Genomic DNA, 144,179 nt, shown 5'->3' with positions numbered 1-144,179 from the left:
TAACAATCTGAGCCACCCAAGCACCTTGGTGTTTCTACCTCTAACTTTTCAAGATACCTCCACACTGTTTTCCACAGTGATTGTATCAGTTTGCATTCCTACGGACAGTGCATGAGGATTCCTTTCTCTCCACATCCTTGCTAACACTTGTTATTTCTTGTCCTTTTTATTTTAGCCACTTTAACAGATATAGTGATATCTCCTTGTGGTTTTGATTTTCATTTCCTTGAAAATTAGTGATGTTGAACATCTTTTCATGTATCTGTTGGCCATACTATATGGTTTCATTCATATGTGGAACCTAAAAAACAAAGCAAATCAATACACAAATAAGAAATGTGTGGGAAATATCAGAAAGGGAGACAGAACATAAAGACTGCTAACTCTGGGAAACGAACTAGGGGTGGTAGAAGGGGAGGAGGGCGGGGGGTGGGAGTGAATGGGTGACGGGCACTGGGTGTTATTCTGTATGTTAGTAAATTGAACACCAATAAAAAAATAAATTAAAAAAAAAAAAAAAAAAAAAAAAAAAAAAGAAGCAGAATCAGACCTAAAAATACAGAAAACAAACTGGTGGTTTCCAGAGGGGTGGAGGTCTCAGGGTGGGCAAAATGGGTGAAGGGGAATGGGAGATACAGGCTTCCAGTTATGGAATGAAAAAGCCATAGGAATGGAAGGCCTACAGATATAAATAAATGGAATATAGTCAATAAAAAGATTACTAAATTCTAAATTTTATGCATTTATTCAATTAAGTCTATTCACATAGATCTCTTGGCAAAATAATAATAAAATGACAAAGGTCCAACATTCTTTCTTATGAAGTAAAGTACTTGGGCAAGGTAGATACTTTTCCTATGTGGAGTGTTTTTTCCACTAGAGGCTGGCATTCTTCTAAGTGCCAGATGTATTCTATATATATGATATATTTTATATATATGATTTATCTCATATATATATCTCATATATATATATATATCATATATATGAGACTAATCATATATCATATATATATGATTTGTCTCACCATATTAATTATAAGATCTTGATATATGGATTTTGTTTGTAATTGTATCTTTCACATCATGTAGCAGAGTACTTACAAATAATAGATGTTCAAAAAATAATAGCCGATTGACTAAATAGATGGAAGTTTGTGGTATCTTCCATCTGCTATCGTTCTCCTGCCATGTAGCTTTTAAAATCTCTTTTCTGTTTTGTAATAATTAGCTGTGATTAGACACAATAGGTTTTACATTTCCATATTATGGATGAATATGTTATATTGATTGTCCATTAAAACATCCAAAAATTAGAAAGAACTTAATAAAATTGATTTTCAAAGCTACTTTTTCTATTTCATTGCATGTGATATCCAATACAACGATTATTGTTAATTTCTATAAGTTTTCTATGTTCACTAAACATAGGAATTATAATGAATTATCAATCAGAATTTTATAGCTATTCTACATCTTCTCTATCCCCATTGTTTCTCTTTCAAAAGGCCCTTTCTTATTTTATAAACTCAGTAAAGACATACCCCAAAAATAAAAACTGAAAAAAAAAGGCAGAGACAAAAACAATAAAACCTTACTTTTCAGCCCAGTGTTCTCCTCAGGAATTTTTCATACACTCCAGGGGAGAAAAAGTATGTATTCATTGTCTCTTTTGTACACCTTAAAGCTTTGCCAAGCAGATTTTGTTTCCAACAGTATTAAGGCCCAACTTCCTACACTCCTATCTTTTAGTCTTTTCTCTAATCAGACTGCTCCTTGGGACTTCCCTAAATTAATTCCCATTGTCCCAGTGTTTCCTTAGATGCCTGTTTACTCTATCTACTTTTTAGTTTACTAGGAAAACTCTTTTCACTGTATCTGGTCCTTCTAAGCAGGCATACCGCCAAAGTTAGAGATAGATTTCTCTACTCTTCTCGCCCTTCACAAACACTGTGACCTCATCAGCCCTGGCAACATCATGCATTTATTATGATTCACGAGTTTCACTTATAACCCTGCAGCTCTCTCTGCCTGCTAAGCTCTGCCATACAAATGTCTTACTAATTAATCACCAAAATCTATTCATTCTACCATTAAGATACCTCTTGAAGCTTTATCATTTCCCCCCTGTGTCCCTACTCTAGCTCAGATCTAAAATATCTCTCTTGTAATCAAATGACAGTTACTTATTTTTCTGGCCTTCAGCCTTGCATCTCCAAACTAAACATCAGTAGGATTTCATTTCCCAAGGCAATTTTTTTAATAGAACTATCTCCAAGAGATCCTCCTTGGAGAAGAAAAATGAAGAGTCAAAAATACTTGAGTAATGTTGCGGGTTAGAACCTGTTTGTGAAGAATCATATTAAATATTAGCACATGAAGGGTAGTAGGAAGTAATATATTTAAGAATCTAGTATTGAATCATGTATTCTGTAGACTACACATGGGCAGAAGCTGTGCTGGAGTTGCTAAAGTTGCTTCTTCTGGCTCTTTGTCAGCAGTCCAGCCTTCCTGCCCCTGCCCTCCAAGGCTCTCGCTGTACCATGTATCACAGGCTATTCAGTACATAATCATTTCTTAAGAGGGAACGATCTGCCTCATTCATCTTTTATTTTTCAGTGGTGTGCATCATGATCCACTCTACCCATAAATGGTCAACGCATGTTTCACAACTTGGGGTTCAGTTTTCTTCGTAGATTGATTTAAAAAGTAATGCCCTACTGGTTTTGAAATTTAGGATTTTTTCATTAATATTTAGTGATTTGGGCATTATTCATGACTTTTGCATGAAGAGTCAGACATTTTGAAAAGTCCTCAGTCCAGACCACTAAAAAAGCATTGTATCAATTTCAGGACATTGAATAGCTTTATATTGAACGGAATGAGTTAAACCTCCTCCCAAAGCACCTAAAACTCTGGAAGGAAGTGATTTACTTACTTTCATGAACTCATTAATTAAGTGCTCATGATACTCTAGGCTTTTACCAAAAATAGAGATGATTCAGTCTTTTTCTGAAGAGACCATCTTCAGTTTCTATCTAACTGTTATTATTAGAATACAAATGTGGCTTATTGGTATCAGCTACCCTTGGGGGACAATGAAGCACATCACAAAGAGAAAATATTGGCACAATAGTTGTCTCCAGCTAAAATTGCCTAAGAAACAGAAGTTGCTGTCGAAAAGGTTGATGTGTGCTGGCAGAGTTACGTGAGAAGTTTGAATTGCCTCTTCCTGCATTATGTCTAGCATGTCAAGCACTCAGTTTCAGAAGGGTAGATTGGGTATTCTATAATTATTTATAATTATCCCAAGGTAGCCCAAAGCAACAAGTTTCCTGATGGTAATACCATGAGTATGTAGGCTAGTATGGTAATATGATGACTTTGCTAAGAGCAGTAATGTTTGTTAGGACACTAGGGAGAGGCTTCTGATTCTTCCTAAGCTGTGCCATGACATTTCTCCTCTAACCATTTATCTATGGAAGATACTGTTTATTTGGTATGGATTGAAAATGCCTTTTCTTTTGAAAGACTAAATCTTTTCTTATATGAGCATTACTTTAGCTATTCAATGGAAATCAAATCAGTTGGGAAAATGAGGTTAATTTTTCAGTCTTGAACATGCGAAATTAGATATTCAATCTTGCTGAATTCCTAATGGAATCCCTGAATCTAAATCTTTTTATGCCATTACCTATTTACTGCAGAGCTATGGGGAATAGGAAAGTTTAAATGCTTCAGCCATTTCTTTTGAAAAACTTTCTTGTGCATTTTAAATCCATGGAATTGCAGGGGAAGGAAAATAATCCTCCTGTAAATTAAGTCATGATGGTCTTGATGATCGGGTCAGACCAGCTGATAAGCTCTCTGTAGGAATGCAGCACAGCAATCGACTGTCATAAAGATTAACTTCCATTTGCTTAGCTAATGAGTGCCACATGCACAGCATATCCAAAGCTCAAGCTTTAAAAGGTTGTATCCATTTTTATCATCACATCTGGAAGCACATCCAGTGTGGTATACAGCTGCATGACTGATTTTCATGTTTGTGGTTTGTAATCAGTCTCGTTAATTTTTAGTCATATTCCATATATGCTAGTGTACTTGGAGATATATATTATTGGACAGCTGGAAAAGTTTCACTTTTCAGGTGTTTGTAAATGCATTTCAGCACTATTTTTCTTTCTCTTTGGCCTTGAATGGTTCTCTCTTGTTAATTTTGATATGCATGATATCTCACAAATGCTAGCCCTTCGTAGGTGATAATGCCACAAAGGTTTGCTTTAAATAGACATTTTCAATTACAGGAAAGTCACATGACCCCATTTGGTCTTTTTCAATGCTATTAAAGTAAGAAAAAAAAAGGAAATGCATTCATAAAACGTTAAATGTTTAAAATTAGCCTTTGCTATATTTTGCTTTGAAATACCTGCGTGTGTACTTTTAAAGATGTCTGAATGATGTGTCATGTTATGTTGAGTATCTTCTTTCAAAATAAATCCTGCCCCTCAAGGATATCTATATCCAAAGTAGCTATGCCGTAATGTAGACTATAATAGCCCTTCTGTGCTAAGAAGAACAGGGATAGAAATAGATACTGTATGACTAAATGCTGATTGACAGCTCCATCACAGGCATGGTACTTCTCTAGCTAAACTGCAATAAAGAGACTTCATATCACAGCATTCAACAGATAATAAAATAGCATAAACAGATGTAACCTTGTGGGAAAAAAATTGTCTACTCAATTATAATGACAACAAATTGTACATTTACTTTTTAAATATCTTAGATAAAGATCACAAAAGTAAGTGTTGATTCACGAGGTAAACTTCGTTCTCAGTTATCCTTTTAAATGTTGTTTCTAATAGAAAATAACATTATATCTAGATACTCTTTAAATACATGAAGGCAAAATATTTTCTTAGGATGTACACATTTTTAAAATGTAAATCTGATTGAAATGCCTCCAAGTTTCAGATTGGAGGCAGCTTAAAAGCTCCTACAGAATGAAACTTTACTTTGAAACCCATCCCAGTTTACTGTGTTTGTATATTATTGGGGGAGGGAGAAGAATTCTTGTCATCAGAAGTTTTATAAGAAATAAGTAGGGTGCTTAAAAAAAAGCCCTTTACTACTCAGAGAATCACACATGACAATGAATGGCATCATTATTATGAGTAACATAGACTCATCTAAATGTACCCTAGGAATCACTGAGCCCTCAAGAACTCCTTCTCAGTTGCAAGAACTTGTATAAAAATTGAAGTAAAAAGCAACAATTTAAGTTTCTGGTGTTGACCATACTTAGTCACTTTGTAACATATACACAATGTACTTTTGAAGTTATTTCCCTTTGACATATTTTAATTTGTTATTACTCCCAATAACTACATCTCTAATGTCATCAAGAGTTACCACTGGCTCAGTTACGACCTACATACTCTGTATAAATCATCTTTCATCCAAATTGAGGAGAGATTTGATGTAAATCAAATGTGTGTGATTATGTCCATTTCTGATTTCATTTCAATCTGATGGCATTACTTTTCCATGATCTTTTTGTTAATGCTGAATATTTTTAAAAAGGGAATTTAACAAGTTCTAAGGTTAAAATTCGTATCTGTTTTGATCCATGTGATGTAACCGAACTGAGATACTCTCAATGATAGAGCAGAGGGAGTGTAATTAATGGCATCCACACAGAATCCTTGGGACATATAGAGTTTCTGAATCTCTGAATTCAGCAATGCTGTCAGTGTTTTGGCTGGCAGCCTATAACCCCCTTTTAACCTGAGCCCAGCTTACTCAGCAAGCTATGGCAAATGACTGCTGAGCTGTTACTTTCTTATTTCAAAATACACCTCCAGTTGAGAGAGGGACATGCTCTTTTACATATGGTATGGGATTTTGTTTGGGAACTCAGTTTTCTGTTATGAGTTTTTTAAAGAAATGTGCAGCAGCAGCAGTGGCAAAAATATGAGAAACTTTGGAAAGGAAGGAGGGAGGGTGAACTCATAGAAACTGAGATGCCATCCTTGTTTTGGCCGGGCACAGAGAAGTTGAGAAACACTCTGTAGGTGGGCCAACAAGATCTATCATGTATGTAGGACAGGGACTACAGAGTTCTGAGCTAAAGTTCTTGCATCTAGCCTGTAATGCCACCACCACTCACAGCTAAACAAGAGCGACTTTATTCTTCTGTCGCATATGTGATCTCAAGAATTAGTAATAAAGGGTTGCTGAAGAAAGGCAGGGGTTATACTCACCCTGTGCATAAGAGGGCATGTAAGGAGGAGGCAGGAGAAGAAGTGACATAAGTGAGGAGCCATCTTCCAGGAAGTAATTACAAAACACAGTGACCACAAATTCCCCATACTCTGGGAAATGCCAATGCTTCCAAACCTAATTGCTGAACTGAGTCAAGTGGAACTTTCAAGTAATATGGGCGCCTGTGTGGCTCATTTGGTTAAGCATCTGCCTTCAGCTTAGGTCATGACCCCAGGGTCCTGGGATAGAGCCCCCCACATCAGGCTGCCTTGCTCAGTGGGGAGTCTGCTTCTCCCTTTTCCTCTGACCCTCCCCTGCTCATGCTCTCCCTCTTTCTCACGCTCTCTCTCTCAAAATAGTCTAAAAAAAAAAAAGTAATATATTTCATTCATTCATCATTCATGCTACCAATATTTATTGAGAAAAAAACCTGTGTTAAAGACACTGTTTTAACACTGTGGATATAATGCCGAACAAGATGAAGACCATGCCTTCAAGCCTAAAATTCAGTCAGGAAACATACAATAAACAAGTAAATACATTGGATATTTCAAGCGGTCTCAAATGCTGTTAAGAAACATAAGGAGGATCATGATATTGCAATCTCTGATAAGGAAGGTAGGCACTATTTCCTTATTCAGTGATCAATGAAGGCCTGTCTGAGGAGCTAGAATATGAACAGAAATGTAAAAGACGTTAAGGCAGGGAACCATGTAAAGATCTTAGGAAGAATTTTCAGGAAAGAGAAAATAGCAAATACAAAGGACTGGAAGTAAAAATAAACTTGGTGGCTAGCATTAAAGCAAGAGTGAGAACCAAGCATGGTAAAAAATTAGGCAAGGGCCAGAGCACTCAGGTTTCATAAGCCATGGCAATGGGTTTGACTTTTATCATGAATAGGATGAGAAACCATTAGTAATTTCTATGTAGAGGAGAGATATAAAATTGGTTGAAATCTTTGAATGACTCCAAGGATTCTGGTCTGAGCAAATGGGTGAATAGCAGCATTATTTGCTGGGGCGAGGAACGCTAGAGAGGAACAGGTTATAGAGGATGGTGGAGGAAAAAAGTTCCAACTTTGAGTGTGTGACGTGTATTAGACACAAGAAAAGGAATACTATGTTGGTAACTGAATATAAAAATCTAGGTCCCAGGGGAGAAGTCTGTACTGGTGGACAAGATTTAGTCAGCATCAGCATTTACATGATTTAAGGTCATGGAGCTAGAAGAGATTGTAGAATGGCTATCAAGAGCAAAGAGAATACCAACGACTGACTCAGGGCTCTCTAACATAAGGAAGAGGAGCCTGCAAAGCAAATGGGGAAAAATCAGTAAGGAAGGTGGAAAAAAAGTGTGGTGTCTCATAAGCTAAATGAGGAGAATATGCCAATAATGAGGCAGTGGGCAACTCTGTTACATTCTGCAAAGAATCAAGTATGGGGAGGATGGAGAATAGATCTTTGGAATTGGCAACTGATAGATGTCAGTGATGTCCTCGACAAGGTTTCAGTGACTAGTATGGACAAAAGCTTAACTGGAGAGGCTGAGGAAAGAATGGAAAGTAAAGAAGTGATGAATACAAGATTGGAGTCTTAGTTTCCTCATTAATAAAATGCAGAACTTGATCTGAATAATCTGAGATTTCTTCTATCTAGACATTTTTCATATTTTTATCAGGAATTTGAGCTTTTTTTATGTCTGCCATTTTGTCAAACTCTAAATTCCTGGCTCGTTTCATTCTCTTCCATTGCAATTAAAAATGAGAGAGAAAAGTTATTGGACATTAGCAATTTCTCCTCAGTATTGATTTTTCAATTTCAGAGGTCAGGTGACATCATTACCTGTTAGTCTATGCCATTAGTTTTAGGCGGCTATTTTGGATTTGTTGCCCTTAAGAGAAAAAATATTTTCGTTTCCTAATGTTCAGTATTTTCTTAATAAATTATTTAAAGAAAACTACTGCCTTAAGGCACCTCTGCAGAAAGATATAATAATTGGCGACATTGCAAGTAAATTTAAAATATATCTAATATAGCACAAGAGGAATTAATAAGGTACCTTTCAATTCTGATCCAAAATGGTCAGTGTTTCAAGGATTAGACATTTTATAGTTATCTAGAAGATATTCTTATCTTGGTAATATGAATATCCAGGTCAGGGAATCATTTCCATGGAAAGAGCAGAATGAATACCTCTTGTTTAAGTATATCTCTTCTATATACAAAGCTGTAAAAAACAAAACAAAACAAAACAAAACAAAAAACAAAAATCTCTGGCCATTCAAGCAATAGTTCTACCATTACCACTATTACTAGTACTACTACCACTGCCGCTGATAATAATAATGAGTAAATCAGGCTAGAGTGTTTTGTTAAATATGGTGTACCTTTCAACAGAGTGGAAAGTGAATCACCAGCAATGATTTAGTGCAGTACCCAGGGTGCATGCAATTCCAAATCGGTCAATTAAACTATTGCTTCTATAAAGCAGATGGACTCATGCGACTGGGAGGGGGTCTCTGATATACAAAAAAGATTTTTTGGTTTTGTCCCTGTTTCTGGTATAGAATGAAAACCCTTGGAATTTCCAAAGTGAAGAGAACACTAAATGTGTCTTTTGTTGTGTGAATGAAGTGGCTTTTGGAAGCATCTAAGGATGGGGGCTGGTTAGCGGAAGAACTAACTTTGTGAACAGTGGTTTGAAGCTTTCACTCCCACTCCCCAGCTTCTTGGGAGGAGAAGGGGGCTGGAGATTGAGCTAATCACCAATGGTCAATGATTTCATCAATCATGCCTGTCATGAAATCTCCATTAAAAGCCCGAAGGAAAGGACTCTGAGAGCTTCTGGGTTGGTGAACAACTGGAGATATGCGGAGAGGGGCACACCTGGAGTGAGCATACCTGGAATCTCTGCATCCCTTCCCCATGTCTTGCCCTGTGCAGCTCTTCCATCTGGCTGTTTCAAATATATATATATATATTTGTTTTTGGTTTTTACTTAAACTTGTGACCTAGTAAGCAACATGTTTTTTTGTGTGTGTTCTGTGAGCAAGTTAATCGAATCCAAAGAGGGAGTAAGTTTGAACCGAGCCATTTGGTCACAAGTATAGGTAACAACCTGGACTTGTGTTTGGCATCCTAAGCTGGAGGATGTCATTGCAATCTCCAACATGTAGCTGGTTGGTCAGAAGCACAGGTAATAGTCTGGGCTTGACGATGAGGGTGTCTTAATGTGGGGGCAATCTTGTGGGACTGAGCCCTTGAATTGTGGAATCTGACAGTATCTCTAAATGGATAGTGTCAGAATGGAGTTGAATTCTCAACACTCAGCTGGTGTCAGAGAATTGATGCTATGTGGAAAGCATCCCCTAACACACACACACACACACACACACACACACACACACACATTGGAATTTGGTCCAGGAACCTAAAATAGGGCCTGTTTGAAATTCGAGTTGTACATCCAATGCACAATGAGTTATGTTCTGATTAATTAGTAAGATAATGTATCAAAGTGATTTGATGAATCCATTTTCCCAAATAACATGGTTTATTCCTAACTTATAAACTACAATTTCTGAATGAACCAGGTCATTTTCAGGTGAAAAACAAGTAAGAGGTCATTCTTAATTATATATTATACATTAATATAATATTAAACAATACTACTCTTGTATCATATTTTGAGACATTATACCTCATTCAAAATTCTGACTGGTAAGTTATTTTGAAAATTTGAGTGGAAGACTTTTCTTGTTTAGAGAAGATGACATATCATTTCAAGACATAGAAACATACAGACATACAGTTAATAAATAAAAGTATCATTATGGAAGAATTCAGAATGTGTTTTATGAAAAAAATTAATCAATTGTCCTTCCTGTCAGATCATACACATTCAGGACTTTTCTGTTAGACTCAGGTTTAACAAACCCGTATTCTCTATGTAGCCAGGAGGCCAACCGACAGTCACTTCCCATCTGCTCTTCCCCGACTCACAACACACTCTGTCTCTTCCAGCCCTGCATTGAACTCCTGCTGTTGTTCTCCACATAGCATCAGCTTCCTTTCTGCCCTGCTCCCAATACATCCTTGTTTGGAGCTGTCAGCTCTGGGTCATCTGTGACTCAGCACTGAGTTTCATACCAGAGTAAGCTGAAATCCTTTTCCAAGCCATTAACTCTGTATTTGCTCAAGCCAAGAGTCACAACCCCACCTAAACCCTCTATTTTTTTCTACTAGGCCCTGACCCATTCTTTGGTGAGGCTGCATATCCTTCATCAGTTGGTCACAATGATATCCAAGTAAGGGTTAAATCCTGACCCTACTTGGATTTGAAAACTTTTCCCACTCTAGATGCACACAGAGAAAGACTTGAAGCCACAAGGACAGAATCTGATAGAACATCTCTTTTCTTAGTCATGTGCAAGGATAGATTAAAGCTAAACATGGCTCAGATCAATCAAAAGTTCAGACTACTGAAAACTTCTCTTTGACTCTGGGAAACTGATGAAGCTTTCTATTAGGTTAAAATCTATGAATTTAGAAGCCTACCATTAAAAAACTTTCTAGAAAATACCCATCATTTCTGATGTAATCATTGATTATATGATAACGTAATATTCTTTCTTGTTTGGCAGTGAGAAAACAAGAGAAAAATATTGTTAGTATGTTTTGTTTTTAATAGCAAATAAGCTACATGGTACTTTAATCCATATTTACATGTGATGCATATCACTACTTTATCATTCATTTGCCTATTTTTCAGTTTTTAGTTAGATAATGATATTGGCACCAAAACAAAGACTTGGCATATGTTTGGAGTAGACTATAACTCAGCTGCTACAGTTTTCCATTTTATTTTCCATGTCTTAAAAACAAGAATTTGCCCTACTGCTCATAATTCTTAAACATAGGAAGACATTGCACAAGATTGAGATATAATTATTAGAAGAAAATACTATACTAAATTATAGGAAACTATCTCCCATTCCCTTCAGATCTGACTTATTTGTAAATTTTACACATGTCATTTTATACTTCCATTTTTAAGTAAAAATAATTGCTTAACACTCCCAGAAAGTCTACAAACTTGTTAAACGTATTCTGGAACATTCTTTATCCATGGAATGTTTTCTTCTTAAGAGAAATCCAAACTTCCAAACTATTTGGCTGTTCCCTCCAGGAGTGTGTTTATACCAGCAGGATCTTGAGTCCTCCTCACTTGCTGCTAACTATGATGTGACAGATTGGGTCCAGATTCTGACTGAAATGTCTTGGGTAAGAAACTTAAAAGGTGAATTTTTAGTGAGGCTTCCATATACTAAAAGCTGCTGCTTGACTGGCAATAAATGGAGGAGTAAAGTTGCAGTCTATAATAAGAAAATGTATTAAAAATGTCTTGAACGTAAGCATAAATTATTAGCGAAGATTAAGGGCCACATGCTTACAAAACTTCTCTTTTCAAGGAATGAGCTATGTAACTTCTGATCCTAAAATAAGAAGTGTCTTGTATTTACTTATTTTTTGCTCTTCAGTCAGCAAATGTCAGTACTGTTGCTGCTCGATTACACACACAGCCTGCTCATTTTCTGAGCTGGCTAAACTCTCACCTTGCCTCAGTGCTCACTCTCTGACCTTTTGTTACAGAGCTCAGAAATCTTGCAAAAATAAGCACTAACTAAAACCAAGGAAACACCATTTGGGGTTATATTCTAATCAGGCAACAATCTGGTAGTGACTCTCCAGGCTTTGACAGACAAACATTTAGCTGTGATTGTGTATGATATCATGTGAGTGAGTAAGGATCTTGTTGTGTTCATCAGTCTGTTTACATCAGGAGCTTGTAAAGAAGAAAATCACTTCACTTTGTGATGATGATTTTCTCTGACCTTGTCTGGCACCTGCAGAGAATAGATCATGCAGTGATCCCATCAAGCACATTCCTTCACAAATAGACACACACACACTACACACACACACACACACACTGTAAACCAAGTATTCAATAGGAAGTGTAACTACTCAGAGGGATATATTTAAATTATAAAGCTTTTCTGTCTCTAAAATCTAGGATGTCATGATTTTGCAGTAGTGGAGCTGTGCTTCTTTTTCTCATTTGAACTTGACCTTTCTGGATTCATTCTAAATCCTACTAAGGCAGCAATCTAAATGATGGAAATGATAGACATTAATAACTGGTGACATTATTTTTTTTAGTCTAGGAAAAAAAAAGAACCTGGTAAAGAAAGCAAGAAGACATATTTGTATTGATAGATTATTTTTGTGGTTATCCATCAAATAGATGGATCTTATCGAATATTCTACTAATAATTTTGTCTTTCCTTTTATTATGTATAGAAAACCTGCACTTCATCAAATTACTTCTGCCAGTTTTCTATACATATAGTAAACGATTTTAGAAATTAACTCAGTAGAGCTCTTTGTTAAAATTTGTCATTTATCTATTAAAATTCTTCAGCTTTTGTCAGACAATGTACTTAGCTCTGTAATAAGAGTCCCTGAAGATGTGTGTGTGATTTGTCAAAAGAGAGACAAAACGTGTATAAAACTCTAAAATGTCAGCAATCAGGAGATTTAACAGACTTTAGTAAATTTACATAGAATGAATAGAAATCTTTGATATTAATAAACTTAGCTCGGGGGAGCACAATAGAGGGGGCAAAGAATGGTAATTTAAATACAATTTCAACTTCACTTCTTCCAAATTTAAAAATTATTATGGATAAATGTATGATAGAGTTTAAATAACATAAATGTAACTGTTTATCATCATTCCAAAGTTTCAGAGTGAGAATATTTTTTTTTCTGAAGTGAACCAGTGAAGTATATGATTCTTCACTTAGTTTATTTTCTCCAACAGAAGTACTAATGGTGAAGGAGACAAAGCGTATTATGTATCATAAGATTGTTTGGCAGAGAGAGAGTAGATAGGAAGCAAATAAGTTGGATTTACTGAATCAAAAAATATGATGTATTCACATACTAGGACTGCCATAACAAATTCTGTAGAGTGGGTAGCTGAAATGACAGAATTTATTCCATTCATGAGGCTTTGTCTTTCCAGCCAGAGTGTCAACCACTGTATTGCTGTGGGACGGTGGGCAAACTGGTATGTGTGAGGGAGTAGAGCAGGGCCATGTAGAATTCACTATGTGAAAAACAGAAAGATTTTCTTGTCCTTTTTTTATTCCTTAATTGCCCCCTTGAACTGTGACAGGAGAAAATACATTAGTTAATAAACAGAACATGCTAGCATATTTTCCCTTAGAACTGGAAAAGAAAAACTGTGGATCAGGAAAAAAAATGAATAATGTTGGTAAAACTTACTTCAGCATTTGAAATTTCATTTTGGCACCATTATTTGGTAAGTTTTATATTAGACTTAACTTCATTGTAAAGGCTTCCTCTCTTGTAAAACCATTTATAAGGGGCTAAACATTAGTGATAACAACAATAAACAGATTTTACTAAGCATTTTTAAAATAGTAACTCTTTTGTTGCAACATAACTCCCTTAGGTAGGTAATAGTAGTATGACCATTTTATAGATGAAGAAACTGAGCCACAGGGAGGTTAATTGATTACCCAGGGACATAGTAAGTGACAGAGCCAAGAACTGTACCCAGACAGTCTGACTCTCGGGCCCAGGTGTTTAGCCACTACTTTATCCATCTGTAATAAAAAGACTTCGAGGCCAGTGATCAGTACTCATGACAAATGGTAATTCTAATTTATAAAACCAGTCTTCTGTATCGTTAGCAGGGAAGAGAAGCAATTTTTTTCAGGAGGGAAAACATTTCAACTAAAAAACTAGGACCATATGGTAAGGAAATACATGCCTCTATACTAAAGGCTCCCCCTCTGGTGCTGTTTACTAATGTCCTGTTTGGATATTTGCCGGCCACTTTTGCACATCCTCTTTGTCCTAATACATTGTGGCTCCTTATAAAACAACCAGCGCATATATTGTCCCTGCCTACGTATTTTAAGTCCAGAACTTTTGAATTATCAAGATAATTTCCCTAACAAATGCAAAAGATATTTTAAATGAAAGTTGCCTTCCCATGATTATGCAACTCTTCAAAGTGCTTTTATGTGTGTTCCTAAAAATGTTAACTGTCTGAATGTTCAAGTTGTTGCTTCCCTAACCAATATAGCTGATATAAAAATATGTGTGGCACAAAGATTGACCTTATTGTTTGCTCAGAGGAGATGATACTAATGGATAAGAATCTAGCCAGTAATGAAATAAAGGAGATTGACCTGTAAATTGATTCTTTTTTTATTGGGTTGGAGCTGTGTATAACAATATTCCAGAAGGCTCACTAGCCACTTTTGGCAAAGCCTGTTAGTACTCCATGCTTTCCTCTACATTTCCCAGTTTGCTTTGCAGTTAGGTTGGAGCCATGTGGCAAGATTTAGGCAATGGATCATCACTCATAATATCACTCTGATACTAGGCATTCAAGAACAGGTATGTTTTTCCCATTTTTCTCTACTTCTTCAGTAATGATCTTAGAATCTGTATATTCTGATGGAGCCACTACAGAGTGATAGTCTTCTGTGTACCTTTGCTAACCCATATTAGACACATAAGGTTTGATGTGTTAAACCTCTGAGGTTTGGGGATTGGTTTGCTATCATAACATAAATTCACCATATCTAATGAAAATGAAGATGCCTTCACTGGGACAAATGTAGAAGCTAAAAGTGGGGTGAGGATTTGTACCCTTGGTTAGGAAAACTCAGTGGACTTTCTTTATGTAGTTCTCACATCTAAAATCATATCTCTTCAAGATCCAAAAGAGTTTTTTTTTTTTAATTTCTTAAATTTCCTTTCCAGTTCCAATTACTGACATCTTGGGATAGATGTTACAAAATGTATAAATAATTACAGGCACAAACATGAAAAACTCAAGAGAAAAAGTACTTGGAACAAGAACAATTTAAGCAAAATTCACCTGGCTTTAATTTCCTGTGCCTAGCAAAATTTCCTCCTTGCCTAATTTCACATTCATCCTGTGACCAATTATTGTGCTGAACAGTTGGCTTCATTTTAGTAGCTGCTGTGGCACAACCAGCTCCCCTTTTCAGGACCAATGTGTTCATTCTTCGAGCTGCCAGAGGTGTTCCCTGCCAAGAGATTACAGCTGAGTCCTCTTCCAGGAATTACAGCTGACCAAAGAATGCTGTCTACTCAAGATGTACTCAAGGTAGCCCTCTTCTAATAACCTGTGAATGTGGTGAATACAAAGATCTTGACTCCTTTGAAACATCTTTGAACAGCTGTTTTTAAAGGTTATTTATTTTAGAGAGAGATAAAGAGCATGAGTGGGAGAGGTAGAGGGAATCTCAATCAGACTCCACTACTCTGAGCGCAGAGTCTATTGTGGGGCTCCATCCCAGGACCCCGAGATCACACCTGAGCCGAAACCAAAAGTCAGGCACTTAACCAACTGAGCCACCCAGGTGCCCCCTTTATTCTTTTTTACAAATGTCTAAGATAAATTACCTTATTTGTAATTCTGAATTATCATAAATAATAATTTTAATATAAAATTATCTAAAATAATTCTTGGAATAATTTTAGTTTTTCAGAGAAGTTACAAAAATAGCACAGAGTTTCTGTGTACTCTTTACTCAGTTTCTTCTGTTAAAAGATAAACTGAGGCATATTAACAGTTTTAAGAATTTATTTGAACAAAAATCTGTTTGAATCAGTATATATCCAATCTAACAGGTGAAGAGGAGCTCTAAGAAGCTATACAAAATGAAAGACTTTTACAGGTAGAAGGGAGTGGGAACAAGCAAGTCAGACAAAAAAGGAAGTTGTTGATTGCAAAGTTACATTCCCTTAGGGATCATGGGGATCTATCACGTAGGTTACCTAACTAGTGATGATCAAACGATTCCTGATTAAGATTCCATTTCTGGGAGATTCAAAACTTTAAGCCTCAGTTTGGTGATGTGGACTTAGCAAAAGCAATTTCATTTTGGACCTGTTACCTTGTTTTTAATACCTCTAATGTTAACATATTACCATTGTACAGTTGCCAAAACTAAGAAATGAACATTTGTGCATGACTATTACCTTACCTCTAGATTTTATTCAGATTTCAGCTGATTTGCCAATAGTTTCCTCTTTCTATTCTAGGATCACATCCAGGATACAACATTACGTTAACAGTAATTATTAGTTGACAAAATTAATAAAACTCATAAATATATATATATTTTATATATATATATATTTATTTATATATATATATTTACCACTAATCTAAAAGTGATTAACTAATGTAGGAAATATATTTTTTCGAACTACATAAAAATACATAAAAATAGTATACGATCTGATACTAACTAGCTGTGTGACTTTATGCATATTTCTTTACTTATCTGGGCCTTGATAAGTGTATCTATATATCTATAAATAAGATGGGTTAAATTTGATTATATATTTGGTCCTTTCCATTATTTATGTTCTATGCTTCAAAACTTAAAAATCACATGAAATTTTGCAGAGCATTATAAAGAAACATTTCCTGTTAGAAAATTACAATAGGGACAGAAGTTTTCTAATTAATGTAAATGAAGTGGGCATACCTCTGTAACCTTGATGGAATTTTGTTACAATTTTTTGCTGTTAATTTAAATTTTAAAAAATTACCATATCAGTTCCCTTGAGCAACCGGCAAAATCAAAAACTAAGATAGAATAAGAAGAAAATGCATCTATGAAAAGAAGAAAAAAATTGAATTAATTCTTAGGAGAATTTGGTGCAGAAAGAGAAGGCTCTTAAAGGTCCATAACTCATTAGTTAAGTATATTTATGTTGGGTCAGCAAAGAAATGCCCTGGATTGGGAGAGCTGGTGATTAGAAAGCCTCAGAAGATGCACATTCTGATCAACACTTAATTATTTTTTGTAAATATGAAGCTAGTTCAACAGGTCAAAATGAGAATAATTATTACTCTGAAGAAAAGCATTAATATCTTGAAAATAAATTATGCTAATCTTTAGACATGTTATTGCAAAAGAAGAAAGAAAACACATAAAGAAGTACAGTACATGCTTTAATTCAAATCCCTTACATTATGAGAGTCATTTAATGAAACTCTACTTGTAACAGCAAATGGTAATTTGTTAATAAACATTAACTTAAACATGAGCACTAAGTGGTATTGCAAGCCTTCTTTGAAAAAAAAAAGGTTGTAATATAAAGAGTGATTACTTATTTAAATATATTCTAAAATTATCAATGGATGTTTTAAGCATTTTCGTCTGAGTCAATTTATTTGGAAAAGTAATTTGGTGAATTTAATGATTAATCAAATTATAATAGAGTTCGGGATTTACTTTCAGTAATAAGCGTGTATTATTTTCCTAATTTTAAAAATGTATTTGAAGTAGTGGTCCTCTTGCATAATGAAAACTTTAGGGAAATTTATATTTTATCTTTGTACCTGTACATGCAAGTCATTAATTTTTGAGGAAGTAAATCGTTTGGATGCAACTCTGCTAAAAGCTTTCTATCATTCAAAAAGTGGTAAAACATCCATGAGTATGACAGAATTTGATTAAAAATGATAGTATTTTTAAAATATGATAGTATTTATGTGTACTAGCTAACCTACTCAAGCCACAAAATGTATAGTAAGACCTTTTTGTGTCAAAAGAAGTGAGTGTGTGTGTGTGTGTGTGTGTGTGTGTGTGTGTGTGTGTTGGGGAGATGGACTGTGAGGTGGTTGGGAACTCTGCAGTCTTTCAAATGTAGGCATGAGGTCCTTTTTAGCTCTGGGTATTTTTAGCAGGGTAGGGAACAGTGACTGGTTTAAATTATGGCTATGGTTCTTCCTGGTAGAAGGTGCTATTTCTTCTGGAAGAGCCTATGGGCCTCTGGAAAGGAATCAGGCTTGCAGCTACTGCTATGATATGGACACACTCTGCAATTAAATTATTGTGACCAAACCAAATGACAGGGGCCTCACTTACAGAGGAAAGGTCCCTGTGATATGACTGGCCCAACTTGGTTACGTAAGTATCATATGGAAACAGTAGTTGGATACTTGAAAAGGGTAGGCAACATTCAAATCTTTCATATTTGGCTTTGTAATCCGTGATATTATTATTTTTCTAGCACATTTGCTTTCCTAATTGTGTTTTGCTTGGATTCATATTAAAAAGCGTTTGTCTTCCCTGAGCACACACCAGCTGGGTAGTGGGAGGAAAGGGCCTTGAAGCTAACCAGGCAGTGGGGCAATACAGCTCTAAGATTCAAAATTAGTCATGAATAATTCACAAAGCAGATAATCCACCCATGGATAAACAAAAGGTACTGGACTCATCCCAGGATTATTTTATCCCCTGTTCTAATTCTTAAACTACTAAATTTTTCTTTACTTTTTTTTTTTTACACGGTTAACAGATACACTAAGGTATTTTATTTAAGGATTTTTAATTAGAATTTATAGCTCTTTAAAAACAAAATATTTATTGTTTTCTCTTGGTTATATTTCCTTTTTATTTGAAAGAAAGATCTCACATACATATGTGTAAATAGCTACTAAGGCTAAGGTTAATATGTCTTTGGGATCTAGCAAGTTGTGGATATTGGATTTTCATCTAATTTGCCATTCAACTAGGAGACAATTGTTTAGCCCTTCTGTGTTTCAGCTACTTCCTCCAAATCATAGATGAAAATAACAGAACCTTTATTTTTTTAAATAACAGAACCTTTAAAAGACATTATGAGAATTAATAAAGTAACATAGGTGTCTGAGAGCAATAAACAAAAGGTACTATAAGTACTATTGTTTTATTTTTTCCTTTGCATATTTCCATTGCCATATATCAGCCTTATTTAGGGTGCCAGGATAATTTTTGCTATAATTATTGTTTTATATTCACTGAACAACAGCAGTATTTTTGCTGTTTGTGCAATATATTCATGCAATATATTACTTTAGGAAAATGCACTTCCTGTCCTGGGGCTGGTAAATTATAGAACAATAGAAAAAATCTGCTAAATATAAAGTACTTTTTGGTAGTGAGTTATTCCATTAAAATAAAAAGGCAATGACAGCTTTTCTCCTCCTTCCTTCCTTTCTTCCTCTTCTCTCTCTTTCTCTCTCTTTCTATCTTTTGCTCTTTAAATTTTAATTCCAGCATAGTTAACATACAGTGCCATATTAGTTTCAGGTGTACAGTATAGTGACTCAGCACTCCTCTACCTTACAAACTGCTTGTCATAATAAATGTACTCTTAATCCCCTTCACCTATTTCCCTCATCCCCCTACCTACCTCCCCTCTAGCAACCATTAGTTTGTCTCTATAGTTAAGAGTCTGTTCTTTTACTTTGTTTCTTTGTTTTCTTTTTCTTTTTTTTAATTCTACATTTGAGTAAAATCATATGGTATTTGTTTTTCTCTGATTTATTTGACTTAGCATTTTCTCCTCTGGATCCATCCATGTCATTATAAATGGCATGATTTCATTCTATTTTATGGCTAAGTTATATTCCATTGTGTGTGTGTGTATCACATCTTCATCTGTCAATGGACACTTGGACTGCTTCCATAATTTGGCTATTTTAAATAACACTGCCATAAACATAGGGGTGCATATCTCTTTTCAAATTGGGGTTTTCATTTTCTTTGGGTAAATAGCCAGTGGTGGAATTACTGGATAGCATGGTATTTCTAATTTTTTTTTTGAGAGAGAGAGCATGCATGCAAGTGATCACAAGCGGTGGATGAAGGGCAGAGGGAGAGAGAGAGAGAATCCTAAGTGGCTCCATGCCCAAAGCAGAGCCCAATGAAGGGCTTACTCTCATGACTCTGAGATCATGACCTGAACTGAAATCAACACTTGGAGGCTTACCTGACTGAGCTCCCCAGGCCCCCCTTTTTTTTCAGTGGTTCCAAGTTTAATCAAGGATGCAAAGGGGGCTGCACTGCCGCTCAATGAGGACCGCAAGGTGGTGGGCAGCCTGGGCCTCACGTGGAGAATTTACTTTTTGCAATTGAATAGAGGAACATAGCATAACCAGAAACAGTGTTAAGGCCATCCTGCTCCCCTCCTGGACCTGGGTGGCGAGGAGGGACACAGGGGCAGCTCAGCTGACTAGGCCTTCTTTTTGGGATAGGTCACCCCCACCCCTTCCGTCTGGGAGCCTCCCCACTCACCTGCCCTTCTGAAGTCAATTTTGAATTTTTTGAGGAACCTCCATACTGTTTTCCAATGTAACTGTACTAGTTTGCATTTCTGCCGATAGTGCACGAGTTACATTTTCTCCAAATCCTCACCATCACTTGTCATTTCTTATGTTTTTTATTTAGCCATTCTAACAGGTGTGAGGTGATATTTCATTGTGCTTTTGATTTCCATTTCCCTGATGATTAGTGATATTGAACATCTTTTCATGTGTCTGCTGGCCATCCATATGGAGAAATACCTGTTCATATCTTCTGCCCATTTTAATTATTATTTTTGGTGTTGAGTTGCATAAGTCCTTTATATAGTTTGGATACTAACCCTTTATCAGATATGTCATTTGCAAATATCTTCTCCCATTCTGTAGGTTGTCTTTTAGCTTTGTTGATGGTATCCTTTGCTATGCAGATTTTATTTTGATGTAATCCCAATAGTTTATTTTTGCTTTTGTTTCCCTCACCTCCTGAAACGTATCTAGAAAAATGTTGCTACAGCTAATATCAGAGACATTACTGTCTGTGTTCTAGGATTTTTAAGATTTCAAGTCTCACATTTAGGTCTTTAATCCTTTTTGAGTTTATTTTTGTGTATGGTGTAAGAAAATGATCCAGTTTCATCCTTTAGAATGGAGCTGTACAGTTTTTCCATTCCTTTTTTTGAAGAGACTTTTTCCTGTGGCATATCCTTGCCTCCTTTCTCAAAGATTAATTGACCATATAATTGTGGGTTTATTCCTGTACTCTGTTCTAATGATCTGTCAGTTTTTGTACCAGTATTATATTGTTTTGATTACTATAGTTTTGAAGTATATCTTGAAATCTGGGATTAGGCTAACTCCAGTTTTCTTCTTCTTTTTCAAGATTGCTTTGCCTAATTGAGTCTTTGTGGTTCCATACAAGTGTTAGGATTATTTGTTCTGGTTCTGTGAAAAATGCTGTTGGTATTTTGAAAAGGATTGCATTAAAACTGTAGATCGCTTTGAGCAGTATGGACATTTTAACAATATCTGTTCTTCTGATATGAGCATGGAATATATTTCTGTCTGTTTATGCTGTCTTCAATTTCTGTCATCAGCGTTTCATAGTTTTCAGAGTATAGATCTTTCACCGCACCTCCTTGATTAAGTTTCTTTTTAGATATTTTATTATTTTTGGTGCAATTGAAAATGGGACTTTATTACTTTCTCTTTCTTCTACTCCATTATTAGTGTAAGGAAATGTAACAGATTTCTGTTTATTGACTTTGTATCCTGCAACCTTCCTGAATTTACTTATCAATTCTAGCAATTTTTTGGTGGAGTCTTTAGGAATTTCTCTATATCACATCATCTACAAATAGTGAAATTTTCTTACTGATTTGGATGCATTTAATGTCTTTTTCTTGCTTGATTGCTGTGGCGAAGACTTCCAGTACTATGTTGAATAAAATGGTGAGAGTGGGCAGTCCTGTCATCTTCTTAACTCAACTTCTTCACCATTAAGTATGATGTCACCTATGGATTTTTCATATATGGCCTTTATTGTGTTGAGGTATATTACCTCTAAACCTCCTTTGTTGAGATTTTTTTTTTCTATCATGAATGGATGTTGTATTTTGTCAAGTGCTTTTTCTTGCTATTGCAATATATCACACTGATTGATTTGCAAAAATTGAATAATCCTTGCATCCCAGGAATAAATCCCACTTGATTGTAGTGAAATGATTTTTTTAATGTATGGTTGGATTTGGTTTGCTAATATTTCTGTGGATTTCTGTGTCTCTATTCATCAGAAATATTGATTTCTAGTTCTGTTTTTTTCTAAGGTGTTTATCTGGCTTCAGTAACAGGTAATACTGGCCTTGTAGAGTGAATTTAGAAGCTTTCCTTCCTCTTATGTTTTGGAAAAGTTTGATAAGTATTAACTCTTTTTAAATGTTTGGTAGAATTCATCTATGAGGCCAAAAGGTCCTGGACTTTTGTTTGTTGAGAGTTTTTTTGATTACTGATTCAATTTCATTGCTGGTCATCAGTATGTTCAAATTTTCTATTTCTTCCTGATGCAGTTTTGGTAGGTTATATATTTTTAGGAATTTATGCATTTCTTATAGTTTGTACAATTTGTTGGCCTATAATTTTTCATAATACTCTTATAATGTTTGTGTTTGTGTGGTGTTGGTCGTTATTTCTTCTTTTTCACTTGCTATTTCACTTATTTGAGTCCTCTCTCTTTCTGTCTCTTTGTCTTTTTTTAGTGAGTCTGCCTATCTATCAATTTTACTGATCTTTTCAATAAACCAGGTCCTGACTTCACTGACCAGTTCTATTGTTTTGAATTTTACTTTCTACTTTATTTCTGCTCTAATCACTATTTCCTTCTTTCTACTTGTTTTAGATTTTGTTTGTTCTTCCATTTCTAGGTTCTTTAGGTATAAGGCTATGCTGTTTTAATATTTTTCTTGTTTCTTGAGGTAGGCCTGTATTGCTAAAAACTTCCCTCTTAGAACACCTTTTGCTATATCCCAAATTTTTTGGACCATTGTGTTCTCATTTTCATTTGTCTCCATGTATTTTTTAATTTTTCTTTGATTTCTTGGTTCAGTTATTCTTCTTTTAGTAGCATGCTATTTAACCTCCATGTGTTTGTGGTCTTTCCAGATTTTTTTCTTGTGGTTGATTTCTAATTTCACAGTGTAGTGGTCCAAAAAGAAAAAAGATGCATGGTGTGACTTCAGTCTTTTTGAATTTGTTGAGGCTTGTTTTGTGATTTATATGTGATCTATTCATGTGCACTTGAAAAGAATGTGTATTCTCCTATTTTAGGATGGAATATTCTGAATATATCTGTTAGATCCATTTAGTCCAATGTACTATTCAAAGCCACTATTTCCTTGTTGATTTTCTGTTTGAATAATTTATTCATTATTTTAAGACCCCTACCCCAATAGAAGGGGCCTTAAAAGTCTCCTACTATTATTTTATTATTAATGATTTCTTCTTTTATGTTTCCTGTTAGCTGTTTTGTGTACACCCATGTTGGGTGCAAAAATATTTACCATTGTTATAGCGTTTTGTTGGAATGTTCCCTTCATGACTGATTATACAGTGTCTTTCTTTGTATTTTGTTACAATCTTTGTTTCAAAGTCTATTTTGTCTCATGTAAGTATTGCTTCTCTGGCTTGCTTTTCACTTCTATTTGCATGAAAAATGCTTTCCCATCCCTCACTTTGAATCTGCATGTGTCTTTAGGTCTGAAATAAATCTCTTGTAGGCATGATATAGATGAGTCTTGATTCTTTAACCATTCCTTATCTTTTGGTTGGAGCACTTAGTCCATTTATATTTAAAATAATTATTAAAAAAATAAATAAATTAAATAAAATAATTATTAATAGTTATGTATTTACTCCCATTTTATTACTTGTTTTATGGTTATTTTTGTAGTTCTCTGTTCCTTCTCTTGCTCTCTTCTCTCATGGTTGGCTGGCTTTCTGTAGCAATATACTTGGATTCTTTTTTTTTTATTTTTTGCATATATATTAGTGGTTTTCATTTATGGTTATCAGTAGGTTTGTATTATAACACCTTCTGCATATAGCAGTCTATATTAAGTTGATGGTTGCTTAAGTTGTAACCTTTTTTTACTCCTCTCGTACCCACCCCATGCTTTAGGTATATAGTGTCATATTTTACATCCTTTTATTTTGTGAATCCCTTGACTGATCTTTATTGATATACTTATCGTACTGCTTTTGTTTTTGCTACTTTTCTTGCTCCTACTTACGGTCTTTCCTTTCCATTCAAAGAATCCCCTTTAACATTTCTTATAGGGCTGGTGTAGTGGTCATGAATTTTTGTTTGTCTGTGAAATGATCTCTTCTTCTATTTTGAACAATAGCCTTGCTGGATAGAGTATTCTTGACTTGGTTTTTCTTTCCTTTCAGCACTTTGAATATATCATGCCACTTTCTTCTGGCCTGCAAAATTTCTGCTGAAAAATCCACTGATAGGTTTCCTTTGTACGTAATTGCTTTCTTTTTTCTTGTTGTATTTATTTATTTATTTATTTATTTATTTATTTATTTATTTATTTATTTCTTTATTTATTTTAGAGATGGGGAGAGAGGTGGAGGGAGAGGGAGGGAGAGAATCCTAAGCAGGCTCCATGGCCAGTGTAGAGCCTGATGCCGGGCTCAATCTCACAACCCGAATATCCTGACCTCAGCCAAAATCAAGAGTTGGACACTTAACCAACTGAACCACCCAGGTGCCCTTCTCTCTCTGTGTCTTTAAAATTTTCTATTTGTAACTACTTTTTGCCATTTAGTTACTGTATGTCTTAGTGTAGACCTCCTTGGATTGATTTTGTTTGGGGTTCTGTGTGCCTCCTGGATCTGGATGTTTGTTTCCTTTCCCAGATTCTTGAACTTTTCAGCTACTACTTCTTCAAGTAAGTTTTCTGCCACTTATCTCTCTTCTCTTACTGGGATCCCTATAATGTCAAGGCTTATTATGCTTGATGTTGTGGCTGAATTCCCTAAGTCTATTTTCATTTTCTATTTTATCTTGTCCCTATCCTATTCGGTTTGTTTGTTTTGCATTACTCTGTCCTCTAGGTCACTGATCCTTTCTTCTGCTTCCTCTAGTCTGTTTAGTCCATCTAGTGTATTTTTAATTTTAGTTATTGAGTTCTTAATCTCTGATTGGTTTCTTTGTTTTCTATCACTTTGTTAAGTGTCTCACTGAGGTCCTCCACTCTTTTCTCAAGTTCAGTGAGTCTTTGTAACCTTTACTTTAAATTTTCTATCAAGCACATCATTTATCCCTTTTTCATTTAGCTCTCTTGCTGTGATTTTGTTCTGTTCTTTCATTAGGCACATATCCCTCTGTCTCCTCATTTATCTAAATTTCTGTATCTGTCTATGTGAGGTCAGCTATGTCTTTTGCTCTCGAAAATAGTGGCCTTCTGAAGAGGAGGTCCTCTAGTGCCCTACAGTTCAATGTTCCTTGTTCACCAGAACTGTTACTTCAGGAGTGTCTCCTCTGTGCGTTGTGTGTGCCCTACTGCTGTGATTAAGTTACTTTTACCTTCAGCCCAGTCTTCTGAAATGTCTCTCTTTGCCTATTGTGGGCAGGATTTAGTCCCTGTGTTGTTAGTAAGCCAGTCTGGGGCATCCTTGGACTTAAGTTGAGTAAGACCAGACATTTTTCAGAGATGCAGTAACACTGACCTGCAGAGTGCTTTATCTGAGAAGTTTTCATTGGTGGGTAGGGCTTGTAATCAGACCAGACGTCTGTCCCCAAACCACTGCTAAGGCCACAATTGGACTGGTGTGTGTGGTTATCTTCCTTCCCTGACCAAGAGTCACTTTGCAGTGGTACTGGTGCTATCTGGGCTTCTTGTACTCTGTCAGGTTTGGGCACTACCTTGGATGGGCTTTAGCCAAGGGCATATTGGAGGTTCAAAGGAGAACGTGGGTGCAGGGTACATGATGTCAGCAATTCCTCACAAATTTACTGCAGGAGGGGACCTGCAGCCTCTAGGGACCAAGGAAGGCTAAGCTGGAAGGGGTGGATCCACAGAAGAGTGTGGAGGCAGGGCATATGGTGTTGGCAAGTTTTGTGCAGTTCTGCTCTGGGAGGAGACCTCGAACTAAGGCCCAGCAGGAGACGGTGTGTCAACAGGAGAATGCTAGGGTGGGACACGCTGTTAGCAACACAGATAGCAGGTATTGGAGTGCCACTGGTTCTCACAGATATCCATATGTCTAGGCTGGGGTGTGAGGGAGGGAAATGGTGCCCACCAGCTCCTTTGTTCTTGAAGAACTCTCCCAATATCCCAGCTCCTCTAGTACATGCTCTAATTATAAAAACTTGCAAAAATTGGTCCCTGATTTTTTAAACCAAGTGTTATGGGGATTCATCTTCCCCATGCAAGTTCCTCATGCCTGGGGTACCTGGGACAGGGGTTTCTTTTATTCCCCTCTTTGCACTGCACTGTCCCTGCCTATTGGGGGCAGTCCCATGGATTCCTTTAGTTTTCATCCATGTCTCTGCCTTTCCTACCACCTTCGAGGTGGCTTCTTCTCTACTTTTAACTGCAGAGAGTCTGTTCTGCCAATCTTTGGATCCTTTTCTGGGTTATTTACACTGATGTAAGTATTATCTAGTTGTATCCCTAGGACAGGGTGAGGTTAGGATTCTCCTACTTTGCCATCTTTCCTGGAAGTCCTTTCTCTTCTTTTTAAAATGCTTTCTTGTTTTAATAGGTGAAGGGATATAGAACATAAATGTTCATATGTCACATATTTGAAGTCTGCAGAATACTTCCCTCTTTTGTGGACCATTTTAAGGGAGTTTGAAATTAAAGTAGTCATCCACTGACAAAGCTTATTTAGTTCTGTGTCCAACTTATTTTCCATTCTGGGTGTATATACTCATTTGGATAAATAATTTTTCCTTTGAAACACCACTCAATGTCCCTCCACCCACAGTAATTCCAATATTGAAAGCGAATTTAAATATCTTGTTTAGGAGCCAGCCCTGGGTACTGCACATGCTTGCACAAGGCAAGAGAAATATGGAGGGTTGAGCTTCCACCACACTGTCATCCTCAGCCGCAGCCTCAGCCTCTGCCCCAGCTACCCTGGCCTGCCTGGGGCAGCTGGACAAAGGGCAGATTAGAAAAGTGGTGGAAGCTCTGTTGGCACACTCCAGGTCCAGGAAGAACGCAAATGGATTGCTTTTGAATGAGAATGAAAATCTCTTTTTAATGGTAGTATTATGGAAGATTTCAAGTAAAGAACTGAGGGTCAGACTGCCCTTGCTTCATGGTATTCGATCAGATTTAACAGATACTTGTTTACTTCCTCAGGATGAACCCAATTTAACTCCTGAAAAGACAGAACGGTTTTACAAGAAGCTTTTGAACAAGCATGGAATTAAAACTGTTTCTTAGATTATCCCCCTCCGAACTCTAAAAAAGGCATATAAAGCTTATGAAGCCAAGCTGTGCCTCTTGGGCAGTTTTGACTTCTTCCTTACTGATGCGAGAATCAGGTGGCTCTTACCGTCACACCTCGGGAGACATTTCTACCACGGAAAGAACATGCTGGTACCTGTGAACCTTCTGGCCAAGAATGTATCCAGGGAGATTAATGAATGCATAGGTAGCACTGTCTTAAACATCTCTAAAAGTGGTTCTTGCAATACTATCCACGCTGGCCACATTGGAATGGAGGTTGAACACATCATTGATAACATCATCTCTGTGACAAAGAGGCTTTCACAAAAGTTGCCAGAGAAGTGGGAGAGCATGAAACTCTTTTATGTGAAGACGGAGACGTAGGCCTCCTTGCCCGTCTTTTCCTCACTTGTCAGCTGTCAGGATGAAGCCAAGGGAATATGCACTCCTAGTCAGAAGAAAAAGGAAGCAAGCAAACAACAACAACAACAACAAAAAGAGTGTCATGAAGGGATCCCTGGGTGGCGCAGCGGTTTGGCGCCTGCCTTTGGCCCAGGGCGCGATCCTGGAGACCCGGGATCGGATCCCACGTCGGGCTCCCGGTGCATGGAGCCTGCTTCTCCCTCTGCCTGTGTCTCTGCCTCTCTCTCTCTCTCTCTCTCTCTCTCTCTCTCTCTCTGTGACTATCATGAATAAATAAAAAAAAAAAAATAGTGTCATGAAAAACAAAAAGAGAACAAAACAAAAGGCATATGAAACAGGCTAGAAAGGCTGCATCGGCCCGGAAGGAAGGGGACACAGACCCCAAAACTAGTGATGCTGCTGTGAAGGACCCTGCCCCTCCCCCCCCCCCCCCCCCCCCAGAAGGAGAAGATGCAGGCTCCTGAGAAGAGGCTGGTAGAGGAAAAACCCAGCATAAGGTGTAAGACGAGTCCAAAGACGAGATCCTGCTCCTCATACCAATAAGGACTCCAGCAAAAGAAAGCATAGAGATGCAAAACCATGTCGCAGGAAAGAAGTCTCAGAAAAAGAGGCCTGGTCCCAACACAACCAGTGAAAAGAAGAGAAAGGGGGGAATCCCTGGGGGGGCTCAGCGGTTTAGAGCCTGCCTTTGGCCCAGGGCGCGATCCTGGGGACCCGGGATCGAGTCCCGCATCGGGCTCCCAGCATGGGGCCTGCTTCTCCCTCCTCCTGTGTCTCTGCCTCTCTCTCTCTCTATGTCTGTCATAAATAAATAAATAAATCTTAAAAAAAAAAAAAAAAAGAAGAAGAAGAAGAGAAAGGCCTTTCCGGTTTCGAGACCCCGAAGGCTGCAGAGCCCAAAACTCCAGTTACCCAGAGAAGAAGCCAAGAATCAAAGAAGAGGCAGAGAAAGAAAGAAACTCTTCACTGGGGAAAAAAGACCCAAGACAGACAACCAAAGAGCCAGGGGCCAGGTTTTTTCCTACTGCTAATAAATCTGCGAAAAAAGCTCCCCATACTCCCAAGCAGTGGCCCCAAAAGTGCAAAGTACCCCAGTCAGCCTGAAAATCAAGAGACCCAAGCAGAAGGAAACATCCGCACTCTCCGAAGAGCTTTTTGAAAATGCCATCGCCCCAGCCCCCACCCCGCCACGCAGCCTTCTCCGGGAGTGAGGCCCAGACTTCAGTATTTGTTAAAACCTCCGCAGATAATTCTGATGTATGTTCGTGAGCTAGAGAACCAGTAGTTTCGAAGTAAATCCATTTTTTTTTTAAGTTGCCTTCTGTGTATTGGCCAATATGACAGGGAGAATACAAATCCAAACCACAGTGAGATCCCACCTCACACAGTGAGAATGGGGAGAATTAACAAGGCAGGAAACCACAAATGTTGGAGAGTATGCGGAGAAGGGGGAACCCTCCTGCACTGTTGGTGGGAATGTGAACTGGTGCAGCCACTCTGGGAAACTGTGTGGAGGTTCCTCAAAGAGTTAAAAATAGACCTGCCCTACGACCCAGCAATTGCACTGCTGGGGATTTACCCCAAAGATACAGATGCAGTAAAAAACCAAGACACCTGCACCCCCATGTTTCTAGCAGCAATGTCCACAATAGCCAAACTGTGGAAGGAGCCTCGTTGTCCATCGAAAGATGAATGGATCAAGAAGCTGTGGTCTATGTATACAATGGAATATTCCTCAGCCATTAGAAGCGACAAATACCCACCATTTGCCTAAACGTGGATGGAACTGGAGGGTATTATGCTGAGTGAAGTAAGTCAATCGGAGAAGGACAAACATCTATGGTTTCACTCATACGGGGACTATAAGAAATAGTGAAAGGGATTATACGGGAAAGGAGGGAAAATGAGTGGGAAAAATTAGAGAGGGTGACAAAACATGAGAGACTCCTAACTCTGGAAAATGAACAATGGGGTCGTGGAAGGGGAGATGGGTGGGGGAATGGGGTAACTGGGTGGGGCACTGAGGAGGGCACTTGATAGGATGAGCACTGGGTGTTATACTGTATGTTGGCAAATCAAACTTCAATTAAAAATATATATATTAAAAAAAGAATCCAGTAACCATTGTGCCTTATAAAATATAAAGATTATTTCCTCCAAATTAAGCATTAACTAAAGTATATAATGTAGAAAAATTTCTCGTTTTCTTTGATTTTTTAAATTTCTTTTTTCCAAAACTTTATTGGGCATAATTGATATACAAAAACTGCACATATTTATTTAATTTATACAATTTGAGGAATTTGGACTTTGTTACTTTTTAAAAAATGAACATAATTGTACATAAAATCATAAAATTACTACAAGTTGTTCAGTGTATTATGTTAATTCTAAGTATTAGTTCACACTTCACTCATTATTTGATAATGATATTCTGTTTGGCTTTATACTGTTTATAGATTTCAGGGAGGTACTTTTTCCTGTTCATTTAGATCAGATTTGGGGGAAAAAAAATTTTTCTGAGTAAATAAAAGATTTTCCACTATAACTTTTATTATTGAATAATGTTTCAAATCTCAATAATCTGTTAAGCAAAGCTATAATTAAAAGAAAGGCAATTTTCTCATGTTATCATTGTATATCTATGAAAATGAGAAATATAGGTATTAGAATTATGGAACTCTATTAAAATTAATGAACACGTGACAAATATACAACAATAAGAGCTTTCCTATGGAAATGTCCTTGGTAAGTTAGAGGTTAGAGTGAGAAAAATGTACTTATAAGAGGGAAATTTGGGACGCCTGGGTGGCTTAGTGGTTGAGTGTCTGCCTTCAGCCCAGGGTGTGATCCTGGAGACCTGGAATCGAGTCCCACATCAGGCTCCCTGCATGGAGCTTGCTTCTCTCTCTGCCTGTGTCTCTGACTCCCTCTGTTTCTCTCATGAATAAATAAATAAAATCTTTTAAAAAAAATAAGAGGGAAAAAACAACAAATCTAAGAGAAATCTCAACAGAATCTTATTTTTTTTTAATTTTAACAGTAGATCTTCAAATCTAACTGAAGAAAAGCAGCATTATTTTACTGAGAAAAAAATGTTTAATAAATGAAAAGGAATGGCATATTCACAGATGTAAATATTACAATTATAAACCTGTTTGATGTTTCCAAATAAATTTATAGGTACAATTAAATGTTAACCATAACCCCAATAGAGTGTTTTGAAACTGAGAAAAAAGTATAAAATTTTCATTGGAAAATAAACTGATTAAAATAAGTAAAATATTTTTGAAAAGGAATGATAACAAGATAGACTTAGTCTGCCTTATATTAACACGCATGACACTGTAATAGAATAGAAGAGAGCACCTTTGGAAAAAATATGGACACATCAGGAAAACATTGGATATTCTATAAACAAATTCTTCTATATATGAAAAGCTTTTATAGTAAAAGTAATATAAAAACCAGTAAGGAAGGTGAAGATTATTTATTTTTCTTTTTTCCAGTTTTATTGAGATATAATTGACATATATCACTGTATGCAAAGTTTAAGGTGTACAGCATAATATTTTGACTTTTATATATTATGATATAATTACCACTGTAAATTTATTTAAAATCCATCATTTCATATACTTAAAAAGGAGAAAAGTGTTTTTATTCTTGTGATAAGAACTCTTAGAATATACTATTCTATTAATAACTTTCAAATACATCATATAGCAGTATTAACTATATTTAACATGTCATATTTAACATTACATCTTCATTATTTATTTATTTTATAACTGGAAGTTTATACCTAGCAATGTATCTTTTTTAAAGAAATGTTGGAATGCATGAAAAAGTAAAGGGTAAAAGAAGAATCATTGTATAGAGGCAACTATTGTTAACACACTGGATATTTTCTTTAAATATTTTCTTTTACTTTTTCCCCTGACTGGAAATAACTGTTTTTTATATGCCATAGGATATTAATATATGATAAATATTAAAAATTTAGACAAGATAAAAAATAAAAAGGGGAAAATAAAAAGTAGCTTTATAACTAGAGATAATCCTATCATCATTTCTCCCAGATTTTTTGATGCACAGGTATAAATATACATTTTGTTTTATTTTTTAAAAGTTTAATTCCAGTGCAATTAACATACAATGTTATATTAGTTTCAGGTGTACAATATACTGATTCAACAGTCTACACAGTACTTAGTTCTCATCAAAGAAAGTGTACTCATAATCCTCTTCACTCATTTTACCTATCCCCCACCCACTTCCCAGAAGATAAAGATTATTTAATAAATAATGATGAGATTTCATCCCCACTAGAACATAGTAAGATCCACAAGGCATTTTATTTAGTTTACCAGTTTCAACCAGTGTCTAGAAGATTGTCTTCATAGGAGAGATGGTCATTATGTATCTGCTAAATGAAAACTGGTTTGGAAAAGTTCATTTTGATTCTCACATCACACAATATTCTGAGATTAAATCTAGACAAATTGTATAAACTCTAGGGATGCCCGGGTGGCTCAGAGGTTGAGCATTTGCCTTCTGCTCAGGGCATGATCCCAGAGTCCTGGGATCTCCCCATAAGGAGACTGCTTCTCCTTCTGCCTATATCTGTGCCTCTCTCTCTCTGTGTCTCTCATGAATGGATGAATGAATGAATACAAAAGTAAATCTTTTTAAAAAATTGCATAAACTCTAAGAAAATAGAAATGAATCATCAAATCTTTTGATGGAGGAAAATTTCATAAACTTGATAGATATTATCATAAAGGAAGACTATTTTCCTTACCTATAATCAATATTCAAATATTGATTGATTGATTCAAATATAAAATAGGTCTCTGAAGTTTACAAAACTTTATAAACAAAATTAACAAGCCAAAAAAGAATTTAAAAATATTTATAACAAACCTGCAAATTAGTAGACAAGGCATTAAGCATCTATTCTGAAATGGTTAAAGGGCATGAATAGTTCAGAAAAGAGGGAGTAGGAATAGCTAATAAACATAAAATGTTCAAATTCTCAGGTAATGAATGAATGTGAATTAAAACAACAGGAAAACACAGACATGTAAGATTTACCTATTTAATTGTAAATATTTAAAATAGACATGATGTTCAACACTTACAGTAGGATAGTATGATAACATGGTCACACACAAGTGTAACAAAACATTTGTGGTCTTTGAGCCAATAATTCCACTTCTAGGAATCTAAACTATTAAAATAATTCAAAACATAGTCGAATATCCATATACAAATAAGTGACTCATTAAATGTTTAAATCAAAATATTAAGCAGAAATAAGTAAATGTCCGATAAGATAGTATGATCTAATCATGTAATTATTATGCAGTTAGTTGAGAGGAGGATTTTTTTATTTTTTATTTATTTTTTATTTTTTTTAATAAATTTTTATTTATTTATGATAGTCACAGAGAGAGAGAGAGAGGCAGAGACACAGGCAGAGGGAGAAGCAGGCTCCATGCACCGGGAGCCTGACGTGGGATTCGATCCTGGGTCTCCAGGATCGCGCCCTGGGCCAAAGGCAGGCGCTAAACCGCTGCGCCACCCAGGGATCCCAGGAGGATTTTTTTAAATCAGAATGTTACCATGTTAAAATGCTAACAAAAAAAATCAAGAAACATATGGAAACAGACAGCAAGTATAGGTGATATAATCATTGCAAAATTATTTTATCTGATGTGTTGACCATATAATGTAAATAGTATTTTCTTCTTTATTTTTCTGAACTTTTTACATGTATTGCTTTTTTGACTAAAACAAACTTCATTCAATATCTAATAAAATATTTTAATTATGTAAAGTTTTTTATATCTAATAAATTAATTATGTTATGAGATCAGAACAAGTTTATTTGTATCTATGTAGAATAATGCATAAATCCAGTGGAGTTTTTTAAAAGTAAATGGGATTGTGCTCCTCCCTACAAACTCTCCCAGTGGGTTACCAGCATAGATAAAATAAAACCTAAACGTCCTAACATGCCCTCTGAACAGGAAAGGATCCACCCTGCCAGGCCTCATTTCCTACTAGTCCTCAGTCCCCACCCCTAAGTTTGCTGTTTTTAGACACATCCACTTCTTTCAACTCCCAGAAAGTGCCAGACTCCTTCCTTGGGTGCTCTTCCTTCAGCCTGAAACACTTCTTTTTTCTTCTTTCTTAAATGACTCCTTTTCAAGCTCCAAGTCTAAACTTAAATATCATTCACAAAGGCTTTCTCTGAAACCATCATAAATCAGGTTCTCCCTACCATGCCCGTTTTTAGGATCTATACTTAAGAGATAACCAAATAAGTTGCCAGGGAGTGGGAGGGCATTGAGAAACTTTGGAATCAAATGATGATATTATTATTTCTATAAAATATGTTGAATGGTGAGCTTAAATGCTCCTAGTAATAGGTTGTTTTGATGTTTTGAAGCACAGTGTTTTCTGGGCCATAATTCATGGTAAGTGGAGATGGAATCATGAAGTACTTTGCAGAACTTCATCATGAATCCACCATCAGATGGCATTCCATATAATTCAAAACCACAGGCTCATCCCCTTAAGTCAATGAAGAATTAGTGTAATACCTGAGTAGGCGTGGATATCAGCAGTGTACTGAGGGGCTAAATGTGTCCAACAATAAGAGATATGAATTTTACAATGGTATCTTCCCTGTCTCTTAAAAAAAAGAAAAAGAAAGAAAAGAAAGAAAAGAAAGAAAGAAGGAAGGAAGGAAGGAAGGAAGGAAGGAAGGAAGGAAGGAAGGAAGGAAGGAGGAAGAAGGAAGAAAGAAGGAAGAAAGAAAGAAAGAAAGAAAGAAAGAAAGAAAGAAAGAAAGAAAAAGAAAGAAAGAAAGAAAGAAAGAAAGAAAGAAAGAAAGAAAGAAAGAAGAAAGAAAGAAGAAAGAGAAAGAAGGAAAGAAAGAAAGAAAGAAAGAAAGAAAGAAAGACAGAAAGAAAGAAAGAAAGAAAGAAAGAAAGAAAGAAAGAAAGAAGAAAGAAGAAAGAAAATGAAAGAAAAGAAACAGTAAGCTAAAGCAGGCCAGCAAGGTCCATCTCAGCTCTTCTCATTTCTTCTCCCACTTCAATTGTCTGTCCAACTTGGGGTGGAAACATCTTCTCAGTGCTAGTCTAAGGGAGATCTCCTCTTTGGGGTCAATTCTGTAAATTCACTTAACATTGATTTTAAAAAATTTTCCCCAGGCAGCCTGGGTGGCTCAGCGGTTTGGCGCCGCCTTCAGGCCTGCACGCGATCCTAGAAACCCAGGATCTAGTCCCACGTTGCGCTCCCAGCATGGAGCCTGCTTCTTGCTCTGCCTCTCTCTGTTTCTCTTTGTCTCTCATGAATAAATAAATAAAATCTTTTAAAAAAATTTCCTGGCTCTAGGAATGCAATGAACACAACAGTATTGTCTCGGTTTTAATTTGCTTGTTTTCTGATTAGAGAATCAGAAAAATAAAAGTAAGCAAATAAAATTACAGAGAAAATGTAAGTAAGTGCTATTGAGGAAATAGAGGGGTCAGCTAGAAAATAATGGGTTAAACTTGCAGGGCCACTTAAGCTTGGGGCACACACGACGGTATGTCACCAATTTATTGCTTCTTAGTTCTGAATGAATTCTTCAGTAGATGCTCTGCGCAAAACAAAGAATTCCTTTTAAAGCTGGTCCTTTAGAGTGAGCATGAACTTAAGCTTTCTCAGTGCAGAGTGCTGCAGAGATATACAGAAAGAAGAGGCTTCTAATTTCCGGTGGGAGGGTGGGGGCAGATTGGGGGCAGCAGAGAGAGAGTTGATGGTAAGAGTGTGAGTGATGGCAACAGGGTTTGTTCTGGTTAAGGGCCTAGAAAACTGTCTGTCACCTTGCAGCCTTGGCCTGCAGTAACCATTCCTCAGCAGTCTGGACCAGAACCACCACAAGTCTGAGGATCATAATGGTCTCTTCTCCTGTTAATAGTTTTCACACACCAAGAGTGTCACCCATCTAGCAGTCATTCCTTCTGTAAACCTTCTCCCAACCTTTTATCTCTGAAGACCTATATCACTGCCAGCTGCTAAACTCCTATTGTGTGTTTAGCTGCAAATTACTGATCACCTTACCCCCCCCCTATATTCCAGGGGGTTGCCTTTTGTTCACATAACAAGTCCACACTATCTCTGGGCTAGTTACATCAGCAAATTTCTCTGCTACCTGGTGGCCACACATACTCCAATGATGTCTGAACAACTTACAAGTGTTTGTATTTTTGAGTACTCTTCTTCAGCCTTAGTGTACCATGTAGAGTTTCCTTATAGCTTAAATTATTCTTTTATCACAGTTAAGTTCTTTATATTAAGCTTCCCTTATTTAACTATTATGTGTTGTCTATCACGGCTGGACCCAGATTGAGAAGCAGCTCACCATGCAGAGAATGACAGAATGTTTTGGGGAGATACTAACAAGCAGGAAGACTCCTTGGGCAGAGAAGAATCTGGTATGTGGGGAAGAAGAGAGATCAGCATATCTGAAAGATGTTGAATGATTAGGAAATTGAAATAAGTGATGTTGGAGAGAGGATATGCCCCAGAAAGAGGTTTAGGTATAATTGTAAGTGCAATGGAAAATTTAAAAAATGAAGAGATGTGATAAGATTCTAACTGTAATAAGCTCCAGCTGGCTGCTACATGGGGGTGGACTGCAGAGCAGCAGGAGTGAATATGTAGGCTGGATTGCAGGTTATTGTAGTCATCCAGGTAAAAGATGATGGTGAGCCTGGCCACTCATCAATAGTAGCCTATAAATGGAGAAATATGGAAAGTCAGGATCAATTTTGGAATAGAGTATTATCTAATTGAGTGGATATCATTAGTGAGGGAAAGTAAAAAATCCAGCACTGGAGTTAAGGTACCTAGGTGAATGTATGCATAACACTGCTTCAACTCATAAGCAGTCAAATCTTCATTCCTTTCTTCATTCCTTTCAGAAGCTTATTTTTGAGGTTTAAATGGAATAACTCTATCCAAGATCCTAGTGTTTCCAATCCCAGGAAGAACGAAGATCATATAAGAATTTGGATTAAGTTAAATCTGTGACTCTAAAGACCAGCTCTTGCTCACCTTACATCAGAATCATATATTTTGCTTGTCTAAAACCACTCAATCCAAACCCTGGATTGGTACCTCCTTTTATAGAACTATGTGCATGCTTAGCACTAGCCAAACCATGATTTATAGGCACCGTGAATCTAATTTTTGGGCCATCCTATACCCTCCAAAATTTTCCATCTCTCTCCCATCTGATTCAAAGCACCTACATTCTTTCTATATTCTGTACCCAAACAAAGCCTCTTGTTTAATTCATTCAAACAGATTTTTTTAAGGCTGAATTTTTCATAATCCTCAAAAATGGAATTTCAGGATTTGGTTATCTCTTTTGTGAGAATACTCTGACGCTATACTCAACAATCCTCTTCATTATTACCCTACCTCTCAACATACTATTTCCACAGGTTATGAATTATCATAATATATATATATCTCACAGAATATATATATATATATATTCTGTGAGATACTAGAGATTGGATTCAGCTTAAAGATGATGAACTAATCCAAACTTCTTAATACGTAGATAGGAAACTTTAGCCAAAGGCAAAACATTTTTCAAGGTCACATGGCAAGAAAGTGTTGCCCTCACACTAAAACTCTCCTCTCCTAAGAGGGCAGTACAGTCTACCTTCTAGCATGCTGCCTTTTCCTTAATGGCTTATATTAAAGTTCAGGCTATGCCTACTTCTCATGTTTTTAGAGCTTTTGGCATCATGCTGATTTTTGTTAGGCCCCAGTGTTGTTTCTAAAGAGAGGAAAACAGAAAACACCAACTAATGTCAGTCTCTTCTCTACCCTCAAACAAGTTATAATGCGAATAAAAAGTGCAAAGAAATGGGACCTGAAAAGTAGAGGGTGGGGATTCATGAAGACTTCTCTGCTCAAAATTCCCTGGGAAGAGCATAGCTCCTTATTCTGCAAAGGAATTTCCTGGTGATGTTGTTAACGTGAAGATTCTAATTCGGTAGACCTAAGATAGAGTCTTGAGATTCTGCACCTAATAAGTTCTCAGATGGTATAGATGATCGGGGTCTGCAGAAGATGTTGAGTAGACCCTAAAAAAAAAAAAAGGGGGCGCCTCAGGTTGCCCTCTGCTGGCAGCAGCTGTGCAGGGCCGAATATAGGCAGTTAATACTGTGTGTTGGCAATCTGTGCCAGAAACAAGATTTAAGGATTAGGGTTAAAAAAGGTCTTCTCTCGAGTTCACTTTATGTGTCAACTTGGGTAGGCTATGGTGCTCAATTTTTGGTCAAATACCAATCTAGATGTTGTTGTGAAGGTATTTTTAAGATGTGATTAACATTTAAATCAGTAGACTTTGAATAAAGCAGATTACTCTCTATAATGTTGGTGAGCCTCATCCTATCATTGAGAGCCTTAAAAAAAAAGACTGAAGTACCTTGAAACAAAAGGAATTATGCCTCCAGACTGCCTTCCAACTCAAGACTGCAACATCATTTCGTGCTGGAATGTCAAGCCTGCTGGCCTGCTCTGCAGATTTCACTTTTCAGCCCCCACAACTGCATAAATCAATTCCTTAAAATAAATATCTCTCTCTCTCTCTGTATATATATATATATATATATATATATATATATATATATACACACACACACACACACACAGATATACACACACACATATAACCTATATGTATGTGTATATATAGAGAGAGCCTATTAGTTCCTTCTTTGGAGAGCCCTAATATATCCCAACAATTAGAGAATAACAATCTCCCAGTATTATTATTGTTATCTTATCAAGTACTGACAAATATGAAAAGGAAACACAGGAGAAACACTGAAAATATTGATTATTCACTCATTTATCAAATATATTTGAGCATCTATTCTGTGTCAAGCCCTCTTCCAGGCCCTAGGGATGTGGAAGTAAGGAAGACACATTTCCCACCCTCACATGGCATATGTTCTAGTGAGGGAGACAGACTACAAATAACATAAATGTAGGTAGCATTAAACGTCATAAAAAAACATAAAGTAGGAAAAGATGAACGTAGATAGTAAGGAGCTCTCTGAGAATGTAGTAATTGAGCAGAGATCCTCCACACTAATGCCTGTTTACCTAACTATGTCTTTATGTATTCACCATGTCTTACATGATTTTTCAGATGCTAGGGATAAAAAAATAAATAATATCTAACTTTATGAAACTAACTACAGCCGATGAAACTCACATACATCCTCAAAAAAAAAAAAGAGGATATTTTATAAAAATTACACCAAACAGGGTAACTTAAGCTATAAAAATAGCCAGAGGATAAAGACAAGTTGGATTGGATAAATCCTTTAAACCAGATGAGCAGTGACAGAAATATATAGTGTGTGTTGGGAGTCAAACCTTAAAATAAGTTGTTTTTTGAACATACTAAATTACCTAATTTATTTTGCTTTCGGCAGTATTTCTTTGAAGATCTAATTTCAGTTCTCATATAACAAGTGCTATCTAGCTATTGATCCTTCCAACTTTCAAGTCTCAACATTTGTTCTTCTGTTGTTTCTTTATGACTGGTAGCTATTAGGGCTGTCATTACACAGTTCTACTCTGATACCCATATGAAGTGCAGTACATAAAAGAAGGCATTGTTTAAGGGGTTAGAGTTGATGTTGGTTGGCCCAAATTGTAATCTTCTCTACTTACCTCAACCTACTTATTAAGTCTATATAACAAGTTTTACATTTTTTTGTTTTTACTCGTAAGACTGGAATTTACTTTTTACATTAGATAAATACAAAGTCAAGAGTAAAAAGCTAATAATATAGCTATTCAGAAAAAAATATAGCTATTCAGAACAATATAATAAACATATAAATCTTAAATAGAAGGTGCAGGTGGGTTTTAAAATTCGAAAGTGAATGTGATTTGTGCATAACACATAGTTATTTGACAAATGTTTAATGAGAACCTGGTTTTGGAGAGATGGAAGAGAACCAATGTTTGTCAAGCTTTATATAAGTTCTTTCATTTTATCCTAACAGTATCATAAAAATGCCAGAATCTGGATCTATCTCAAGCCTGCTCAGCTAAAATCCCTTGTTCTTTTTTCTATACGTTACTGATTTCCCTTATTTGTGCAAGAAACATGATCCTTCTCCTGTATCCTCTCTAGTTCCCTTCCAATCAAGATAGAATTACCTTTATAAAATGCATCACATGACCTCCTATACTAGGAGTTAAAACTTTCCTCTGTCTTTCCATAGCCCCAAGGAAAAATCCCATCATATGATTCAGAAGGCCTTGCGTGCTCTGGCCCAAATTACTCTCCAGCATCATTTTATACCCACCTATACCTTTCTGTATTAGCAGTACACTGGTCATTTTTTATAATCCCTTGCACATGAACTTTGCACATGCCAGGCTGTTTGCCTGAATTTTTTTTTCAAAATTTTATATAAATTCTAGTTAACATATAGTATAACATTGGTTTCAGGAGTAGAATTTAGTGGTTTATCATTTACCTGTAACACCCAGTGCCGAACACAACAAGTGTCCTCTATCAACCCTCAGTTTGTTCTCTATAGTTGAGTCTCTTATGGTTTACTTTTCTTTTTTTCTTTCTTTCTTTCTTTCTTCTTTCTTTCTTTCTTTCTTTCTTTCTTTCTTTCTTTCTTTCTTTTTCTTTCTTTCTTCTTTCTTTCTTTCTTTCTTTCTTTCTTCTTTCTTTCTTTCTTTCTTTCTCTTTCTTTTTTTTTCTTTCTCTTTCTTTCTTTTCTTTCTTTCTTTCTTTCTTCTTTCTTTCTTTCTTTTTACCTTTCCCTATGTTCATCTGTTTTGTTTCTTAAACTCATGTGTCTTTCTCTGACTGACTTATTTTACTTAGCATAATACACTCTGGCTCTATCCACATCATTGCAAATGGCACGATTTCATTCTTTTTATGGATGAATAATATTTCAGTGTGTGTGTGTGTGTGTGTGTGTGTGACTTTGCTCTGAATCTAATTAACATTCTTCAGACCAGCGTGATTATGGGAATATGGTTGAAGGAACATGACCTTTAATGTCAACACTATACAATCGAGATTATAGATCTCTAATTTCAATTTCTCATTCTCCTTTGCAGGCACATCTTCCTCTGTACACCCCTTAAATATTGGTGTTTCCTCATGTGCTATTCATGAGCAATCACATCTTTCAACAATGTTTTGTCATTTTTCCACTGACACATCCCATTTACTGTTTTTTCAATACATAGTTAACAAAATCCTCCCAGGTTCCAGGTACTATATTTGGTCCTAGAAATAGGAAAATTATTTTTTAAAAAGACACTCTCAAGTGTGGGAAGGAGATAAAATAATAAAACTTACGGTACATGTGGTAAGCACAAAGATGGAGATATGCCTAGGTTATTGTGGGGCATCTAATTCTGCTTAGAGAGATAAAGTATCTCCTTTCCTAGATCCTGAGTCTTAATGGGGCATCTAACCTTGCTTAAAGAGATAAAGTGTCTCCTTTTTTTAGATGCTGGGTACTAAATGGAGATGTTTTCTGTGTGTATGAAGGAAAGTTTTCAGGGAAAGGGAGCACGAGAAAAGATTTTTCTTTAGGAGATCAATGTGGAAAAGTAGCGATTAGAGCATAGACAGCCTTGAATCCCATGTAAATAACATTGGGCATCATTCCCCAGGTGATGGGGAGTAACTGAAAGATTGAAGTGGAACAATTCCATCATCAAATTGCATTGTAAATGTAAGACTCATAGTGTTGAGAATAATGAATAAAAATGGTTAGACATAAGACAAGAAGACTCTTGAATTGTAGGAGTAGTAGTGAAGTTGGAGATATTGAGATAGATTTATTAAGTACTATATTTCATCTAATGCAAGGCACCATGGGCTGAACCATAGTTCTCTTTGTACCACTAAGAGGGAATAAAATCTCTGCTAATCAAACTAAAACAGTGCATGAACTGTTGCTTGTTGAGATGTATCCTGATTTCAGAGATGTTAAAATGTGAAATCTACATCTATAATTGCTGAAATACAATACTTTGAGGTTTCAAATGTGGAGAGAAAGAGAGAATGAAAGAAGTCAAGAAGTAGGCTTCTAGCTTAAGTGATGGAATAGAAATTGATCCAGGCAAATTAGGCAGAAAATATAGGATACATTATAAATATAATATAGTTATAATATAGTTCATTTAGGGTTAAAAAAAAAGGTAAGTTCCATTTCAGCCTTGTTGAGTTTGATGTTCTTGTAGTTTATTTGCAACTGAGAATATATAGGCTAAATAAAGTGAAAATGAAAATCTAGGCTGGAGATAGACACTTGGAAATCATCCACACATAGGTTGGGTATGCCTGAAATCATGATCATGGATGAATTCTCATAGGAAGTGATGTAATGCTTAATAGCAGTTATATAAAGGCCAAACTAAATGAGAGAGAAAGTAAAAGAAGAACCAAGTGAGTGTAGTGTTATGGAAAATTAGGGAATAGAAAATGATCATTAATATTCACTGAAAAAGAACTGTTTGATAAGATTAACATTGAACTGTACATTGGGTTTAATCCCTAGTGACCTTAGCACAAAAGTCTCTCAGACTGATAGGGACCAAAGTTAGGTTGCAAGCCATTGGAGGATGAATGTACGATGAGGTAATAGGTATCTTTTTTTTAAGATTTTATTTATTTATTCATGAGAGACACACAGAGAGAAAGAGTCAGAGACACAGGCAGAGGGGGAAGCAGGCTCCGTGCAGGGAGCCTGATGTGGGACTCAATCCTGGGACTCCAGGATCACGCCCTGGGCCGAAGGCAGGTGCTAAACCACTGAGCCACCCGGGCTGCCCCAAAGTAATAGATATCTGAGATGAAATCAATTATTCAGTAAGTGTGGATGGGAGGAAAAGAGAAAATAGAGAATGCCAAGAGATATACGAAAGAAAATAGTTTTAGTGTAAGAAATGGAAAAGTTTTTAGTCTGAGAAAAGGAACTATTATAAAAAAAAAAGAGGCTAAGAGAGTAGGAGAAAGGAAGCAGATGTTCAGACAATGAATGGATAGTTGAGAGAAATCTTTCCCAAAAGATTTAATTTCTTCCTTAAAATATGAGCAAAGTCTCTTGCTGCCTGATATTGGTGATGGGAAAGGTTTCTGATTATCACAAATTAATAGCATTTTTAACTTAATGAACAATCTTTCCTGTGTTTATATCTAGGTTAAAATTAGCCAAGTTCCAAGTAGCAAAGACATAGAAAGACAGATGATGATAGAGATGTCTCAGGAGGATGTGCTTTACTGCTAAGACTGATTTGTATTATGTTTACACCATGCATAAACTATGTACTGCCAAGCCACAACCTAGAACTATAGCCAGAGTTACATCTGAAATGGTAGTAAAGCAAAATGACAGGATGCTGAAGAAAGCATTGAAAATGACTCCTAACTTTTTAACCTTTTCCTGCCACCCTTTACTACACAGGGTTTCATATAGGTAATGCAATGAATATAGTTATTTTACCTTCAACTGTCTACTAGAGCAAAAATGGAGACTTGAAAAATTATAAAGAGGTATCTTGATCTTCTGACTTACTATTATGACATATGAGTAATCAGTTATCCACAAATTCCAAAAATGAAGTGATAAAACGAATTTTGTAAATATAGTTTAAAATATTCTAAGATTTACATACCTTATCACCCATGAAAATTTTGCTGGAAATGGATCCTCTTGAATTATCGAAGATAACAACCACTCTGATATCCTCTACTCTGTTGAAAAGTAAATTCCTGTTTTATACCTATGGTAGGTAGTAGTTTAAGTTATCAAAAGTAGCAAAAACATTTATTTGTTTTAAATAAATTCCCACTGAATATCAATGAACACATTAAAAAGGATGGTTTTGGGGGGAGCCTAGATAGCTCAGTTGGTTAAGCATCCAACTCTTGTGAGGTCAAGTCCTGAGTTCAGCTCTGTGCTCAACATGGAGTCCACTTGTCCTTCTCTCTCAACTTCTCCCCCTGCTCTCTTTCTTTCTCATAAATTTATTTTTTTAATCTTTAAAAAATAATAGAAAAATGAAAGTGATGGTTTCTCTATGTCTCTCAATTTTCTGATCAATTTAATTATTAAATATTTATATGCAATAAAATAACACTTCACAATAGCATTCAAGATCAAGAATTTTTTGTAAACAACAGTCAAATATTAATTGTAATAATATCTGCATAAGAATGATATTTTTTTGCTCAGTCTAAAAACTTTTTTCTATATATATATATTCAAGATAAAGTTTGAAAGTTATCTATGTAAGCTGTTATAGATATTGGCCATGGTTGAAGAGTTACATTATTTAATCTACTGAAGGTGACAGCTGTATATTACATGAATGTGTAGTTATGGACTTTTGAACATTTATTACCTGCTTACTATTCTATAATGGCTTTGAATAGTCTGCTATGTAAGTATATATTTAGTCATTTCAAAAAATGCATATTATTATTTGGCAGACTTTGTACCAAAGCATGATAAAAGAGGTGTTGTTTTTTCAGTACTATTCTTGGGCCATGCCAGGTATTCACAAGTGAGTTTCAAACATATTATTTACTAGTATGAGGCTTGAAAATGTGTGTGTTTACAAAATATGTGTTGCTGCCCCAACATAAATTCTATAGATGTTTTTCAGATATATTTATCTAGGAAATTTAAAAAATCTGATTCTTATTTTGTTCAACCCTACCTTTACTTTTGACCTTGCCCTAGACTGTCTTGAAAAAAATCTAATCTTGACAGTAGTCGATTACTTAGTTGCCACTTCATTTCCTGCCTCCCATTTAACTCTGATCTCAAAGAGATGTCTACACCTGTACCACTGGCATCCTATTTCCTAGTTCACAGTTTCCATCTCCTAAAGTCCAGCCTTTCAATATCTCATGGCATTGAACTAATTATTTATAGAGAGCCTGCCACCATATATTGTTTCAGTTTCTGAGTTTATTTTGTAAGACTAAATATGCCTTCCTCACAACTTACCCTTCTCCCTGTTTCACTTATTCTACCATTGTTTGTAATAGATACTGGATTCTCTAGTTCATACTGTAGTAATTATTCAAACTTTTATTAACTAATTTTCACTAGCAACTTGAATTTGTTGCATAAATGACAAAAAATAATTGCAGCAATTTCTAAGTGCAGCTAACATCATAGACTTTAGAGTTATACATAACCTTATAGGTTACCTAATAAGATCCTCTCATTTTGTAGATGTAGAAAGCCATGGCAAGTAAAGTCAAATGACCTTGATTCTACTGTTGGTGAATGGCAATACCAGGACTAAGATCCAGCTCATCTTAATAATTCATTGTTGTATCTACTATAGTTATTTACCATGAAACTTTAGATATTCATCATTTGCATATACTGTATTTTATATGACCTAAGATAAATTTGATTGCTAATGACACTTCCACAATGCTTTCTTGGGTCTGGAATCCCTCCTCCCTTAAATTGTCTTTGTCTCTAAAAGCATAGGGAAGAGAAAATAAGATCAAAGGTGCAATGAAGAGGAAATGCATAAAATATATTTGCAGAATATTAGAAACTTCAAAACAGTAAAAATCAAGTAGAAGATTTGAAAAAAATGTAGGGGAACTTAATTAAGTTCTTGTTAAGTCTAAAATGACTTTTTGTTCTCTGGGCCTCATATTCTTCTGTCAATGGCTCTTTGGGATTTCTCTTGCACATTTCCCAGTGTTTGTTCATTAGTATTACAAATCTGATATCTGTGAGCTGTTTATGTTTGAATATATTAGATTGGCTTTTCTTTTTTTATGTTCTGTAGTCCATTCTCTACCTTGAACCACAAAAATCTTTTTATTTGTGTGTTCTGGAAATGAATTTCTTTTTCCAGGAGTTAAACCAACATTGAAGAGATTGTAAGCTAGAGAATATATATATATATATATATATATATTCTCCATATGTATGGCTATAACAGTACAAATTTAATGTAAAATCTCTAATAATTAAAGTAAATTGCATTGACATTAGCTGTGCCACTAAATTACCTTTCACTAACCTTTCTATTAATTTTAATATTTAACCATACATAACTAAGTTAGAATCAACTTTCACACTCACATCTTGACAAATCAATATTGTTAAGCAAAAAATATAAACACAGTAATTCAAATTTGTGTTGCTTCCTCACACAAAACTATAAAACGTAGCATTTTCTAAAGACAGTGGAAACTCATGATTGCTGTGCTCAAGTAAAAGTTTTGGAATTTAAGAAGCACTTAGTTGCTGCATTAGGCCATTTAGGATGTTTCACCGTCTCAATTGACTGTAATTCCAATCTGCTCAAGTGCCCTGTTAATGACCTTCCATCTCCAAGTAAGCAGAGGAATTCAATGTTTATACTTAAAAAAAAAAATCTCTACCACAAACAGATTGAAGGACAGGTTCTATCTTTACTATGGCAGGAGAGAGTAAATTGTTACCACTACATCAATTGAGAGAGACTAACTTTCAGTGGCTCTTAATGAAAGCCCTCGTTGACAAAACAAAATCAACAGATCCAGGTAAAGAAAGCCACTTAAGTGTTTTCCATTTCTTATTGTCTAACACTGAGTAATTATATTCTTAAAGTCTAAACAAGCAGTGAAATTTACCCACACTTACACCTTAACTTTGGTGACATATAGTAAACAAATAGGTCTCTAGGCTTCCTGTAGAAGTGTCACTCCAATATATAAATATATTCACATTTTTATGCAGAGTGAAAAAGTCTTAACATCTGGAGATGCTGTTACAAAAAGTTCCATGTTCAATCCCCATGCCCAAAATAATCTAGAAACCCAAATTATGCTGATATTTGTTTGAATCAGGACCAAACAAAGTAAGCAGCAAAACTTGCTTCACCTTTTCTTAAAATAGAGAAAGGAGGCTATGACTGTTGAAGTTTTGTGCAAAAAAACCATTGTGTCTCAATGAGTTGAGGAGTTGCATTTAATGTATAAACTTTTAATGTCAAGTTCTAGCATCGGATGTCATCTTTCTTTAAGCATAAAAAAGGCATTCTGTATCTCCTAATATACTTGTTCTCAGATTATTTATTTCCAGCAGCGTACAATACACTTCTTCTAACCTATAGGAAAATAGTCCATTTTATTTTTGTACAACATGATTTTGTGTTCAATGAGCCAACAGCTTTGAGGCAAAATATCAGTAATAATGATGTAAAGTTTTACACAGTTTCAATAAAATGTCAAAAATATGTGAAATTCTTTATTTTTTGTTACAATATTTGTTCATGGATTTAAACAATGATATAGTGCAATTTCTTTATAGTATAAAGAAATATTCCTTTGAGTGTAACTCAGATTTGTCATGTTAGCAGCCATTCTCCCCACACATTTCCACATAATTAATAAATTAATTAGGATTACTAGGTGGAAAAGTAGTTGAGAGTAATAAATGATCTGAACCCTGCAGGTCAGAAGAGGCTCACTAACTCAGGCTTTTCACTGCCTGAACAGTGTGTTTTTCTCTACACCACACATAAAAGTAAATTTTTGAGAATTCAAGACAATGAAAAAAAATTGTCACCAGAGAGCTTTACAACAAATGAACGCCACCCGTCAGAGCACAATTAAGTTTGTTAGGGTACCAGGTGTAAAACGCTACCAGATTTACACCTGATTAGGAGAAGAGGCTGAGTGCCTACTTCAGCAGTGCATATACTAAAATAGGAGAAGAGGCTGAATAGTGAGTGGCTGAGGTGGAAGCCAGTAGAGTATTGGAGGATGGAGAGGGGAGGACAGGCTAAGAAGGAGAAAAGGAGCAAGTAGCATAGATGTAACTAGGGAGGTAGATTTGGACCAGACTAAAAATGCTTCCCATGTGAAGTTCTGAGGTTAGATTTTGTATTATAAGTCACAGAGGACCAATGGTGGTTTTTCAAGCTGAAGAGTTATTCTTGGGTTTGATCCTTCTGTTTCAAATTCTACCAGTAAATAATAATTGTCATGAAGAGAGTGTCTCTATGGTTTAAAGAATTTAATAAATATATTAGAGGAAGTGGGTATTATAGATGGTCAATGGAAGGGTTTCAATAGAATTGGGAGGAAAAGGAAAGCAAGGAAAGCATATCTTAGTAGGAAAAGTGGCTTCTGTAAAATTGGATAGAAGTGAACAAGTATGCACTCAAGCAGTAATACCCAGAGATGCGCTTGAGCATTGCAGTCACAGTGTAAAACAATGGTTAAGAAAACAAATTTTGGAGTCATCTAGACTTTCAGATTTCAGGACTTAACACATGTTCTAGCAGAATAATCTTGAGCAAGTGTCACCTTCAATTCCTTGGAGTTGCAGGCAACAGAAACATACTTTGGTTGTTTTATGCAAAAGAAAGAGAGAAGGTGGGGAGGAAAGTGGAGAGGAAAGAGAAGAGAATGGAAGGAAGGAATTTATCCCTGGATGTGGGTAACTAAGGGTTTGAGATGGAATGTTGCTCCAGTGGCAAGAACCTGGGATCTCTGGCGGGTTTGTAGCAGAAACTAATAAGCATTCTCTTCATGCTGCCATAGTCAGCCCATTCATTATTAATCTAGAAATTTGTATCCAGGAAAAGTATCTGAGAAATCTTGCTCCATTCATTGGCTGAAGAGAGCAAATCACCTGGTGACAGATCTAGGGGAGCTATCACCAGAAATAATGAAATGAGTACTGAGTGACAAAACTAGTAAATTTCCACAGCTACAAGTACTTCTCCTTACTCAGTCTCTGTATCTTCATCAGTTTAATGACAATAATACTGGTATATACTCGAGGGTTCGGATAATCAGATGAAATAAGTGATTTAAAAGGGCTTAAGAATTTCTTGCAGGAACTGCACAGCCAGTGCTATTAGCAGGTTTTATTATAAGGAGTATTGGAGATGATCCTGGTTAAGGAGGATAGATATTAGATTATAGAAGGATTCAATATTAAGTTAAGGATTTTGAACTTTACTTTGTAGGTAAGGTGCAGATTTTTGTTTTGATTTGTGTGTTTCTTTTTTGTCAAAGTATAACATACATCCAATATGTACAAATCATAGGTATTTACAAGTGGATAAATTCTCACAAACTCAGCATGCCTCTACTGTCTTAACAGCATGCAAATCAGAACCCCAAAACTTCTCCCTTCTGCACGGAACACATTTTAAGCATAGAAACTGATTTGCAAAAATGTTTAATCATCATCAATTTCTCAGTGGGGTACAGAATAGAAACAAATTGGTAAAACTTGATATTTGGATAAAAACATACACATGTCAGATACAGGAATATAGAATGGTTTTGAGTATGGATAACCAAGAATGAGGATGCCACTGACATTACTAGAAATCCAGAAAAAGCTGATTTTTTGGAAGGGAAATGAATTTGGTTTTTTTTTTTTCAGTATTATTTTCTTACTATAAAAGCAAACAATACTCATTATGGAAATAAATGGAAAATACGATAAAGAGAAACTAGGAAAATTACCAAAAATCACACTTTATTTTATATATTCTCCCAAATCTATTTTTTTCTCTCTCTCTATATATATAGACTTATATATGTAAACTTACAGATAAACATATGTTTTTACAAATACGGTGTTACATTCTATGCACTGTACCATTGTCTACATTTTCCATCTAGTATAAACTTAACATTTACTTACCATGACCATTAGTGTATCAAGGACATCTTTTCACATCACATTTCTTCTGTAACTGCATTTATTTGGCTGTATAATATTTTATTGTGTGGATATACCATTATTCTTAAGTAATCCCCTTCTGTTGAATAATTACATTATTTCTGATTTTCATGTATATAAACAATGTTGTGAGATACATACATATATAATATCAGTCACACATTTTTAACCTAAAATATATGCTGAGAAAGGAAATTACTGGGTTATAATTCTATCATTTTAAGGCTTTGTTACATATTGCCAAATGTCATTTCAGAAAAGTTTTGTCAAGTTACTTTTCTGTCAACAGAATGTAAAAGTGACCATTTCCTTACACTCTTGCCAATACTCTGTATTATAATTTTTAAATAGTATTTGACAACTTGATAGGTGTAAATGGTATGCCTTTTTTGTTTTGATTTGCATTTCTTTGATAACTAGTGATTTTGAACATTTTATGCTTGTTAGTCATTTTTCTTTTTTCATTTTGTGCATTTCTGTTGGTGTCTTGGCATTTTTTTATTGGAGTATGTATTAATTTTGGTTTTAGACATGTAGACTTGGAAGTAAAAGCAGGATAGTGGAGAGGAAGTAGACTTGCAGGAGGGGTCAGTAAAGGAAATGTGAATTTAGTTTTAGCACAGGGCAGGAATAAGAGCCATAAGAGTGAATATTTTATTAAGCGTGTACAAAAGAGAAAGAGCAAAGGGCCAATGACATATTCTTGGAAAACATCCACAGCCTTAATTACAAAATGAAGCAGAAGGATTCAAAGGGATAGACAGGGAATGAGGACAGTACTGTATGTGGAAACAAGGGGAAGCACTTTTCAAGGGAAAATATCAAATGTAATGACAGAAAGAATGAGAAACATGGAAGTCTCTTGATTCAATAGTGAGAGGATCATAGGTGACCTCTTAGAGTGAGGTAGCCAACAGGTGAACCTGCTATTGAATATTTCCCTATATCAGAGTTTCTTCCTCTCTTCACTGGCTTTGGCATTGTCCTCCGTGGCCCTATGTAGTTGTCACATCTGGGTGATGATAAGTTGGACAAAAATATGCCAGCAGACACCTGCAGAGTAAGAGACAGTCTCACTCACAGCCAGGGAAAAGATTTCCTGATATTCGCAGACCCTTCCCATAAGTACCACATTAGACCTTAAAGAAGCTTTCATTGGACCATATAAATAAATAATAGTGAAAGGGAATATAAGGGAAGGGGGAAGAAATGTGTGGGAAATATCAGAAAGGGAGACAGAACGTAAAGACTGCTAACTCTGGGAAACGAACTAGGGGTGGTAGAAGGGGAGGAGGGTGGGGGGTGGGAGTGAATGGGTGACGGGCACTGGGTGTTATTCTGTATGTTAGTAAATTGAACACCAATAAAAAATAAATTAAAAAAAAAAGACCTTAAAGAAGCTCCCTTTGCCTTTCTCATGGAGGTTTGCTACCTTCTTGATTCTCCCAACTGACTAGCTACGTCCTCTGCCTACCCTTCAGGTGTAGGAAACTAGTAACAATCACTGCTTTTCCCTAATTATTTAGTGCAACACTAGGAAAGTTCAATTTCTATAGGAATAGGGCAAGAACCTGCAGGTCCTCAGGTTTTTTATCTTCCATTTCACCATAATCCTTGATATTTATTAAATCATCTTAAAATGCAATAGTGATATTCTCCTGTATATGTCATTTCTCTATTTCTACTTTATCTTCTCGTTTCCTCCCTCTCTCTTTTAGTGCCTATACTAAATGAGTTACCAGGTAGCTCCTATAGACACTGTACAAAAACTCCAGGAATTTTTCTGAAGAACCCCAGAAAAGCTTAAGAAATTTTGGATATAGCAGTGGTAATTACTTGTAATTTATTCAGTATTTCCTCATTCTGTTCCATTTGTGAAATTCTGAATTTGCATTATATAGCAGAAAAAGCATATGGTCAATCTCCATTCAAATCCAGCCTTGCTGCTTAGTAGCTCTGGAGAAGTTACCTGAACTATTGGCCTCAGTTTCTTTATCTATAGAATGGATATTTTAAAAAATTATCTCACAGAGTTATTAGAAAGAAATATGTAAATTGCTTAATGCAAGGATTATACTCTCTGACCATCAGTTTCCTGTGTTGTGTGAATCTAGCTGAAAATTCAAATAGCAGAGGCTTGGATATTGAATTATGTCAAAGTGATATCCTAAGGTATAAACAATTTTTAAACAATCCAATTGCTTATCTCTTAATTTATAATATATATTCCTATTGAATTCTTAATAGTTTTAAAATAATTTTCAGTGTTTTTCATTATTATACTCTTTAATATTTAGATACATGGGGGTCTTGAAGAGTCTTTGTTCTTCTAACAAAAGTCGCTAATAGACTTGAACTCTAAAAAGTTACTAGAATTGGTCAACTGTAGTATCAGACATGATAGCAAGCATTACACCTACTTCTTATACAACACTCCCCATGCAGCAAACTGCATGTCAACTACAAGTATGTCAACTACAAGTAAAATTCATGGTGAATATGGATAAGTTCATTCATTTATAATTTGCTTAGGATATATACCTAATTACAGATAGTTGATAGCTATAGGTAAATTGACCATGAAACACTATAGTCAAAGGCAAAAGGGTGGTCTACAGAAGGTAATCTCGCAGTCCAAATCTGGATGCTGTCCTACAATTATGAGGCTGAGCAGAACCAATTTGGGAGCAACTTGGGTTCATTGTACCCAGCATCTATTCCCTGGTCTAGTTTTGCTCTTTCCTACCCTTTATGGGGTAGATAGGGTAATTAGAGGAGACTTCTTGAATTCATAATGAATTTGGACTCAGCTCTGTTGTCCAAAATGTATTATCACTTTAAGTTTAAAACTAACGTAGAAAAGAAGCGTTAGAGGTTCAAGATAACCCTGAAGTTGTGTACAGAGAGAACCACCTGGACAAGAGACTGCTTGAACACTAAAGATGGATTGGGATCTCACCCAAGCAAAAGCAACAAAAGAGGTATAATGATAAGAAGTCTCAATACTGTGAACTGTTCTTTAATGAGCTTTGAGAGCATGTCAAGAGATTTTATTTTGTATTGCATAAAATCAGCCTGAGAACAGATTTAAGCTCCCATTTCATAAACATCCATTTCCTTCCTAGGAATAAGTGTTCTTTTATAAAAGGGAAATTGATTCTTCTTTTTCTTGTACCTTTGTATATGTTATTAGCATTTTATAAGTTGACAGAACCTAGATATATTTTATTTCTAGTTTTATCTTTAAGGCAGGGTCTTAAGTGTTTGGAGTTTTTTTTTATTCATGAAAATAGCTTATTTTGTTTTGTTTACATTTTATAGTATGTTGTTTTCTATAATGAAATATATGATAAAGTCTAATAGGATCAACAACATTTCTCAGCAATTAATGAATTCATAAGAAAGATCCGGGCGGGGGGGGGGGGTGGTACCTATAGAGAAGGTGTGTCTGGAACTAATTATCTGTAAAGAAAGGATAGTTTTTAAGAGTGGAGGAAAGAATGAAATCATTATCAGTAGAGAAATGATTGAAGGAAGGGAAAGAGGAGGAGAGAGGACCAGAATGAGGGAAGAGACAGAAAGCACAAAGGAAAGAAGAAAATGGATATACAGATAAAAGCAGAAATATGTATATGATGTTGACTGTAGAGAAAAGCACTAATTTAAATGAGAGCAGAAATTTTATTTTAGGATTTGTTTTTTATTCATAGGTTGTAGTAGAGAAGGAGAGAAAAAGGCTTCTAGACTAACTATCTTCCAAATAAAATGCAGGACACTCAATTAAATTTGAAAGTGAGATAAACAATGATTTTTTTAGTATTAGGATAGCCCACGCAATACAGGCCACATATTGGCTATACAGTATACTCAGGCCAAAAAAGTGCTTTTATCTGAGATTCTGATTTAATTGGGCCTCTGTATTTAATCTGGCAACCCTAAATAGAACTGAAAATAAATCTGTTAAGTCTTAAAAAATTAATTGAATTATATTGTATAAATACATACATTTCCAGTGGAATCATATTAACAGATGTAATTTTTATTTAATCTCAGGTCTTGCATGAATGTCTTCATAATTTGCTTTATCACTGATACACGAATAACTCACTTTCCTTTTATTTCCTAGAAAAAAAGCCTAATTTCAAGAAACTTTTGTTTTTAGATTATGTGTATATTATACTGGGATTATACCATCTGCTAAGTCATTTTTTTTTTAAATAATGGAAACTGAAAGCCCAAACAAACAAACAAATCACACTATCCAAAAATGTCTTGAGGCTGGAATTCTGCTTTTTCTTTGTTAAAGCACTTTGATGAAAATGAAAAGAGATATTACACAGATAGCCCTTTGTTGCAGAAGTGAATTTTGATAAAGCAGATACATAATAATATTAATCACCTCAATAGTATTAGGATACAGGCTTTCCAAGTCACCTTTCTTGATTTAGGTAATATCGTTTAAAAGCCTACTTGACTATCAATAGCTCTTACCAAACAATGTTTTGATTAGAGAAATTGGACAAAAACTCACAGGTCTTTCACATGTGCCTGTTCATATTTCAAGTGGGTTTCAGTGCTTCTCATTTTCATGTGGTCTCTGACCTGGAGAAGAGTGAACTGAAATTTTCCTAAGTCCAATCAAGAAGTTTGGCATTTGTCTATTCTCTGGTTATCCTGTAATAGATAGATCATCTATGTTGTATTCTCCTGGAAAGAATCAGAGTAGCGTAGCCACTAAAAAATGTGATAATGTGATAGATAACAGCACAGTCCTCATCAGCAGCCAAATGGCTGTCCTGTTTCCCCACCGTCCTGCTACCACCCTACTCTAAAATTGTACAATCAGTTCCAAAGATAGAGAACAAGGGTACATGTATTGCTAAGACATCCACTTTTAAATCATGCCCACATAACAATAGTGGAGAGGGGATACTCTCTTGCTGTTTCATCATTAACACAGTGGCCTTAGCATATTAACACTACCTACCAGGTGAGTCAGAAGAGTGAAAGAAGAAAGAAGAAAGAAAGAAAGAAAGAAAGAAAGAAAGAAAGAAAGAAAGAAAGAAAGAAAGAAAGAAGAAAAGAAAGAAGAAAGAAAGAAGAAAAAGAGAGAGAGAAAGAAAGAAAGAAAGAAAGAAGAAAGAAAGAAAGAAAGAAGAAAGAAAAGAAAAAAGAAAAGAAAGAAAAGAAAAGAAAAAGAAAAGAAAAAAGAAAAAAGAAAAGAAAGAAAGAAAAGAAAAGAGAAAAGAAAAGAAAAGAAAAAAAGAAGAAAAGAAAAGAAAAGAAAGAAAAGAAAAGAAAAGAAAAGAAAAGAAAAGAAAAAAAGAAAAAACATTCCCACAAAGACCATGGAGCTTTGTGCAGAGAAGGGAGGAAAGAAAGGCCTGAATTTACCCTGGAATGGGGAGTCATAGGTATAATAGAGTTAGCAAAAACTTCTGCAGAAGATGGAATTAGCTGGACTGCCACAAGCATCAGAATTCTTAGTTAACCTATAGTCATATCTTCCTAGTCACTTTAACTCCATCTACCCTGTGATCTTTCCCATGTCTTTTTGTCCTTGATCCTCATCTCATCTCTACTTCCACCATATTTACAATGGAGAGTACATAAGCAAATAAGTATGCTAAAATAATTCCTTACTGAGAGCATTAAAATCACAGAGCTAGTAGGTTGGTGTGTTGAAATTTAAATCCAGGCCTGTCTGATACACTGCAAACGCACCTCCTATTATACACTGCTAGAGAGAGGGAATATAAGGAATGAGGAGTACTATGGAAGGAAGGAATTCTGATCAACAGTATATTTCTAGCATAATAACTGAAATTCATTCATTCAATTTATAATTATTGAGCAACCCCTGGCTTTAATGTAAAGTAGGATTAAATTAGGGCTAAATTCTTTTTTTTTTTTTTACATAAAGTTTTTTTTTTTTTTTTTTTTAGATTTTTATTTATTTATTCATGAGAGACACAGAGAGGCAGACACACAGGCAGAGGGAGAAGCAGGCTCCCTGCTGGGATCCCGATGTGGGACTCAATCCCGGGACTCCAGGATCATGCCCTGAGCTGAAGGCAGATGCTTAACCACTGAGCCACTCAAGACACTAATTGTCTCTAATTAGGGCAAAATTCTTAAGAAAATCTATACACATAAATTACAGTGGGACAGTATTTCTAAAGTCTTGTATTGGCTTTCCTTTCTACATTGGTCCTTCTACATTTCAGAGTCTTTTTACCTCTGTTCAGAATATAACCTCCACCAAATTATTTTATTATATATCCATTTTGACATCGGTTCTATAATAAAAACTAAAAATAGCTTTTATGCTTCCATTATTCTTTTATCACTCTATGTAAAACTGTTTTCCAATATAAATTTGGATTATTATCCAAAATATAACATTTCAAATTTCTCTGTTTTAGTCATAAAGAGCTTTAAATCCTACTTCTAGGAAGCACACTCTTAAATATAGGCCCACCTACAACCTAGTAATGAAGCCATATTTTCTGAGTAGGACAAGAATCTCCCCCGTAAAGCACCCAGCGCTCTTTCTGGAAGTGCCTCAGTCCTTCCTCTGTGTGCCTTTGACCAAATAACAAAATTTTGAGGCAATAGGTAACTTTTACTGCCTTGAAGTTGAAAATGTTGACCACATCTCTTTTCAAGCTTATATATTGACGTGGAATGCTTTCACTTTCCCATTTTTGTTCCTCAGTTACAGCAATGTTCTTGATCTTCTGGTCTGCTTTGTCTAGAACAATCAACCATACCTCTTGAATATAACATCTCAGTAGTTACATAGCATATATATTTCAGTCACCTTTTCTTCCTTTTCTGTCATGAGTCCAGTCTCTGGTCTTTCTCTTTTTTCTCTTTCTGTTCCTTCTCTAGGAAATTTTTTTCTGAAAGAACTGTTTCAGAGGTCATCTCTGTTATCTCTTTTGAATTTCAATGTAAGTACGTGTTCACAATAGCTTCCAGTTTGTGACTGCTTTTCTCAATAGAAATCAGATCTGTGGCTTCTATTCTTCCTACCTCATTTATTTAATATTGGCAAATATTGCTTCATTACAAAAAAAGAGGAATATTTTTGTATTCTTGCCCATCTCTAAGAACTGAATATTCAGTTCTTTAGAATTTGACACATCACCTTACGCCTTTTTCTCCCAGAATTCATATTATTCATCCCTTGTGTAGTTGCTATTTAGCCTTAAAGTTAAATGTACTACGTGAATTTACAAATCTACTAATGTTTCCTTGTTTTAGAAAAATAGCTTTATTGAGATATAATTCACTTGGTATTATTATCCCATTTAAAGGACACAAATCAATAGATTTTGGTATATTCACAGATATATGTAACTATTATTCCAGTCAATTTTAGAACATTTTAATCACCTGTAAATAAACCCGGTACCCTTTAGCTATTACTACTTCATCCGCTCCTCTTTTGCCCTCCATCCCTAGCCCTAAGCAGCCACTAATCTAATTTTCGGTCCCTATAAATTTTCTTATTCTGAATTTTTATGTAAATGGACTTGTAATATGTAGACTTTTGTGACTGGTATCTTTCACTCAGAGTAATGTTTTCAAGGTTCATGCACGTTGGCACATATATCAGTACTTCATTTCCTTCTATGGCTAAAAACTATTCCGTTGTATTTATCTATCACATGTTGTTTATGCATTCAGCTGTTGGACATTTGGGTGCACCTTCCTTATGGCTATTATGAATAATACTGCTATAAACATCTGTATACAAATTTTAGTGTGGATATATGTTTCCATTTCTCTTGGTCCATATCTAGGAGTAGAACTGCTGAGTCAGGCTAACTCTGTTTGTTTGAGAAACTGCCAGACTGTTCTTCAAAGCAGCTGCACCATTTTACAGTCCTATCAGCAGAGCATGAGGGCTCCAGTTTTTCCATGTTCTCACCAGGACTTTTCTGACTTTTTGATTATAGTTGTCCTGGTACTTGTGAAGTGGTTTCTCATTGTGGCTTTGATTTGCAGTTCTCCTAGCACTATTTGTGGAAAAGACTATTCTTTCCCCATTGAATGGTCTTGCCACCCTTGTCAAAAAACAGTTGACTATAGATACATAGGTTTATTTCCAAGCCCTCAATTTTATTCTGTTGATTTATATATCCATCCTTGTTCCAGAACTACTGTGTCTTAATTACAATTGCTTTGTAGTAATGTTTGAAATTGGAAAATATGAGTCCCCATACTTTGCTCTTTTTCTGTATTGTTTTGGCTAGTCTGGACCTCATGCTATTCCATGTGAATTTTGGAATCAATTTGTCAACTTTTACTAGGAAGTCATTTGGTATTTTGACAGGGATTGCACTGAATCTGTGGATCACTTTGGAAAATATCATCATCTTAAATTATTTTTAAGATTTTATTTATTTATTCATGAGGGACACACACAGAGAGAGAGGTAGAGACACAGGCAGAGGGAGAAGCGAGAAGCAGGCTAATGTGGGAGCCTAATGTGGGACTCAATCCCTAGATCCAGGGGACTCAATCCTAGATCCAGGATTACGCCCTGAGCTGAAGGCAGATGCTTAACCGCTGAGCTACCCAGGCGTCCCATCATCTTAAAAATATTAAATCTTCTGACCTATAATCTATGCTTTAAAGTCTTTGTGAACTATATTTCTTGAGTAATTTTTTATTTGTTACTGCAAATATACCTGCCATGCCATTCTATAAAAGTGCAGGGGTTTTTATTTCAATTACATACTTTCTTCACTGTTGACATTATAAAGGAATTGATATATAAACTTCCCTCATTTGAAGCATAAAGAGATCAATTTCTGGGCAGAATATTACCTACAAAAATCCACCACCACCACCACCCTTTATCCAGAAAATCTTGTATGCTAAAGATACTTTTTTGTGTGTGGGATTATTAGCTATTCATATGCATAAGCAACCAAAGCTAACAAGTGTCTATGGGCTACTTTACATTGATTTTGCATTTCAGTACCTTCTTGCACATTTATGTGAGGGTACACATATGTAAGTTACCATAGAAATTAGGTGGGAGTTGTATTTGAAAACTATTGTTCAGTTTATATTTCATAAAATTTGATATTATGGAAGTATTCTACAGCTTTTGCACATCTCCAAACTTCACAGTGCTTTCAACCTTATGTAATCTCTCATGTGTTTACTTTTATATTGTGCTAGATTTAATAATTTGGTGTCATATATGCCAATATCTACAGAAAGAAAACTTCAAATTATGGCTTTCAAGTTTCCATTGTTCATCCATGAATTTAATATGCAGTTGGATTTCTCACTTGAATTGCAACTCTGAAAGCATTGTAGCATGCCCACTTTTTCCATCAACCTGACACATAATTGTGAAATTATATGTACTACTTCTAAGCTTCCATAGATGGTCTGAAACATATCAGGGAGATCAGAAGGAAAAATGATGGTTTCTCACATTGTCCCAGATTATATTGTAGCTAATGGCACTGGCAAAGTTGGTGGTCTGGTAATTAAATAAGAATCAATCTACAGTTCATATGTTTGGATACAGTAGTTCTGTATTTCAATGAGAAATTCTAAGTGGTTACTTGAACTTTTGTGGCAGGGATCCAAAGTCTCCTCTAAAATATGCACAGCAATTCTTGCTGCCTTCAGCAAGCGTATATCTTATACTGAGTGGAATATTCTTCCATTTTCTCTCTTTGAAGATATGCTACAAACAATAATTTTTCAATGCCTTATACTACATTCATGGAATAAAGAGAGTAGGTATAAATAATGATGAAGGTTAATTTTCATGTCATATGAAAAAGAAACCAGATGAAATAACTGATTTATCTCTTTCTTTCCCTCTCTCTCTCTCCCTCCCTCTCTCTCTCTCTCTCTCTGTCCCTCTTTTTAACCAGGCTTATATTTAAATAATTACATCTCAGTTTCTTAAAATGTTTTTTGACTCTGACTTGAAAAGCAACTCCAAATTCTTTAATTTTAGCCTTAAACAACTGTGTTGTTGCTGATAAAACATAAACTTAAACTGTGGGTTTCCTACTATATCATCTTGGTAAATATAAGTTATAAAACCCACTTGCATATAGGGAGTGGATAAACTTTGACAAGTTTTGATCTAATATACAGGTCTTTGCTCTTTTTAAATGTCTGTGAGAAAGATCATTTTAACTTCTTGGATTACTTCTTTCTTTTCTCCTGGCTTTCCTTGAGCAACCACTTCAATGTGATAAAAAAAAAAAAAAAATTAAGCACAAGCCTTCAGACAGTGGTTCTGCAGTTTTCATTGTATCTGTTGATCTTTTCATACAAAGTAATTCAGATTTCAAGCCCAAATGATAAATCAAAGTAAATTCAATTCTTATTATTGATAAAGAAAAAGGTAAATGAAGGATTGAAATATATTTAATAGGGGAAATTTCAAAGAATACCTCAATTGTTGGAATTTATATTATTGTAAGTTTTTGTATGATTGCATGAAGTAATTCCACAAATTATTGAGTGGTTCCATAATAATGTAGACATTTAGTCAACAGCATTAAAATCCACTCATTTTCCTGACCTATGAAATGAGAATATTGATAACCCCTAAATCACTGAATCATGGTGAGTAGTAGGCAAGATAATATACAAAGCACAGTATTTTTGTTTGGGATATTGTATCATGTGCTCTGATTTTCTTATCAGAAAGAATAGCTCTATAATTTTAAAATATGTAAGTCCTGGGGATCCCTGGGTGGCTCAGCGGTTTGGCGCCTGCCCTGGGCCCAGGGCGCGATCCTGGAGACCCCGGATCGAGTCCCGCGTCGGGCTCCCGGCATGGAGCCTGCTTCTCCCTCTGCCTGTGTCTCTGCCTCTCTCTCTGTGTCTATCATGAATACATAAATAAATAAATCTTAAAAAATAAAATACGTAAGTCCTTATAGCACTAAAATAGGTGGATACATTTTACTGTAATCCTTCAACACAAAAGCAATTTTGAAATTTGTAAAACGAAAAAAATGCTGTACTAAAATGTAGATATTTTATCCATCAGAAAAAGTAGGGGATCCTTGGGTGGCGCAGTGGTTTAGTGCCTGCCTTTGGCCCAGGGCGCGTTCCTGAGGACCCGGGATCGAGTCCCACGTCGGGCTCCCGGTGCATGGAGCCTGCTTCTCCCTCTGCCTATGTCTCTGCCTCCCTCTCTCTCTCTCTCTCTCTCTCTGTGACTATCATAAATAAATAAAAATTAAAAAAAGAAAAAGTAGAAAGATAATCTTGTCTATAAGTTTTCATAAATACAGGCAGAGGCCAATAACCAGGAATACTATCTTCTAGTTAAGTATAGGTATCTAAATTATTACATTATTACATGTCTTTGCTACATAAAATTCTCCTATTTTCAAAGTTTCATCTTCTCTGATACACCCCTGCTTCATGCTTCCACTTTCAGTTTTTAAAAAATATCTAAACATTCGGCCTTTATTGAGCTCTAGTGTATACCAGACATCATTCAAACTTACCAGTTTTCCCAGGAAACCAGAAACACTCAGACAAAAAACATAATGTAATAAGTGCAAAGCCCATATATATACAAAGGAGAGAGCAACCAAATCCAACTGGAAGGACCAAGGAATGACATGGCTGTATTGAGATAGTAAACAATATCAAACTTAAGGTGGGCTGCCATTCAGGAATCCAGACTGAAGAAGGCTCCACCCTCTGGTAGCCTCCTCATCTGGAACACAAAGCTCAACGTTGACCTTGGCAAGGGAACAGGGAAGGAGGCCCACATTACTACAGCTCACAGCCCGTGGGTCAGGACTAGTCAGTCTTCCCACCAGCTTCCACTCACCCCTGTCTCCAATCCACTGTAAGATGATAGCTGGGAGATAAAGACAAATAGATTTAATGTTTAGTAAATATTACTGTCTCTACCACATAATGCTTCAGAAGAGAGATGAAAGCTGGGCCTCAATGATTCAGTCAAATTTTGACAAATGAAATTGTGAATAAGGGAAAGCATATGTAGAGGAAAGAGTGAAATGCAAAGGTGAGAAAACCTCACAGTACACAATGCAAAACTGTTTATCATTTCCTTTGTGGCTGTAACTAACAGTTATGATATATGATCTCTTATCAGTATATGATATATATTGATCTCTTTTTCTATAGTAATAGAAATATATGATCTCTTTTTCTATAGTAATAGAAGCTTTACGTGAACATAGGTTAGTCTATCTAAAGAATTTGTTGTGTAGCCTCTTTTGCATTTGGGTGTCCCCATGGAAGTAGTCGTCTCTTATCTATAAAATGTGAGAGAACTGGTATGTGCAACTTCTGGGATATGCTCCTAAAGGGAAAGAATATGTATCCCTCCTCTTGCTTCTTTGCATAGATACTGGCCTGCTGATACCTTGCTAAGTCATTTTGGTCAAATGTATGAGAGCAAACTCAACAGTAATGGAACAAGACAGAAGTAGCAAGAATCCCTGGTACCAACAAAGAGTTATACCTTTCCTGACTAGTTACCTAGGCTATATTTTGGGGGCTGGGGGTAGGAGTAACAGGCCAGTGTGCTGCCCTGGTGTTGATGTAGAGGTCATAGATTTTTTTTAAAATATTTCTTTTAAGGGTGATTATACTGGGGAGTGGATCTGGACAGGATGACTTCAGTTCTTTCTTGCAACACTCCTGTATTTGTCAAAATGTCTTTTCTTAAGCCAGTTTCTTTTGGAGTCACCTTTTATAGCAGCCAAACCTGTATCTTAATATAGACTATTTTAGGTAATATCAATTCTCTCTCTCCTAGTTATATCTTTATAGCTATAAAGAGTTTTGCAATGAATATACAATTACAAATTTAAAGCTATAATTGCAAAAAATAACCCTGCTTTGAGGTTGATTACACTTTAAGTATCAGAGTTGTGACTATATAGGTTAAGCAGTACATTTTATTTCAGAAGCACTCCAGAGGGTTTTTACTTCCTATGCTGTGGGAATAGTGTGTATACAAGGCAACAGTAAAGGTTAAACAGAATAACCACCATATTGCAGGGGACTGTGAGAAGCCCTGTTTGAAAACATATCTGCACATCGGTGCAAGGTGACTGTAGTACAGGCTGGAAAATAGAAACAACAGGGGGCTTGGGTGGCTCAGTCAGTTAAGCATCTGCCTTTGGCTCAGGTCATGATCCCCGGGTCCCGGATCCTGGGCTCTGCACTCAGCAGGGAGTTTGTGTCTCCTCTCTCTGCCCATCCATACCTACCACCCACCCACCCCCAACTGCCTATGCTCTTTCTCTCTCTCTCTAAAATAAATAAATAAAATCTTTTAAAAAATAGAAATAAGAGAAAATGGCATTGTGGGTGATAAGAGGGCGGGTGACTAATGACTGGTGAAAATAACAAAGGGAAATCATGACCCCTCCCCAACAACATTGTGGTGAATTTTACAGATATAAGTCACAGATTTCAAAGCAGCTAACTACACTGAAAGGTGGACAAAACCAACTATGTCCTAAATAGTGGAGAAATCAGAAATATAGAAAGGAAAAAGAACTCAAGTTGCAGTTGAGTAGCTCAGACACAGAGATTCCCATATTTTTGGCCTTTGAGAACCAATTGACAAACATAAAATTGGGAATTCAACATTATAAAATAGGGACATTTCCAACTCCACATATAATTACTAAAGGAATGTCTCTTCATATTAAACTCATTAATTGGATAATGTCAAACCTTTAATGTTCCATGAGACCACCTAGAGAATTTTGTGAAACTATTAATTGACACAATGCTACAAATTCTGCAGCAATAGTAAATAAAGTGGTCATATCATATAACTAAAAAATGTTTACAAGGATTAAGTGAGACATTTTACATAAATTGCTTAACACAGTGTTTAGCGGACTTGACAGACTTTAAACAAATCCAGATTCTGCACCAGGTTTATAGTTTTAAGTGTCAGGGTAAAGAGATATAGAACTGATTTTTTTTTCAACAATTTAGGCACAAAGTTAGTTTGTATTTTTATGCTAAAAATTTTTAATGATGGCAGTGTTATAAATGTACTGCACTATCTCTCTGTAGCTCTGACATTTCATCTGTAAAACAGGGATAACAACTAATCCTATAATCTCAATCCCATCAACTATTGTCACCACTGCTACTTACCTACCTCTCAGTTGTTAGTGTGGGGATAAAATACACAAAGGGGCATTTTCTCGTACACAGTTCAGCAATTGACTAACAGCACATTAGAACCGAATAAGGGGGGGAAAACACTCAGATTTATACATATTTAGATCATATATATACCCTAACCACACATTATTCTTTTCCCTTTTCCACCCCATATGAAAACATTTCTACTCTGCTCATATCTTGTGAAGTTTCCCCATCCCTTTCTTCCAGGGTAATCATGCATCTGCTGCCTTGGTCACATTTCTGCTCCTTCCACCCTGAGCAATATCATTTAAGCAGGTACTTGTATATCATTTAATTTCCCTTGCTTCTTCCATTACTCCAACACACAACAGACAAAACAAAAACTCTGTTGTATTTTTGAGCTAAAAAACAACTTTGTAATACAACTGTTCATGATATTTCAGTATCTTGATGAAAGAAAACCAAATGTTCTGAAATAAAATAATGAAATGCCACTAGATCAGTATTCCACAAACCTGAGTGAACATGAGAAACTCTGAAGAGTTTATCAGAAAGCATATCAGTGGTCCCTCGCATAAGTGATTCTAATGTATTCTCTGTGGTTAAGGTCTAAAAATTTTGCATTATTAATCATCCGCCTCTACCCTGATGATTCTAATGTAGGTGTTCCAGAGGGCACACTTAAGAAACACCATACTAGATTACAAATTTTCTGAAGGCATGGCTATCTTTACCTTTATCTCCCTCAAACAATGCCTGGAATTTAGTCGGCACACAAAAAAATGTTTGCTTATAACCTACCCAGTCCCCTCCCCCAGAGTCTTTGCCATCTCAGCAAATGGAAGTCCCACACACATACCAGTTTCTCAGGTCCAACTCATTAAAGTCATCCCTGATTTCTTTTGCTCATGCACATTCCATATCCAACTCATTATTGAATCCTATCAGCAAGTCTTCAAAATCTATTCCGAATCTTACCTCTTCTCACCACCATTGTCACTTTAGTGCAAGCCATCCCACTCCCCAGACTCAAGCCTCTTAGCTGAGGTAGTATTGTATCTTTGTTCCCTGTATTCATTTCCTGTGACTATGTTGACTTAGTGATTTAAAACAATACACATTTATTATCTTACCATTTTGGAGGCCATAAGTCTGAAATTAGTTTTAACTGGGCTAAAGTTAAGATGTTGGCAGGGCTGGTTCCTTCCAGAGGATCTGAAAGAAGAATCCATTTCCTTGCCTTTTATGGCTTATAGATACCACCTGTGTTCCTTTCCTCATGACCCATTCCTCGTATCACTCCAGCTTCCCTGGTCACATTAGTTACTACTCACTCTGATCTCCCGCCTCCCTCTTATAAACACCATTGTGATTATATTGACCTACCTGAAAATCCAGGACAATCTCCCCATCTCAGAATAGTTTTATCACACCTGCAAAGTCCTTTTGCCATATAAAGTAACATTCACAGGTTCTGGAGATTAGAACATGGGCATCTTTTGGGAGAAAAATTATTCATCTTACTATACTCTTATAATCAATTCTCCTGAGAACTCCCAGAATTTAAAAAAAAAAAATCAGGAGATAATCAATCCTAGTCTCCAAATTTTCCATTTTCTTGCCATTTTACACAGCGTGAAAAATGAAGACTTTACCATAGTCTAAAGGCCCTGCATGGCCTGATCCTCTATGACCTCTCCAACATTTTTTAACACCACAGACCCTTCATGTCAGTCACTTTGCTATTCCTCACATATGCCAAGTGCACTTTGATCTCAGGGCTTTTGCATTTGATCTGTCCTCGGCCTGGAATGTTCTATCTTCAGATATTCACATGCAAGCTTTCGAGTTTCATTCAGGTTTATGATTAAATATCATCTAACTGCATGTCTTCTGTGAGTACCCCCATGGAAACTATCTCCCCTACTCTCAATCACCCAACCTTTATTTTACTTTGTTATTTTTGTAGCACTTATGCCTGTCCAAAATTGCTTATTATCTTCCCTCCACTATGAGAATAGTGTTTTGTTATTGTTGATGTTCACCATGACCCCAGCACCTAGAATAATGTCTGAGACAGAGGTGTACTCAAGTATTGTTTCTTAAATAATAAATGAAGGAATACATGTCGAATTAATTATTTCTAAACCAATATCATCAGGTACCGTCTAGAAAATCTTAACGTTTCTTTTGCTCTTTTCTCATTATTTTCTTATTAAATATAAAAATTAAAGATAATTTATCATCCCTTATTTGTGATAAAACCAATACCATTTTCCAATATTTTACTGCAAATGTGTATCATGAAATGTACAGAACACTGTAGGCTTGCAGAGATTACTATTGACACTTGCTACAAGAAAATCCATCCCAAATTAAACATAAATAACCTTCCAATAAATTTTTTAAATATAATGTGTTTATGAGTTCATAAGACTATTGGCATATACCTGATTGCAGAAAATACATACCATGTTTATTTATAGTTTAATCAACTAACAAGTTTGAATTCATTGGAAGTTGCTCAAATGAACCAACTGTGTTGAAGTAATGATAAAAATATTTAGAATTACTGTAGCATTTTGCCATCATTAATTACTGCTCATATCATCATTGCATTGTTCTCTCTTCTTTATAGATTTGGAACCTAGGGGATAAGGAGATGATTTACCTCAGTCACTGAGAGACCTTGTGTTGAGATCAGAACTCAGTGGTTTCTGGCCCTTAGAATGTGTACAGCTACCACCAGGCTGCATTTCTCTCTAGAGAGATATATCAGCATGGAATTATATTGGAACAGAGATATAAAATGGAGCTATTAAAAATATATCTAGTGGGAAGTTCTGGAGAAACATCTACCGGTGTTAGCAGAGAGGCAAATCATAGGACAACACTATATTTAGAAGTCCCCTTGATTATCCCCATGAAGTAAAGCTGGGAGAGATGAAAAATGATCTGCACCATTTAGAAAACATAGCCATCCCAGATTCTTGGAAAAAGTACATTAAAACTTCTTCATATGATTTGACCTCCAATTATATGGATAAATATTTTATAATCACTTTATTACCTCTAGATTGTTTTGCAGATCTAGAATGTATAAGCAAAACCTGATCAAATTCATTCATTTAATTCAAAGATTTTGCTTACATATAAAAAGTAGTAGTTTAGCATTATTTCTCTTTAATAGCATGCAAAACACTTAAGGCTATAGTCTAACTTCGACTATTAAAATTATACACAGGCATGTGTTTTTATTAAGCAGTGATTCTTTATACCTTTCCCTTTAGTAGACACCCACACTTCTTTAAAAATAAGTTGGGCAAACATTGACTGTGAATGTGTTTTTGTTTTCTTAATGGAATATCGATGGGAGTTGTACACACAGATCAAGAGCTGTACACATATTATTATCTCTAAATAATTAATATTTGTGTATTATTTCCCTTAGCTGGCTATACATGAATACAGAGGCACTGGTACTACTCATCCCAAAATACAATGTTAGCTGGTTCCAGGGGTGCCTTTTTGAATACTCCCCTGCCAGTGGTTGAAGGGACTAAGGAAGCACCCTGCTGAGTCCCCTCCCCTCCTCCTCAGGGAGTATGTGCTAATTCTATCTTCTCCTATTGGGAAAGCAGCCAAAGACAGAAACAGGAAGGACAGCACTGTATTCCTAGAGAGAGTAAGGTGCCAACAGTCAGGAATGGAGGATGAAATGTGAATTTTATAGAATAAGGATAAAAGAAACATTGATTATAAAACTCAATCTTTCCATTACAGTTGAAGAGGGAAGCCTTCCTCCTGTGAATGGCAGACAAGGTAACAGCATCCAATTGCAGCCTTGTGTATGCACCGCACACATGAAATAAAATAGAGAAAGGAATCATTTTGGAGGATTTAAGCCATGGGACAGTGTCAAATGTGGGGACTACAATGGGTTTGTTATGCCTGCTAGTATCTGTCACACTTCTGCGAGATCTTACCAACTATCTGGGCTCTCTGCTTCCTCCTGACCTTGAAGGTTTGGCCAATAATTTAGTTTCTATTATTGAGGGAGAAAAATTAGTATTTTTTAAAATGATAATGGGAGTTATTTCAAAGCATAATGTATATATGTAGATCCATTTATAGAGCAAGTTCTATATGGTATTTGTTTTTTTTTTAATTTTTATTTATTTATGATAGTCACACAGAGAGAGAGAGAGGCAGAGACATAGGCAGAGGGAGAAGCAGGCTTCATGCACCGGGAGCCCAACGTGGGGCTCAATCCCGGGTCTCCAGGATCGTGCCCTGGGCCAAAGGCAGGCGCCAAACCGCTGCGCCACCCAGGGATCCCCGGTATTTGGTTTTAATGCAGTGGGAAAAGCATATGGATGGGGGAGATACCTAATTCTAAGTGAACTTTGAAAAATGAGACAGTAAGAAATATGTCTGATGGCAAATCATCTTTCATAAATAATACTGTCTTCTTGGAAAATATAGCTAATTATGTGTCTTTATAAATTCACGTGAGCATGAATGCATTTCTGAACACCAGACCTTTTCAGTACGGTATAGAAAAAAATGTGTCCCTGCAGAGCCATTTCTCAATGTTTACAATTAAAAAGGAAAAGTGAATATTAAATCTCATTTGGAAATTACAACAATTCTTTTCACAGCCGAAAACTTTCTTCAATATTGCAAGAACATTTAATAGAATCTAAATGAACATTATGTATACAACTATATAAATGCCACAATAGATGTGGCATTTTTTTCCTTAAACACACTGCTAAAAGAGAGATTCATAAAATGAAGGGAAATTAATATAAAACATTCTTTTAAAATTGAAATCTCTCAGTTCTATGATAATATATAATAAAGTTAAGCAGCAATCGTATGTATAACTAAGGCAGTAATTACATGTATATTTAGATCAGCAACATACAGTACGCAATTTGTTCAACAGAAAACAGAAAACTATAGCAAAAATGAGACATTTTGTGGGTTTTTTTTTTCATTTAACTCTAAGCTTTAATCTACCCTCCCCAATTGTAATTTACAAATTCTGTAACTTAATCTCAACCCATAATCTAGGAAAGAAAATATTTAAGAGACAGAGAATTAATTCAAAGGAGGTATAAATATTAGCTGTGTAATATTTCCAAGGCAGTTGAAGGATGAAAGCACTTGAAGATATTTGAAAGTAAAAGTTACCCATAATTTTAGGCTTTTACATGAAAAATTCTAAAAAAGAATATAAACTTTGAAAAACTATCCAGAGGAACTAAAGTCTTTTCATTATCTTGTTTGACCCTTTCTAAATGATAGAGCACTGAACTCAGATTCTGCATCCCCTAATTTGAAGACTTATCACTTCAGAAATCTGGGAAGGAATGTTGCTCTGTGGCTTGGCCTTTTTGGATTCATGAATAGAGCATATTTTAGTACCATGCAGCTAAGGGTTGCAAGGAATAGTTCCTCCCTAAAGAAAAAATGGCTCTACCACCCTTCTTAATGATGATAGGCCGGTTAGATTTCAAAACAGTAGGCTGCAGGGACAAACTGTCTTAAACAATATCTTGTGATCTAAGAAGCAGACAGTGTAGATGTTGAAGTCTGATACTAGAATTCAAATCATGGCTCCTCGCTATTCCAACTTGGGAGAGTTACCTAACCTCTCAATGCCTCAATTTCCTTATCTACAAAATGTACATAATAGCAAAATGTATGATAGGTATTTTGAGAGGATCAGATCAGATGATTATGGAAAAGTATTGGAAATACATATATAATATATATATTATATAAATATTGTTAAATTCATGTTTATTATTGACGGTCTTACATCAGATTTCAAAATGTGTTTAAGTATAACCATTTACATTTCTGGACAACCCCATTATTTCCCAAATGAGAGGATTGTCAATATAGTAAAATATGATATAATATGATACAATACAATATAGCAAATAATTTTAGATCCAGAAGGAAGCTTAAAGATTTTATAACACAGCACAATTGCAGCACAGCTTAGGAAGTTGTAGATGTGAAAGATCTTGTCCAAAATCAAAGTTGTTGGTTTTTTGTAAATGTAACAGATAAATTTCCAAAACTAGAAACTAAATCACTTTTTCTTTCTTTCAGAATCAGTAAATGATTTGAAAGTTTACTGTTCCATGGGGCTCTATATTAACTTTTTCTATTCATTGTGTTTTTATTAATTAAAGCAATCAGCCTATGTATAAATTGGCTAATATAACAAACTATGTAAGGCCTGGTGAAAGGCTTGTGCTTATGTTGATAATGTCAGGTGATAAGGTTAAGGAGAGATAGCAGAGATGCTCACTGGCAGCTGAGATATTTTCATATTATTAAACACAACGATAAAATTGTCTTAGGAAAGTAGAATTAATATTACCACATGCACTGGAAAAACTAAATTGTTAATAGCTTCCCTAGGGCATTGATTCTTTCTATGACACCTTAAACAATTTTGTCACTGTAAACTATCACAACTTTCTTCATCAAAATTAAACCTAGTGGTTTGAAGACCTTTGTTGCTTTAAAATAAAGGATGATTATTTGTTTAACAATTAGCAATTGATTGAACTATATAAATCAAGTGTAAAAATACAAAACTATGGAGACTGAATTATATAGACCAGCATTCTAGAGTAATCAAATAAACTGGCTCAATGCCTACTTTCTCCTTCATTTTGTTCATTTATCTGGTGCGACATTCTGTGCTATTATCACATATTAAATAGAAACAGATTATAACACATTCTAGTTTGAAGAAAAGTAAATGCATGAATGATGTACTTGATACAAAAAAAGATATATTTTACAATAAAAGTAAATTATTAGTATAAAAATTTGCATAGGCATTAGAAAGATTGCAAATGTTTTAAATGTGGGACACTTCAAAATACATTTCAGTGTTAGTGTTCAGGCTTTAGATGAAGAACATTCTCTTTGGGTTATAAATTGAGCTATAACTGGATTGGGAAAGCAACCTAATGAGCTGGACAGAAAAGTCTGACTTCAAAGCTCAAACAGACTCATGTTGGAACAAAATGAGGAACCTAAGGAGGAGAGAATCCGTTAATGCATTCATTCTACTACGATTAGGTAAATGAGTAGACAGATGGAAGAACCAGGATTCATACTCTCTAGAACTGTATCAGTAATTCATGCTTCAGACATTATAGCCACTATTTGATAAATCATTTCTGTTAGATCAAAATGTTTTATTCCTATCCAAATAGGGAGAATAAACTTTTCCATGTAAATCTCCAATATAGATACATAAGGCATCATTTTTATTCCAACCAAATGTGTTAAGCTATTTTTTACTTTTCAAATTTGTTGTTGTGAATTTTTAATGAAACAGGCTTTGTTTAAATTTACCTAACATTTTTCAGTACTGGCATTACCCATTATAATATAAAGGACACAGAACAACAACAAAGAGCTACATGGCTTTTTTGGTTTTAGTTCTAATGATTCTTAATCCATAAATTAAAATCAGTGTGAATAGGTGGATCTTTTGAAACATCCATTCTTCAAAGATTTATTCATTGTTGTGGTTATAGAGACAAAGCACATTAAAAAACATGTGCCAGAGTCCTGCAAATAGATAATACAAAGTGTTCCAACCCAAATCTTAATATATTTGCCTTCTTCTTTTTATTCCATGTTTACTTCCTCATTTCCCTTCTTTATGTCTTTCTTCTTCTGTGCCTCCTCTTCCCCACTCTTCTTGCTATCACAAACATCTATTGAATGAAGTTGAATAACATATAGCTCTTTCAATAAAATGTTTACAGTCAGTTGGGGTAATAGACATATAATAATATGTATACAAAGAATAATGACAGCACAGAAGAGACATTGTTTATTAACTGAGTCTGGGGGAGACCTGGAGGAGGCTGTGAAAGCAACTGATATGGGTTGGACATTGAAGGATCAAAGCAGGATGTCACCAGGTGGATGAAGGATAGAAGATTTTAGGTAGAAGGAACAATTCATACCAGGTTTTCTCAGAGAAAGGAGTGCTGTCCTTCCACAATTGCCATGTATCCAAAGTGGTCACAGTTGGGTTAAACCCTATTCATTCAAGATGGAATATACCTTAGGTATTCTTTTTTGTCTAGTGAGATTATTGACTTTCTGGACTGCTCTTCTCAGGAAATGAAGCTTGAGAAGAAGTAAGCAAAAGATAGGGGATTGATTATTGTCTGTAGCTAAGTGAGAATCAATCTAAGGAATACCATAGACTAAAAGAAACTTGGGGGAAAGTGTGCAAAATTCAGGGAGGGTTAATATTCCAGGACTTAGCACCCTAGTAGTCATTGCCCCTTAGTTTCTGATAAGAAAGAAACTATTAATTGCCAGAATTATAGGAACCATTTTTGGACATGATTTACAATATGTTATGTGAATCTAAAATTGGCTCAATTTAAGATTGAATTCAGAGATTCAAGATTAAGCTCAGAGATTTCAAAGATTTTTTATAAGCCAAAATTGCCTAATCTCCCAATTTTACTCTGTTCCAATAAAGGTCAAGGATGGGGCATTGGCATAGTGGTAGGGAGATTGTAGATAACTATAAATAATGGTATAATAAGACAACATTGTATGTATCTCCATACTGCATAATTTTCCATTACACTAACTCCTATAATTTAATTATCCTCTGAGTACCACTGAGATGAGAATCTTTTCCCAAGAAAAGTAATAAGAAGCCTTATTTATCAAACAGTCAGAAATCTTTCTGGCTTACTCCCTTCTCCATTCAGAAGGAATCACTTGGACACACACACACACACACACACACAGAGATATCCCCAAAGTTTTCCATTGCAAACATATGATATGATACAATACCTTTTAAAAAAGCCAGCTATTTTACCAGCAAAGAGTTTATTTGAGAATAGTGGAAAACTGCAACTCAAGACAAGCAAGTATTATGAGGAACCATAGGCAAGTCAGGAGAACCAGAGGAGAGCAACTTGGTTTAAGGAGAAAGGAGGAACCTAAGAGGGGACTATAACCGCCTCTCATTGGCTGAGTGTGGTAGCTTCTCATTGATTGGGCTGTTGTTGGGCCTTTTTTCCTGCTGGGTACATAAAACAATCTTCCTGTTGGGGAATTAAAGGTGTGCTTCTTACAGAGGATGGTAGTGTGTGAGAGATCTCCTTCAGGGCTTCCTGACTCCATTTTAAATGAGGTTTGCTTTATTTATTTTAACATTTACCCTTTTTGATCAAGATCCTTCTTTTTTAATTTTTTAATTTTTAATTTTATTTTTTTATAAATTTATTTTTTTGGTGTTCAATTTGCCAACGTATAGAATAACACCCAGTGCTCATCCCATCAAGTGACTCCTCAGTAACCATCACCCAGTCACCCCCATCCCCCACCCACCTCCCCTTCCACCACCCCTAGTTCGTTTCCCAGAGTTAGGAGTCTCTCATGTTATGTCTCGCTTTCTGATATTTCCCACTCATTTTTTCTCCTTTCCCCTTTATTCCCTTTCACTATTTTTTTTACTTTTTTTTAATAATAAATTAATTTTTATTGGTGTTCAATTTGTCAACATACAGAATAACACCCAGTGCTCACCCCATCAAGTGCCCCCCTCAGTGCCCGTCACCCATTCACCCCCACCCCCCGCCCTCCTCCCCTTCCACCACCCCTAGTTCGTTTCCCAGAGTTAGGAGTCTTTATGTTCTGTCTCCCTTTCTGATATTTCCTACCCATTTCTTCTCCCTTCCCTTCTATTCCCTTTCACTATTATTTATATTCCCCAAATGAATGAGAACATATAATGTTTGTCCTTCTCCAATTAACTCATTTCACTCAGCATAATACCCTCCAGTTCCATCCACGTTGAAACAAATGGTGGGTATTTGGCATTTCTAATGGCTGAGTAATACTCCATTGTATACATAAACCACATCTTTATCCATTCATCTTTCGATGGACACCGAAGCTCCTTCCGCAGTTTGGCTATTGTGGACATTGCTGCTATCAACATCGGGGTGCAGGTGTCCCGGCGTTTCACTGCATCTGTATCTTTGGGGTAAATCCCCAACAGTGCAATTGCTGGGTCGTAGGGCAGGTCTATTTTTAACTCTTTGAGGAACCTCCACACAGTTTTCCAGAGTGGCTGCACCAGTTCACTCACATTCGCACCAACAGTGCAAGAGGGTTCCCTTTTCTCTGCATCCTCTCCAACATTTGTGGTTTCCTGCCTTGTTAATTTTCCCCATTCTCACTGGTGTGAGGTGGTATCTCATTGTGGTTTTGATTTGTTTTTCCCTGATGGCAAGTGATGCAGAGCATTTTCTCATGTGTGTGTTGGCCGTGTCTATGTCTTCCTCTGAGATTTCTGTTCATGTCTTTTGCCCATTTCATGATTGGATTGTTTGTTTCTTTGCTGTTGAGTTTAATAAGTTCTTTATAGATTTTGGGTACTAGCCCTTTATCTGATAACATCATTTGCAAATATCTTCTCCCATTCTGTAAGTTGTCTTTTAGTTTTGTTGACTATATCCTTTGCTGTGCAAAAGCTTCTTATCTTGGTCCCAATAGTTCATTTTTGCTTTTGTTTCTTTTGCCTTCGTGGATATATCTTGCAAGAAGTTACTGTGGCCGAGTTCAAAAAGGGTGTTGCCTGTGTTCTCCTCTAGGATTTTGATGGAATCTTGTCTCACATTTAGATTTTTCATCCATTTTGAGTTTATCATTAAGAAAATTATTCACCATGACCAAGTAGGATTTATTCTCAGGACAGAAGGCTGGTTCAACACTTGTAAAACAATCAATGTGATTCATCATATCAGCAAGAGAAAAACCAAGAACCATATGATCCTCTCATTAGATGCAGAGAAAGCATTTGACAAAATACAGCATCCATTCCTGATCAAAATTCTTCAGAGTGTAGGGATAGAGGGAATATTCCTCAATGTCTTTAAAGCCATCTACAAAAAGCCCACAGCAAATATTATTCTCAATGGGGAAGCACTGGGAGCCTTTCCCCTAAGATCAGGAACAAGACAGGGATGTCCACTCTCACCACTGCTATTCAACATATTACTGGAAGTCCTAGCCTTAGCAATCAGACAACAAAAAGACATTAAAGGCATTCGAATTGGCAAAGAAGATGTCAAACTCTCCCTCTTCGCCGATGACATGCTACTCTACATAGAAAACCCAAAAGCCTCCCCCCCAAGATTGCTAGAACTCATACAGCAATTTGGCAGTGTGGCAGGATACAAAATCAATGCCCAGAAGTCAGTGGCATTTCTATACACTAACAATGAGACTGAAAAAAGAGAAATTAAGGAGTCAATCCCATTTACAATTGCACCCAAAAGCATAAGATACCTAGGAATAAACCTAACTAAAGAGGTAAAGGATCTATACCCTAAAAACTATAGAACACTTCTGAAAGAAATTGAGGAAGACACAAAGAGATGGAAAAATATTCCATGCTCATGGATTGGAAGAATTAATATTGTGAAAATGTCAATGTTACCCAGGGCAATTTACACATTTAATGCAATCCCTATAAAAATACCATGGACTTTCTTCAGAGAGTTAGAACAAATTATTTTAAGATTTGTGTGGAATCAGAAAAGACCCAGAATAGCCAGGGGAATATTAAAAAAGAAAACCATAGCTGGGGGCATCACAATGCCAGATTTCAGGTTGTACTACAAAGCTGTGGTCAAGACAGTGTGGTACTGGCACAAAAACAGACACATAGATCAATGGAACAGAATAGAGAATCCAGAAGTGGACCCTCAACTTTATGGTCAACGAATATTTGACAAAGGAGGAAAGACTATCCACTGGAAAAAAGACAGCCTCTTCAATAAATGGTGCTGGGAAAATTGGACATCCACATGCAGAAGAATGAAACTAGACCACTCTCTTTCTCCTATATGAGTTCTATATCTTAATTGGAGATCATCTCAAAACACTGAGCTAACTTCACCCTGATGGCACATTGTTTCTACAGAATTTGACAGGCAACAGGTATGAAGCCTAAAAATGATTCTATTGAATGAGAATCATACATTCTGAGAGCCTAAAGGGGTCTTTCTTTCCTAGAAGCCTTGCAAAGAAGATTTAGCTTGTTTGTATTTCTCTTGAGTGCAGAGGAACAGCTCAAACATCAAGAGATCTCTGACATTAGGGATAGTTGAGTTTTTTCTTATAGCATATGTAAAGGCCAAAAAGATTTCCCCCTTTTGCAATAAATTGGACCAAGAAAAAGAAGGGAGGATTAAGATAAAAAGCAATAGTGAGTAAAAGGTATATATCCTGATCTAGTCATCTTCGGAAAGCTGTCTCCTTCAGCTGTTGTCTGGTTCAATTTATGGAAATTTTTATTTTCAGGTTACCAGTTGGTATGCAGATTCAGTCAGGGTTTGATGCTTCCCTTAGATGTGACACATGGATCCAAGATCTATTCCTTGAGTTTGGTGGCACAAGGGTTGATTCCTTTCTAATGAGGTTGAAGAGAGTCTTTCTGGAGGTATCTTTTTCAGCAGGAAAAATCTGTAGACTGAGGTGTAATATTTAAGATCTTCATCTTCCAGGAGCACACTGAGGAAAGATTTCTGCTAACACATGGTCATTCTCAATAAAAGCAAGTAGGACTTTGCAATATTGAAGTATATCCTCTTTTTGCCAGCTGTGGGTCAAAAGAAGCAGGAGTTATGTGCACTGGGTATGTTGTGATTATCTCAAAAGGTGAGAGTTTATGGGTTTCAAAAGGGGTACACTAGAAGGGCTAATGCCAGTGCCTTTGGCTAAGGTATTTGGAGATCTCTACAAATTTTGAATGACGACACTAGTGTGTTCAACTAACCCTGAGGAATGAGAGTGGTAAGCGCAATGAAAATATTATAAAACTGACCAAACATCTTGAAGCATTGACTGGCGAGATGAATCCTGACCTGTTGAAGCATTGACTGGTGAGATGAGTTCACCAGTTACTGTGAAGTTCAAGGAGGTGTGGTCCCCAGGAAGGGATGAAATTTTAAGCCATGCAAATTATTAGCAAGATATATGTATCACCTGTGAGACTGGAGAACCTGTATAAAGTCCATTTGCCAAAACTTGAATTGTCCATTGGGCAATTTAAAGTGTCCAGGAGCAGTGCAGACATGTTTTCCTGAGTTATACTTTAGGCAGATGGGGCAAGTAAGTAAAGCAAAGGCACCCTGTGCCTTGTTAATACTTCCCCACAAATACTAATTCATGAAGGTTTTCATTTGATTAGTAGACCAATGACTTAATGCATGCACAGTGGTCAGTAATGGAAACTTTAAAATCTCTGGCAGGACTGGATTATTATTTGACCCAGCCAGAGTTTTTTGTTTTAATTGAACCAATAGCTATTAAATTTCAAATATTGTTTTTCCTTCTTTGGGGCCAATTGTTGGACATCTCTAGTCAATTTTTCTAGATTACCATTTGGGGGAACATGCCTTTAGACCATGACAGAGGTTTGGTTGTTGGTTCCTTTGAGAGCAATGTTCTTTGTGGAAATATCAGTGAGGTGGTTTCCTTTAGCTTCCAGGAAATCAAGTTTGGAATGCCTAGTGACCTTAATAATGACTAAAGCAGCTGGTAAGATTAAAGCATCTAACAATTCCTGGACATAAAGGCCATTTTTAATTTTGTCCCCCTGGAAATGAGGAAGCCTCTCTTTTTCCATAGCACTCCAAAATTGTGACCTACTCCAAAATCATACCTACTGTCAATACAGATATTTGCAGTTTTGCCCTTGACTAAAATGCAGGCCAACCAAGAGTATATGACTTGACCTCTTGGGCTGAGGTAGCTGAGGTACAGCGTCAACAACTTTATAAGGAGTTATATTAGATTACTCAGCATATTTACCATTTTCACCTTTTAAATAAGAACCATTGGTAAACCATGAAAGGTTGAACAATTACTGAATTCCCTAAGCTAAAAACAGGGTCCCAGAAGGAGGATGAGAATCTAGCAGATTGGAATCCCATTATTCAAAGCCAGATGTTAAGGACACCTGGGTGGCTCAGCGGTTGAGCATCTGTCTTTGGCTCAGGGCATGATCCCAGGGTCCTGGGATCAAGTTCCACATCAGGCTCCCTGCATGGAGCCTGCTTTTCCCTCTGCCTCTGTCTCTGCCTGACTCTCTCTCTCTCTGTCTCATGAATAACTAAATAAAATCTTTAAAAAAGGCCAGATATTAAAAAAAGTTTTGCCATAGGGGCAAAGCCTTTACACAAAAAGGATGAAGCCTTTAAATGCCTACTAGAGTTGGAGAGCTCAATCAAAAGGAGGGAACCCAGTTCTGAGAGGAGACTTACCAAACCAAAGGGAAAAAACAACTAACTGATGGATGTGGAGAGCATAAAGGGCTCAAGTAGGAGCCTCATGTTCCAAAGTTCCTTAGGGGCTCATCTTCACGTCCCACTTCTAACTGTCACATAATGTTGGCCATAAAGAAACAGATACTGTCTTAGCATATGAGAAAGCTCCATTTTTCTAACACTTTTCCTCCTTGTTGGGAGATTCAGCTTAATGTTTTTGGAGGAAAGTGTTGCAAAGCAAGCAAAGCCTTGATTCCTAGCAAATAGATATTTTTATTTGAATTAAATACCATTTGCTATTCAGGGGCCTCTGTTACATTAGTCACTGCACTGAGCCCTGTAAACAAAATTAAAATTTTAAATTTTTCAAAATTTAATTTTTTTAAAGATTTTATTTATTTGACAGAGACAGCACAAGGAGGGGGTAGTGGGAGAGGGAGAAACAGGCTATCCACTCAGCAGGGAGCCCGATGTGAGGCTCAGTCCTGGGACTTTGGTATCATGACCTGAGCTGAAGGCAAACACTTAACTAACTGAGCCACCCAGTCTCTCCAGTTTTTCAAAATTTAAAATAAAAAAAATAGCTTAGGGAATTCAGTAATTGTTCAACCTTTTCCAAAAGGAAGCCATGTAGTTAAAAAGCCTGGCTAGAATTACAGTGGAAGATAATTTTGGAGATGCTAAGAGGTCTCTGCAGAGAAAATGACATACAGCACGGTAATAGCTGATAGCTGAGCCACTCTCTTTGGGTTGGTCAGCTTTGTTTTGATTTAAAAAAAAAATACTAACACAGTAGTATGAATCCTAGAAAGGATCATATAGAAGATTCTTAAATAGTAAAATTTTTCAAAGGAATAATATCAAAGAGCAACATCCATCAAGTAAGATTGAGGCTGAAATCAGCAGTGAATGAAATTTGCCGGTACCTTGACTTACATACTCACAGGAGGAATTCTTGGAGGATATTTTGAATAGTTTTCTATCAGGTAACAAAACTTCACAAAAGGTTGAGCTGAATAATCCAGACTGGGAGGATGACGCAACGTTTTTTGATTATCCCTTTGTGTTTTATACCTGAGATAGAGGAGATGTAAACAATCAATTATTTAAAATTCAAATATTTTGAGGTTTTGTCTCTCTCTCATACTCATGTGTGTGCGCACACACAACACACACAACCCCAAAAACTGAAAATAAATAAGAAATGACCCAGAATTCTCACTCTCTAAAGTCTTAGTTGAAATATATGAGACTCCTAACTCTGGGAAATGAACAAGGGGTATTAGAAGGGGAGGTGGGGAGGGCAATGGGGTGACTGGGTGACAGGCACTGAGGGGGGCACTTAATTAGATGAGCACTGGGTGTTATACTATATGTTGGCAAACCGAACTTCAATAATATATACATATATATTATGTATACATATTCAAATACATATATAATATTATATATATAATATACATATATTTCTTTATAAAGAAATATATGGACTTTGGTGGCTAGGTCATCAGGATAGAAATCCTGGCTTTCCCATTTATTAGTTGTGTGATACTTTTCTCTGATCTTCATTATCTCAAGGCTAATGCTATTTTTAGTCTTGTTTGCAAGAATTAGAAGCTATGTATGGCCAGAGTTAACACAGTGCCTGTACCTACCAGGTACTATTACTTGAATTGAGGTTTTATCTAATAAACCAAAAGGTACCCATCCAACTGATAATATTTTCTCGGGGAAATAGGATAGATTCAGCTTAGAGATTATTTTTTTCCTGTGTTCCTACACAGAATAAATTTATCAGCTAAAATCTAAGGTGTAAAAAAATAATAATAATAAAATAAAATAAAATCTAAGGTATAATAAGTTAACGGTGTCTGGACATTAAAAATATGTAAAAACTCTTCATTATTTGATTTCAAAGTTCACTCGTGTTGTTTTATATTCATACTAATCTGCTGTATTAATCACTTGGGCTTTTAAACAGTTTTTTTTAGAAAAGAATTATACAGATTTGCATTTCACCCTTTAAATGTTTTTGTTATTTTCAATTCATTTCAGAAAATGTCTAAAGTCTTTAATGAAGTACTATCTTCATTTATTAGTGCACTATAATTTGGTGAACTTCAGCTTAAAGTACAAGGATGACATAATCAATTATAATTGTTTTAGAAATGTTTGTCTTAATTTTTTAAGCTCCAAGGTAATAATAGCACTTTTCACCAGCAAAATACCTTATACAGGTGATCTAATAGGAAAGGAGTGTTCTCTGGTGGCTCAACAAGAAATTGAGAGTTCAGAGAACTAAGTTCTATTTCTGTCCCCTCCATTGACTTCAGTGATTTTAGATAAGTCACGTAACGTAGGCTGTGCTCTTCACATGTGATGTTTCCTGCTTTAAAAGTACTTCTTGATTGCTGCTCAGTAGAAAAATTAGATAATTCCACTCCCTGTTCTTTCCTCTCTATTTGTTACTTGCCCTTTCTCTCTTTTGTTTCTTCTAGTTTGTATATCTTTCACTATTTTACATTATAAGGGTGGGGAGGAGCAGATAATGGTAGATATTACTCTGATATAATGATTCCAGTTTGGAGGCAGAAGAACATGAGTTCAATTCTGATTCTCCCTTTAATTAGTTCTATGGCCTTGGGGACATCCCTACAGTATTCTGAATTGTTTCCTTGCCTTAAGGTATACTTAGTGATATCTATTTCTCAGGGATCTAAGGAGTAAATTAAATAATATTTGATATGCATTGTATCTCCTTAGTTAACAACACTTCTGATTGGCTTAGGGGAAGATTCTGATAGAATCTTTATAAAAGCCATAAAAGCTTTCCAGTCTTGCTTTTATAAAAATCCACAGTCCTTACAGTGAACCAACAGTACTAAAATTTCTAAACCGCCTCCAAAACACAAGTGCGCGCGCGCGCACACACACACACACACACACACACACACACGGCTTCTCCTTGTCTTTCATCCCCTAGTTCTTGATCATTTGCCTCTCACTAGTTCCTTCTTAGTCATACTGGCATCCTTGCATTCTTTAACCTTATAGAATTACTTCTGCCCCGGGGCCTTTGAACTTACTCTTCCTTTTTTCTAGAGACTTGCTACCCCAGATATAATGACAGTGTACCCTCTTACTTCCTTTAGCTTTTTGTTTATATGTTACTAAGTGAATACTTTTGTGACCTTGCTATTGAAATTTGCCGCATCCTTAGTCTGCACTTCAGTACTACCTATGTCTCTTCTTTACCTCTCTTCTATCTCTGTTCTTTACTTATCTATTATTGCAAATCATATCAAATTACCCCAAAACCTAGTGGCTTAAAAAACACAAAAATTTTTAAAAGCTGTTTATTTGTCACATTTTCTGAGGACCAGGACTCCTGGCATACTGCAGCTAGATGTCTGTAGTTCTGAGACTCACAGATTTCAGTCAGGCTTAGAGCCATGGTAGTGGTCTTACCTGATGCTTGCTCCAGGAAAAACACATCCAAATTCACTCACACAGCTGTGGCAAGATTCAGTTCTTTGTGGACTGTTGGACTGAGGAACTCAGTTCTTCCTGGGATGTTGGCCAGAGGCCTCCCCTAATATTCTGCCACACACCCTTTTCCATAACCAATCATAACCTAGTAGCTTGCTTTCCTCAGAGAGAAAGCAAAAGAGTGAGAGAGAATTCCAAGATGGAAGCCATAGTGTGTTTGTAATCTCTAAAGGGACACTTTTGCCATATTCTTTTAAAATATGTCACTAGGTGCAGTCCACATTCAAGGGAAGGGTTTTACACCAGTAGGTGAATATCAGTAAGAAGGGATCATTGGGGGGCCATCTTAGAGGCTGCTTACTACACAATACAGGTAGGGAATTTCATTTTGCTTACTGTTACAACCCAAGAGTTCTTAACAATGCCTGCTGAATGGTATATTTTCCATATGTGTTTGTTGATTGGTCAAATCGAATTCAGATTCTGACAGTGTTTATTTATTTTTTTGACATAGTTTTTAATAAATGATTGCTACTATTATGAGTGCTTGAATAATACAAATGACTGTTATTCCTTAGATTATTTATTAGATTTGAATTCCTGTGATGTCAGTGAGTTAGACAGTATGAAAGAACACCCTAGGGTGCTTCCCCTAAAATCTTCATGTTTTGAAAACAATAAACCTCCTCTAGCTATCAAATCTGCAAATAATAGGAAGACTCGAATGACTACACAAAAACCTGTGAGACCAGAAAGAAAGAAAACTAAAGACTGGGAATATCAATCATATTATACTGTATAGCAGTTGTTGGAAAATGAGGTTCGTGGGGGGAAAATGTTTGAAAGTTACTCATTCTTTCCAATGAGTACAATTCTGTATTTCTATTATTTTTATTTCTGGAAAAGTGTGAATTGCTATTAAGGAATAAATATTCATTCCTAAACTTCTTCTTCTTAATGGAAGGAAGGTCCTGCCCTCGCACAGACATCATTTACTAGAGATTTAAGTCTTTTACTGAAATGAGACCTGGGGAAATCATAGGAATTAGAAATTAGCAGTAGAAGAACATCCATAGCAGAAAGAACATCTTGTTCCCATTTGAAGCTAGGTGAGATTCAGCTGAAGAAAAGTGCAGTTTGATGAGCTCAACAACATCTGTTTCTCATGTTCGTAACTGTTCTTGTGAGTAAATGAATAAATGACAGGTGCTGAAGAAGAAAAGGAATGCCAATAAAGCCCTGAGTAAAGGGATAAGACGCTCTCTTGTCCTGAAGGGACAACTGTGCAGTGGCAAAAAGTCTGTTGTTCAGAAGGCTGACTCAGGAGAAGGTGAGAAAAGCCCACAGATATTGAACAGCCATCCTGTGAAAGAGACCGTATGTGTGACCCAAGGTGGTAGGCCCTGAGAAGGAGCTGAGAAATCAGACCAAAAGTGGTTCCTGTGTAGACAGGATAGGAAAATGGCCACCTTTTGCACTTTCACTTTGGTTCTCCTTTGCTCTTTGCAGCTGTTATTTCAGGTTAGTGATCTGGGGGCTTCTTGAGTTATTCCAGAAAATGGGAAAGTCGTACGTTCAGGTACTGACACATCTACCTTTCGGTTACACTGGAACTCAGACTACTTAAAGACTTTACTAGTGATTGAGCAGATGATAGTCACTTTTGCCTCTAATGACTATTGGACCTATGGACATGAAAGTTTATGCCCAAAGCAGAAGGGTGCTACAACTGGGTGGCCATGCTTGTGCACTTTTCTGGGGTCAACCGCACAAGCACATCCCCATCAGTGCTAAATTGTTGTGAAACATGTGAAAGCTTTAACTCCAACGGGGTGGGGACTCCCCCTGTGGAACCCAATGGAAAGGTGGTAAGGTTGAAGCCCCCTTCACTGCCTCTATGAACCCTGTGCTACAAGGGAGGCAGGAAGTGTTTCTCTAATATGCCTTTCTCTGGAGAAACAAGAGCCTTGAGGAGATTAAGTGACATTCTTAAAACCATACAGATTATTAACATCAGAATTGTAATTTTAAGCAACCAGGGAGTGCTGGGAGGAAAAAAAAATACCTAAATGACCATATCAAGAATAGGAATACTCTTTAGGAGCCATGAAATTATAAATGTGACATTTTTACTCTGATATCTGGAAGTTAAATTGATTAGTGTCCAAAGAGAATACATTTAGTTTCTCCTCAAACAATATATTAAGATCATTTTAATTATATTCCTGTGTAAACTGCAAAGGCATTTGTACAGCAGTGATGGAATTTGCAAAAGTGTAAGTGCACAGGAGCTGAAGGCTTTAATTGGAAAACAAGAACACTGATGTACCATTCCTTTTAGAATAAATCCTAGCTTCAATTAATTTAGAATTAGAAGATTTGCAAAAGAATGAGACAAATATGGTTAGGCTAGAGGTAGCAAAAAAGTGTAAAAACAGTCAGCAAAAATATGCTAAATAAAAGCTGTTATTTACATTAGCACTTAACAGAGTAAACAAGAAAAAGATTGTTTTACTAATAAAGACAAAGGTAACAATGCAGTTGTAACAATTCAGGTTTTTGAAACTATATTTCAATCATTTAAGGGGCATTAATGAAAACTGCTGTGAAACCAAACATAAACAACTGGGAAAGCAAAGAGGTAGTGCTGTCTAGCGGATAGAAGTAGGAAACAGAAATGCCTGGCCTTGGAAATGGTATTCAGCTGGGTCTCTGACTCTCTAGGGGACTCAGGGGAAGGGTCTTTATTTCTCAGAGCCGCTGTTTTCTTTTTTTATAATAAATTTATTTTTTATTGGTGTTCAATTTGCCAACATACAGAATAACACCCAGTGCTCATCCCGTCAAGTGCCCCCCTCAGTGCCTGTCACCCATTCACCCCCACCCCCCGCCCTCTTCCCCTTCCACCACCGCTAGTTCGTTTCCCAGAGTTAGGAGTCTTTATGTTCTGTCTCCCTTTCTGATATTTCCCACACATTTCTTCTCCCTTCCCTTATATTCCCTTTCACTACTATTTATATTCCCCAAATGAATGAGAACATATAATGTTTGTCCTTCTCCGACTGGCTTACTTCACTCAGCATAATACCCTCCAGTTCCATCCACGTTGAAGCAAATGGTGGGTATTTGTCGTTTCTAATGGCTGAGGAATATTCCACTGTATACATGGACCACATCTTCTTTATCCATTCATCTTTCGATGGACACCGAGGCTCCTTCCACAGTTTGAGCAGCTGTTTTCTTATCTGCAACAAGGAACTCAAGCAAACCTTAACTATATTTAACTCCTAAAGATACTATGATGATATATTGGTTCAATTACAGATAGGCAGAAACTTGCAAAAGTATCTAAATACTTTGGACCGATTTATTTAGTCCTATTATTCTGTCTTCAAAAAATAAGACCAGGGAAGCTGCAGCATATCCAACAAATCAAAGTTGATTTGCTCTCGTGAAAGTAAGCAATGTGCGAAACATCCTTACACCCACTTACCTACCTGCCTCTCTTCCAGCCTGGCTGTTACTAAGGGAGTCTAACAGTCCACAGTTCTGTTGAAGAGAGCTGAGAAACACTCTTCTCCAAGATGCCAACAGCCCTAGTTCTGGGGTTCTAACTCTGGTTCCTTATTTATTGCCCGTGTATTTTTGCAAACTTCATATAATCTATTTCCTCCCTTGTGAAATGGGGATCACATCAAAAAGATAGCTTTCGTAAAGATAGTGTTACAATGATTACTAGAGTTAGGGCCCATGGTTATTTCAGTAAAAGCTTGGAATTTTGATGAAATCCTTCATTAATGGGACAAAGAAAAGGAGAGAGAGAAAAATATATTGTTCTCTACTGATAAATTTCTTATTTAGAGATTCCCCATGCATCTCTGAATTAAGATGGATCCTTGCATTCATGGTTGTTGACTGGAAAATAAAAATGACCATAAGTTGAGGCAAAACCCCAAAATAATTGTACTGAGAATAATAGTGTATTATTTACATAAGCTTGGAATCCGTCTACATCTGAAAACATTTTAAGTTGTAAGATTCCATTCGGTATTCAAATTTTTATATTATTTTTTGACCAATTCCTTCATAGCATCTTCTGTCTTCCCACTGACTCGCACCCTCTCACATTACCCCTCTTCTTGCTGCCCCCTTCACTTTATTCATTTCACCTTTAGAACCTTCCAGCTCATGTATCAAATCTCTAATTGGTTTCTGGGTTTTCTGCAAATCTGCGGTTGACTTTTTCTTATTTTACTGAGATAGTTAAAGGTAAGTTATGGCCGTATAATTATACTAAAATGTGGATAATACTTACGTCAGTTAAAAGAATTAATGCATAACCCATTAGGTAAGAAGCTCTTAGATGAGTAGCAGCAAAGTGGGTGTTGGCATTCTTATACTTCTCTACTTAAATCCCAGAAAATTAAGATCATCAAAAGAGAGAGCAGTTTGGCTGTCAATACTGCATTATTACTCATGTCCTGTCCAACGCTTCTTTGTGTAACATTCACTTTGTTATAATTATGACTAAAGAAAAGACATTGCATTAGCACTCTTTATTAGATCTTATTAAGGCTATTTTGAACCAAATGCCTTTAAATTGTTTGAATGTAAAAATAAGAGTTGTTTTGATTATGTAGGTGACATCTTTGTCATTTGAAAAAAATCAAAACAAAAATTCTTAAACTTTAAACTTAAATCTGCTCTTTTCTTCAACTGAAATGAAAATGCAACACGCTTTAATATACACAAAATCTTCATGTTTTCTACAAAAACACTTCAAAATCTGATATATTGGCTAAATATATTTCTAAATATATTTAGTACACAACTTGTAAATAACTGTTGAGGGTAAACACTCAAGCTTGGGTTAAAAGAAGTACATTGAAAATACAGTGATTTTAGTTATACATTGGAATACATTTTTGTTTTTTAATGACATGCATGGGTTACCATTGACATAAATAGTACTGCCTAAGTCTTCAACCAATTTTTTAAAGATCTATCCTGATTATTAATTCCTGTTTAATTAATTTTAACTCCTATTGTCACTAAGAGGAAATGCTATGATTGATGTCAAATACTTGAAGAAAGCTGGGTGACGGGCACTGAGGGGGGCACTTGACGGGATGATCTTTGGGTTTTATGCTATATGTTGGCAAATTGAACTCCAATTAAAAAAATTTAAAAAAATACAACCCAGTGCAGCATTTCTGTCTGCCCATGAGTCCTGTCCTCGTGCTTTAATAAAATCACCTCTTTGCACCAAAAAAAAGAAAGAAAGAAAAAAAAAAGAAAGAAGAAAGAAAGAAAGAAAGAAAGAAAGAAAGAAGAAAGAGAAAGAAAGAAAAATATTGAATCCACTGGTTTCCATCATTATCTTATAAAATACCATTACCATAAACACTATGATTAAAATATGGAAAAATTACATCAGAATTCAGTGTGAGCAGTGGTCAAAGGTGGGGTGGCTCAACTTGACCCAAAAGCTTACCATTACCAAATCTTGAAGACATTACTGAATTCTTTTCTCCCCATTCTCTATAAACAAAGTTCCCCTGGTCCAGAGTTCTTTTCAAATCTCATTCTGCCCTAATGATAACATGTTTTCACATCATTCTTCCTTGGTCTTCACGTCTAGTAGGCCATTATACTAGGATCATTCAAACATGGCTTTCCAACCTGAACACTTCCAAGTGAATAGGAAAGACGTTATCCACCTTCCTTTCATATTACTGAACAGCATCTGGTAAATGGAGTTCCTATTTCTAACCGCACAGTTTCAGGGAACTCCCACAAAAAAATAAAAAGCACGTGTGTTCCACTAGTCACCTAGGAATAAAATTTTTAGAGGGAAGAAGCATCAGTCATACACTTGCACTGCTCAATGCAGCACCTAGCACTTCTTGGGTGCTTAATAAATATTGAACAACCCAGCAATCAAGCCCTCCAGGCAATGGCTGCAGTTGTTAGTTGACACATATGCAGGCTGTACCCAGTAGGAATTGCCAATCAAACAGCTAGATCTAAACACACAGAAACAGCAGAGACAATAACAGCAGCATCACCTTCAAATACAAAGGACAATCAATATGTATATATTGTGCTACCAATAAATTTAAAAGTATTTGTAGAGTTCTTATGTAACTCACAGTGCCTGAAATTAGCCAAATGCACACTCTTCCCTTCAGTTAATATGCTTTGCAAAAGGTCAGTGGTCTCAAATTACTTTTTTTTAGGATTTTATTTATTCACTTGAGACAGCGAGAGACAGAATATGAGCGGGGGAGGGGGGAGGCAGAGGCAGGGGCAGAGGGAGAAGCAGACTCGCTTCTGAGCAGGGAGCCCGATGCAGGACTCAATCCCAGGACCCTGACATGGTGACCTGAGCCAAAGGCAGACACCTAACAATCTGAGCCACCCAGGCGTCCCTTAAGTTACTTATTAAATATAATGCCTCTGCCTGAACTAAATCCAGAATTGTCCTGGGTGCACGGTGTCTAACTCTATTATGCCATAATGCATGGCAATTGCCTCCAACTCTGCATACTTTGGATTACTCACTTGTGAGTCCACTGTGTGAAATAAGTCTCATCATAACATGTCCGTGTAAGAATTAGAGGTGTAAGCTTTACCTGTAGCACAATGTGGTTACTTTGAATTTCAAGCTTTTGTACTGAAAAATTCTCATTTGGATTTCAGACAATTAAGAAAGATGCTATTCACACGGTAAACTGTGTTATTGCCCTTTTTGCAACGTCAATCTTCCTGGTGGCCTCAGAGAGTTCATGAATCTCAATTTGTGCAAAAGCCTCACTTTTCCTAAGGGATCTGACCCAGTTATAAAAAATAAAAATTGAACCTCATGTAAAAAGCAAGATAAATGAGGGCATGCTGGCATGGAGATGATGGGAAAAGCCTTCACGTAGGTATCGTCGTTCTTCTCACCTACAGTTTCCTGTGATCCTTGTTCTTATGTCAACCCTTTAGTGAATACTGCTTCAGCTGCTGAAAATTATACATTCAATGTCAGATTTATGCTCTAAGGAATACTTAAAGTGAGACATCATTCACTTTTGCATAGAAATTAGCTCTGCAGTGTGAAAACTGGCTTCAGGTGAATTCTACTTTAAAAAAAAACTGCAAGTGAGAACATGAAGAATGTGGAAGCAAGTACCACGGTTGTAAGAGAACCACGACCAGCAGGTGGAGGGTCCAGTATATTCAGAAAATTATCTTATATTCATATGAGTGGAATCTATTTACTGTACAAAAAAAAAGTCACATTCAAATTGGGAAAAAGAAGAGCCCTGGCATATGTAAGACATGCGTAGAATTTTTTTTCTATGTTAAATTCCCTGGAACAGTGTGAACTTGATTCACCCGCTGACATTTAAGAAGGGAATGAAACACGCTCAGCAGACTGAGGAGCTAGTCTTTTATTTGCTCTCTAAAATGCATCTTATACTCTTATTCCTCCTGACCAGCATGTAATATTGAGTCAACTCACTCAAACAATTACTTGGCTGACTTGAACCATCTACTCAGCACTTACTGAGTGTTTATGATATGCCAGGCCTGGTAACAGTTGCGGAGTATAAATGAGGAAGACATGCCCTGTTGCTCTGAGGAAACATACCTTCCAGAGGAGGAGATAGACAGGTACAGATCATTACAATGCAGTGTGGTAAAGGCTAAAATAGAGGCATGAACAAAGTTTCTTGGGAAGCACGGGACAGCGATGGCCAATGAGAAAGCAAAGTAAGGAAGTTTTGAAGACTTCTGAAAAAAATGAGCGAATTCCAGGTAAGCAGCTCTCCACGTCCTCAAAGGCCTTTCCCACGGGTCTTTCAGAATATCTCATTGTAGGGCCACACAGAGTTCCCTGTCGAGTGGATAGGGGTGCAGAGGCATTCTTCACTCTAAAGAGTAAAAATACTTGGAGGGTTATCTCTGAAGGGCCTGATATTAATCCGTTTGCCACTTGATGGCTATGGGATTTCTACTAACTTACCTAACCGAAGCAAAAGTGGTAGAGGTCACTTTGCACTTGGCATGGGAGATAAAAAGAAGAGTAGAATTTGGCTTATGATCTCCGGGAGCTTGTGGTTCAAAGAGTCACGGACTACCAGCATTTATCTGTTGAGTGCAATTAGAGATGCATTGGGTGCAATGGGAACATAAAAGAAGGAAAATTAGCCCACTTAGAGAGGCAACAGAGAAGTAAAGTGTCTTTAAGCTTATGATGTTTGACCAGAGTCTTAAAGGCAAAGACATGGACAAAGAAGATTGAAGGGGGAACCACGCAGAGGAAATGAAGTCATACGTGGAAGTATCAAAGGGTACTGTCTGTACTAGGCTCCTCGAATCATGGATACACACTTGAGAGACAGTACGTGCTTTCAGAAAGACCTCTATGTTAAGTTCTAACCCAAGGGCCAGCATCTTGCAGACAAGAAAACTGATACCTTAATAGTTGTGTCACTTGCCAAGGTTGCAGAAGTAAATAGCAAGCGAAAGGTTAGATTCACATCTGTCATGCACCAAAGCCCACCACTTGGCCACTACTCCAGAAATGACCATCTTCAAGTTGGGGAGCTTTTTCAGATATTCCACAGACTTAACTTTCAGTTTCAGTCCTTTTGTTATCTGTTCCAATAGGGTGAGAGGGGTAGGGCTGTGGAGGGAAAAAGGCCTGCTATACCAGCAATGTGTTTGGGATTTACAAACATGGCAGTTGTAAAATTGTTGGGAAGAAGCATGCCACACAAGTCCTAATGTGATATCAGAAGCCGGTGATTTTATTTTCCCACTAAAGCAACAGAATACTATGAAATTAAAGTCTTAATTGGGTCCAAAATGTTAATAGGTACAGCTGTATAACCCAATCAGTGAACAAAGAAGATGACAAACAGAGAGAAAGGAAATCAAATGTAAGAATGCATAGCAGCTAAATACGCAGCCTAGATAATTTGAAGAGGAAGAGGGATGGACGTAATGTTAGCATAAGATATATAAAATAATGCTTCTCAAATGGAGGGGAATTATTTTTATTCTCTGGCAATGATCCCATCAAATATTGGATTTAAGTTGATAGGGAACCCTAATTTATATAGTAGAAAACACATGAGCAGAAAGGTCAACCGTGGAATACAAAAACTTGGCTATATGTGAAAAAGAAAAAAAAAACACTTAAAATTTTCAATTTGTAGTTTTTCAGATTAATTGGATCTATCCTGTATCCATTGGAATCCATTCACATCCTGCAGGAGCTGGAGCACGCAGCTGACTTCACAGGGGCCCTTTTTGCCCTAAGTTTTCAATGATGCTGTGACATCATATCAAGTTTCGCTAAAATACTGTCCAGGAAAATGGTTTGCTGCACTCTTTGAAAGAGCAACATCATGTCAATAATGGCTGACAATTGAAGGAAACCATGATTACTCTCAAACACAGACAACCTGCCCTTCCCTTTTCTCTGAGTGAAATACGGGAGGAAAAAAAAAAAGGTGTTGGAGTTAAAACAGGAATTGAAGAACCTGCAGGAGCTACACATGCCTTTTGAACTTATGTTAATTAACATCTCCTGTGTCCAGTAATTGGTCAGATTAAAAATCTGAAAGAAGCGAAGTGTCTTTTTGAGGGATGGAGTTTGAAAGCTTCCGGTTTGAACACAAAATATGTGTTATTAAGCTGGGTTTGTCAAAGAGGAACATCCTCCTGAAATCATTTGCTAGGGATTCATTTGAAAATGTAATGACAAATACTCCATTGAAGACCGGCATTTCAATCTGTGCATACATATTCATCAATTTCTTTAGGAAAATATTGCAGGTGGCACTAAAAGAAATTTGTATTTTGGCACCGGTCTTGTTCATTTTTTAGATGCAACATGTTATCTACAGAGACTAGGTCAGTTGGACTGCAAGTTCCTCTTAGTTGAGAATATTGAGTGCCTTGTTATTTTAAAGGTATTGTAAGGGACAGCAGAGCATATGATAAAGTAGGAGACCTCATCTGTGTCCTCAAGGAACTTATAAAACTTGGGGAGGCATAGCTGAATGCATTACAAAATGGATTCAAATGGGAAGTAGAACAAGTCATTGATAGAGAAAATAAGAGTCCATAGAGGGATAAAGACCATGATCCTCTACAGTCTGCTTCAATCCACATCAAAGAACAGTGGTTTGATCCTGTACATGCAGGTCTCCACGAGACCTCCTAATTGCCTAAGTATGTTCACTTTTCAGTTTCCAAAACTGGCCTTGGGCCTCTTCACTTTCTCTTCAAATCATCGGCATTCGTCCCTAATTCACCTCCTTCCTTCATTAACGAAATAGAAACCAGGAGTACTTCAGGTGACCTTGCTTTCCAGCCCATCACTATGTAATAGCTTCCCAGTGCTTTAAAGTAGAATCCCGGGGATCCCTGGGTGGCGCAGCGGTTTGGCGCCTGCCTTTGGCCCAGGGCGCGATCCTGGAGACCGGGATCGAATCCCACGTCGGGCTCCCGGTGCATGGAGCCTGCTTCTCCCTCTGCCTGTGTCTCTGCCTCTCTCTCTCTCTCTCTGTGACTATCATGAATAAATAAATAAAATATTTAAAAAAAAATAAAGTAGAATCCAGACTTTCACTGTGTCTACAGAATTGCAGATGGTATGTTACCTGCCTGCCTCTCTTACCCTTTTATACCTCTTTCTACTTGCACTCTTGACTCCAGCCTCATCAACCTGTTTCACTTCCTGAACGGCCCCTCCTCATTGTTGTCTTGTGCCTTTGCACCTGCAGTTCCCTCTGCCCGGATGTCCTTCCCCTTGACTTTCTCATGCTCTACCTTTTCTTATCCTTCAATTCGCAGCTCAAATGTCAGCTCTTAAGAAAGGCTGTCCCTTACCATCTAATCTAAAGATGCTCCCACGGAACCCCTTCCTCTAACCCAAGCATTTTCTACCTCCTAAACTTTAAAATTAAAATCAGTCCCAAACTGAAGTTTTATTGGAACAATTTCAATAAATTTATTTCACGTTAAAACCTAGGAGTAAATATAGCGAAAGTTATTCCCTTACTGTACAATGAATCCATTATTTCAAAATTTATAAATCTCCTGTTTCTCTTTAGTCCTCAAAATCTCATCGAAGTCTCTTCCCTCAAATTTTTGCAGCAATCATCTGTAACTGTTTTTTTAAAAACTGAATACATTTAACATATGCAGCATGTTTTGATGTACATATACATAGTGAAATTATTATTACAGTCAAGATAATTAGCATACCCATCTTCTCGGATTGTTACTATTTGTGTGTGTCCATGTGTGATGAGGACACTTGAGATCTACTCTCTTAGTAAATTTCCAGTATATACTATTCATGTTAACTATAGTAACCTTGTTGCACCTTTGATGTCTGGAACTTACTCCTCCTAAATAATTGCAACTTTGTACTCTCTTACCAACAGCTCATTTTTTCCACTTCTCCTCCTCTTGTAAACACTGCTCTATTCTCTGCTTCCACCTATTTGACTTTAAATTCCACATATGAGATTGTGCAGTATTTTTCTTTCTGTGTTTTATACCTTGTTTTATCCTTAGCACTATGGTTCTCTTTTGCCTTCCTTGTCCTCTCAGAATGTCCTAGTAGGAAAGGGACCTGACACCCTCAATACCTCACCCTCTGCCTGGCACATGGGGCTCACAATATACCTGCTGATGAAATGAATCCATGCGTAATTTTAAAAGTGGCAAAACTCGAAAGTGTATGGCAAAAGAAAAAAATAGAAAGTATGCTGTTTTCAGGTTAATCCTTTACATGGGGCTTAGAGCAATATAGGCTTCCACCTCCTCTATTCAGGTGGGGGAAAAGTATTCCATCTTTGTTATTTGTCGTGTGCATGGTTATTGTAAAGCATTAGATAAATCCAACTCATGTGTGGTTTGAGTTGCTACTGAATCAAAAGGATCAAAGAATATGTGTACAATATAGACTTTAATTTACATAATTTCTACCAATTAATTTTCCATCTTTGTATTTTTGGTAACCTTTCATGCAGTCCAACTGAGCTGAACAGAGCATCCACCAATAAGCAATTTGTGAGTGTGATATAGCACAAGTACATATTCATAAGTATGCCAAAGAATGCAAACACTGTTGAGTAACTGGTATTCTATTACCCAGCAACCAATGGTATGACACCTCCTCTAAGCCCCTAAAAAACAGGTAGCTTCTAATTTACCAAAGCTGTGCTACCACAGAAAACAGTATTTACTATTGCAGTATATCCTGGGACTTAATGCTTTTCTCAATAGGAATGAAAGGGACACTCCGGGAAATATGTGTCCATTTTACTATTTATTAATTTAAGATTTAACATTTCATTAATGTGGACTTAGGAAGAGCAAAAAGAAGTCTAAAGTGTCCGGTTCAGAGCAAATAGTTAAGGTTATTAAAATCGTTCTCTACACATTTTTCTTTGCACACATTTAATTTAACTTGAATCTCGGCCATAGCTTTGAAAGGTGAGTACCTCCTAAGAGACTTAGTTACTTTTAGAACCACTCTCTGGGTTCTTCTAGCCATACTTTAAAATTAAGGTGGCTCAGGGAAAAACTCTTACCATTCCTGAAAATAAGCTTTTTTTTTTTTTTAAGTAAAAATCTTTTTTTCTTAATTTTATTCTTTGGCTATTTCCTTTAACGTGCTTACTGATATAATGCAGGATAATGTTGCTCCTAAGTTCCGAACATGTAGTTATGGACTGATAATTTGCTAGGTTAGAACATTCGGTCAGAACACTCATTAGATTAGCATGTCCTCTCTCCTATTCTATAATTTTTCATATATCCATATGTCTATCTAAACACAAAAGACAGTGGCTGCTCTCTGCTGAGAGATGAAACGGAAATCTCCATTACAATACATTGTCTCCTGTATGAATGCTCTGCATTTTCAGCTGTCTTCACTGTATTAACTGATGTCATCTTGCAGATTTTTAGTCTTGTCTAAACTGCTCTTGCAATGACACTAATAATGAAAAGATACATCATGAGGAGCGGTTATTAATATATAGCACTAATTCATAAGATATTGTTTTGTCTAACACTACTATATTACATGAAAAACTGCCCTATCATGTTCATTTAATGTCAACATAGTCTATACATAGAGGACTATATTTTGAAAGGGAAGTTAGTTAACTCTTTTTAAAGTCTTATGAAAAGTGGTTTTGAAATTACTGTATATCACCAACCAAGCCATTACAGAAATTTGCTTTTGTGAATGAAGATCAATCTGAGAGGCAAAAGTTTAATAATACAAAACGAATATGAATTATTCAAAAAGGAGCAGACATTTAATGTTTTCCTTTAATGAAAATGCTGATAATAAAATTGGAGACGTCTTACCAATTTGGAGCTTTTTGCAGTTTTGTACTTCCCACTCATGCAAGTATAAATGCTCTGTAATATGGAAAGAGCCTAGAAATCACCACATTGAAATATAATGAATCAATATATGCCTTTATCAGCTAGAATTTTTCTTGCTAATTGTATACTCAACCTTTTATGATCAAGAGATAGAAAGGGAGACAACGTAATCCAATTTTATTAACCAGTAACTAATAGTACAACACAGAATGTTTAAAGTTGTATTAGGGACCCCAATGAAATGTGTAAAATGGTCATGGCCCTCAAGATAGTAACTTTTTTTTAGTAAGCCTAACCCTCACTAGGAAAGCCATGGAAGGACTGTGTAAAAAAGCACTCTGACATTTGGCACCAGAATTTGTCTACACTCTCTCCTGCGTCTCTGTCCCACTATTTTTCACCACTGGCTTTCCTGGTGTCTCCATCCCCCCAGTTCTTTATAGATCACACATCAGATCACAATCACTGTGTACTCTTGTGGTTTGGCAAAGTGGTTTCAATTGGTTATCCTCACAGGTCTCAGCACCCTGAAGAGCGTAATCTCCAGGGCCTACCTGGTGATTTTATGAACTCTAATCGTAGGCAAGAGGAAAGTTTATACCCCTCTTCATCCTTTCAGTAGGCCTTCTTCACTCCAAACCACTTGGAGTGGCTCCTCAACTTGGTTCTCAATAGTTCTTTTTGGTAATAATTGAGAGGAACAAACTAATGCACGGAGTTGTCAGGGTAGTAGAGCCCTCTGTAAGGGATTGTGATTAAAGTGGAGGGCTACATCAGGGGCATTCTAGGACTACATAATGGGTACTAGATTAGAAGCTGAGGAATTTTAAATGTCATATGAAGCAAATGGGCAAAAGTTCTGCAGGACAAAAGGCAAACAGCAGGACTCCATTTCCCTAAAAATGCTACTTATGATATGTTTTAGATTAAATGATGGATTTTTCAGTCTAGAGCAAAGAATTGACCTCTATCTTAGGTTGTATCTGAGTAGAAACAAGACTCAAGCAAATAGTGCTTGATGAACTGTGAGCCTAAATAATTTTTTATCACTAGTTCTCAGCACAAACTTGATATAAAAAGGGTACCTACCAAGTTAATAAGTGCTACATAAAAATAAATGAGTGAAAACAAGGTTGGAATCTAAGAAGAAACCTATCATTTCAATAAACAATGTCATTAAAGATAATATTTTATAAATAAATAAGAAATTACATAGAGATCATTTAGATAATAAAGCAAGAAGAAATAAAGCCAGTCATAGTTTTAAAATCAATGAGTTAAAATATAGAACTGGCTACAAAAATGGATGCGGCCTAATAGTCTTTTTAATCCTGTGAGCAGATTAGCAGTAACTTTTATTTATTCTGTTTACTCTGAAAGGCTGAAATCTGAGGAGGTAGACTGAGTAAGGCTAAAGAATCTGTGTGTCACTAAAAAAGAAAAAAAAAAATCAAAGACTAAGATGAATCTTGATTGGCCTAAGAGTGTGTATCCTCAGAAATAGGAGACTTTTGATAGAAATGACAATTCTACTACTGCATACCTACCTCAAAGGCTGTAGCTTGTTGTAAAAAATTTTTAATTCAAAGAATACTTCCAAGTAACTAAAAAAATTATAACTTTATCAGTTTGATAAGTTCTGTGTCAGGACTAATTCATTTGCTATTTATTGTATTAGCTCATTTGCTATTCATTGCTATTTGTACTTTTATCATCATAACTTAGCATTAATTACCACAACATTAAAATAAAATGCCATTGTAATTCTATACTCAGGCCATAAATGTCTCAAAGTGACATCCATGCTTAGAGGTTTATCTACCAAAGAGATGTCCATTTATATGTTAAAGACCTTTCCTATAAATTACTGTTTTGATTATTTTTAGTTCTCTGATTAATATAAATATTGAAGTATTTTATACTTTTTTAAAAATATTGGTTAAAAATTGCCATTCTATCATCAAAAACCAAAATTTCATAATTAATTGAATCTTGCTATTATAAGTAATGAAGAGAAAATAGTTTGCTTTTAGGGAGGAGCATTTTCTTTTTCTTCCTGGAATACATTTAGTTAATTTATAGTTGGTTAAAGAGTAGATTATCTTCTCCAGGGATATTTTCAATATGACTTAGAGGTGCTCTTGAAATTAAATCCTACTATAATTCATCTCCATCTTATGATTACCTATTAAAAGCATGAAATGTAATATATTCACTATTCATCCTAATCCATTTTTTATTTTGGCCTCTATTTTCTTTGCAAACATAATTAGTCTACATATTGTTTAACTTTTGCCTGACTCTAATCTTAGTAATACAGCTTGACTATCAGATACTGGGGTCTATATCACAACAGGCCTTGTTGTTGAGGCTCTCATGTTGTGAGTAATCCCTAGGCTGTTCCATAACCTCTGGACTGGGGAAACCAAAGAGTACCATGTCACTGATGAATAACATTTAGACCAAGGGTCCAGATCCAGGAGAATTTGACTAGCAAACTCTTCATACTGATTTCCACCCACTATCTCAATGTGCTCTATTGTGTAACTAACTATTCACTGCCTCTCATTTTTCTGTTAGTAATTAACAAACCGTGGAGTATAAAAGAATCACTAACTTCCACTGCCAGAAGTTCAGATACATTTGTCTGGTGGATAAGGTCCGTGAGCTGCACATCTAACGATGAGTCCTATAACACCAATGCAGCTGATTAATGCTCATTAAATCAAGAAATATCTGAATACTCTAGAAAATAAAGATATTTTATTGGAATAAGTCTATTTTCTTGAATGAATCCTAACTTGTTAGCTCCTTGTAAGACTAAACTACAGGCTGGTCACATTTTTCAAGTTTCACAACAGGCTAACAGGACGACCTGTGGAAAGACACGGGGTCCCAAATTAAGAACCTGGCCTCTGAACCTGAAGGGAAACATAGAGTTCACAAGAGTTCTTACAAAAGATGTGTCCCTTCTCCATCTACTAAATTACTCGGGCCTATCTAAAACTAGTTTTAAAACCTAGGAATGGACCAAGACTCAAGAAGTGACTCTTGTTTATGACTCTAAACTCTTCCAAGTAATTTTGAGGAAACAAAATATACTTAAAGCCTTTAAGTATCAGTGATATTAATTGACAAATATTACAGCACTTTGTAGAACGTAGTGTGAAGACTTACACCAAGTGCGTGTGAATGCACACGTCAGTCTTGCCACCTCAGTTTTAAGATGTGTTTTCTGCTATGATTTACAGGTACAAGGACCTAAAAACAAGACCTCACCCGTTTCACACTATGAAATGGTCCAATTATATCCTGATATCTGTATTAGCAATTGACAATTGCAGAGACATAAAGATATGAGTCTACAGTTCTGTATTGTTAATTGATTTATGTGTGAATATGCTAATACAATCCTGATTTTGTCTTAAGATTTTTAATGAGATTAAACCTAAATACTTGTTGTTTGTGACCTAAAATATTTTGAAATAAGTTTGATAATCTACAACTACTATTCTACTTTTCCTAAAACATAAACAGTATTTGGCTATAGGCTAAATGTGACTCCTTAAAGAAGCTAAAATAAAATTCTTACAATCTGGATAAATTAAATGAGTATAATGAGAAGTAAGAAAAATCAGTTCAGTGGGCACAATAATTCATTTAATTTCTGGGAGAAAGTAAGTTACTGGCAGTTTCTCCTTTTAAGAACTGAATAGATGTGGGCAGCAATTTAAGAGTTCATTAGTATATTCTATAGCATTTTCCCCAAATAAACTACACATTTTAATGCATATGTGTGTGTGGCTATATAGATATATAGTTATATGGATATAATATATAGTCCTATTGATCAGTTTTATCTGCATATGAGGATATATAGCTATATAAATATAATATATAATCAGCTTGATCATTTTATAGCGTTTTATAGACCTTACAATCTGATATGGACAATTAATATTTTTCTTCTTAAAATCTTGAGCCAAATTGGCCCCAAACACCAACCAAAACATAAAGAAAACTCATGCAAATTACGTTGGAAAAATAAATATTACTAGATATTTTTAAAGCAGTGTTAGGAAAAAGGTAATATTTTGATATGTTTTTCTCTCCTTTTTATGAAGAAATTTGACTTCCTAAAGCCCACTAAGCAGAAAGGAGAAATAAAAGAATCAATTACTGCCTAAATGTTCTTTTAAAAAAATATTTAATTTTTCCTTTGTGGAATAATCCTTGAATTCAAAAGAACTAAACAATGAAACTGGTAATATAAAGTATAATAATGCTGTTAGCAGCTGAATTTTTTATTACCTATTTAGTGTTTATTTCCATTTACAAGATTGTATACTTGGATGGCAAAGTAAAGAATACTTGAACCCATGAAATTTCATTTCTTTAATTTTATATTTCTATCTGAAATATGATGTATAACTTTATAAATGTATGAGTTGGAGTTACAGGTTTGGGTCTGTGGCCAACATTCTACTGTACCTCTTAGGATATAAAATAAATCATAATCACTCACAACCTTCATGTATAGAGTGCTAGTCTATATTTATCAGGCTATACATTTTCCTATCCCCACGGATACAATTAATTCATTCTGCACATAATAGCACTGAGTAAATATTTGTTAAATGGAAAAAAGGGGAAAAAGTTTTTATACTTATATAAAGGATATTATGGTTATATAAATTAAACATTCAGAGTAAACACTTCAAGAATATTTAATAGTATATATTTATATCCAATGTTTGGCTGAAGATAATTAGTGATACAAAGTGTTGTCCATGGAATTAGGTGACCAATTTCTCAAAGAGCTGGCATAGGAAAACTTCATTTGGAAAGTTATTTAAAAAGAGAGAGGCTCCCCCCCCACCAAAGAAAAGAGAGAGAGAGGCATAACTTTTAGCAAAGAACAATGAAGAGACACAAATAAGGGCCTTAGGAGCAAGATAACCTGGGGTGATCCATTGCAAACATAATACGATATTGAATTCTTGGTTGCCAAATGAAAAAATTCAAATTGGACAGGAAGGCTTGCCTGGCAGAAGTAAAATTAGGATCTAGAATAAAACAAGAAATAAAAACAGTTGAATAATTGGGGAACACACTGGGTAAAAAGAAGGATTTTATGCCATTTTGAATGATGAACAGAAAAATAGTGAACATCACTTTGGCTTTTATAATTGGATAACCCATGACCTGAATTAAAAAGAATGTTGTAAAATTGGTGTGGTAGGTAAAATGGACTGACACTCAACCTCCATTCCACCTTCCTTCCAATATGTTGTGTTTTCCAGGATCCCTTCCAGCTAGGGTCTATATATGTTCTGGGCTAAAAGAATCGGAGGCACTCACATGACATTTGGATGCAGAAGAGTGAAGCTGTGCTCCCATTACTTCTGCTCTTTTGGTGGCAAGCATGGTCACAGTAGCATTGAACTGTTCTGTGGCAACATTGGCAGAGGTCCCAGTGTCAAATCATCAACTTCATAGATGTTAAGAGGTGAGGTATCAGACATTGATTCTTGGTGCATCTTCTGTAATGTGAATTTATAATGTGGAATTTGATGATGTGTCCTCTTGCAAAAATGTCCTTGTTCTTCTCACAGTTTTGACCTCTACTAGTTTAGAGGCTATAATATCCAAGGAAATGTTTCTATCAGATGGCACACTTGTTTCTAGACCTGGAAAATGAGTCTGCTGTTAGCCATTTCTGGGCTCCTTATGACCTTAAAGTAACAGGAGAAAACGAGGTTTCTCTATTGGATAAGAAGATTAATATTAATTTTATAGAGACCTAGAGCTGCTACTAAGATGTGTCAGGGACAGTAGTATGTGAGTATCTAGAACGGAAGGGCTATGTATAGATGTATAGATGCGTCTTTATATTACCACGCCCTTTGAATTACCAGGTGTAAGTTCATGTACAATTCCAGTAATCCAAAACAGACTGTCACCAGTAACAGCTCAGGCTCATCAGGAATGAAGGTTTGCCTTAACTCACCCATCATTTAACCTCAAACAGCTGAGGGCAATGGAAGCATGAAATTCAGAAGATGTAAAATAATACTTTAAATAGCAAACATACTCTTGTGACCATTTGGAGAAACAAAAGCTGGAATAGCCTCTTTTTCTTTAGGTAGCTATGTCTATGTAAATATTATTCCTTTCTCCCACTTAGTTTCCCTCATTTTATATTGTAAATTATTCTTTGATAACCTTGTAGGATATATAGATGGGAAGGTTAATGAACTAACAGAGGAAGGAACACCATTTATTTTTTTTTAAGATTTTACTTATTTATTCATGACAGACATGGAGGGGGGGTGGTCGGGCAGAGACACAGGCAGAGGGAGAAGCAGGCTCCATGCTGGGAGCCCGATGTGGGACTTGATCCCGGAACTCCAGGATCACGCCCTGGACCAAAGCCAGGTGCCAAACCTGCTGAGCCACCCAGGGATCCCCAAGGAACATCATTTAAAGAAGGATTCTATGACTATTAGAAGCCTGGGTTTCTTTTCTTGGGGGCAGTATGTTTTTATTTATATGGGGGGAATAGTTGTATTGAATGAAAAATCAGTTGTTGCTGCTACTGTTGTTTGGAAATTTATGTATGGGAAGAGTAACATGAGTGGTCAGTGAACATTGCTGGACAGTGGGAGTTATCCTGTTTTATTGTTCAATATCCACTCACCTTTTTTCTACTTGTGCTTTCCCATGCTACTGAGGTTAAGAAGCTAAATCTACATTTGTAAGACTCTTGCAAACAGGCTCAGAATGTGGTTTAGATTTGGACAGTTAAGCAACATTCATGTCTAAGTAAGGCAGAGTAATGTGGAAGCCACAGGTCTACCATTTCTGCCTTTTTTTTTTCTTTTTGTCATCATACTCATCCAGGCCCTGAATTTTTCTGTAACAACATTTGCAGAAATCCCAGTGACACATAATTAATTTGTGAATATTGAGAAGACTCAGGGCATCAATTTTTGCCAATATATAGGTGTAATGTGACACTGGAGTCAAAGTACATAGTTTTCTAATCTAGAGACTACAGCAGCTACAATAATACATTCCTGAACCATATGGTTGAAAAGACAGTGCTCTAAATTCTTAAGTATAACAAAGGAAGAGATTCACCTGGTGGATTACTTCTATGGTATTAGAGACTTCCCTCCAGGCTTTCCAATAAGTTTGCACAAACTGAATTCTTGTATTAAATCCTTTTCTGCTTAAAATTACCAGAGGTGTTTCAGTTATCTTCAACTTAACCCTGACTCAAACAGATGGTATATTGAGAAAGAAACACAATTAACCAAATTAAGCCATTTGATGTGATGAAAATCCATCCTTTGTAAGCATAATATGAACTGGAAACAATCATGTGTTGGAAGAGATAATTTCTGTACAAAGTATATTGACTGATTTATCAAGAACCCAAATTTAGTTGTAATATTCAATAAGTTCTTGCTTTTTTTCTTACTGTCTTACAGGCATAGCTAGGTAAAATGGCTTTACCCACAGAACTAGTTCATTCCTAACTTTGAACCTGGGCCATCTACTTTATTTGTTAGACCACACATGCATTTTTATTTGAATTTCGTATTAGTTTAAGTCACAGTTGTTTACTTGCCATTTATAAGCTTCATATAAACTATATATTTATCAACAAATTTTGACACCTGAAAGACAATGATGCATCTCCATATTGATTTTTTCATAGTATAGTATAGAGATGAAAAGATATATGTCATATATATGATAAAAATCTAACAATTTAGGAGGAAACGTCCTTATCTGTAAACAGAAAGAAAACTCATAGTTAGATTCAGCTAAGATCAAGCATTGAATCTTTATATATTGGTTTAATTTTTGTTTTAATCTCATCAGAGATCAAAGTTTTCAAGTCAGACTGAGATACTTAAAGAGACAAAAACAGTTATGGGTCATGTACGTTTCTGAAATAGTGACTGATTACAAAGGTCTAATCTGGGAGAAGGTAGGGTTAAGTCACCCATAGTTTACTCAAAAGATCAATGTCTGATCAATCCATGAGCTAATCAAGTGCAATGTAGTGTAGATTTTGTCTAGTTCTCCTGCTTTCACTTATTTCCTTCTCAAGGATGCCAAAAACTTAGAGTTGTAAGATACTCATATACTGTTGAGGTACATAGAATCACAGATATTTGAGCCATTTGGTTGGGAGAGCATATACTAATTTTATTTAGCTTTGCAAACCTGACCTGTAACAGAATTGACTTTCAGATCTAAAGAAGAGTAGAAGTAAACACCCACTTCAGTTGCAGTTCAGGATCTATTTTCCACATATTCTGAAAAATCCATATAACTGGTAATTTTAGCACAGAAACAGTTCTGAACAGCAGAAATTGTGCATTCACTGACATCATAACTGAGGGATATTTTCCATCATTCCCATATAGTATCTAATATGTTGTGTTCTCTATATTTATTTAGAGTTACATATAATGACTGACATTCACTCTTTTATAATTGATCAGACTGACTTATTTTACTGTCTTTGGGGAACACAGGCACATTTGAGAGACAGCAGTTTCTTTTTTATTTAATTATAGGTGCAAATCTGTCCTCTTTGATCCAGGTAAATCACTTTTAAAAGGTGAAAGTTTTGATACATTATTTATGAGGTTGATTTCCTATTTTGCTATGTATTATTAGAAGCATAACAAGAAAAAATGCCATAATTTCAAAAAAGGGTAAAAATCAATCGTTAGAATATGTCTTGGAAATAAAAGAAGAAAATATTTTTATATGAACAGAAGTCAGATCCATCCCCCCAAAAAAGCCAACTCACAGACAGGAAATAATTAGATGTTGAATAAATGAAAAGTATATTATTAGAAGAGATTTTTACATGATAGGTCTAGGGACTGTTCCTTCACTCAAAGCTTTGTTTCATTTCAGAGGTTTCTGGCAGCTTAAAGTACAGAAGTAAATTTTATGATAAAATTACTTCTAAATATCATAGAGCAAACAGTACTCACTGTGACTTTATGTTTTCTCATCCCTCTGTGTCCACAGACAGCAGGAAATCCTCTTGTTGACTAAGGCTGTATTTGATAATAACCTTTCTCTCCTTGTTATATTACTTGGAGTGCTCATCATTTGAGACATGTAATGTGTTGGGAATCTCCTACAGTCCACTTCAATTGCCAGGCACCATACCTTCCATATTCTCTCTGCAAGCCATTTTTTAAAATCCAACTTTCCAGCTGAGTAGATTGAGGCACACACTATTTCTGAGTATCCCATGAATTTCACATATGGAATTGGCAAGAAAATGTGTGCTGACCTGTCACCCCCTGCATATAGTCCCACAGGATGAAAAAAAAAAAAACTTTTTCATTTGATATTTTCCCCATTTATCCAGAGTGCCTCCAAACACTTCAGAAAGTTAAATAATATATTTGAAAGAAAAAAAAAACAAAAAAAAATGAAACTAGAAGACAAATTAACTTTCGTAACTCCCAGGGAGATACGTATTTTAAGATGAGATTTTTTTTTAAATTAGGAGTAAATAGAGATGTGCCTTGGAGGTGTGGACATTTAAATTTTGGCACTAAATCTGGTGTAGTTGTCTGAAGAGTTATGTGGCAATTCAGTTTCTGGCTAGCTCATCAAAAGAACAATGTTATTGAAAGAGACTTATCTAGACTCTTTGGAAACAGGTTACAAAGTATAACTTTGAGATAAATCCTATAGTCAAGATATTACTGATATATGGCATCTTTAAATTATCAACACACAACTATCTGTTCATACACCTGTGGGGAAAAAAAGGTAATTATGATTCGCTACTGAGCCCTTACATGTTTGTGTGTTTACGTGCAACTGAGTATTAAAAAAATTATGCACATATTTACACACACACATAGACACAAACACCTAAATATGCATACATTTGGCCACACTTAAATATTTGTTCACCCATATATACACATATGGACACAGTACACACGCATATACAAAGACTTGTCCTCTCTCAGAAGAATATATGTTAAGGTATTGGCCCATAGCCCTAGGCTTGTGTCTTTTTTTTTTTTTTTTTGGCTTGTGTCTTTATATGAAACCTTTATTCCTCCTTTTCACCCTCCCTAGATATTTCCTATCACTAAGATCAAGGGTCAGCAAACCTCAGCCCATGGGACAAATCCAGTCTGCCACCTGTTTTTGTGTTGCCTGAGAGCTCAGAATGGTGCATACATGGGGCACCCTGGGTGGCTCAGTGGTTTAGCACCACCTTCAGCCCAAGGTGTGATCCTGGAGACCCAGGATCGAGTCCCACATCGGGTTCCCTGCATGGAGCCTGTTTCTCCCTCTGCCTGTGTCTCTACCTCTCTCTGTGTCTCTCATGAATAAATAAGTAAAATCTTTAAAAAAAAAAATAATGGTACATACATTTTGAGAAAAATCAAAAGAAGGATAAGACTTCATGATGTGTGAAAAGTGTATAAAATTCATATTTCATAATCATAAATAAAGTTTTATTGTTGGAACACAGCCATACAAATTTACCTCATATTTTCTAAGGTTGTGGGCTACAGTAGCAGAGTTGAGTAGTTGCTACAGAGACAACATGTGGCTCTCCCTTTGTTTCACACTACTGCTCAAAGTACTACCGATCACAGTAATATAGTTATAAATTCTCAATGTTTTAAGTGCCACACATATCTCTATCCCATAACCTGTAATATTTTTATTACCAGTGCATACACATTATGTTAAAACAGAAAAAGAAGGGAAAAGTGGACTTCTGATAATTTTAAGACACAGTAGAATGTAGATTGTTATTGAATTAGATCAATACATAAAAAATTTAAAAAGCATCAACATCATACTGGAAGCCCAGCAAGAATAAGTTGCAAGATACAGTCACAATAGCTTATTTTTACTTTTATTTCCCTTGCCTCAGGAGCATATCTAGAAAATTGTTGCTATGGACAATGTCAGAGAAAATTACTGCCTGTGCTTTCTTCTAGGATTTTTATGGCAACAAGTCTCACATGTAGGTCTTTAATCCATTTTGAGTTTATTTGTGTGTATAGAGTAAGAAAGTGATCCAGTTTCACTCTTTTGCATGTACCTGTTTTCCAAACACCATCTTTGAAGACTGTCTTCTTCCCTCTATATCAAAGTAAAAAGCTTCTGCACAGTAAAAGAAACCATCAACAAAACTAAAAGACAGCCTACTGAATAGGAGGAGATATTTGCAAATGACATAACCAATAGAGTTAGTATCTAAACTATATAAAGAACTTCTACAATTCAATACCCCAAAAATAGAATATAAAAATTAGTGAAAGGGAGTAAAGGGAAAGGAGAGATAATGAGTGAAAATAAGAGTGAGGGTGACAAAACATGAGAGACACCGAACTCTGGGAAACGAACTAGGTGGTAGAAGGGGAAGTGGGTGGGGGGTGGGGGTGACTGGGTGACAGGCACTGAGGGGGCACTTGGCGGGATGAGCACTGGGTGTTATGCTATATGTTGGCAAATTGAACTCCAATAAAAAAATAAATTAAAAAAAAATTAAAAAATTAAAATTAAAAAAATAAAAAGGGCACTTGTGATGAGCACTGGGTGTTGTATGTTTAAGTGATGAATCACTGAATTTTACTTCTGAAACCAATATTGCACAGCATGTCAACTAATTAAAATTTAAATAAAAAATAAAGATACCACAAAACCCCAGAAATAAATAATCAAATTAAAAAATGGGTAGAAGATATAAGCAGACATTTCTCTAATGAATACATACAGATGGCCAACAGACACATGAAAAGATGCTCATCACTCATCAGGGAAATGCAGATCAAAACCACAATGTATTGTAACCTCATACCTGTCAGAATGAAAACACACACACACACACACACACACACACACATACACACACACAAGAAAGAAGTGTTGGCGAGGATGTAAAGAAAAAGGAATCCTTGTGGACTGTTGGGAATGCATACTGGTCAGCCACTGTGGAAGACAGTGTGGGGTTTACTCAGAGAATTAAAAATAGAACTGCCCTACCATCCAGCAAACACACTAATGGATATTTACTCAATGAATATGAAAACACTAATTCAAAGGGATACATGCACCCCTATGCTTATTGCAACATTATCTACAATAGCCAAATTATGGAAGCAGCGCATTGATAGATGGATGGATAAAGAAGATGTGATCTATATATACAATAGAATATTATTCAGCCATAAAAAAGAATGAAATCTTGCCATTTGCAGCAGCAGCCACCCACTGTGGATTACAGGTAAATCAAACTGCTTTCTATACTTCCCATGATACCAGTCAGAAATTAAAATAAGATGCAAGGTGTCCATTTTCACAAAATGTTTTAGTGTTATATTTTAGGAACTCAAACTATAATTTCAGTAGCATTTTCAGACCTTACTACAAGTGCCAAAGAAATTTCTGTATTTCAAAATCCATTTAACTATGCAATTGAGGAGCTTCCACCTAATTTTGTTTTGGAAGTGACTAATCTGCACAACAGCAATGACATGACATGGTTAATGGTTGATGGCAAAAGAATAATAGAATCTATAAAAGCCTTCTAAGTGAAAAAATATGTTTAAGGTCATAACCCATGGCCTGCTACCAGTATTTATCAATACCGATCTGTGTGAAAAAAAAATTTTTTTAGAGCTGAAATGTGTAAAAATATCCTTGTAGATCAGCGTTACCCGATAAATATTTGCAGTTGATTTTGGTGATGGAAAATATTAACTGAAACAAAATTAAGCAAAATGCTTAATAGAATAGAATTTCTATTTTCCTTGTTAGTAGACCTGAATTACAAAATGTACTCAATTAATATATTTTTAATTTCTCAATTAAAAATGTGGAAGTTTCTCTGTTGTTTATAAATACCTATGTAATAGCTTTGATTTTGCCTCTTGGCCCACAAAGCCAAGATATTTTACTATCTGGCCTTTTACGTGGAAAGCTGGTCAATCTGTGCCCTAGAGTATTTAACGCCTTTGCCCTCCCAACTAGAGCTGCTGCTACTCTCCAGGAACCAGAAAAGACTCTAATTTTTCTCTATGGATGAGAGTTAAGTGAATATGGAATGAGGGTTTCTTTTCTCCATGCCATATATTGTAATATCAAAGTTGAAATTTGGAATGTAATTTCCCATAAAATCACTTGGGGTTAGTTTGTATGAAATAGGTGAATTACTACCTATAGTTCCAGTCCATTAAACAGTAAATGTACTTTGGTGGACCTGAGTAAGTACCTAAACAGCATTTTAAGTAGATTTCTCAAGAAAATGAATACTGCATGCTTTAAAAATGACTAGTAACCACACTTTTAAACAGAGCTCTACTGCAATTCAAAAGCTACCTATATTTTTTATGAGTCCTTGAAATAAGACAGCATCACTGATAGTTTACACTATTTTCTAATTCCAGGGCAGTCATCTAACTTCCCTAGCTTTTAGCCTCAAAAAGCACCTTTTTCAAAATTATATTAGTAACTGGATTCTCAGATCAGCAAACAACCTTGTTAGATATAAATCAGTTAATGTTGATAAAATACACTGAGAATTATGAGCATGATATTATGTCATTTCTATCATTATCTCCAAGGAGAATAGAACTGCTGGGATTGAATAATGCCACTCTTCACTGGTAGCCAGATTGACTCTCAGGCAGGAAACCACCTCATTCCCTTAAGGTGGATAATTACACACTGAAAGCCACATGAGTCTCATTAATGAGGAGGCCAAGCTAATAAACAGATCCCACAACATTCTTATTAGCCTAATACAACTGCGCTTGGGGTAAAAATAATTCCACATTGAGTAAACCTGATAATCAGGAGTCTTAAGTTAAGCAAAGTGTCAGGTTGAGTGTAGGGAAGAAAAATGTAAAAACAAAGACAGAAAAAAAGCAAACATATAATAAAAATCCCTCATCTTTCCATCTACATATCTAATTATTTTATAGATTTTTCTTATTTCTTGCAGATAGAGGTCAGCATCCATCTTTAAAATTTATGTCCCGTATTATAACAGTTTGTTCATTTGACAGTTTTCTTACTAGGTTCTAGGCAAGTTGTTAAAAAATAAAACTACATCCACAATATCCAATACTGGAAACAGGTCACAAATATCTTATGGAAACAAATGGGTGGTATTTCAATTCTTACGTTAAAAACTTTTACAATTAAGAATTATTTAAGGTAAATAAATATGATATTATTTGTGATCCACAGCAACTCTCTTAGATAATAAAGAATTATCTTCTCATTTTACACTTATGAAAATTGGTACTCAAGTTAAATGACTTGTGACTGGCTGTACAGTAAATGCAAGTCTTCTGATTCAAGGTCTAAAACTTTTTACAATATGTCAAATCTACCTTATTCGTTTTGATAATACTGATTTCCGATAGCCTGCTGCCTTTTCAACCTCAACGCTTGAATAACAACTTTATCAAATTTTCCTCAAATAGCAGTTTCCTTGCATGTACCTAGAGTATCTCTGGATTCCTCTTCATTCACCTTCTTCTCAAATCACAGGTAGCAAATGTTACTGCTTTCATTATGTCCTACATTCAGTACCTTCTTCTCTCTCCCTTTGAAGCATTGCTCCTCCACATTTTTACTTACAACTTTACTACCATTTTTTTCTACCACTCAACCTACCCAGTCTGTGGACTAACCAGTATTTCCTTCTGACAGTCATCACCATGTTATAGTGAAAAAACATTGGCCCGGGAATAAAATACTTGATCTTCATAATTTAGAAGTTTATTCTTTTGACAGATCTCCAGGTCCTTGAGATTTAGAAAAGTAGATTGCTGAATGACTGTAGACTGCTGTAGAGCTGTCACATGAATTTTAGATAATGACATTACATAGGAAAGAGTACTAAAAAAAAGTCTAACATTCAGTTAAGCGTACACTATGTGCCAGCATTGTGTTAATCACTTTGTGAATGCTATCACCCATAGCCCTTAGCCCCTTTAAGGCAAATATTCTCACTCTCTGTTTATAGAGGTGGCCCCAAAGTACTGTGATTAGTAACATGAATTTCATATCTAGACTATAGGGATGTGAACTCTATTTCCATTACCTTCTAGCTTTTGTCCATGAAAATTCTGATTTTAATCCTTTTGGACATTTGCCAAATATCCTCTGAAAGAGGAGAGGGGCATGTGTATATATATGCGTTTTATATGTACATGTGCAAACCTATATGAATGTATATGTGTTTGTGTGTGTAGAAATGTATGTTTGTGTTTTCGTGTGTGTACTTGTGAGTGGGTGTATATGTTTTATGTGCATGCATTTGTGTTTATGCATGGTTGAGTGAGTGCTCAGGAACAAATGTCACCCTTCTCCCACAAAGCATATGTACAGATGGTGAGTTGTGTGCTGATAATTTGGAGATGCCAATGCATTAGCTATATCTTGGCTTCTGAATCTAGTTCAAAGTACGTCATATAAATTCACCATAAATTGAAATGGATGTGGAAAAAGTGGAGCTACCAGCTTTTCATGTTTCTGCCTCTACACTTTGTTTCCATGTATACCATGATATTTAGCTGTTTATAGAGGCTTTGTTACTTTATTATTTCATTTCTGTATTTTTTGCTTGATTTTCTTGAGTTCAGGTATATAATGATTTTATTCACAGAACATTTTTTCTATTTTTAATTTTCCTATATTTGTATCTTAATTATTGTCCTTTTTGGATAGTCATGGCTTAGTATGTTCTGGTATATTATTAAGTAAGAGTTGGTAAAGAGTATATTCTTATCTTATTCCTGTTTTTTAAAGAGAATAACCATGTTTCTCCATTAAGTATAATGTTAGCAGGCAGCCCGGGTGGCTCAGTAGTTTAGCGCCACCTTCGGCCCAGGTCATGGTCCTGGAGACCCGGGATCGAGTCCCACATCGGGCTCCCTGCATGGAGCCTGCTTCTCCCTCTGCCTGTGTCTCTGCCGCCCCCCCCCCCTGCCCTCCCCCCTGTGTGTGTCTCTCATGAATAAATAAATGAAATTTTTAAAAAATGTTAGCTCTCAGTTTTAAATCTGTACTCTTTGTCATGCTAAGAAAGAAATGCTCCAAACATAATTTTTTGGTATTTTAATCAAGAATAGATGTAGAATTTTGTCATTTTTTCTCATCATCTTTTGAGATAATTGATTTTTTTTACTATCTTTGCTACTAATGTAATGAATTATAATAATAATCTCTCCTGTGTTATACCAGAATTTCTTGTCTGTGCTAAATCCCATTCAGTCGTAATGAAAATATATATTGGATTATTTTTATCCTAAAGTGAGTTGAAATATTATTTATAATTTCAATTTCTCTATTTACTAATGAAGTTACCTGCTACTTTCTTTAGTTTCAATCTTCTTATGTGATTTAATGTGTTTATTCCTAATGTGACAAAGAGAAGTTTACATTCTTTTCTGTGTATTTGAATCATTTTCTGTATTAATAAACAATATTCTTAACAAAGGGATCTTTTTCTTTAGAAAATCGATAACTCAGATTATTCTCCAATAAATCTGAGTTAGGACTAGAGCAGAAAAATCTACCATATAACTCAAATGTGGTCCTAAGGATTACCTTCTTCAAAATCATTTGAGAAAGTTCCTAAAAATTTCCACCTCAGACTTATTCACAGGGTCACTTTATGACTTTTATGAGCCATACTGTTTTCCCCCGTGGGCCGCCTTCTCTTATATTTTTGTTAGTATAAAGACAAATATATTCATATTATGCATTTAAAATTTTACTTTGACCTAAAGGCTCATATTTTTCTTATGATTTTTAAAAATATTAAAATATTTTCATACCTCCCTAAAAGTGTGTAGGCCCTAGGCCCTGTGTTTACTGTGGCTAATAGTTATATTGGCCCTGCATATTGAGTAGGAACTCTTCAGGTATAGAGGCCAGAGATGTGCATTTGAACAGCTTCTGTGGTTCATGTGCCCAGTGTTCTTGTGGCTAGGAGAGCTAGGTTCACTGAGGACTAATTCAACCTTTGCCACTAACTGATAACTTATAGCATCATAGAGCTAGTCACTTAACCTCTTCAGGTTTTAAGGGTCTGTAATATCTCTAAATTCCTCTTACTACAAATTTTTATCAGGAGGTGCTTTACTGAGAACTAATAACCTTCTCATCTTCTATGTATTCTTTCATTTAACAGCTAGATAAATGGATATATCAAATATATCCAGTAGTATACTGAAGTACTAGACGCATCAGTTACTAAATGAGGTAAATTTGGCCCCCAATCAAATGTGGTCCCCAACCTCGTTGGCCTTATAGTATAGTGCAAAAATAGACAGTAAGAAAATATAATTGTGAGGTTGTTAAAATAAGAAAGTATGGGATAATAAGGAGACTTAATCTAGTCTGGGAAGCCAATGTCTACTTGGGATGAATGGGAATCTGCACATCAGGAATGGTGTTGATGGTTACAAATGGAGAAAATATTATTCTCGAATATATTTAGATAAGGGGCATGATGCATTAAAAAAAAATGTTTAAAAAGAGCAAGATGGAGCAGCCCGGTGGCTCAGCAGTTTAGCGCCGCCTTCAGCACAGGGCGTGATCCTGGAGACCCGGGATCAAGTCCCACATCAGACTCCCTGCATGGAGCCTGCTTCTCCCTCTGCCTGTGTCTCTGCTTCTCTCTCTCTCTCTCTCTCTCTCTCTCTCTCATGAATAAATAAATAAATAAAATATTAAAAAAATAAAAAGAGCAAGATGGCAGGAACAGAAAGGGAAAGGGGAAAGATAGCAATTCATGTAGATGAAGTTAATTTTCCGTTGTTTATTTCATTCTACAGAACTAATTTTTTCTTTTCTTTTCTTTTCTTTTCTTTTTTTTTGCTATGTAAAGTATACAATTTACGATGTTTTTCAGAATGCCACCTCTATATGGGGGTTGCAATTATTCTCTTAATTTTTCTAAGATAATAGTTATGATCATAGTTAGGATCATTTGCTTTCCTGTTCAGATGATGTTATAGAAGCCACCTTTGGAAGTGACTTCTGGAAGTACTTCTACAGAGTACGGAATCTTCATCTTCATCTTCTTGGCACAATAGGATTTGTAGTTAGGCAAACCTGAGATTTGTTTTTTTTAACTTCCCGGTTGTTAAGGTTAATTTTGTGGAGTAGGTTTTCTTTGTTTTGGGATTTTAAGTATTTGTTGTATTGTTGGGATGGTACAGCAAACTTTAAGAGGAGAAATCTGCATTGTCAAACATCTGCCATTTTTTTTGCAAGACCATTTCTTATTGCTTTTAGAATATATACAGTTTACATACTAAATATGTAATATTTTATGTTCACATCAGCAGTAGTAAGAAAATGGCTGATTACATTAATCTCTTATTCCTACATCCCCTTAGATATTCAATTTAATGATTGCCAATGAAATTGTTCATTGAAGTTTTTAATGTATAATTTTAAATTGCATTTTAACCAAATTTAAAAAATAAATACAATGAATTCAATTTATTTAGCGCTTTATTAAAAAAATTTTAAAGACAAGTTTCACCAACCCAAAAATCTCCTATAAGTTGAACAGAGAAGCTAAGTCAAATATCTATATTCAATTTGTGATTGAGTTTTTACCACTGATAGATGTTTTCTTACAGATATCATGTTGTTAAATTGTTGGCAAGATCTTCACCTTGTTTTATCTTTTTAAGATATCCTAAAAGTGGGATCCCTGGGTGGTGCAGCGGTTTGGCGCGGGCCTTTGGCCCAGGGCGTGATCCTGGAGACCCGGGATCGAGTCCCACATCGGGCTCCCGGTGCATGGAGCCTGCTTCTCCCTCTGCCTGTGTCTCTGCCTCTCTCTCTCTCTCTCTCTCTCTCTCTCTGTCTCTGTGACTATCATAAATAAATAAAAATTAAAAAAAAATTTTACTTATTTATGATAAGTAAAACCGCTGCACCACCCAGGGATCCCCAAATAAGTAAAAATTTAAAAAAAAAGATATCTTAAAAATATGCTGCCGCTTTTATCCTCTATTATCTCATGAAACACAGCCTTTGCTTCTGAAGCCATCTCCAAAGATAAAGAATAGGTTGATTTATCATTTGCACAAATAAGGAAGATAATCCATGTACAGCGAGTTTATTTAGCTAGTAAAACCCTATTAAACTATACTAAAATTTTAACTGTAGTTCAAGGATCTCAACATCTAGTATAATGTTGATTTTTTAAAATAATCTGCCCTCTATTTAATAAAGTATAATCACTTCTCTCATTCTAACAAGATTTTGCTAAATCAGGTCAATCATATATTCTCAGTGCTATATGAACAATGTAAATTCCTTGTATGATCTCATTGTAAATGGTAAGTACAAAGTTTAAAACAAAAAACTCAAAAAATAAAGTATGTGATGAGTGGATCTCTAGAATGTGTTAGACCATGAGCTTTTTTTCCTTTTTTTTTTTTTTTTTTTAGGTTTTTATTTAAATTCTAGTTAGTTACCATATAGTATAATATTGGTTTCAGGGGTAGAATTTAGTGACTTGTCACTTACATATAACACCCAGTTGAGCTTTTATTCTAAAAACTTAAACATACCTTAAGTTTGATGTTTGGCCTCAAAATATGTTGCTATGAAAACTCAAAATTAACTTACTTGGATTCTCAAAGCTTTAAGTTTTGTAAGATGCCATGACATCTACCTCCTGAGCCTTTTGAGATGATTCTTCTCAGAAGATTCAATTATATCTTTAGATTTTTTGTGTTGAAATAAATTTGAAGTCAAAATTAAGTTTAAATGACTAAACTCCATAGCCAATAACTGATGGAATCATAACCAATATCTGGTCTTTTTTGGGGGGGAGCCAAATTTGGGATTATTTTTCACAATCATAAACCAAGAAACAAAAACTATGAATCTCATTTTAAACTGAGGTATAATTGGGTTGGCTCTTCAATTAAATGTTTTATTGGGAGGAAATGAAATGGCTACCAGGAGTCATTTATGTATCTTTGAGCTAACCTCTTTTAAACAGGTTTAATAAAGACCAGAAATTTATGCACATGGCTCCAAGTTTAGTACTATTTCAGCAAATGTGTGTATCATGGAACAACAGTCATTCAGGATCTTAGGAAATAACAGACATATTATTTCTTTTTCTAAGCAAGGAGAAATCAATGTAAATTATTAAAATATAAAACATTACTTTGATATTTATATATTGTCTTTTATTGGTACTTCTTTATTTTATATAAAGATTTTGAAAGAGCACAAGCAGGGGAGCAGCAACAGGAGAGGGAGAAGCAAACTTCCCGCTGAGCAGGGAGCCTGATATGGGGCTCAATGTGGGGCTCAACCCCAGGACCCTGAGATTATGACCTGAGCCAAAGGCAGATGCCACCCAGGAGCTCCTTGGCACTTCTTTAAATGAGGAGTGTGATGGTAGTGATTATAAAGCAAGTACAATAATGCCCACTGAAAATTTTGTTCTGCCCTGTGGGATTTGAGGGTGTTTGAAAGAAATGAAAGCAAATCTATATTATAATGCTGTATAACCATAGGTAGGAACTCAGCAGAATAATCTTTAACCACTTGCTGCAGTATGTAAGACTACATATATAGGAGATGAGTATAGACTATGTGATTTGAATCTAAAATGCTTACCTACCTCTTATAAAAAAATTTTAAGACCTTTTTTTGTTAAAGTAGAAATTACATAAATTAATAATAATCAGAGCCATTATGACTTAAGCTATAGACTTGTAGTCTCCTTTTCTGTTTTTTCACAGGAAATATATATAAGTTGTCAAAATTACTCTTTTAAAAATGTGGGGTTTTTTCTATTTATTTATATCAGTTTTGCCATATTCTGATCCTATAGTCCATTTCCCATTGCTATTAATGTAAATGCTTTTGTGGCCAAATCTCTTTTTGTTAAAAAATAAATTCCTTTTGTACTCCCATAATACCCTGAGCAACATTTATTTAGCATTTAATTGTACCTTGTTATTTTATTTTTCCTTCCCTTCCCCTATGTTCATCTATTCTGTTTCTTAAAACAGAGATGGAAGTAAAGCATAAGAGACTCTTAACTATGGTTTGCAGGAGGGAAGTAGGTGGGGAATAGGCTAAATGGGAGATGGGCATCAAGGACACTTGTTATGCGCACTGGGGATTATATGTAAGTGATGAATCACTAAATGCTACTCCTGAAAGCCATACTACACTATATGTTACCTAACTTGATTATAAATTTTTTAAAAAAGGAACTTAGGAAAAAATAATTGTGCCTTGGTATTACTCTTTCTCTTGGCCATTTTTTCTTACAAACTGTGAGCTTATTGAAGGAGAGTCAGAACCTAAAATACTATCTACTATTAACAATAATTGCAGTAAATATTTCTTGAATTAGTGAATTAATCAAATATTTTATTAATGTCCCTCTTGATTATAACAAACAGTTGACACAGCAAGTGACCAGAATGTATTGGACACATAGCTTATCTGATCCTCACAGTACTATGAGATAGGTACCATTTCCACAAATGTACAAATAAGAAAAGTTGAAACACAAGGGGTTAAGAACCATTCTCAAGGCCAAACATCTAATAAGTGTCAGAGCCAAGAAATGAATCCATACAGTCTTACTTGTACTTAATCACTACCCTGAGCTATTATTTTAGGATACCTATCTCACATAGGCCTTTTCTTCACAGACAAGGCAAAATGGTTAAGCAGAGGTGATTCTGAATATTTCATTAAAACTCTTTCATCCTGGGGTAAGGAAATATTCAAGCATCCTTGACAGGTCACTTTATTTATGTACCATACTGGAGCCCTATTAATGTCTACAAAATAGCAGTGGCTACACTGTCCTTAAATGTTACAAAGAGTGATGGTTGGAGAGAGAAATGGGCCCTAAGAACATTTAAAAAGTTAGGAAATATAAAACTTGATCAAAACACCTAAGAATAATACCACTATGTTGTCAATTTATCATTTCACTATTGTGTATTTATCACAGTACCCAAAAGAATACAGTCAGTTTTGGAATGGCAGGCTGGCCCAGTGATTGAGCATCTGCCTTTGGCTTGGGCCTGATCCGGAATCCCAGATAGGAACTCCCCATGGAGGAGCCTGCTTCTCCCTCTGCCTCTCTCTGTGTGTCTCTCCTGAATAAATAAAATCTTAAAAAAAAGAAAAAAGAAAAAGAATACAATCAGTTTTTATAAGCTTTAAGTACTTCACTTCTAAAGGTTATTAGGAAAATAAAAGTTTTTTGTTATAATGTCAATGTAAAAGTAATCTAACTTCCTAGAAATTATCTCATTGGAAAAGTAAAGAATGGTTTGTTTTTGTCACAGCCAAGATACAATGAATTTTATTTTAATTTTTCTATCAATGACATAAACGACTCCAGGAATTATTATAAATAAAGTCTGTTGTAATTACAGTGCTCCAACTCACTGATAAATACAAGAATAAGTTGATAAAAATCACTTCTGCTTTGTGACTTATCTGTTTCAGATTGAAACTCTTTCATTATTTGTTCTGAATGTACACCAGATTATTTGGCATCTTCTCCTACATGAACTACACAAATTTGGAAAGTCTTTTTGCAGAACATGCCACAATTAATAAAGCATCTCTAGACACTTTCTTTGGAGACATGTATGTATTTGTCAGCATGAGACCTTGATATTCATGACTTGAGGATTTATTACTACATCAATTTCAACCAGAAATACGAGTATCTTTTCATTTCCTGAGAATTCTTGATTATTACTTTGTTTCGAGCCTATAATAAACTTTATGATTATTGTTCTCTAAGTGACATTTTCCTGTTATCTTTCTGATACTATAGCTGATGCTGGCTACTCCATATTCCTTAAGCATTTATTGATTTAAAGATAATCATTCACCAAAACTCTTTAAATGTTTAAATTAAACTTTACAATATTGTACTCACCTGAAAAACGAATAGTATCTCCATCCGTAAGGTGTCCTACTGGATAGAATACAGATGTAGCCTATCCCTTTGCAAGACTCAGTTGGTGGTAACCAATTAGTTAAGAATGTTTTGGAGGATTTTTCTTCCACTTGAAAAATTTAATAACACAGTGAGCTAACTGCGTGTTTATATATGGGATTTTTAAATGGAAAGGGTAATAGGTATGGATGTATTTTGACAGCATTTTTAATAATAAGCAGGAGAATAATAAAGGCATAACAGCAAATTTGCAGGAATATGTAGAAAGTTGTTCACTGAGTAAGAAAGAGGAGAGATAAAACAAGTTGTTTTTCTAACCTAAATGGTAAGTTCATGTGTAGCAAACTGAATATTTATATATCCTGTATATTTGTATTAAATGTTCTTTTAGAAGATGAAAAAGTACTATTCCAGAAGCTTTGGAGGGATAAAACTTGGGTATGAAAACTCCTTTTCTAGACTCTAGGAATCACTGCTCCAGAGGCTGAGTTCTGAACACAAATAGCTAAAATACTAGTAGACTTCAGCAAGTAAAACTAATACCCTCTCTCACTTAAACTTTGAAATTTGACTATTGTGCATAGGTCACAAACAAGAAGAATGTAAGAAAACACCGAGCGTTCAGAGGAAGAGAATATCTGACCCTGCTCAAAGAATATTCAAGTAGGAGGCCCATGGGGTGACCCTTGAAGAGCCATGAATACTTCACAGAGAGAAGATGATGCAGGAACAAATAGAAAATGAAGAAAAAACACTTGCTGAGTGAAACAAGTGTTTGCTGAAAGGCAAAATTGTTGAATTTGACTAAATGTTTCAAGTGCATGAAAGAGTTAATTACTGAGATGTGAAAAGCATTCATGTTATAGGCAGATAATAGAAGGCCTTCAATGCTTTAATAAATTAAAGGCCTCAAGCAGATCTATGTAAAATATGTTCAGCAAATAGCTAGAGTCTCACCTGGCAGGTAGACCTAGAGATAGTGATTTGGAGATTATTCACATAGAAATGATATATAGACATAGAAATGGTGCATAAAGGAAGAAAGGATTGAAGAAAAGAGAAGGCCTCAGAATGTGGTAAGCACCTATTGTAAAGGACAAGAATAGATAAAGATACAAAAATAGGAGGTAACTAATTATCAGAGAAGTTGAAAGAGATGTATTGGAGAGTCAAGGAAAGACACAGCATGAAAACAGGTTGGCAAAAGATGAAATACTCCAGAGAAGGCATCAGTCACTTTCTAGAAAGTAGTTTCTGAAGAATGATAGGAAAAGAAAAACAGTTGTATGTGGAAAAGAAAGCTACAAATGGTTTGTAATCTCCCTGGTATTTTGGCAGCTAAAAAGGGGCGGTGGGACAATGGAAGAAACTGGAGTATTTTTAGGCTGGAAGATTCCTTAGTCTCTTTGTAGATAAAAGAAGATGATCCAGTGGGGAGAGACTGATGGTGCAATGAAAGATAACTCACGGGAGGGATTAAAGGGAATATAACAAGAGTACAGGGACATGGTCAAATCAAACTCATGAAGGTGAGAGAAGACCTTTTCTTCTAAGAAAGAATATGAAACACAAATTATAGTTATATATTTTAATAAAGGGAGGATAGAATAGGGCAAAATATACTTCATAGCCTTCAATTTTAAAAATAGGAGATGAGATACTTTGTTCTCTATGTATGATAACCAATATAAGTTTGTTTTTTAAGGTTATGCAAAATTCTGAACTCACTGTAGTTAGCAGGGAATGAAAAGCTTTCTGAGAAATAAAAATATAATTGTTCTGATGTAGATCAAGATAAAGTTAACTAATAAGCATTTATAGTGGATCTTATACATGTGGTTCATAATATTCTTAAATATAGCTGTCCAGCTTGGTCATGGAGTATACTACATGGAAGATGGAGATTATTTGAGGTAATGTTGGTAATCCTAATAAGTCTGTAGATACCAAGTCAAAGAGATGATATATTTGATAATTCTTAGAGTTTCTCTGAATGGTTGATTATGATAAAGATTCCTGTTAAGCAAAAGTAGAGCAATATATTATACAAATGGGAAGGTAAAATTCATAGTGAAGATGAGAGGTAAGTTCCACAGAAGTGAAAGAAATGAAGGAGTTGGGGTAGCAAGTTATAAATTAGAAAATATAAATTCATCTAGCACTCTGTGCACTGCAGGGAAAAGCTAGTTGAAAGATAAGCAAATTCGGGATCCCTGGGTGGTTCAGTGGTTGAGCGCCTGCCTTCGGCCTGGGGTGTGATCCTGGAGACCCAGGATCGAGTCCCATGTTGGGCTCCCTGCATGGAGCCTGCTTCTCCCTCTGCCTGTGTCTCTGCCTCTCTCTCTCTCTCTCTCTCTCACTCTATGTGTGTGTGTCTCTCATGAATAAATAAATAAAATCTTGAAAGAAAAGAAAGAAAGAAAGAAGAAAGAAAGATAAAGAAAGAAGAAAGAAAGAAAGAAAGATAAAGAAAGAAGAAAGAAAGAAAGAAAGAAAGAAAGAAAGAAAGAAAGAAGAAAGAAAGAAGAAAGAAAGAAGAAAGAAGAAGAAGAAGAAGAAGAAGAAGAAGAAGAAGAAGAAGAAGAAGAAGAAAGAAAGAAAGAAAGAAAGAAAGAAAGAAAGAAAGAAAGAAAGAAAGAAAGAAAGAAGAGAAAGAAAGAAAGAAAAAGAAAGATAAGCAAATGGCCAAGTGGGGGGGCCGCAAAATACAAAATCACTTTATGACTTATGTTATCCCTGGTGGTAGAACTATCTGGGATGTAGTCATTTAGAGGATATATAACATCGAAAGTGACTCACCTCCTGCCAGATACAAAGTGTCTTTAGAAAATAGTTAAGTTATGGTTAAAGTATTGATACATTTTTGGGGTGAGTGATAATGAAGAAGTTCGGCTGCCAAGTACATATACTTAGGTGTCAAAACAAACAGGGCAGGCAGGCCTGGTGGCTCAGTGGTTTAGCACCACCTTGGGCCCAGGACCTGATCCTGGGGACCTGGGATCAAGCCCTATGTTGGGCTCCCTGCATGGAGCCTGCTTCTCCCTCTGCCTGTATCTGTGCCTCTTTCTCTCTGTGTGTCTCTCATGAATAAATAAAATCTTAAAAAAAAAAAAAAAAAAAAACAGGGATTAGGCTATCATGAGATTATTCAATTTAAAATTTATTTCCAAAATGAAACGCTTTAGGAGGGGTATAAAATTGCCTTCGATAATTTCTTTCTGTATCCAAAAAGAGCCCACTAACTGAATCCCACCTTAAATGTTTACACCTGGGGGAGGGGCAGAAAGCAAAACTTTCCTGCAAATAAGATAGAAAAAGTTGTTGCTCAGTACATTTGAAATAATAGATACAGCCTTGCGATTGCAAAATATTGCACTGCATGGAAACATTTTGTTTTGGAGTGTTTTGGTTTCAATTATATGGGAAAACAGTATGCATTTTGGAAAGTATGTCAAAGCAATGAAAGCTTCTTAATAACAGAAACTGGAAATTGCCTGACAAAGTGAAACATTTTAATGATGTCAACTTTTCTGAAGCAGAAACCAGTCATTGTTAAAATAGAGACAATTTATCTTTTAATTCAGTAATAATTCTAGTCCATGTTAAACTAATTCTTTCATAATTCTAACAATAAAAGATAGTTTGCTGAATATTACTTAAAAAGAATATTTCTTTATCTTTTTTTCTATTGCATTTTTACATCAAGGAACATTTAACACAGTTATCTTTGGTGAATTATACAAAATTAGTATTTTACCATTCCAGAAGTCACACACATTTTGGTCTCCATTCAAGATACTTGAGAGCAGCATGAAATTAAATTCTTAGTAATAGAAGACTACTTCAAAATGGTGGGGAATCCAGAAAAAAAAGATAGGCTTGAACAAATTGCATGAAATAACAACTTAGAACAAATTACATAAAATAATTTAATAAACAACCAGCATGATATTTTGGTGATGTAATCTTTGAAAAAGTAATTTTGGTAGAGAGAAGATGCACACAGCAAATCATAGGTCTAATAAACTTATTCAGAGCTTAGATGCCAAATTCCATTTGTGGAAATTGGATTCCACCTCTAACATTGAAATAGTGAATATAAGGATATGTAAACAAGAGATTAAACAGAAGAACTTAAAAGTTTTTAAGGATTAGCTCTCAGAATTGAGGATGTATATTCATTTAATCATGTAACAAGTATCTATAATATCTTCTTTTTTTTCATAATATCTTCTATACATCAGACACCATCATGGCCTGGAGGCTACAAAATTTAGTAATCAGTGAATTCTACCTTCAGTTTGCTCCTATTTTGGTAAAAGAGAAAGACAAAGAAAAAATAAGTATGAATTTCTGTTTAGATTCCTATTTACTTTTGTTACACTAATATGCATATACAAAACATACTACATCGTGGAGATAAAATACCAGCTATGTACAAAACAAGGCAATGTAGAAATTGCATCCATAGATGTAAATGGCTGAGTTTGGCCTCAACTTCCACTTCCAATGGTAACCAGTTGTAAGTTACTTTGGGTTTCTCATCTTTGAAATAGTATAATAGTATCTACCTCACAGTTGTTTTAATGAGGTTTAGGTGGGATAATGCATTCAACACACACACATACATTTGGTATTAATAATTACTTGATAAACGTTAAATAATAATCATTATTTAAAGTAGAGATAACATTTTTAATGTTACAGATGATGGAATATGCTAAGCAGATTATGAAGGTGTCACTATGCAAGAAATCAATGTAGAAAATAATATGGCAAATGTGGTAACATTCTTGATAGCCCCTTTCTATCAGGCTTTAAAAAATGGAGTTCCTCCCCTCTTCTTCCTCAATACTTTCTTTCTAAGACATTTAAATTATTCCTTGGTCATAAGTGCTAGCTACATCTGTAATATTTTCAAACATATCTGTAATGCAAACTCTCAAACTCCAGGGTCAAATATATAACTTCTCACTACCCAGGTCATTAACTGGCATCAATATTTACACAGTAGCTCAAGCCAGAGACCTGGTAATCATCCTTAATTGTTTCCTTTCCCTATTCTCCATAGCCCATACATCAGTAAGTCCTCTTGATACCTGATTTTTATCTCCAAAATATATCCCCACGGTGACTCTTGTCTCTTCTGGCCAACTTCAATAGTATCCTTGTTTCCACTCATTTCCTTCCAGTCTTTCCACAAAGAAGACAGTCCTTATCTTTTGTAAACACAAACTGAATTGTGTAATGCCCCTGCTTGAAACATCCGGTGGTCTCATTGTGGCTAATAAAAATTCACTGCCAATTACCAGACTAAGGTCCAGAAAGATCTGTCTCCTGCCTCATTTCCAAACTCATTTCTCTTCCTTACAAAGCTTCAGGCACATTGACCATCAGAGTTTTGTGAAATGGGCAAGAGCTTACCCTCCCAGAGATCCTCTGCCTGGAGTTCTTTGTACACAATCTTCACCAGAGTATCTCCTTCTAAGTATACAAGTGTTCACTTAAAATATACTTGCTTGGAGTAACTTCCTTAGCCATCTTGCTTTAAGTATATTTCATATCTCCGGGTTATTCTGTCTCATAATACTTTATTCTTTTATTCATAGTAAGCTCTCAATCTTAAGACAATATTTGATTTTTAAAACCACTAAGGGGATCTCTGGGTGGCTCAGCAGTTTGGCGCCTGCCTTCAGCCCAGGGTGTGACCCTGGAGTCCCGGGATCGAGTCCCACATTGGGCTCCCTGCATGGAGCCTGCTTCTCCCTCTGCCTGTGTCTCTGCCTCTCTCTCTCTCATGCATAAATAAATCAAATCTTTAAAAAAAACCACTAAGATTCTTTGCCACCCAATTAATAACATACTAATTCATTCGTTCAACGAATATCGGTTGAACTGCTATCACGTGCTTAGCATAGTTATATGACTTAATCTATGTTTCAGAGGGTGTATGAGAGCAGATGTATACAGATGAATTGCAAAAGGGCAAGAGTAGAAGCCAGACAGCTTGCTGCTATTACATAATGCCAAGGAAGCAGTGTTGGTCACTTTGACTAGACTGACTGCAATTAAAGATTCAGAGACATGATGGGTTTAAACTATTTGCTAGGATAGAACAAAAAGGAATTGCTTGTGGAAAGAATGTGGAAGTAAGAGAAAGAAAAGAATGAAGAAGAATTAGTCTAAAGTTTTTTTTTTCTTTAGCAATAGAATTGATGGTAGTGTCAAAACAGAGAATGAAATTGGTCTGAAAGAAAGATATCAAGACTCCCATTTGGTACATGTGAAGTTTGGTATGTTTTTTGACGTACAAGTGGAAATATCAAATTGTGGTTAAAAATCTGTATTGGAAACCTGTGTGCAAAACTTAGAGTAAATATAAATTTGGTTGTTATCAGCATGGAAATAGTACTAAAGCCATGACATTAGAGAAAGTATTCTAAGGAGAAAGTGTAAAAGTGTAATAACATCCCCAGCACTTACACAGCACTTAACAAGTGTCCAGTGCTATTCTAAGCCTTTTGTTTGTATGACCTCTTTTAGTACAATAACTCTATGAAGCAGGTACTATTAATATCCCCATTTTACAGGTAATAAGACTGAAGCACAAGAAGAGTAAGAGACTTGCCCAAAGTTGCACAGCTAATAAGGGTTAAGTCTGGAACTGGAACACCAGGTATCTGTTTCCAAAGTTTATGGGTAGATAAGAGGAGTCCCAAGATGAAGTTATCAGAAGATTGAAAAGTACACTCACCAAAAATTTAAAAAGCAGTATAGGAGTAAGAAAGAAGAATTAGAAGAAATGGACAAAAAGGAAATCAGGACATAGTGGTGTCACAGTAAGGATGAATTTTCTTCAAAGGAGGGAGGAGTCCTCTATATTTGAAATCTGCTGTGGGATGAAGTAAGATACAGACTGAGAAACATCCCCTGAATTTAGCAAAAAAAGAAAATGTTGAACATGGAGACTGCCTAGACTAGGTTATAGCATAGACAGTTACATAGCAGTGACGTTAAGGCATGTGAAAATGTAGAAAGAAGGAAGGAATAAATAAATGTAAGAATGTAGTTTGGTAATATGGGAGTATCAAGAAGGAGAGGGCATGAAAAATGAAGTTAGAGAGGTGTTAAGTACCTCATCACAAAGGTCCTTATTTTTCTGGGTCTCTCCATGAAAATAATTGCAGTAATTATTATTTTGAAAGCAAATATCTCTATTATTTCAGAATATGAAATATGTTTGCAAGGAAATCAGACCATCATTATAAAGTATTTGGGAATATGTAATAAGTGCTATTATTTGGAAATTTTAATCTCATTTTTCCATAACAAATTTTTGTTAATAGAAGATTGGTAAATCTTCATGTGTAGATTTTTTAAATTGAAGTTAAATTGGCAGGTAGTGAAATGCATGGATATCTGCAGCTTTTGATTTGTTATTTATCCTACTGTGTCAGAAATGGGGAGTAATTCAGACTGTAGCCAATCTAATGTCTATTCAAAATTATTTCTCAACTATGAGTCTTTAAGAATTTGCCACAAAAAGGAAAGAAAAAAATGTCATCAAATTTGGGAACAGAGTAATTAATTAACACTTTGAAATCTGTAAGTGCTACACAAATATGAGATACTAATATGAGGTAACATGTGCCAGAATCACTTTCATAATAAGTCTTCCTCCTATGAAATTATGCAAAAACTGTTAATAAATTGGATATGTGTATGAAAATTTTTTATGAAAGTATCTAAAAGTAGTAAACATCTCTGCAGAAAAATAATAGCTAAAAAATCCCAAAGAAGAAAGAAAACTATTATTCACTGATACATTCTAAAAAAAAATTTGGCTTCGTACTATGAACCCTTTTTAAAGGTATTCTTGCTAGACCATTACTCTGCTATTGCTCATCTCTTTGAACCTAAAGGATGGACTTTGCGAATGACATGTTTTCAGTGACTTCACCCCTGTGCAATGATTAATCGTCATGAATACAACTTAAGATCAAGCCATGGGAAACCTGTCTTCTCCCAACTAATTTGATTAATGAGTTTTATGGCTGGGATGCATTTTGAAGAAGTTAAAAGTACCTGAGGCAAAGTACAGCTATAATATGTCTTACATGAATTTTTAGGGAAACAATCCTGAACAGAAAAATTCCATACTCACCGAAGTGACAAGATTATCTATCCAAGGTAGTTTTACACATGATCACTAAAGATTATAATATCTCTATATTCTGAAAATAATAATAAATATTATTTATTTTCTTTCCAAAAGCTATGACATACCTAGTAACCAATGAAAGACTGGTGCTTCTTTAAATTAGTATCTTTTAAATCTTTCAAAAATAATAAGGGTCATTCAAGTATTGACACTGTCAGTCATAAAACAATGCAGTTCCTTACTTACATAGCAGTAGAATTGTATTTATGACATTTAATTTTAGAATAGCTCATGACAGCTTTTTGGACCCTAATGATTAAGTAAAAAATATAATAAAATCCTAAAACAGTCAACTGAAAGTAAAGAAGAGCTTCGGTGATTAATTTTAATGTCAATACAGAACTACAAATAATGGACAAATAAGGTAAATTACTTTTGTCATATTGTGTACAAAACCTTTATTAGCATTAAAACTACAATACTTTTTAAAAAAAATATAGCAATTAGGGGATCCCTGGGTGGCTCAGCGGTTTGGCGCCTGCCTTTGGCCCAAGGCGTGATCCTGGAGTCCCAGGATCGAGTCCCGCGTCGGGCTCCCTGCATGGAGCCTGCTTCTCCCTCTGCCTGTGTCTCTGCCTCTCTCTCTCTCTCTCTCTGTATGTCTGTCATAAATAAATGAATAAATCTTAAAAATATATATATACAGCAATTAACCTTCATTTCTAGAGATCAGATGCTTTTCTGACCTAAATTTACATATTTTTCCTAAGACAGTCTTTATAATTTGAACATTGAAGCTCTTTTGACATTTACTCATGGAATAAATTTTCTTCAAAATTTTTTCCAAATTTCCAGTCTGACATTTGTGGGTATCAGAATTTAACATTTTAGTCTCATTATTCACAAACATGCATCTTTTATGATTTCACTTGTATAGAAACAAAATGGAGAACACAAAATCTTACTAGTCCCTGGTAAGGTTCTCTCTTAGACATTGGATTGTAATATAATTATATACAGAAATATTGACCATCATGAGTTTCCTAGGACTGCCATAACTAATTACCACAATCTTAAATGGCTCAAAGCAGCAGATATTTATTATCTCCCAATTCTAGGCACTAGAAGTCCAAATCAAATTGTTGACAAGATTGTAGGGCATGGTGAGAGTGGTCTAGTTTCATTCTTCTGCATGTGGATGTCCAACTTTCCCAGCACCATTTATTGAAGAGACTGTCTTTCTTCCAATGGATAGTCTTTCCTCCTTTATCGAATATTAGTTGACCATAAAGTTCAGGGTCCACTTCTGGGTTCTCTATTCTGTTCCATTGATCAATGTGTCTGTTTTTGTGCCAGTACTACACTGTCTTGATGACCACAGCTTTGTAGTACAACCTGAAATCTGGCATTGTGATGCCCCCAGATATGGTTTTCTTTTTTTAAAATTCCTCTGGCTATTCGGAGTCTTTTTTGATTCCACACAAATCTTTTTTTTTTAATTTATTTTTTATTGGTGTTCAATTTACTAACATACAGAATAACCCCCCGTGCCCGTCACCCATTCACTCCCACCCCCCCGCCCTTCTCCCCTTCCACCACCCCTAGTTCGTTTCCCAGAGTTAGCAGTCTTTATGTTCTGTCACCCTTTCTGATATTTCCCACACATTTCTTCTCCCTTCCCTTATATTCCCTTTCACTATTATTTATATTCCCCAAATGAATGAGAACATATAATGTTTGTCCTTCACCGACTGACTTACTTCACTCAGCATAATACCCTCCAGTTCCATCCACGTTGAAGCAAATGGTGGGTATTTGTCATTTCTAATAGCTGAGTAATATTCCATTGTATACATAAACCACATCTTCTTTATCCATTCATCTTTAACATCATTTGTTCTAACTCTCTGAAGATAGTCCATGGTATTTTGATAGGGATTGCATTAAACGTGTAAATTGCTCTGGGTAACATTGACGTTTTCACAATATTAATTCTGCCAATCCATGAGCATGGAATATTTTTTCATCTCTTTGTGTCTTCCTCAATTTCTTTCAGAAGTGTTCTATAGTTTTTAGGGTATAGATCCTTTACCTCTTTGGTTAGGTTTATTTCTAGGTATCTTATGCTTTTGGGTGCAATTGTAAATGGGATTGACTCCTTAATTTCTCTTTCTTCAGTCTCATTGTTAGTGTATAGAAATGCCACTGACTTCTGGGCATTGATTTTGTATTCTGCCACGCTGCCAAATTGCTGCATGAGTTCTAGCAATCTTGGGGTGGAGGCTTATGTTCTCATTTATTTGGGGAATATAAATAATAGTGAAAGGGAGTAGAAGGGAAGGGAGAAGAAATGGGTAGGAAATATCAGAAAGAGAGACAGAATATAAAGACTCCTAACTCTGGGAAATGAACTAGGGGTGGTGGAAGGGGAGGAGGGCGGGGGGTGGGGGTGAATGGGTGACGGGCACTGAGGGGGGCACTTGACGGGATAAGCACTGGGTGTTATTCTGTATGTTGGCAAATTGAACACCAATAAAAAAATAAATTTATTATTTCAAATAAATAAATAAATAAATAAATAATAAATAATAAATAAAATTTCAGAAAGAAAAAAAAAAAAGATTGTAGGGCCGCCCGGGTGGCTCAGAGGTTTAGCACGGCCTTCAGCCCAGGGAGAGCGTGATCCTGGAGACCAGGGATTGAGTCCCATGTAGGGCTCCCTGCGTGGAGCCTGCTTCTCCCTCTGCCTGTGTCTCTGCCTCTCTCTCTTTGTCTCTCTCTCATGAATAAATAAAATCTTAAACAAAAAAAGACTGTGTTCTCTCCAAAGGCTCTAGAGGAGGATCCTTCCTTGCATCTTCCTAACTTCTAGTGGTTAAAATCCTTGGCATTCCATGGTTTGTGGATATATCATTCTTACCTCTGCCTCTGTAGACTCATGGCATACTCCATGTGTCTGTGTCCAGATTTGCCTCTTCTTATAAGGATTCCACTCATCTATTATGACCTCATTCTAACTTGTTTACATCTGCAACTACCCTATTTCTAAATAAGGCCACTTCTATAAGTACTGGGATTTAGGATTTAACATATCTCTTAGGGGAACACAAGTTAATCCTCAACAATCACCTATAATAACTGGTCCTAAAAATCTACTTTCTATTACTGCAAATCACTACTTTATTACTTATTAATAGTTAATTGTCATACCTATAAAACATTTACTTTATTAAATAATAACTGAGCCAATGTGTTTATGAAAGAAAACGGCACCATGACAAAATTTTTAGACATGTTTATAACCTCAGTCAACACAGATTTTGGCCACTTTTTAAATCTTTTACTAATATATCATTAAAAGGTAAATATAATAGGTGTAAGAACAAAATTATCTTTATTTTATATTTTTTCTATTTAATAATTGAGGACATTTCCTTCATTTGTACAATATAAAATTCATACACGAGTCAACACTTTAAAGCTTTGGCACAATAGAGTATGAATTTCAATATAACATCTGTTTAAAAGCAGGTTGTTATCTATATACTTACATAAAATTCATTTGCAAAACTTTACATAACTTACAATTATATATGCAATATACTTTTTTAAAAAACAAGAAAATTAAGACACAGGGAAATAAATGTAAAAAAAAGTATACGAACTTTAATATATATATTAAGTGTGTTAATAATTATTTTGGACCTATCTTCTGATGGGCTATAAGTTTTGCTCTTAACTTTCTGGCAGCCAGTATGAAGAAGGAAAACTAAACTATGGGCGTTTTTTAAAAAGCAGTTATTCAGAAAATGTGCATTTCTGATAACAAGATTTGAAAAATAGTTTTAGTGATCACGAACTTGACAGTATGACAGAATGAACAACAGCCATAATTTTTCCATAGATGTTACAATTATAACATTAAAGTAATACATTTTATAGGACCCTTTTAAAAAACTAATTGCCATCAATTCAGGCCACAGTAGCCAAAAGAATACAACTTACTTAGACATTTCCAAAGATAAAATTTAAAGTATCTATAAGTAATGGAAGGGACTAAATATTTAATACTAAGTTTCCAAACATATTTTATCAAAACCAAGCTTTAGACAGATTTGAAGTGCAGAGAACTCAATTATACCTTACAAATTAAAGGCAGTCTGTATGGTTTAACAGGACACCAATTGTTGTCAAAGTTGAAAAGACATATAGTCCAATAATGAAGATATGCAACTGAATGATAGTTTTTTCCGGTTCATTTGTAGGGTGGACTAACACAGAAAAATATGCAAATAATGTGAATAGGAAAATCACAAAAGAATAAATATGCATGTCAAATAAACATATAAAAGATTATCAAATTAACGTAAAGAGAAATATAAGTAAAAAAGAGAGGGTATTTTTTTTTAAAGATTTACTTATTTGAGAGAGAGTCCTCAAGCCGACTCGATGCTGAGTGCAAAGCCCAATGTAGGGCTTGATCTCAGGACCCTGAGATCATGACCCCAGCGGAAATCAAAAATTAAATGCTTGGGACACCTGAGTGGCCCCCCGGTTGAGTGTCTGCTTTTGGCTCAGGGAGTGATCCCGGGATCTGGGATCGAGTCCCGCATGGGGCTCCTGCGAAGAGCCTGCTTCTCCCTCTGCCTATGTCTTTGTCTCTGTCTCTCTGTCTCTCTCTCCTCTCTATCTCTCATAACAAGTAAATAAATCTTAAAAAAAAAAAAAGAAAAAGTTAGATGTTTAACCAACTGAGCCAACCAGGCACTCCAAAAGAGAGTGATCTTAACTCATCATCAGGTTAGCAAGAATTAAAAAGTTGATCTCCAGTATGTCTAATACATAGAGAAATACGTACTATGCTATATCAAATATGAGGGCATAAATTGAAAGGTCAATTTGACAGAATCTATACAAACTAATAAACTCTATTTTTATGCACCATAAGAAAAGCCATACATGTACACTAGAGGGGACATATGAGGATGTTCATTGCAGTATTGTACCACAAAACTGTAAATAACCTAAATGTCTATCAGTAGAAGTATGGCAAATATTATCTACCCACACTGTGCAGCAGTCAAAATTAATGAAGAAGAACTATGTGCACTAATAAAAGATTCTCAATATTTTATTTATTGTTTATTCATTTATTATTTATTTACTTAGTAGGCTCCACGCCCAATGTGGAGCTCAGTGCTGGGCTTGAATTCATGCTCCTGAGATCAAGACCTGAGCTGAGATCAAGAGTTGGATCTGACTGAGCTACTCAGGCTCCCCTCAAAGATCTATTTTTCAGTAAAAAAAAAAAAAATATAGCAATTTGGTAGCACTATTTTTTTCCTGGAAATAGAGAGCAGGATCAGCTTGTAAGTCAGAGCCCTGCAAGTTTGTGATAAGTAAGATCTTATGCACAACATATGGAAGAATGCCTATCTTTTCATCATTTATAGTAGAGTGTCATTTATCCAACTCATACAAAAGTGGTATTAAGTCAAATGACATAAAGACAAGGGATAGAAGAATACAAAACTGGTTTATTCCACTGGAACATCTGCCATTAAGCTTCTTGTCAACACTTACTTCACAAGGTAGCAAAAGTTTTTATATAAGCATTAATAACTAAGGATTTAAATCGCCATTATTATAGGTTATCCCAAAGCTCATGAAATCAAAGATAAGAAAGGCGTGAACAAATTTATGTTGTTCCAGTAGATTTATCCACAAAATGACAGAGTATAAAAATATCCATAATAGTATCACTGTGTCCAAAGTCTGCCGTGGCTGGTTATAGGATATAAATACCCAAGAAACCCAGGTTGTAAGTGACAGGGTTTTGAGATTAAAAATCTTCTCTAAGGATAATGTGATCTTTCCCTCTCTCAGATGAATTTGTTAAGGAGGAAGGTGGTCAGTAGAAAAGTACAATTATTCCTCAGTGAACCCATACCAATAATAGAAAAAGTAGGTGACTTTAACTCTAGGACCATGATCAAGGACATCACCAAACACTTTTGATATTTACTGAGGAGCTTTGTGCTTATGGTAATGAATTTATACGACCTCCTTCTGACATAAAGTTAGTTAGGAAAATACTCTTGTGCCACTTGTACACATGAAGGATTTGAAGGAGTACTATTATAATGATACATGGGATACTGCAAACACCAAGCGGCACAGCTCTAACTGAAACTATATGTATAAACCACAGACTTCCTCACCAAGAGTTAAAGGTATAACAAAGTAAAATAAGAAAGTATATGAATAAAATAAAAGACAACATTTCTTAAGCATGAAATACTATAGCTATTCAATAAGCTGTATGTTTTACCAAATCCATAAAATTGTTAAGTCTTCAAAATCGGCCTATAAGATTTTCCATCAAAGGACCAATATTTGTTTCCATTCTTATGTCAAGAGTCTTTACGTTAAGGCGTCCCATCAGAGGCCTCAAGAGGAAATAACTCAGATGTAAACACCTGTGGCCTAAAAGCATTCCTCTGGCATATCTTTGTGACAAAATCTGGCAGGTAAGTACTGAATTCACCTTATGAGAAGGTAAAGAATTTCACTAAGTTTCAGACACCTGTTAATTAATTCATGCTGTATAATGTCTTCTACTAACCGTTGGGGCCAAAGATATCCAGGTGCTCTAATATCTGATCTCTGAGATAAAACACCTAACAAGGGGCACATTTCAAAGTACAAATTGGAAATTTGCCTTACTGTCATCCAAAATATGACCCAAACCAGTAGGTTTTATTAATTTCTTTATTTTTTTAAGATTTTATTTATTTGTTCATGAGAGACACAGAGAGAGAGGCAGAGGCAGAGGGAGAGAGAGAAGCAGGCTCCACACAGGGAGCCCGACTTGAGACTTGATCCGGGACTCCAGGATCACACCCTGGGCCGAAGGCAGGCGCTAAACCGCTGAGCCACCCAGGCATCCCAGTTTTATTAATTTCTATATTTCCTTTGAACATGTTGAAAGAAATATGTATCAAAGATGAAAAATTTTGATTCAGTTAAATAAAATTAAAAGCGTGTTAAAGCTTGAGGGTGTGGTTTCCTCTCTGACCATATGCAATTCCCATTAATAAGTCGAATGAATAGAAGTGATTTTCACAGAAACTGTCCAAATCAAGGAAGAAACTGAGGACATTTTAAGGAACTGAGATAATTCTGTATTGATACAGCAAACAAAATAATAATGTGATTACTGATAGAGGTTTGAGAATAATAATTTCATATGCAAAAGCTATAATTTATCAAGGGCTACAGGTGCCTGACACTGTGCAAAAGCACTTTATATAGATTTGCTCCTCATAACAACCTTAAGAAGTGGATGTTACTTTTTTCATGTCACATAAAGCAGGAAACTGGAGCTCAGCAAAGTGTAAAGTCGGCATAAGTTCATAAGGCTGATAATGTTGATTCCAGGACTCAAACCCAACCAGCCTGCCTCCAAAGTTTGCATTCTTTAACAAATACAGAGTTGCTAAGGGAGGTTTTAAATCACGTGTTTCTGAAAGACAATTCAGACTTGGTCTTCTTTGTACGGGCTTTCAGAAGTTCATGATGCGAATGTAGATCGGTTATATACTTTCTGCCCGTCTCTTCTAGGTACTCAGGATACAACAGGAACTGTACGTAAAAAGTGTTTAAACACCCAATTCAGGCCACAGAACAACTTTAACTTGACAAACACTAGTCCTGTGTGAACACTTGTAGTACAGGAAAAGATATCATTCACTTTTACTTTTAAAAAGCTGAAAAAATGTTAGCCATCCTAAGTAGGTATGCAGAACAATATGAGAGCTTTGTAACTCTGCAGAGGCACCATGATTAATATTTAGAGCTTAAAGGAAAACATATCCATTTAAAGTGATCTAGCATTCCAATCAAGTAGCACAATGAAGTTAAAAGAGGGAAAGCATAATAAATATTGCCATTCCTGAAGTTTAGTCGAACTTTCCTATTTTTTTCAGTTTCACTTTTTAATCCTGAAGGCATTACTTCAGTGTGTATACATTTATGCTAATCATATACCACAGCCATGGGTTCTTCTATCAATATGAAATGTTTTGTACTTGCTGTTTTTGTGCATCTTGTATTGTTATGTGCAATATACAAAATAATGTGTCTAACTATGCCATTTATGCTTTTGAAAGAAAAAGCAAATTACTTACTGAAGAGAATGGCATTTGCATGCATGTGTGTCAGCTTTCAAGCCATTTCCTTCTACAAAATATTGCTTTCTACACTTAGAAAATGCATCCATCCATCAGTTACAAACCATTTCAAAGCACTTTATGAATCTACAGAGCAAAATGTACTTATCTTACATTGGCAGTGTCCCAGCTGTTACAAAATTGCTATTGTCCTAATACTTACAAGGCAATTTTAGCATCAGTTAATAATTTTACAGGATAGATAACTTCTAAAGCATTATAAAATGACAGACATTAAACAATAGCAACTTAGCATTTTTTGAAACAGTTCATGACAGCTTAAAAACTAAAGTGATTTTAATGTATAGTCTATGCAGTTTTAGTTTCTCATTGACAATTCCTTTAGAAGATAAAAATGTGAAAATCCTTTTAAATAGTGGGTGAAAGAATAAAACAAATTTATCTTTAAAAGATATTCAGTAAAAATCTCAATTAGGAATAATGTCTCAAATCTTCCTGTACAGATAGTAGGTGACAAGAATTTGAATTTATTTAAGCAGAAAAAAAAATGATGGTATCATTTAATGGTAGGGTACCACAAAATAAAAAGGTATATATATTCATTAAAGCTAATACAAAAAGAAAAATACAGCAAATAGCATTTTATATAAATCAGTATGCATTATTTCTTCCTAAACACTGTTTTCTATCAATCTTAGTTTAAAAGCTTCAGTTAAAGGAAAAATCTGGGTAAATGTAACACATGTGTATTCTCTGTCTTTGTTTAAGTTGTTGGGGTAGCCATACAACCCATTTGGGGCTGGATATTTTACCATTCACCTTTGATAGCTAATGCCTTGATGGTACAGAAAGAAAAATAGCTCTAAACAAATTACATTAATTGGTAGTTTGGTGCTTTGCATGTGCAATCTCTTCAAGGAAAAATGCTTTTGATAAGCACCAATGTACAACAGTGACTATTTTCATAAACGGACTTATTAAATAAAACCAATTATTCCATGAATGTTCACAAAGGCCAAGTAATTGACCACATCATCAAAATACAGCCTACATTCCCTTAGTACACAATTACCATCTTCTCTATCACTGAGCACATTGATATTGCATAGGCCCATTGTACACCAGCTACTTCAGAGAATCAAGTACAAGTGGAATTTTTAAATGGTCAAAATTATATTCATGTTTAATTTTTATAGAATGTTACATAATTTTAATACTGTCATTGTTTTAAAACTATAAAATGAGAAGTTTGTTTAATTTCAACCCCTTTCATGACACCAACACACCTAAAAAAAACTGTAATTCAGAGCCTCAAATGCTTTTTTCAATATGTAATCCATGCTATTTACTAAACAGTGTGTATTTTAAGACAAAGCCCTATTTTACTCCTAATTAAAGGTAAAGTAGGTCAAGTAGCCAGTCTTTATCGCCATCTCTGCAGAGGTGAAGACCATGTTCCTAACTGATGGCTCCTTGCTGTCATCATATGAAGTGTCTGGAAAGAATGTGTGCACTACAGGTGTTTGTTGACTGACTTATTGATTGAATTGGTCTAATTCAATTGAGATAAACTATTTCAATCCTACAGTAGGATTTTTTTAAACTCGTATTTTATTTATATTTGAAATTTCAGGCTTTTTCTTCCTGGTGTATATAGAGAATATTTCTCAAAAAGGACCCACTTGACACTAACTTAAAAAATCAAAAGGGCACTTCTTGCCAAACATTAATTGAGAAATTTAATCTTTCTATTAAAAAAAAAAACTTGCGTTGAGGCATCTGGGTGGCTTTAGTTGATTGAGCCTCCGACTCTCGATTTTGGTCATGGTCTCAGGGTTATGGGATCAAGCCTCACATCAGGTGCTGAGCATGGAGCCTGCTTAAGATTCTCTCTTCTTTTTCTTTCTCTCTCTCTCTCTCTGCCCCTCCTCTCCTTCCACCCCCACTCATGCTCCTTCTCCTCTGTCTCTCTCTCCAAAAAAAAAAAAAACTATCACATACTTACATTCACCTACAAACCTTATAATCTCTTTAATAACATGATTCACATTAATAATATGAAACTGACTTACCTATAGTAAAAATATAGACTATGTAGGTAATATTAGGTATTTCTTTCCTTTTGCCCTTTTATATCATGAAACTAATTACAGACCTATTTAAATTATCAAAACTTTATTTACCTTTGCTTTATTTACTGTTGCTAACATTTATTTACTAGTATTGATAGTATTGATACAATATAACTGAATAAAAGACATTAATAAGTTTTGGTACTGAGGGACTAACATGTTAATTAAAGCTACAATTTTAAAGTGTCATTAAATTTAATCATTTTTAATCTCAATCTCAAAATACAAGTCCATCTTCCCAATTTTTAGTAAGAATGTATTTCATGACAGTGGTAATGAATTCCTACTTATAGAAACAAAATTTATTTATTTGGGGAGTGTGCCATAGAAGTGGGTGGAATTTGGCAAGCCCTGGCTTTCACAAACAGAGAAGCAGCCTAAGAGTTTTCCATCATCTTTTATTCCTGAGCACTAAGATATTTCAGACACTCCAGCATGTGATCTTTGAAGTGTGTTTGTAATATCTCTTTCTTGAATAGATCTTGAGTAGGTTTCTACTTTCCTCCTCACACCATTACATGGCTATGCTCCATTACTTCCTGCCATCTATGTTTAACCAAATGTGAAGACTCTTTCTAATGCTGCTGTCAGAAGACATCAGACATTTGGCCTTTAGCACAGCGAACCTGAATTTGTATCCCAGGTTAAACCCAGACCCAATACCTGGAGATTAAACTACCCTACCGGAGGATTCTGCTATAGATTTTTAAGTATATGACCAAGAACTCTCAGTGGATGTTTATCATGTAGCCACGTCTCTAAACCTAAAAACTTGTTGCTAACTTATTTTTCTTTGCTAACACACCTGCAGTGCATGAATTATTAATGCCAAAAAATTACATTCTTAACTTATTTGTATTATTCAGATACACAACTGGTTTCAGGCAAGAAACCCTGAAAAGTAAAATGGGACAGTTTGAACAGGGAATTTACTTAAAGGAGGACAAGCATTGATGTCACACATTTTGAATATAATGCTGGATACCATACTCTTTCCAAGAAGTTGGTCCAGAATTAGCATACCTGAAATGTTCTCCTAAGATTTCACATTGTCTTGATTGGTCTGATCTAAAGCAGGCAGACCCAAATCTGAGGAAGAATACAAACTAATTCCCATTTCTGGGATAGCATATACACTAAAGTTGACATGATCATGCACCACTGGGGTTTGCTGAATCACTCTACCCAGCCTTCCCAGACTCATTTCACTGAAACCATCATTTTTATTTATTCGTGAAAGACACAGAGAATGAGAGGCAGAGACACAGGCAGAGGGAGAAGCCAGCCCCACACAGGGAGCCTGATGTGGGACTTGATCAGGGGACCCCAGTATCACACCCTGAGCTGAAGGCAGATGCTCCATTGCTGAGCCACCTAGGCATCCTCGAAATCACCATTTTAAACAGCCATCCTAAAGCTATCATCTACGGTTGGCAAGTGTCCCTATTTGGTATGAATGAAACTTGTTAGAAATAAATGATCAACCTTTTTAGAATCTACCCACAGTGTTAAGTTGCCCTTTATACTGGAGTGACATACTCAGAGACTCTGTTTAGTTAGTAATTTGATAAGTGTATCTCATCTGAGCCTTCAAATGACTTTATCTTGCATATATTCAGTAAGATGTTAATAATGTAGCATGCACTGGAAAGCTAGAATGCTTGGATTTAAATCCTGCTCTAACATTTTTACTGTATGTCACCTTGGGAAAATTGCTTCACCTCTCTAAATACCTGTCTTTATTTATAAAATGTGATGATGATGATAACATGAACTACCAGAGAAGATTAGACTAACTGATAAAATCCACATAACAGTGCCTGGCATATATTAAACACTAAAATACAGGCTAGGTATCATTTTTAACATGTTTGGCTGCATCATCTCCTTTATATATATTTTTTACCAGAGTAAATCAGAAATGCATCTAACCTGGTACAGTATTTTTGCTCATACTCTCAAACTAGGAAATAACAGACTAAGTTGAGTAGGTAGTGCAGGGAAATACTCCTATATGAAAAGAGAATTTTGATACCTATAATATCACAAAACTATCTTCAAAATATAAATTCTTCAATTGCAGCTCTTACCTCAGAAGAGCTTGAAAATTAAAACCAATCATTGTTGCTTGCAACTATTTTATGTGCATTTGCATTGTATATAATACATATAGGATAATAACAAGAGAAACATAAAAATCATAATTAAAGGAAGCATACAAATTCTTGAATATGAGGCAGGATGACTAAACCTTTTGAAATTAAAGAACTTTAAGGAATATAAAACACATTTCTAACTTTATTACTCTTACTAAAAATGACGATACTGATGCTGTTATTTCTGATAATCCATTAAACTTTGATTCAATTTTTTGTAAGCTAAATAAAACTTACTTGGAAGTCCTTAGTGTATGTTAGCTATCACCATTCATCATCACTATGTTATATAAGCAGTACTATCTTTTCATTACTTGTTTCTATCTTGAGTGTAAACCCCTTGGTCAATTGACACAAGGGTACACTTGTTTCGTATACTAGGAACAAGCTGAATAATTTATTGTTTTACAGCTTCTGTTCCCACCCAAATATGTCCCCTTTCTGTTTAATTACACATTCAACATAGTAACAATTCATCTCTTCCTAAGTATTTAAACAGTAAGAGTAAATTATTTCTTAATTATCAATAACATTTATAATGCTAAATGTTGCAATTGTAATATTTAGCAATAAAAAAATCTGACAAACATTCAATTAGCTACGAAAGATATGATAGAGGGAAGGTGTCTCTCAGTTGAAGGAGCACCTAATAATCGGTCTGGAATTGACATTGCTATTCTCATACACAAACAATACCCAGTAAAGCTAAAATATGTTTTCTCTTTCACAAGCATAACCACCCATAATTGGGTGAGAGAATTTTGCAAGTAATTAACAGTTGTTTTGTCTTTCAAAATACAATAAATATCCAAATTGCAACTATTTACCCTAAATTAAATTGTCCAAAAGTTATGTTTTCACAGTAAACTCTACCTCCAAAATAGGGAACATTGAGGGGGAAATCACTATTGCCCACCTACGATGTAATATTGGAAAAAAGAAAAGTTTTTATAAAAAATAGCAATGTTCTCAAGATGGCTTGCAAAAGTAACCAATACCTTCAAGATGAGATGTCCTCTTTTTTCCAGCAAATAGTTTACCATTTCTGTTCAGTGTGAATTTAGAATTTTCAGTGAGATTAAAGTATATAATCCTGTAAAAATACAAGCTCATTCTTAGCATCTCAGTGAGCACACGCACACACACACACACACACACAAATCATACTTTAAAAGTTATAAAAATTAGAAAATAAAATCCTGATATCTTTAAAGTAAATATTTTCACATTTCTCTCTTCTCTGTACCTGCCAAAATGGCTATATATTTGACTCAAAGGTTTTGATTTCTCAACAAACTCTAATATTGTATGCTATTAAATTTTCACATGTATTACTCTTTTTGTCTACAGTCACCTTTTGATCCCATATTAGATTTAAATAAAAATTTCTTTAAATTGCTCACGTTTCAAAGGATGGAGATGGGATTCTTATGATAGAAATAGTTTTTTCAAAAGAAAATTTTGAAGCATGAATAGCTTCAGGTCATGAATAGCTTTTTCAGTCCATATGCCCTCAAACTACAACATATTTTATTTGTCATTTTCACATAGAGGATCCTGAAGTTATTTATAATATGTATGATCTTTAAATAGAGGGTATGTCTGATGCTTTTCCATAACTGAAAACCTTTCTAAAGAGGCAAATTTAAAGTGGACAATGAGTAAACTTTTCCAAAAGATTGTCAAACCTTTAAAAAAACAAGCAGGAAGTTGAACCATGGACTCGGCTCTTCATAGATCAGTCCTCCACTCTTCTTTAATACTATACCCAAAATGATTTGTGATCATCTACTTCAAACAGTCAACAAAATATGCCCTGACTAGTTAGTGCTGCATGCTTTGGGGGTTCAAATGATGTGTAAGATCTCAATCTGACCTTCAATGACATTACAGTATAGCCAGGAAGATAGACTTCAAGGAACTAACTCAGGAGAATGATCAGGTATTAAAATGTCCAGAGCAGTCTATAAGCAGACAGGGGTAATATTTTTAAGTACATCTCTGTGCAAATCGAGAGGTACTCATCTGTGAGTTTCCTTCCCTGAAACACTTTTGTTCCTTTGTCCCAATAAAGGATAGAGTGAATGCCAAAGGAAGGGAAGAGGGCATGGAAGGAGACAGTGTCTATGGGACTGGGAAATTAAAAAAAGCCTTCCCTCCCTATGGGAGGAAGTTAGAAAGACAGAATAAAGGGAAAGACATGAAGTCAATTTTGAAGATCTTTTCTTATCACTCCCCCATTCTCCAGAGAGTGAAGGGGACACAGGAGTGATATATAATTGTGTGTGTGTGTGTGTGTGTGTGTGTGTGTGTGTGTGTGTGAGTTGAGTCACATAAAGACTATTGATTTCAATTTGGCCAGAACACCAGTTTAACTTGTGGTAGTTCAATTGACATGATACTGTTTTTCAGACCATTGGATCTAACTAACCTTGACACATACTGAAAGCATTCTCTCAAATTACTTGGATTATTTTAGCTGAGGCAAATTCACTAGAGTTTGACTTCTGCCAAGTTTTTTTCAACATTAAAAAAATAATTTAGACTTAGAGTTGTGCAAACAGTACAGAAAATTCTTGTACACTCTTCACCGAGCTTCCTAAATGTGACCATCTTATGTAAACGTAGTCTAATTATTAAAGCCAAGAAACTAATAGTGATACTGTATCATTAACTAATATACAGACCTTATTAGAATTTTGCTAGTTTTTCCCTAATATCTTTTTTTCTTGTCCAGTACCCAATCCAAGTCCCATATTGAATTTAGTTGTCATGTCACATGTCTGTGACAGTTTCTTAGTATTTCATGTTCTTAACACTTTTGGAAAGTACATGCCAGTTATTTTTTAGAATGTCCCTCAATTTTTGTTTATTTTATGCTTTCTCATAATGAGAGTTACAATTTTAGATGTTATAATTTCAAGTGACAAGTTAGATGTTACCATTTTTTTTGCCAAAAAATAAGACTGAAGTGATGCTATATGCTTCTCAATACATCATCTAATGGGGTATATGATGGCATTGTATTTTATTACTGATGATAACATTAACTCTAATCACATGGCTAAATCATGTCTGCTAAGCTTCATTGTAATCTTAATATTTTCACTTTGTAATAAATATATTGTGAGGAAACACTTTAAAACTATGTAAATACCCTATTTCTCATAACTCATTAATTTTAGCAGTCACTGATGGTTTGAACATGTATACAGATGAGTAGATACAACAAATACTACTGTGATGTTTTGTTTAATGGTAATTTTCTATTACCCTTATTCCTTGGAGATTTATTAATATATACTCTACTGTAAAGGAAAGTACTCTCATATTTATTTACTATTCCATTTATATATTTTTATCTGTATTTTTATCTGTGTAGAGTCATTGAGAATTATTTTAATCTAGAGGTTCAATTCAAATCCAGCTTTATTTGAATTGTTTTACAATCAGCCCAACTTTGGCCATTGGAAGCTCTTCATACGTTTTTTGTGGGTTTTTTTGGGGATACCTCCATCATTTTATGAGTACTTCCTGTTACCTCAAAATATTCCAGTCTCATCTTGTATTTTCCCTGCCCTGGTCCTTCCTGGGATCAGCTATTTCTCCAAAGAACCCCACTCCCTTTCATTGGAAAGTGATACTTAGAGTCCAATATTTAAAAGCTAAGTGTGCTCATTGCTACTAGCGATGTTGTGGTTTCTAGGCCCTCTCAGAGAACAGAGCCAGGAAATATATTTATGTAAAATAACACATAAACATGCCTGTTTATTTCTGTATCCATCGTTACATATATATTAATATGTATAATATATATTAAAATTATGAGTTTATACTGATACTTTTTATTCTAATTTAACATGACAGGGTTCATTTCAGTCTTTCCTCATTTTCATTTATAACCTCTTTCTCTGACAGTAAAGAAACATGGCTCTTATTATAAATAATATATCAGCTCATTTATTCAAACCTAGTATGAACATAAAATAATTTTAGAATTACTGACGTATATCCATGTTAGACATGAATTTATTATACAGAATATGACATTTGTGGAAAGCTTGTTTTTTTGTTTTTAATGTTACTATATTTAGTCAAAATACAGCTTTCTGAAATTACTTAACATTCCTTCCTTTATCCGCACCCTCTCACTGTGGTTATTTTATTCATTTATAATATAATTGGGCCCACTTGGTACTACTTGTTTCCATTCTGGGTTCTACTCACATCTTGGTTTATTCAATCATTTATTTGGGAGGTATGCAAAACAATATCATGATTCTCAAAATAAAAACTACTAAAAATGTCTATTCACAAAAGCATCGTGTCTTCTTCAACCTTACACTATGTTCCCATTACATACACCCCCGTATGTAATCAATCTTCTTTGTTTCTGTTTTATCTTTCGAATGTGTCTTTTCTACAGATGAGCAGATGCATGTATATTTTCTTATATTTTCTTCTCGCTTAAATGGTCATATACTATAGGTAATTTTTTGCTTTTATCATGGAACAATATATCCTGAAAATATCTTACTCATTCTTATTTATAGATGCATACTACTCCATTGTGTAGATGCATCATAGTTTATTCAATTAGTTTCCTATATGTGGGCATTTAGTCTATTTCCAGTATTTCACATTTTCTGAAGAAAATTTTAAGAGATTCCTAGTGAAAGAATTTGGTCCTATGTCCTCTGGATTATATCCTTGGAAAACTTTAAGAATCTTAAACAAACTCCACATCAAATCAGGGCACTGAAAGTATGGTCCTTCAAGTGCTAAAGGTTAGGAACAGTCTGTGGGGGAAGAGCAATAGGTTCCTTGGGGCCCACACCTGATATGTAGGTCATCCAAAGTTTTCATATCTTCAACAGCTGAAAATGCAAGTAGATCAGAGGAGGCCTACAGGCAAAGACTGATGGTACGTCATTACCGAGTTCACCATCAGAAGGAGGAGATTCCAGAATGATGTTCAAATGGAATGAGTCCCTCAGTGGACTTCATTTTTAAAAAGTGACCAGGTAGAAAGAAAGTCCTCCTCTTTCTACCTGGCGCAGAGCCTTAGGGAATGGTACAAGACACATCCATTTTAAGGTTTCCTCTAGAAAGCTTCCATCTTGAAAGGTAGGTGGAGAAGGAGACACTCTGAGGAGAGCTAAACCTATCAGGTAGTTTGAATATAAAATTGAGTGAATGTTACCTTACAGAGACTACTATATTAATTATGTATTTCTGTGCAACAAATTGCACAAAACCTCAGTGGTTTAAAATAACAAACACTTATTATCTCGAAATCTATATGGCTCAGTAATTTCAGAAAGGTTTAGCTGGGTGCTTCTGGCTCTAGGTCTCACATAAGATTGCAAACAAAATGTCAGCCAAGGCT

General features: G+C 35.6%; 1 long non-coding RNA gene and 1 pseudogene across 2 annotated transcripts; one reads left to right on the top strand and one right to left on the bottom strand.

Moving 5' to 3' along the window:
• Window positions 1-27,067: 27,067 nt before the first annotated feature.
• Window positions 27,068-29,030, top strand: LOC112657918 (ribosomal L1 domain-containing protein 1-like; annotated as a pseudogene).
• A 42,724-nt stretch (window positions 29,031-71,754) lies between these two features.
• On the bottom strand, window positions 71,755-129,299 carry LOC112657810 (uncharacterized). 2 transcript variants are annotated; one of them, XR_007412262.1, is made up of 5 exons: window positions 129,231-129,299; window positions 100,482-100,810; window positions 84,776-84,949; window positions 79,160-79,289; window positions 71,755-72,036 (listed from the first exon to the last, which is right to left on the bottom strand). It is a non-coding gene; the product is annotated as an uncharacterized LOC112657810 (long non-coding RNA). The 2 variants fall into 2 exon arrangements; XR_003135321.2 differs by lacking the exons at window positions 71,755-72,036; window positions 79,160-79,289; window positions 84,776-84,949 and adding an exon at window positions 99,848-100,186.
• Between the last annotated feature and the right edge of the window lie 14,880 nt (window positions 129,300-144,179).

The sequence above is a fragment of the Canis lupus genome, chromosome 8 (genome assembly GCF_003254725.2).
Source record: "Canis lupus dingo isolate Sandy chromosome 8, ASM325472v2, whole genome shotgun sequence".
NCBI lineage: Eukaryota > Metazoa > Chordata > Mammalia > Carnivora > Canidae > Canis > Canis lupus.
This window is presented reverse-complemented; position numbering and strand designations above follow the sequence as displayed.